Genomic DNA, 121840 nt, shown 5'->3' with positions numbered 1-121840 from the left:
ATCCATCAATCCATCCATCCACCCATCCATCCATCCATCCATCCACCCACCCACCCATCCATCCACCCATCCATCCATCCATCCATCCATCCATCCATCCATCCATCCATCCATCCATCCATCCATCCATCCATCCATCCATCCATCCACCCACCCATCCATCCATCCATCCATCCATCCATCCATCCATCCATCGATCCATATATCCATCCATCCCTTCATCCATCCATCCATCCATATATCCATCCATCGATCCATCCATCCATCTATCCATCCATCCATCCATCCATCCACCCATCCATCCATCCATCCATCATCCATCCACCCATCCATCCATCCATCCATCCATCCACCCATCCATCCATCCATCCATCCATCCATCCATCCATCCATCCATCCATCCATCCATCCATCCATCCACCCACCCATCCACCCACCCATCCATCCATCCATCCATCCATATATCCATCCATCCCTTCATCCATCCATCCATCCATATATCCATCCATCCATCCATCCATCCATCCATCATCTATCTATCTATTGATCCATCCCTTCATCCATCCATATATCCATATATCCATGTATCCATCCACCCACCCATCCATGTATCCATCCATCCATCCATCCATCCATCCATCCATCCATCCATCCATCCATCCATCCATCCATCCATCCATCCATCCATCCATCCATCCATCCATCCATCCATCCATCCATATATCCATCCATCCATCCATCCATCCATCCATCCATCCATCCATCCATCCATCCATCCATCCATCCATCCATCCATCCATCCATCCATCCATCCATCCATCCATCCATCCATCCATCCATCCATATATCCATCCATCCCTTCATCCATCCATCCATCCATATATCCATCCATCCATATATCCATCCATATACAGCAGATTAAATTATTATTTTATTTTTTGTTGTGGAAGTTGAACTTATCAAGACTAACCATATGTGTAACCAGTGACCTCCCCAAGACCCTCGTGTTTATTTGAATTCTCAACTTCATGTTTGGAGTATTCTTTAATAAAATAATAAAATAATGAATTGACTGGTTTTCATGTTGTTTCATGTCATATCTTCAGTCATCAGCACACATTTTTCAATGGCAGCCATGACTGTAACACGTAAGATGAAAACGTGACGAACATGAAAAGCGCCGGAGAGCTAATGAGGCTTCTGGGTTACGCATGCATGCTTCGCCCTTGCTAGCAGCAGATGTGGCTAAATAGGACAAACAGCCTCGGTAAACATGTTGCTACACCGACTTTATTTTCATTATGACTTTGGGAAAAGTCAGGACTTTGGATTCGAGATAAATTATTTAACTTCTGATTAAGGGCAAAGATAGCGTTAGCTAATAGTTACATGGACAGATGAAAGTCGTATTTAAAGTATCATATTTATCATATATAGAACGATGAAGTGAATATAGAAACTATAAATAGAAGGAATCATTTTTGGATGGAATCAAGAAAGGTTATTGATTAAAAAGTGTATTAATTGTGTAAAAAAAGTTTTTTCAGTTTTTTAAATGGAAATGTTCTTGGGTTTTTAGATAATTCAAACAATTTAATAATTTGTATATTGATTTTTTTTTTTGTTAATTATAATAGTAATGTTATGGATCATTTCATTCAAAAATAATTATTTATTTACACATAGAGTTCGATACGTCGTCACATGATCGCCTGTGTGTCGCGTGATTGGCTAAAAGTTCAATCTTGTTGTATTTTGCCAACTTTTTGATATTGAATTTAAAAGAATACAAGTTAAAATATATTGAATTTAAAACATTTAATTTTGAATTATTGGAAAAGGAATATCAAACTCCATGTGTAAAATAATCATTTTGCTGTTTTCTTCTATTATTAAAAAAAACATTATTTTAACACTTGTCTAATCTCAGAAACGAATGAGACGATACAAGAGACCTCCGGGTCACCTTGACCCCGAGATAACACAAGCGTTAAATTACATAATTTATACTATAATAATCTTTTAAATATAATAATTATTTTATTCAATTATTCCTTTAAAAAAAAAACAATTTGACACATTAATAAAGACGTTTTTGAATTAATTAGTATAGTAAACACAACAAAAGGATTGTATTTGCGTTTTTTTTGTTGTATAAAACATTAAAAAATGATATACAAGAAAAAGAAATCGAGAAAATAGAATAGAATAGAATAGAATAGAAAAGCTTTATTCACACACTTTTACAACAGCGCAGTTTAAAAAAATAAAGTGCAAGGAAAAAAATAAAAATAAAAGAGATAATACAAAATAAAATAAAAAAGATCTTAAAAATATACAATTATTTACAAAATTAGAAATTTAACACTATTAACAAAATACAATAGAATAAAATAAAATAAAAATAAAAACAAAAAAAGTAAAAAATAAAATAAAACACACGAGAGGAAAAACACACTACGGATTAGCATCAGGATATTTAAATAATACAATAAAGACGTTTTTGAATTGAATTTAACCAAAACAAAATATAAATTTAATATTTTGATACTCACTGTCCCAAAAATCAGTTACAAACTATAACGGATCCGTTTACGAACTTTGATTATTTCAACAACAAAAAAAATTCAAACTAAATAAAAAGATAGGCAACTGAGTTCATGTCGGGTTCGACACGTAAGAAAAAAACACAAAAGTGACTCATGTTTAGTTATTTTTGTGTGAAATATTTATTTCAAAAAGCAAACAAAGCGCAAACCGATTTTTTGCAACTAACAATCATGCAGGTCATGTTGTTCCAACAGCTTCTTCAAAAAACTGGTGCCAATAACAGAAAAAAAACACTAGTTTTCATTTCCGCTGGAACTTAAACGTCACTTAAACCCCACTTTAAACCCGAACACAGACGTGGAACCCAATCGGCCGACTCCTCGTGATGAATCGGGCCCGGTGTTTGGACGCCCCCGCCGCCATGTCATCCGTATTCATCGGCAAGATTGAACTCCTCCCTTTTGCGTTGGTACATCTGAGAAACAATAAAGATCACACACTCGCTCTCACCTGGCGCTTCTGAAGCGCCGCATAAAAACGATCCATCGGAGATGCGAGATTTTCTTCATCTTCTGAAGATCAAAACACGAGTGAACGGAAGCAGCAGCAATCATTTCCAACATCAGACGCCAGCGAGGGAAAATAATAAAAGTGGCAAGAAAGAAGAAAAAAAAAAAAGGAGGGCGTGATTGGATCGTCTGATATTCCCAAGACGCTTCCATTACGTTGATTGGCCGAGCACCGGTGGAGATGTGATTGTGTAAGCAAAAAAAAAAAAAAAAGGCCGAGCCACAGGTCGTCGCTAATGAGGTCTGCGGCGGGGAAATGATGCTTTCTGGGTCGTGCCGTGGTCGCCGGCGTGGATTCTCGGCGTTGAAAGGTTGAGGTGCTGGATGAGTATGAAAAGAAGAGAGCCTCTCTGATGATGATGACGACGATGGCGGGGGTTATCGGAGTCTGTCCTCCTTCCGTGTGATGGAGATGCTTGAATAACCCGAGTAATTATTCACAAGGGAGCTCTGGTCAAGTGCAGTGAATTATTCATCGCAGACGGTCCAGAGATGCGTCTGTCGGCGCTTGAACGTTGAAAAGAAACACGGATGTGGCGGAAAATGAAGAGATAATCGTGTGTAAATCACTGACTGAAGATGAAGCTTGTTTCTATCAAGGACTTGTTTCTATCAAGGACTTGTTTCTATCAAGGACTTGTTTCTATCAAACACTTGTTTCTATCTAACACTTGTTTCTATCAAGGCCTTTTTTTATCAAGTACATGTATCTATCAAGGACTTGTATCTATCAAGGACTTGTTTCTATCTAGAACTTGTTTCTATCAGACACTTGTTTCTATCAAGGCCTTTTTTTATCAAGTACATGTATCTATCAAGGACTTGTATCTATCAAGGACTTGTTTCTATCAAACACTTGTTTCTATCAAGGACTTGTTTCTAACAAACACTTGTTTCTATCAAGGACTTGTTTCTATCAAACACTTGTTTCTATCAAGGACTTGTTTCTATCAAACACTTGTTTCTATCTAACACTTGTTTCTATCAAGGCCTTGTTTCTATCAAACACTTGTTTCTATCAAGGACTTGTATCTATCAAGGACTCGTTCCTATCAAGGACTTGTTTCTATCAAGGACTTGTTTCTATCAAACACTTGTTTCTATCTAACACTTGTTTCTATCAAGGCCTTTTTTTATCAAGTACATGTATCTATCAAGGACTTGTATCTATCAAGGACTTGTTTCTATCAAGAACTTGTTTCTATCAGACACTTGTTTCTATCAAGGCCTTTTTTTATCAAGTACATGTATCTATCAAGGACTTCTATCTATCAAGGACTTTTTCTATCAAGGACTTGTATCTATCAAGGACCCGTTCCTATCAAGGACTTGTTTCTATCAAGGACTTGTTTCTATCAAGAACTTGTTTCTATCAAACACTTGTTTCTATCAAGGACTTGTTTCTATCAAGGACCTGTTTCTATCAAGTACTCGTTTCAATCAAGGACTTGGTTCGATCAAGGCCTTTTTTATCAAGTACATGTATCTATCAAGGACATGTAACTATCAAGGACTTTTTCTATCAAGGACTTGTATCTATCAAGGACTTGTTCCTATCAAGGAGTTGTTTCTATCAAGGACTTGTTTCTATCAAGGACTCGTTTCTTTCAAGGACTTGTTTCTGTCAAAGACCCGTTTATATCAAGGACTTGTTTCTATCAAGTACTCGTTTCAATCATGGACTTGTTTCTTTCAAGGACTCGTTTCTATCAAAGACCTTGAGCCTATCCCAGCTAGCTAGGGTGAGAGGCGGCAAAAGAGACTGAAACATTATTACCAGAGACTGAAACATTACGACCAGAGACTGAAACATTACGACCAGAGACTGAAACATTATGGCCAGAGACTGAAACATTATGACCAGAGACTGAAACATTACGACCAGAGACTGAAACATTATGACCAGAGACTGAAACCTTATGACCAGAGACTGAAACATTACGACCAGAGACTGAAACATTATGACCAGAGACTAAAACATTATGACCAGAGACTAAAACATTATGACCGGAGACTGAAACATTATGACCAGAGACTGAAACATTACGGCCAGAGACTGAAACATTATGACCGGAGACTGAAATATTATGACCAGAGACTAAAACATTATGACCAGAGACTGAAACATTACGGCCAGAGACTGAAACATTATGACCAGAGACTGAAACATTATGACCAGAGACTGAAACATTATGACCAGAGACTAAAACATTATGACCAGAGACTGAAACATTATGACCGGAGACTGAAACATTATGACCAGAGACTGAAACATTACGGCCAGAGACTGAAACATTATGACCAGAGACTGAAACATTACGGCCAGAGACTGAAACATTATGACCAGAGACTGAAACATTATGACCAGAGACTGAAACATTATGACCAGAGACTAAAACATTATGACCAGAGACTGAAACATTATGACCAGGGAATGAAACATTATGACCAGAGACTGAAACATTATGACCAGAGACTGAAACATTATGACCAGGGACTGAAACATTATGACCGGAGACTGAAACATTATGACCAGAGACTGAAACATTATGACCAGAGATTAAAACATTATGAACAGAGACCGAAACATTATGACCAGAGACTGAAACATTATGACCGGAGACTGTAAAATTTGACCAGAGACTGAAACATTATGACCAGGGAATGAAACATTATGACCAGAGACTAAAACATTATGACCAGAGACTGAAACATTATGACCAGAGACTGAAACATTATGACCAGAGACTGAAACATTATGACCAGGGACTGAAACATTATGACCAGAGATTAAAACATTATGAACAGAGACCGAAACATTATGACCAGAGACTGAAACATTATGACCGGAGACTGAAACATTATGACCAGAGACTGAAACATTATGACCAGGGACTGAAACATTATGACCGGAGACTGAAACATTATGACCAGAGACTGAAACATTATGACCAGAGATTAAAACATTATGAACAGAGACCGAAACATTATGACCAGAGACTGAAACATTATGACCGGAGACTGAAACATTATGACCAGAGACCGAAACATTATGAACAGAGACCGAAACATTATGACCAGAGACTGAAACATTATGACCGGAGACTGTAAAATTTGACCAGAGACTGAAACATTATGACCAGGGAATGAAACATTATGACCAGAGACTAAAACATTATGACCAGAGACTGAAACATTATGACCAGAGACTGAAACATTATGACCAGAGACTGAAACATTATGACCAGGGACTGAAACATTATGACCAGAGATTAAAACATTATGAACAGAGACCGAAACATTATGACCAGAGACTGAAACATTATGACCGGAGACTGAAACATTATGACCAGAGACTGAAACATTATGACCAGGGACTGAAACATTATGACCGGAGACTGAAACATTATGACCAGAGACTGAAACATTATGACCAGAGATTAAAACATTATGAACAGAGACCGAAACATTATGACCAGAGACTGAAACATTATGACCGGAGACTGTAAAATTTGACCAGAGACTGAAACATTATGACCAGGGAATGAAACATTATGACCAGAGACTAAAACATTATGACCAGAGACTGAAACATTATGACCAGGGAATGAAACATTATGACCAGAGACTGAAACATTATGAACAGAGACTGAAACATTATGACCAGAGACTGAAACATTATGACTAGCGACTAAAACATTATGACCAGAGACTGAAACATTATGACTAGCGGTTAAAACATTATGACCAGAGACTGAAACATTATGACCAGAGACTGAAACATTATGACCAGGGAATGAAACATTATGACCAGAGACTAAAACATTATGACCAGAGACTGAAACATTATGACCAGAGACCGAAACATTATGACCAGAGACTGAAACATTATGACCAGAGACTGAAACATTATGACCAGAGACTGAAACATTATGACCAGGGAATAAAACATTATGACCAGAGACTAAAACATTATGACCAGAGACTGAAACATTATGACCGGAGACTGAAACATTATGACCAGAGACTGAAACATTATGACCAGGGAATGAAACAATATGACCAGAGACTAAAACATTATGAACAGAGACCGAAACATTATGACCAGGGAATGAAACATTATGAACAGAGACTGAAACATTATGACTAGCGACTGAAACATTATGACCACAGACTGAAACATTATGACTAGCGACTATAACATTACGACCAGAGACTGAAACATTATGACCAGAGACTGAAACAATATGACCAGAGACTGAAACATTATGACCAGAGACTGAAACATTATGACCAGAGACCGAAACATTATGACCAGAGACTGAAACATTATGACCAGAGACTGAAACATTATGACCAGAGACTGAAACATTATGACCAGGGAATAAAACATTATGACCAGAGACTAAAACATTATGACCAGAGACTGAAACATTATGACCAGAGACTGAAACATTACGACCAGAGACTGAAACATTATGACCAGAGACTGAAACATTATGACCAGAGACTGAAACATTACGACCAGAGACTGAAACATTATGACCAGAGACTAAAACATTATGACCAGAGACTAAAACATTATGACCGGAGACTGAAACATTATGACCAGAGACTGAAACATTACGGCCAGAGACTGAAACATTATGACCGGAGACTGAAACATTATGACCAGAGACTGAAACATTATGACCAGAGACTGAAACATTATGACCAGAGACTAAAACATTATGACCAGAGACTGAAACATTATGACCGGAGACTGAAACATTATGACCAGAGACTGAAACATTATGACCAGAGACTGAAACATTATGACCAGAGACTAAAACATTATGACCAGAGACTGAAACATTATGACCAAGGAATGAAACATTATGACCAGAGACTGAAACATTATGACCAGAGACTGAAACATTATGACCAGGGACTGAAACATTATGACCGGAGACTGTAACATTTGACCAGAGACTGAAACATTATGAACAGAGACCGAAACATTATGACCAGAGACTGAAACATTATGACCAGAGACTGAAACATTATGACCAGAGATTAAAACATTATGAACAGAGACCGAAACATTATGACCAGAGACTGAAACATTATGACCGGAGACTGTAAAATTTGACCAGAGACTGAAACATTATGACCAGGGAATGAAACATTATGACCAGAGACTAAAACATTATGACCAGAGACTGAAACATTATGACCAGAGACTGAAACATTATGACCAGAGACTGAAACATTATGACCAGGGACTGAAACATTATGACCAGAGATTAAAACATTATGAACAGAGACCGAAACATTATGACCAGAGACTGAAACATTATGACCGGAGACTGTAAAATTTGACCAGAGACTGAAACATTATGACCAGGGAATGAAACATTATGACCAGAGACTAAAACATTATGACCAGAGACTGAAACATTATGACCAGGGAATGAAACATTATGACCAGAGACTGAAACATTATGGCCAGAGACTGAAACATTATGACCAGAGACCGAAACATTATGAACAGAGACTGAAACATTATGACCAGAGACTGAAACATTATGACTAGCGACTAAAACATTATGACCAGAGACTGAAACATTATGACTAGCGGTTAAAACATTATGACCAGAGACTGAAACATTATGACCAGAGACTGAAACATTATGACCAGGGAATGAAACATTATGACCAGAGACTAAAACATTATGACCAGAGACTGAAACATTATGACCAGAGACCGAAACATTATGACCAGAGACTGAAACATTATGACCAGAGACTGAAACATTATGACCAGAGACTGAAACATTATGACCAGGGAATAAAACATTATGACCAGAGACTAAAACATTATGACCAGAGACTGAAACATTATGACCGGAGACTGAAACATTATGACCAAAGACTGAAACATTATGACCAGAGACCGAAACATTATGACCAGAGACTGAAACATTATGACCAGAGACTGAAACATTATGACCAGGGAATGAAACATTATGACCAGAGACTAAAACATTATGAACAGAGACCGAAACATTATGACCAGGGAATGAAACATTATGAACAGAGACTGAAACATTATGACTAGCGACTGAAACATTATGACCACAGACTGAAACATTATGACTAGCGACTATAACATTACGACCAGAGACTGAAACATTATGACCAGAGACTGAAACAATATGACCAGAGACTGAAACATTATGACCAGAGACTAAAACATTATGACCAGAGACTGAAACATTATGACCAGAGACCGAAACATTATGACCAGAGACTGAAACATTATGACCAGAGACCGAAACATTATGACCAGCGACTGAAACAATATGACCAGAGACTGAAACATAATGACCAAAGACTGAAACATTATGACCAGAGACTGAAACATTATGACCAGAGACTGAAACATTATGACCAGAGACTGAAACATTATGACCAGAGACTGAAACATTATGACCAGAGACTGAAACATTATGACCAGAGACTGAAACATTATGACTAGCGACTATAACATTATGACCAGAGACTAAAACATTATGACCAGAGACTGAAACATTATGACCGGAGACTGAAACATTATGACCAGAGACTGAAACATTATGACCAGAGACTGAAATATTACGACCAGAGACTGAAACATTATGACCAGAGACTGAAACATTATGACCGGAGACTGAAACATTATGACCAGAGACTGAAACATTATGACCAGAGACTGAAACATTATGACCGGAGACTGAAACATTATGACCAGAGACTGAAACATTATGACCAGAGACTGAAACATTATGACCAGAGACTGAAACATTATGACCGGAGACTGAAACATTATGACCAGAGACTGAAACATTATGACCAGAGACCGAAACATTATGACCAGAGACTGAAACATTATGACCAGAGACTGAAACATTATGACCAGGGAATGAAACATTATGACCAGAGACTAAAACATTATGAACAGAGACCGAAACATTATGACCAGGGAATGAAACATTATGAACAGAGACTGAAACATTATGAACAGAGACTGAAACATTATGACTAGCGACTGAAACATTATGACCACAGACTGAAACATTATGACTAGCGACTATAACATTACGACCAGAGACTGAAACATTATGACCAGAGACTGAAACAATATGACCAGAGACTGAAACATTATGACCAGAGACTAAAACATTATGACCAGAGACTGAAACATTATGACCAGAGACCGAAACATTATGACCAGAGACTGAAACATTATGACCAGAGACCGAAACATTATGACCAGCGACTGAAACATTATGACCAGAGACTGAAACATTATGACCAGAGACTGAAACATTATGACCAGAGACTGAAACATTATGACCAGAGACTGAAACATTATGACCAGAGACTGAAACATTATGACCAGAGACTGAAACATTATGACTAGCGACTATAACATTATGACCAGAGACTAAAACATTATGACCAGAGACTGAAACATTATGACCGGAGACTGAAACATTATGACCAGAGACTGAAACATTATGACCAGAGACTGAAATATTACGACCAGAGACTGAAACATTATGACCAGAGACTGAAACATTATGACCAGAGACTGAAACATTATGACCAGAGACTGAAACATTATGACCAGAGACTGAAACATTATGACTAGCGACTATAACATTATGAACAGAGACTAAAACATTATGACCAGAGACTGAAACATTATGACTAGCGACTATAACATTATGAACAGAGACTAAAACATTATGACCAGAGACTGAAACATTATGACCGGAGACTGAAACATTATGACCAGAGACTGAAACATTATGACCAGAGACTGAAACATTATGACCGGAGACTGAAACATTATGACCAGAGACTGAAACATTATGACCAGAGACTGAAACATTATGACCAGAGACTGAAACATTATGACTAGCGACTATAACATTATGAACAGAGACTAAAACATTATGACCAGAGACTGAAACATTATGACCGGAGACTGAAACATTATGACCAGAGACTGAAACATTATGACCGGAGACTGAAATATTATGACCAGAGACTGAAACATTATGACCAGAGACTGAAACATTATTATAACATTTTTATATTGAATTTAAAAGCGTAAGAATTAAAAAATATTCAATTTATAAAATGCATTTAAACATTGGAATAAGAATATCAAACTCTAGGTGTAAAAATGTTTTTAATTGGAAAAAATACATTTAGACGAGAAAAGAAATATTCATTTCCACCTATCAATATAAAATTATTTAATTATTTGATTCAATAAAAAGGAATTAAACCTTTCAATATACATTTTCTTCTGTATAAAATACTTTGATTTGATTAAGTTATGTTACAAACAATCGGACATTTCGATCATCTTGTCGTTACCATGGCAACTGTTTTGAAAATTTTTCTTCCTTTTTAGATTTCCTATTAAATATATGATTTTTGTTTTATTAAAAGGAAAGGTTTATCATGTAGACACGACTTAAGTAAAAGTAATAAATAATTATTCATGAAAACAAAAAAAATGTTTTTTTGTTTTTTAAATGTGTCTGATAAATGCCACAAAAATCAAAAGTAAAAAGAAAATTATAAATACTCTCTTTTTTTATCTTATATTTTTATGCTTTTTAACTTCATACGATAAATTTCAAAGAAAAATGCACATGATCTTTCTTTAAATATTCCTGCTTGAAAGTATACACCAGTATATTTTTCTGTTTAGTCAGCATTTTTTATGAAAAAAAGCATTTATTATTTATTTGTGTCAGTCTTGGGTAATAATGAGACAGTAGCGACTGTTCGTGGATCAGCTGATCCGACAGATTCCTCAGATAACACGTCTGGTTTCGACATTCCACGGATCCGTCGACCTTTGAGTCGGACACGTCTCTAAAGACTGAGATTCGTGTTCATCTTTCTCAGAGAAAAAAATAAGAAGAAGAAGAAGAAGAAAGTCATTCAGGATTCTTCTCTCTGTATATTATCGTGATCGTTTCGCAGATTTACAATGAAATCTCTCAACTGACCCGAACTACGCCGCTGCTCCATAGGCAGGCGCTAAACTTAATGGGTCAGATCCAATCTCCACTTGTAACACACACACACACACACACACACACACACACACACACACACACACACACACACACACACACACACACACACACACACACACACACACACACACACACACACCTACACACACACACTCCAGCATTAGATCTTTCTGTCTCTTCTCAAAATCTGGGGACATGATCTTTGCTTAACAGGATTTCTTGTTCACGGCGGCTGTAAAACCTTGTGGAAAAGAAAAGAGCAGCAGATAAACGACATATTAAAAAAGATCAAAGGAGTTCGGCGCTAGTTTGGTGGTTTTAAATCGCAGTTGAAGTAGATTAAACTAATAAAGCAAAATTGTACTTGAAGCAATAAAAGTTGTGGGATTCTGAACCTTTTTTTATTTGTGACTGATGGAGAGACAAAAAAGAAAATTGATTCTTATATTGATATTTTAATCAAAAACGCTTATTTTTAATATACATATTTTTATTAAATGCTTTTTTCAACTTACTACATTTTAGTTTGGATAGAATTTACAGACCAAATGACTCTTGACGAAGTCGTAACTGCTTTTATTTGTTTTAAAATCCAAATAATGTCCAAACATCAGCTTTAAAAGCTGCTGTAGTCGACTGTATCCTCTCGTCCTCAGTCATCGACAAGATATTTGTAATATTGTCCTAGAACTTGACTCTGGTGTTGCAGAATTTACAGACACACTCAAACTTTTTTTATTTGTGACTTATTAAGACATAAAAAAAGACAATTAATTCTTAAAATGTTATTTCAATCAAAAACATTTATTTTAAATATATATATATATATTTGTTTCATTTTAAATTATTTTTTTCAACTTACTACATTTTATTTTGGTTAATAATATACTATATTTATATATTTCTGAGACATACAATTTTGTAAAAAAAAAACGCTATAAATAAATTAAATACATTTATTTCTTCTTCTAGTGAGATTTGTGATTTTATATTTACATTTTGTGGCAGAATATGTGAGAAGAGTTGAAAAGATAAATTAAATTTCAAGAAAAATTGCAAAAAAAATTAAAAGGAAAGCAGCCTCGGGGTCACATGCTTGCCTGACATTTCAGCTCCTCCATTAAACAGCAACACAAACACTAAAATGTTGATTTAATCTTCTCATTTCCAAGTTTCGGTTCTTCATATCGTTCAAACTGAATAAAGCTCGTACGCTGCAGTAGTTTCACATCATAGAACCACAGAAGCATGTTCGAGGAACTCAATTTCATCATCAAATCAGCAGTTGTGGACAAATAAACAAATTTTTCGGAGGAAAAGCAAAAAAAAAAAGAAGAAGTGAAACTCATTACGTAAGGCTGTAAACCCAGCAGGGAAGGTGTGAGTCATGACTCGTTGAAGGTTGTTGTTGCTTCCATTTGATCCAGGAATGTTGATGACGATGTGCAGGTGAGTTTATTCCGCCGAAGGAAAACAAAATGTGTCAGGCGTGCAGGGACGGCTCGTGCTGATGACATCACTCTATGTAATGACTAGTCTTGAACACAGGAAGTAGTTCGATTTCAAACAGGAAGGAGCCGTGAATTATTTTATTGATTGTGTTTTGTCAAGAAATAAAAAAGTAAACCTGCTGCGTTCAACCTGGTGATGGTCCGGTGAAGCTTCATGAAACAGTGACGTGTTGTTTAGAGGTCAGTAGGTGGCGCCATCAGTTTAAAAAATGATGTTTCACTAGAAAATGTATTCAAAAGATAGGAAAATAGTGCAAAAAAAACAGAGTTTTGGCTCCCTCTAGAAACCTCTTCCAGCTCAGAAAATGAGACGCTCCCTGGCCAGCTGGGACACATGGACACATGTCCGAGGTCCGCCCCGGAGGTCTCCTCAGAGGGGTATCCAGGGATCTGATGCGCTTGTCCTTGAACCCCCGACCTTGAGCCGGGCCTCTGGGAATGGTTTGTGTTCAACCAGGCGTCTGGTCGGATCTGGTTGATCTACGATATTTCAAATGCTGAAAAAGAAAATACTTTAATTTAATTGTGTTGATCAGATAAATGTAGGTAAATAAAATGATGGAAAAGTATATCAGTGTCATCAGAATAATAAATCGTTGAAGTAACATTTTGAATTTTTGTCACTATCATACCAAAAAATTTATATTTAGTTAAAAAGGCGAAGGAAATAAATAAAAAATTGTATTTGGAAAATGTGTTTTTGAAATATTGGAATAAGAATATCAAACTATATGTGTAATAAAAGCATGTATAGTGTCAAAATAATACCAAAAATTGTATATTGAGCTCAAAAGTCTACAAAGTACAACAAAATTAATTTAAAGGATTTGTTTTTGAATTATTGGAATAAGAATATCAAACTCTATGTGTAAAAAAAAGAAAGATTAATTTTGAAAACAAATAAACGTGAAGAAATTAAGTAAATTAACCTTTTTTTTGTATAAAAAGTATTGAATTAAATGATTTTAAAAATGTGCAATGATTCAAAAAATTCCAAGTTTTAAAATTAAAAAAGGTTAAATTTGCTAATATTCTGATGCCACTGATGTACTTCCATTTGTCTCGTGGTTTTAAATGAACAAAATACACTAAAACAAAAGGAACGAAAGCCTAAAGCGCAGCAGTCGAGTGACTATCACACCAAAATATTATATTGAGCTTAAAAAGTCTACAATGTTCAACAAAATGAATTTGAATTTTTTTTTCATGAATTATTGGAATAAGAATATCAAACCCTATGTGTAAAAAAATAATTGATGGTGTTACTTTAACACAAGCATTTTTAGATTGAATTTTAAAGGCTATGAAGTATAAAAATGTTGAATTTGGAAACTTTTTTTTTGAATTATTGGAATAAGAATATCAAACTCTATGTGTAAAAAAAAAAAAGATTAATTTTGAAAACAAATAAACGTGAAAAAATTATACCTTTTTTTGTACAAAAAATATTGAATTAAATGATTTAAAAATTGTGCAATGCTTCAAAAAATTCAAAGTTTCAAAATTAAAAAAGGTTAAATTTGCTAATATTCTGATGCCACTGATGTACTTCCATTTGTCTCGTGGTTTTAAATGAACAAAATACACTAAAACAAAAGGAACGAAAGTGCAGCAGTCGAGTGACTATCACACCAAAAATATTATATTGAGCTTAAAAGTCTACAATGTTCAACAAAATGAATTTGAATTTTTTTTTCATGAATTATTGGAATAAGAATATCAAACCCTAAGTATAAAAAAAATAATTATGGTGTTACTTTAACACAAGCATTTTTAGATTGAATTTTAAAGGCTATGAAGTATAAAAATGTTGAATTTGGAAACTTTGTTTTTGAATTATTGGAATAAGAATATCAAACTCTATGTGTAAAAAAAAAAAAAGATTAATTTTGAAAACAAATAAACGTGAAAAAATTATACATTTTTTGTACAAAAAAATATTGAATTAAATGATTTAAAAATTGTGCAATGCTTCAAAAAATTCAAAGTTTCAAAATTAAAAAAGGTTAAATTTGTTAATATTCTGATGCCACTGATGTACTTCCATTTGTCTCGTGGTTTTAAATGAACAAAATACACTAAAACAAAAAGAACGAAAGCCTAAAGTGCAGCAGTCGAGTGACTATCACACCAAAAATGTTATATTGAGCTTAAAAGTCTACAATGTTCAACAAAATGAATTTGAATTTTTTTTTCATGAATTATTGGAATAAGAATATCAAACCCTATGTGTAAAAAAAAATTGATGGTGTTACTTTAATACAAGCATTTTTAGATTGAATTTTAAAGGCTATGAAGTATAAAAATGTTGAATTTGGAAACTTTGTTTTTGAATTATTGGAATAAGAATATCAAACTCTATGTGTAAAAAAAAATAATAATAATTTTGAAAACAAATAAACGTGAAGAAATTAAGTAAATTAACCTTTTTTTGTATAAAAAGTATTGAATTAAATGATTAAAAAAATGTGCAATGCTTCAAAAAATTCCAAGTTTTAAAATTAAAAAAGGTTAAATTTGCTAATATTCTGATGCCACTGATGTACTTCTATTTGTCTCGTGGTTTTAAATGAACAAAATACACTAAAACAAAAGGAACGAAAGCCTAAAGTGCAGCAGTCGAGTGACTATCACACCAAAATATTATATTGAGCTTAAAAAGTCTACAATGTTCAACAAAATGAATTTGAATTTTTTTTTCATGAATTATTGGAATAAGAATATCAAACTCTATGTGTAAAAAAATAATTGATGGTGTTACTTTAACACAAGCATTTTTAGATTGAATTTTAAAGGCTATGAAGTATAAAAATGTTGAATTTGGAAACTTTGTTTTTGAATTATTGGAATAAGAATATCAAACTCTATGTGTAAAAAAATAATTGATGGTGTTACTTTAATACAAGCATTTTTAGATTGAATTTTAAAGGCTATGAAGTATAAAAATGTTGAATTTGGAAACTTTGTTTTTGAATTATTGGAATAAGAATATCAAACTCTATGTGTAAAAAAAAATAATAATAATTTTGAAAACAAATAAACGTGAAGAAATTAAGTAAATTAACCTTTTTTTTGTATAAAAAGTATTGAATTAAATGATTTAAAAAATGTGCAATGATTCAAAAAATTCAAAGTTCCAAAATTAAAAAAGGTTAAATTTGCTAATATTCTGATGCCACTGATGTACTTCTATTTGTCTCGTGGTTTTAAATGAACAAAATCCACTAAAACAAATGCCTAAAGTGCGGCAGTCGAGTGACTCCGCGAGGAAGTGTTGGAGGAAGTGAAAGAATAATCTCGGTTACGACCACAAACTGAATATTTCTCTGACAGTCATGTATAATTATAGTTGACTCTGTGTCAAACTGTCACTCGCCGCCTCCTCCAGTAAGAAAACGAAATAAATTCTCCACCGGTCGAGGACGTCGACTTGTCTTCTTCCCTCCCGGCGCCGGGATTGTTCAATTACTGTCAATCGTCGGCGGGCCTCTGATGGAGCGACTAACAACTCACCATTACTGACAAATATGTGTTCCACTTAGACGCTCCCCTTGCATTTCGCCGGTTGTCTAGGAAATGAGATAAAGCGAAGCCGGAACCGTCCTCGCGAGGATGGTAATGAGACTTAATGGGAGTTAATGGGGTTACGCTGATCGGGGGAGCACGGAGACCCCAGGTTAATGCGCTAACAGGGCGCAGAGCCGAGGAGTCCCACAGACGCACACTCGCGGAAACACAGTGTTTGTCACTTAAAATAACTTGGGGTTTTTTTTATACCTCGAGTTATACATGTTTTCAGGAGCTTCCTGTTTCCTGTCTTTGTTTGTTTGTTGAAGAGTTGTGTGCGTGTGTGTGTGTATGTGTGTGTGTGTGTGTGTGTGTGTGTGTGTGTGTGTGTGTGTGTGTGTGTGTGTGTGTGTGTGTGTGTGTGTGTGTGTGTGTGTGTGTGTGTGTGGGGGGGGTGTGTATGTGTGTGTGTGTGTGGGGGGGTGTGTATGTGTGTATGTGTGTGTGTGTGTGTCAACCTGTGTGTGTGTCCACCTGTGTGTGTGTTTCCACCTGTGAGTGTGTCCACCTGTGTGTTTGTCCAGCTGTGTGTGTGTCTACCTGTGTGTGTGTGTCCACCTGTATGTGTGTGTCCACCTGTGTGTGTGTGTGTCCACCTGTGTGTATGTTCCCCTTTGTGTGTGTTTCCACCTGTATGTGTGTGTCCACCTGTGTGTATGTTCACCTGTGTGTGTGTGTCCACCTGTATGTGTGTGTGTGTGTCCACCTGTGTGTATGTTCACCTGTGTGTGTGTGTGTTCACCTGTGTGTGTGTGTCCACCTGTATGTGTGTGTCCAACTGTGTGTGTGTGTGTCCACCTGTGTGTATGTTCACCTGTGTGTGTGTGTGTTCACCTGTGTGTGTGTCCACCTGTGTGTGAGCCCACGTGTGTGTGTGTGTCCACCTGTGTGTGTGTCCGCCTGTATGTGTGTGTCCACCTGTGTGTATGTCCACCTGTGTGTATGTTCACCTGTGTGAATGTTCACCTTTGTGTATCTTCACCTGTGTGTGTCCACCTGTGTGTATGTCCACCTGTTTGTGTGTCCACCTGTGTGTATGTTCACCTGTGTGAATGTTCACCTTTGTGTATCTTCACCTGTGTGCGTCCACCTGTGTGTGTCCACCTGTGTGTATGTCCACCTGTTTGTGTGTTCCTGTGAGAGTGTTTTCACGTGTGTGTGTGTGCACCTTTGTGTATGTCCACCTGTGTGTATGTTCACCTGTGTGTGTGTCTACCGTTGTGTCTGTCCACCTGTGTGTGTGTCCACCTTTGTGTATGTCCACCTGTGTGTGTGTCCACCTGTGTGTGTCTATATGTGTGTGCGTCCACTTGTCTATGTTTGTACAACCGTGTGTTCGTTAACCTGTATGTGTGTCCACCTTTGTCTTCTTTCACCTGCGTGTGCGTATATCTGTGTGTGTGTCCACCTGTGTGTGTGTCCATCTGTGTGTGTGTCCACCTGTGTGCGTGTCCACCTGTGTGCGTGTCCACTTGTGTGTGTGTGGGTCATTTATCGACATGACTGGGTGAAAATAGACAGAATTGCTCAAAAGTAAGGACGAGCAGAAGTGAAGATTTTGTTTAGTTTCCGCACGAGAGGAAAACCTCACGGGGAGGACGGAGATTATAGCTTCCTTCGTTATAATCATTCCTAAATCCCACGTTTTTTTAACTCTAATACTTTAATTCTAATTACAGCAGCTTCTGTGACGCCTGAATGAGTCCTGGAGAAAAAAAAAGGAAACAGAGCATTGTGGGAAGTGAAAGTAGAAAGAGGAAGGTGTGAAAGACTTCCTGTATAGGCCAACATGACTGTTGCGTTTCAAGAAGCTTTGTTGTTTCACGAGGAGGGAGACGTTTGAAAACAAAAATTGAGATTTATACACAAAAACGTATACATTTATGCATCCTTCTTTTATCTCGATGATCCTGGATTTTGAGTTGAAACACTGCCATCTAATGGTGGGAGGTTGTCACTTCTTTTGGAAATTAAATTAAATTTTTGATGTGAGAATAATATAATAAGTACAAAATTGTAATTTGTAAGAGATAAAAGAGATAAATATAACATGCATATGAATCTACACTAAATGTATTGTCTTTTTTAAACAGTTTTTGGAACACATATTTGTAAAATCTCACCTATTGCTAGAAACGTATCTATTCGTATTTATTTGAATATATACAAATTGTTATTTTCATACATTTTATAGCTATTAATGCCGTTTTTTTTTTACTAGTTTAATATAATTTTCATTTATTGTATTATTCAATATTTTAATCTCAATCTAAAAGAAAACCTTTTTACATGTTTAATTAATTCTGCTGATGTTTCTAAGGTATTTTTTCCCCTTGATATTTTAATTTACTTAAATGAGAAATGTAAAAATATAACTTTTGTATGAGATAACATAAACAACTAAAACATTTGTTGATTTAGTCGATAAAAATTGCCTTTTTTTTAAATAAATTAAAAAAATTAAGATTTTTTTTATTTTTATAAATATATAAATTATTTCTTTTTTTTTAGTTTAGGAATTAAGAGTTTTGACAACTTATGCTGTTGTTGTACATTATTCCTTTTTTATATTAGGGTCAAAGTGACCCGGAAAGGCCTGAAAACCAATGTGTTTGTGGTATCCCTTGTGTTGCTTCTGGCCTTCGGGTCACCTTGACCCTGAAACAGCGCAAGGGTTAATCTGTTTATAATTATCATTGATTTGATTTCTTAAAAATCAATATCTCTTTATTTTAAATTGAATTATAAAAGTAATATTACATTTCTTTTAACACAAAAAATATTTTTAATTTCCTTGAATGAGAAATGTGAAAATATTTATAAGTTATAGAAGTTATAAATAAAGTATTTATAAGATAAGACTCTTGTTGATTTTATTGATCACAATCGCAAATGTTTAGTGGATAAATAATTTTCTTAAGTAGTAGTAGTTCATTTGTTTCATTTTTACTATATTGCACTATTTTTAACTTATTAATATTTATATTTATACTTTTTATGTAAACATCTTTCTGCTGGTTTTTTTTTTATCAGTTGCCAAGCAATGAAATTTCGTTGCCAGTTTCACTGCTGTGTTTTCTGTACAATAAAAGAAAGTCTAAAGTCTATTTAAATTTACATTACAGCCAATAATAAAACAAAAACATTTAAAATGATCCAACGCAGAACAATATTTACGCATCCTCTGCCTCTTTTAGTTCTTTAAAAAGAGAAGAAAAGTGTCAATTGTGTATTTTTCGGGATTACGAAACGAGCCTTCAAACCCGTGGCTCTCCCTGCAGGAGCTGAAAGCGAACCTGCAGCCGTCCTGCCGAGCGTTTGACATCCGTGGGTCTGGAGGATGTAATAACATTTACTGACCGGGAGCCCAAGGGATTCCAACTCAAACCAGAGCCCAGCTCTCGCCTGAACACGAGGGATATTTCATTTTCAACTCTTAGCTTTATCTCGCCGAACCGACGCCGGCGGAACATTCAGGAAAAAAGGAGAGAAAGACTTCCACACATTAATAAAGACACAGTGGGCTCTGATTCAGGGTCAGTTGGAGAAACGCAGGATGAATTCTCGGCGGCTTCATTCCATCACACGGCCATGACACCCCATGTGTGTCGCTGATATCGTGCCATTTAGTTCCTGAATAAAAAACACTTTTTTTTTTGTCTATGGTTCGGATCACGTGAGGAGGAAGATCGTTCCCATTGTGCATCGTTCAGTTTCAGCTGACTCAGCAATGTTTTTGTCTCCTCTTTTTTTTTTTTACGCCCTAAAAACAAACCGCAGAGCTTCTCACGACACTTCCTTAACAAGAGAAAATGAGCTCAGATTCAATGAGAAGCTGTGATTTTTAATAATCCAAAATATAATTTTGAATTAGAAGCTTGGTTTGTTCTTAAACAGAGAGGAAATGTGAGGTTGTAACAAATGTGTTTTCAATAAAAATCTAATTAAGATACTATTATTCAAAATCTTACTTCTTTTTTTTTAATAATATCCCAAATCCTAAAATGTCTCCTATGTAGCCAAAAAAAAAAGTTCATATTTCGACTGGAATTTGACTTAAAAAGGGGATTCATTCGAATTTTTTACGTATTTGTGCTTTTATTTTGAAATAACTTCCTTTTCCTAAGCATTGAATCATCAGATCTTGTCTTGATATATAATATTTTCGTCCCTATGACAGTTGTTCTTTTTTATTTTCATCTAAATAGAGAATATTCAGACCAAAAGTAACATTTTTTGCATTATTATTTGTTACATATTATTTTGTAGCTGATTCGTGCATCGGTTAAGGAAAAAAAATGCAATTTTTTAATGTGAAAAGCATATATACATATAAAATGTATGTAACCATTGTTTATGTAATCATTTATTAATCATGTTATTGATTTTAAATTGAAACGTTATTTTTAACAAAGGGTTGTTACACAACCGTGTAGCAGGATTGTAAAGATAAACGAGTGATTGTTGCAAAATATATGAGTGGCGAATGTAAAATAAACGTAAAAATATGAAAAAATGTCCAGTTCATTCATGTAAAAAGAAAGAATTAATTAAAATAAAAGATGATTGTCAAACAACCAATAAGGACGCAGCCTCAGGTCACATGCTTGCCCGACAAAAAGCTTCCTAAATGACACTAAAACAGGCTTTTATTTCAGAAAAAAAGATTTTTATTTTCTTAATAACGGGGAAACCTATTCTCCAGGCCGCCCCGATCTGCCAGTTAAGATCATTTTCGAAAAAGCGTGTAGCGATGCATCATTAAACATTCATTAACACATGGTCCTCAAATACCTCCAGGACATTTTTGTGGGATGAATCTAAAAGTTGCTTACTCGTGGTAATGTGGTTCAAACCGTAAATTCCTGCTTGGGTTCGCAGGAGTGGCTTTGATTAAATTTAGCGCGCGACGGCACTTGATCATCTCGGCGCTGATGATGTTCATCCGAGCAGCTGAGATACAAAAGGATGACAAATGGTCGGTTTCGAAAGACGAGGATTAAACGCCAGCGAATCATCCGCGTCGTGTCGAGAATCTGTTTATCCTTCTCGCGTGTGTGTGTGTGTGTGTGTGTTTTCGCTCGAGAGGTTGAATTCATTACGTATGAATGTTTGAGTTCTAAACACCACTGGTGTCATTAGTATTGTTAATTATTGCTACACAATTCAATAAACCTAAGAGAGGCGACGCAGCCAGACTTTATAATTAAAGTTGATGATCCATTTGAGGAGAAACATGAAATCTTGGCCTCGTTTTTCCACTTGCTTAACTCCACGCAGTCGCTGGGATTTTTGGGAAATAGGACTTTGATCTCAACATTTACTTTGTAGGACAATATTTTTAACATCATAATAACCATATTAGTATTATAACTGAACTGCTATGTATGTATTCTGGCTGTACTTACTGACCTCAAAGCAGTTTTATGTGATACACGACGCTTGAAATTCTGTTCAAATGATTTAGTACAACTTTAATACGCAGCCTCGCGAGAGGTTCCTTTGTATAACTTCTCTTTTCACCGCAGTCTTTGTGGTATTACTCTGCGATATTTTGTAGTATTATTCTGTGAAGGCTCCGTGATATTACCTAGTGAGGCTTTGTTGTATTACTCTGCGATTTTCCATAGTATTAATCCGCCGGGCCCAATGGTATTATCCTGTGAGGATCTGTAATATTATTCTAGGAGGGTCCCTAGTATTACTTCAGGGGTCCATTAAAATAGTCTGTAAGTAAGTAGGTAAGTAAGTAATGGTTATTTGTAAAGGTCACAAAGCACTTTAACAATCAAAAACAATACACAGATAAAATGTCTTTTGAGGCTCTGTAGTATTATTTTGGGATGTATAACTTCAGGGGCCCCTTAGTATTCGTCCGCAAGGCTCCATAGTATTATTAAGAGTGGTTCCGTAGTATTACTCTGTGAGGTGCTGTAGTATAAATCAAAAAGGCTCCATAGTATAATTACGCGAGGTTCCGTATTATTACTTCGCAAGGCTCACAATTATTACTTCGTAAGGTTCTGTATTATTACTTCGCAAGGCTCACAATTATTACCTAGCAAGGTTCCGTATTATTACTTCGCAAGGCTCCGTATAATTACTTCGCAAGGTTCCGTATTATTACTTCGCAAGGCTCACAATTATTACCTAGCAAGGTTCCGTATTATTGCTTCGCAAGGCTCCATATAATTACTTCACAAGGTTCCGTATTATTACTTCGCAAGGCTTAGTATTATTACTTCGCAAGGCTCAGTAATATTACTTCGCAAGGTTCCGTATTATTACTTCGCAAGGTTCCGTATTATTACTTCGCAAGGCTCCATATTATTACTTCGCACAGCTCCGTATTATTACTTTGCGAGGCTCTTTATTATTACGTCATAAGGCTCCGTATTATTACTTCGCAAGGTTCCGTATTATTACTTCGCAAGGCTCCGTATTATTACTTCGCACAGCTCCGTATTATTACTTTGCGAGGCTCTTTATTATTACATCACGAGGCTCCGTATTATTACTTCGCAAGGTTCCGTATTATTACTTCCCAAGGTTCCGTATTATTACTTCGCAAGGCTCCGTATTATTACTTCGCACGGCTCCGTATTTCTACTTTGCGAGGCTCTTTATTATTACATCACGAGGCTCCGTATTATTACTTCGCAAGGCTCTTTATCATTACTTCACAAGGCTACATATTATTACTTCGCAAGGCTATGTATTATTACTCTGTGTAGCCCAGAATTTCATTCCGCAAGGCACCATAGTATTACTAGGGAGTTTCCGTAGAATTACTTCACAAGGCCCTGTAGTATAAGTCCGCATGGCTCCGTAGTATTATAACGCAAGGCTCTTTATTACTACATCGTGGGGCTTCGTATTGTCACTCCTCTAGGATGTACAGTATTACTCTGCTAGGCTCCGTTGTATTACTCCTCAAGGCACCCTAATATTACAACTCAAGGCTCCTTAGCATAATTCTGGGAGGCTCCATGGTATAACTTTTTGAGCTCTTTGGTATTACTCCTCAAGTCCAGGGTAGTATTACTCAATATTATTACTCCGCAAGACTCCTTAGTTATTTTGCGAGAGTCCCTAGTATTACTCCACAAGGCTACATATATTTAACTGCAATAATCTGTAGTATTTCTCTGCAAAGCTGCAGTAGTATTACTCATGAAGGATCCGTAGTATTAATCCGTGAAACTCATGACTTCGAAGCCTCAAGAGTGATTCTACGACGCTGTAACGTATTTAATTCACTTTATAATCCTTATGTATGAAAATAGACCAGTTCATTTACATAGCATTTTATAATCCGATGCACCGTTTGATCCAGTAAATCAATCGATTTACCGGAGTTAAAAAAAGGTGATGAGGAAATTGTATGGAACTCATATGAACCAATAAGATCGCAGCGGATGGAGGGCGTGACGACAGATCGACTCCTACTGTCCCGGGGTAATTGACTCGGTGAGATTCTCTCAGTTCATATTGTGTGACCGCGGTGCGAGCGAGTTCTCAGATAAACCTCCAGGATATTTTGGTTTATTGGATTTTGTCGCTTCTCCAGATGGAGCTTTAAAAAAAAACACACACACCTTGGCAAGAGCGTGAGTTTACAGTGAATTCATAAATGATGCAGATCCGACCAGATATTAGAGCTGAAGTGCATAAAAACTGCAAACTTACGACTTGAATACAAAACTTAAAAAGGACGAAAAATTGCTAATGCTAGCAAGTATTGAACACATTTACCATACGGAACAGATGTCACTGACAGTGCGCCCCTACAGGCATGCGTATGAATTACACTATATTACTGTCATTTGGATGCTGATTTATCGTTGATGGATTACTGAAGGTAGTTTGTCTTTATCACGAAAATACTGCCAAATACAAACTAAAATATTTTAAACGAAAAATATGATTTGATTTTACAGCAAAAACATTTTTTAACACAATTCTTAAAAAGTTCTCTCGTTCAGGTGTTCAACTTTATACATAATATGGGTGTTAAAAGATGCAGATACAGTGATTATCGCAATACATTTTCAAAAAACAGATAAATATGTAAATATTCAGTTTTTTTGGCAAAATCACACATTTTTTCATATCATAGATCCTCTTTTATTTAGAATTAAAATGCACATATTCACGGCATATGTTCATTGTTGTGTTGTGATTAAATATCCGCAGTCATGATGTCATCCGCAACAAAATGAACAATGAAATCCCGTGAGATCTCGGCGATGACTGAGGACGAGAGGATACAGTCGACTCCAGCATCTTTTAAAGCTGATGTCTACGACATTTTTAGTTAAAAAAAAAAAAAGAAAACAGTTACGACTTCGTCAAGTGTCATGTGGTCTGTAAATTCTGCAACACCAGAGTCAAGTACTCGACAATATCTCAAAGATTCCGGCGATGACTGAGGACGAGAGGATACAGTCGACTCCAGCAGCTTTTAAAGCTGATGTTTACGACATTTTTAGTCTAAAAAAAAAATGAAAGCAGTTACGACTTCGTCAAGAGTCATGTGGTCTGTAAATTCTGCAACCCTAGAGTCAAGTACTCGACAATACTACAAAGATTCCGGCGATGACTGAGGACGAGAGGATACAGTCGACTCCAGCAACTTTTAAAGCAGATGTTTGGACATATTTTGGTTAAAAAACAAATGAAAGCAGTTACGACTTTGTCAAGCGTCATGTGGTCTGTAAATTCTTTAACACTAGAGTCCAGTACTCGACAATACTCGAAGATTCAGGCGATGACTGAGGACGAGAGGATACAGTCAATTCCAGCAGTTTTTCAATTAGATGTTTGGACATATTTCTTTCTATTTGTGTGTGTATATATATATATATATATATATATATATATATATATATATATATATATATATATATATATATAAAAGGAAGTGGGGGATAGTAAAAGTAAGAAAACAATTTATCATCCAGTCACAGCGTTTGGTTCAAATATTTCTTCAAACTTTGGAGAAAGTAATTGAAAACTTGTGGGTTAATATGATGGATCCTCTTCTCGTCTTCGTGCAAGTTAATTTTCTTTCTGTAAACAGCAGGTTTTTGCGTGTTTTTGCAGGAGGATGTGAGGATAATTTAATTACGGGAGCGATAGAGCAGGTTAGCGAGGTTAATATCCTTCATGCTCCGAGCTTCTCTCCGGACGCTGTAATTGCTTTAAGCAGCAACATCATCGACTTCAGTGGCCTTTTTTTTTTTTAAAAGACAGTCTCGTCCTGTCTTTGTCCATCTTCCTCTGGTTTCCGACCCCTCGACGTTCCTCCTGTACCTCACCTGCCTTAATTGAAGCTTCATTTTAAACACAATGAGTTATAAAACGCTTCCGGCCTTTGATTGACGGGTGATTAACTCCTCTTAACCCACGGATTCATCCGTCCTCGACGGAACAGTTGCTCTAATGACACCATTAAATGCTTCTTGATGTGTCGCTCTCTAGAATCCACCCTTTTTTTCTTTAAGATCCGACCTCTCGTGGATCCTTCCATCCCCACTCAGCTCGTCTCTTAATGAGGATGGAGGTGAAGGGAAGGAGTTATTAAAAAGTCCTCACCCTCCTCCAGGGACTGCTAAAGAGGAATTATATGCATCCAAGTGCACTTACAGCTGCAGTTAAAGTTATTCCACATTCCTCCCGCCATAAATCCACATTCTGACAAGGGGTGGGAGAATTATTTCAGGGGCCCCCTGCAAACAAATGTGGTGATCCTGTGACGTGCTGCAGGGTTTTCATTAAGAGAGGTGACTGAAAAGATGGAAGGAAAAAGGGGAGGATGAGAGAAAAGTGTCGGGGAGGAGTCGAGGAAAAACCAGGACCGGGGAGGAGAGCCGAGCAATAAAGGACGGCAAATATAGCCGGAGCGAGGAGATGAATGGCGTAATATCTGCATGGATCAATGTCTGCACCGTCCCTCTAAAAGGGCCCTTCTTCATAAATCATCTCGCTTCCCAACCACCCCCCCTTTTCGCATAAACACACAGACACACACTCGGGATACACACAGCTATCTCAATTAGTATGAATTAAGATGTATGGCTGTGGAGCGTCCAGGGACCACTATGGAGGATTCTTCCAGCTGTCCACTCTCATCTCTATGCAGATGCTATTGGGAGGCAAGAAGGAATCAATTTATTAAGATTTAAGCGCCATCCGGCTAATGAGAAATCAAGTGGCTTGACTTTTCACTTGAAGCCCATCACGTCGACTCATATTATCAAACCAAGATGTCATTAGATGCACTTAGTGAGACTAATATTTCAGAACCAGACTTCTTGCCGGTTGTCTTTGCGAACACTCCCACCGTGCGGTCAAGAGAAGAACTGCATTGGTACCAAACGGAGCAAACGTCATCTAAACAAAGGGGGTGCGTAGTTACATCTTCCCGGGGCTGTGGACCCTTGAGGTGGCACAGAAGGCCGAAAAAAAAAGGAACTCTGAAAGACATTTTACAAAATTACAATTTCCTTAAACAAACTTACAAACTCTGGAAGAAATGTACGAACTCTGGGACAAATTTTTAAACTTTGCGTCAAATATACTAACTGTAAAACAAAGTTACAAACTGTGAAACAAATGTAAAACTTTCTTAAACAAATTTACAAAAAAAAGAAATGTAAAAACTCTGCGACACATTTTAAAACTTTGCGTCAAATTTAAAAACTGTGAAACAAAATTAGAAACTTTAAAAAAAAATGTACAAACTGTGAAAAAAAATTACAATTTCCTTAAACAAATGTACAAACTCTGCGACAAATTTAAAAACTTTACGTCACATTTATAAACTGTAAAACAAAATTACAAACTGTGAAACAAATGTAAATTTTCTTAAACACGTTTACAAACTCTGGAAGAAATATACAAACTCTGCAACAAATTTAAAAACTTTACCTCAAATTTACAAACTGTGAAAAAAATGTACAAACTAAAAAAAAATTGAATTTTTTTTAAACACATTTACAAACTCTGGAAGAAATGTACAAACTGTGCGAGAAATTTAAAAACTTTGCTTAAAATTTACAAACTGTGAAACAAAATGACAAACTGTTAAAACAGTACAAATATACAATTTCCTTAAATAAATTGACAAACTCTGGAATAAATGTACAAACTTTGCGACAAATTAAAAAACTTTGCATCAAATTTACAAACTGGGGAAAAAAATGACAGTTTCCTGAAAAAAATACAAACTCCTGAAACGCATTTATAAAGTCTCAAACACATTTACAACTGTGAAATTAATGAACAACCCCTAAAACAAAATTACAAACTGTTAAACGACATTATAATTTCCCAGAACAAATTTACAAATTTTGGAGAAAGAAAATCCGAAAATACATTTGTTGTTAATTTGTTTTATATGTTTGTGAATAGGTTTCAGAGTTTGTAAATGTGTTTTCGCAGTGTGTAAAAAAAAAAATTTCAGAAAAAGGTAATTTCATTTCAGAGTTTGAACATTGTTTTGAACTTCTGGGCCACCGTACACATCACAACACATAGACGTATAAGGGCCTATCAGGCCCAAGTGAAAAAAATTGATTCATAAAAATACATTTTATGAATAGAATAAATGAAATAAATGCTTCATTTAAAGCTTTTAAAGAAAAAGAAAAAACATATTTCCTTTATATATATATACAGTATATATATATATATATATATATATATATATATATAAAGGGTTATTGTGCTATAAAATAAGTTTATTGTAATATTTAATTGAATATAAATCGCTTTTAAAAATTAAAAAACTAGAAAAATGTATACAAACAAAGAGCTGTAAAAGGGTATATGTATAGTTGAACTACTAATAAACTTGCACGTCAGCAATCCGAAACTTTTCTACATGGTTTTATGATCCACTTTTTGTTATTCCTCACGATGGAACACCTGAGACTTCCCGTAACCTCTCGCTCCTACCTGCCCAAATATCTCCCCACATCGACACATCCTGCACTCAAACCAACATCCGATCGTTCTCCACAGAAAGCAAAGTTGGCAGTCTCTGGCCGCGCTAATGGCTGTCGGAACCGAACCATATTTCACAGATGATACTTTTATGTCTCCTTTCAGAATCATCACGTTCCTTCCAGCGGACCGCCATTGAGTAATTGCCATTGTTCATGAATTTTATAGTGGAGTCGACGAAGGCGGACACGAGACGGTCCTGGCTGCCTCCCTAGTGAGGTACTCCTTGCATGTCTGACTGGGGGGAGGCCCCGGGGGCGACCCAGGACAAAAGAGACCTTAGAACGCAAGTGTTCTGTTTCACCAGAAGATCTGAAAGGGGGTTCTGGGGAAAGGGGAGTCCGGGCGTTCAATCTGAACTCAGATAAAAAGGAAAAAAAACAAATAAACACTGGGTTTGTCAAACGCAGATATGTTGGTGTCCACAAGGGGGCGCAGAGAGACTTGAACCTACTATAAACACTTTTAAAACAAACTTTCTCTTAATGGGAGGCGTGCTCAGACGATGAGTCCCACAAATCCAAGAGAGTCCCTTATGAATACAGGAAGTATGGACAATTTGAAGCGTATGAAGAGGAGAAAAGAAGAAGAGGAACCTGTGCTGATCTACACTGGACCTACACCAACACCAGACAAAGTAAGATGGCCGACAAAAACAAAAAAGGAAAGTGAAAGAAAACAAATACTAAGATATATTTCCGTCTATGTTTGAAATAAGAAGTGTTGTCCGTTCATGGTGGTTAAAAAGTAAATAACAAAACAGATTAAAGTACAATTAATGTGAATAAATAAATGGTATCATTACCAACCTTTGAATTCCAAATGATATCAACTCCACGACAATATTTCACTTTTAAACAATGTCATTGTTATCTAGAACTTCTGACATGACTCAAAGGGATTCTCACTGTTTATCAATAATGGAGTCCCACAAATCTAAGCGAGAAGGAAAACGAGCGCAACTGTACTAGCTATAGTTCTTTGCTAGTTTATTTGGTATTACTATTGACGATATTCTAGCACTTAATAATACATTTTTGTTTAAATATTCATATTTTTTCAGAAACATCTCAAGTTTAAATTGAGGTCTGACTTTTTTATTCATGGTTAAAGCTAATTAGCAACACAGCTAACGGTCCTGTGATGCTAATTTAGTTTCTTAGAAACCGAATAAATAACATTTATAATCTGAAATAAATTGACAAACCCTGAAACACATATACAAACTGAAATAAATGTACTCTTGAAATAAAAGTACAAACTCCTAAAACACACCAGAATGTGGATTCTCTGAAAAAAAGATGATTGCTCAAGAAAAATGATAATTAAAAGGAGAATTTCAAATTGATTTCTGGCTTTTACATTGGTGTTGCTGAATATGACGTTTAGCTAGTTAGCAACATGGCTAACACTCCAGTGATGCTAATTTTATTTCTTATAACCCATAAATAACTTTTATAATGTGAAATAAATTTAGAAACTTAAATTAATTAAAAAAAAATCCTTGAAATAAAAGTACGAACTCCTGAAACACATTAAAATGCTGATTCTCTTAAATTTAAGATGATTAACTGAATACGACGTTAAGCTAATTAGCAACACGGCTAACGATCTTGTGATGCTAATTTAATTTCTTATAAACCGATTAATAACTTTATAATCTAAAATAAATGTACAAACTGAAATGAATTCACAAACCCTTGAAATACAAGTACAATTCCTGAAACACATTGAAATGCTGATTCTCTTAAATTAAAGATGATTAACTGAATACGACACTTAGCTAATTAGCAACACGGCTAACGATCCTGTGATGCTAATATACATTTTTAGAAACCGATAAATAACTTTATAATCGGAAATAAATGTACAAACTCCTGAAATAGACGTAATATACAACAATAAGAAGATTAAATAGAGTTCTGCCTTGTATACTCGCTAAAAAGGCTATGAATGAAATTAAGCTAGTAAGCAACACGGCTAACACTCGCCCCAAAAATTCTGCAATGTTAATTGACGTTCTGAAAACCCGATAAATCCCATTTAAAATCTTTAAAAAGGAGATTATGTGAAATTGGATTTCAAATATACACATCTTTACCACGTATACAATACGAGTGTTTCGGGTTTAAACATCGGCTCCGCAGAGGCTAAAGTAAGCTAAGCTAGCTACGACTGGATTGTCTAGTTAGCTTGAACTTTGTCCGACTTAAATCCTTCAAACTACCACTTATCCAAAATTACATGTATTTGTTTTTTGGACGATTCTAGAAGATCACACAGTGAAGTCCCAGACAGGGAACGGAACTGCGAGGCCGCACGTCTCGCCGCCGCCCACGCCGTCACTGCTTCCTGCGCGACACTTTTGCAACCGTGACAGATGTTTTTGAGTAAAAAGGAATGAGCGGAATGTTCCTCAAATGATTACGAGTTTAAAAAAAAAAACATGCTGCACGGGAGGTTCACGTGCAGCTGTCGCTCAAAGGGTAAATAGAGGCAAAAAAAAAAACCTGTTTGGACCCTCGTGTCCACCGCCCTTGACAAACCTTTGAATCATGGGATTAAAGTGACACACCTGTGGAGCTCGAGGAGATTAACTGAAGTTTAAAGTTGGAAAAAGTGGATGACGATTCTTCTTGCTTTAACAACCAGAAGTAGTTGTTTTTTTTTCTACTGAAACCAGGAAAAAACCTCAGCCATATATGGGCATTTTGCATCCCCCAGAAATGATGTCACTCCCGCCGAAGGCTCGTCTTTCGTGGGTGAGAGGGTGTGTCTTCGTCGGAGAGAGAGGGCAGAAGGCGAGGGAAGCCGGGCCAGAGAGAGGAAGATCGATGAAGGCGAGGGGTTGAGAGTCGCCTCCAGATGTTCGGCTGAAGAAGCGGATCGTTCGGATCAGAAGAAAAAAAACCAGAAGAAAAGCAGCTGTTTCCGTCTGTCAAGAATGGGGAAGTCAGGTAAGATCTGAGCTGTTTGTTGTGGTTGTGAAGCTGTTCCAACAAGAACATTTTAAAGAACTCAAGATGATGTTTAATCTTTATTTTTGCAGAAAAAAAAGCAAATATTTTTGAAGGTATCCTTTACAATTGACTTTAAAAACATGTTTAAAAAGTTGCTCCACCAATGCTACTCGTGACACCATTTGTGACGCAGAAGTGTGTACAGTTTGGCTCGTTGCACACTTTTAAATGCAAAATGTTTACATCATTTCTGAAATGAATCTCGTGTCAAAGTGATGGTTTCTGTTGAAACTCCTGGTTGGTTTCAAAGATCTGGATAAAGGCGTCGTCTGAGGTGACGATCACCGGAAGATTAGTTTGATTAAACAACTTTTTTTGTAATGTTTGATTAGTAGAAAGATGTTCCAGACCAACTGCTGTACAGTACATTTCATTTATTATTTTATTAAAACAAAATTAAACATAGAGGTTTTTTTTATAATTTCATTCTTTTTAGTTGAGTGTAAATAAATACAAATTAAGTTAATAGTTTCACACTCAAAGTAATGCAATTAATTGAATTAACTTGATATAATAGTTGAGTTTAAAAAAAAACATCATTAAGGTGTTTTACATCAAATAATAACCCTAGTACATTAGTTGCAAAAACTCAACAAAATACATTTCATTTGAAAACGTATTAAAAACAATGATTGACCAAGAAATGGTGGCATTATTTTTTTACGTTTTGTTTTTCTTTTTTTCAATATAAAATAAAAGTCTGTCTCTCGCATCCACCACTTTGACTTTCCACTAACTTTAGACCCCTCATCAGCGGATACGACTGTTTTCTTTCTTTATAATTCAATCCAAGAAAGTTAATTCAATCAAAACATATATTTTTTATTTAAGAAAACTTGCTTCAATCAAAATAAAAGTTGCTTTAATCAAAAAAGTAGCTTCAGTCAAAAAAAGTTACTTCAATCTAAATAAAAGTTACTTCCATCAAAAAATTTAACTCAATAAAAAAAAAATTACTTCAATCAGAGAAAGTTACTTCAATCAAAAAAGTGATTCAATATAAAAGTAACTTCAATAAAAAAAGTTACTTTAATTACATTTTCTTTAAAGTTACTTTAATTACATAAAAAAAAAGTTACTTTAGTCAAAAAAAGTAACTTTATTCCAAAAAGTAACTTTATTCAAAAAAGTTACTCCAATCAAAAAAGTAACTTCAATTAAAATAAAACTAACTTTAATAAAAAAAAGTTACTTCAATCAAAAAAAGTTGCTTCAATCAAAAATTGACTTAAATTACAAAAAATATTCTGAATAAATAAAACATTTTCCTGTTTTCTTTTTCAAATAACTTTTTTGTTGAAGAGCCATATTATGTAGTAGGACGTTTGTGTCATCATTTTTATTTAGTTGCTTCAACCAATTAAAGTTTGTCTTTTAAATCAAAACTTTTGAATTTTTTGGAAATAAATATACCTCCATACTGTCGTTTTATCTTGGGATTTAAACCCAGCAGCTCCTTACTTGATCGAGCTTGTCAAAATTAAAAGTACTTAAACTAAAACCTGATCTTTAAGTACACAATCCTACTCCTGACGCTGTATGTGGCAACTATCATAATGACAAGTCACACCGACCGAACAATGCCATGTTGTTCGACAACGCTAGGGAAAAAAAAAAGTTAATTATGGAAGAGAAACGGAGCAAACAAGTGCCGGGTTTGACTGCCGACAGCAGAGTATAGTTTACAAGCTTCAGTGGCTCATTGTGTCGGCGACGGAGGCGCTCGTGACGAAGAGTGAGTGGCACCAGGCGGTGACAGCCGTGATGCCGTACCTCCTCCCCATCCATCAGCTGTCGGGCCCGAGGTCAAACCGAGGTCACTCCGGCAGACGCCATTTCATAGCGAGTACATTCGCGGCAGTGATTCATCATTTCTTCACTTTGCATCATCGCGTCTTGTTTGTCAAGCTGTCCGTCTCTCTCTCTCTCTCAGCCTCCAAGGAGTTTTCCCGGGAGCTGCTGGAGTGTCACAACGACTACAGGAGGAAACACCAGGCGCCGCCACTCAAGCTGAACAGCAAGTTGAGCAGAGAGGCCAGTCGGTGGGTGACACACCGAGCAATTAAACCAGATCTCGTCGCCGACAGGAAAAGCGTTGAGCTTCGACAGCGAAGCTGACGGATGGTTACGGAGGCGACAACGTGCTTTTGACCGGGTTTAATCATTTCACCAATTCATATTCATGAGATAGCATTTGCAGCTTAAAGTTTTAAAGAAATATTCATTTATGTAGCATTTAAATTTATAAGTTAATCCTAGTTTTTCAGTGAAAACAATCCTTCAAAGGGAGTGAATAAATAGAAGGAAATATTAATGAAATTACATTTTTGCTGCATTTAAAAATACCAAATATATGCAAAAATGTAAATAAAAAATGTGCAGTTCATACAAAAATTAAGTAGTATAAAGTAGAATTTTATTTTAAGTGTCAAATCCTGAAGTTATCTCGAAACAATGTGCAGTTTAAATAAAACTGTATCAACAAATCAACCATAAGCAACAGTGACAATGAAAAAAAAATCCTTATAACAGGCAGAATCCTCAATCAAAACCAGACTTTAGCGCAATCTAATAATAATGATAATAATAATGAGCAGAAGAAGAAAAATCCATAATATACTGAAAAGGGAATACTTATTTATTTGCATATATAACATTTATTTTTTATTTATCTATTTTGTTGCTTGTGTATTAAAGATTGTTGATTCATAAGTTTAATATTTATTAAATATTCATCGAAAATCGTCAAAAAACGAAAAGGCCTGAAAACCAACTTGACCCACAGACAACACAAGGGATACCACAAACACATGTTGGGTCACATTGACCCTGAGAAAACACAAGGCTTGATAAGGATTTCTTTCTTTAAGACTTAGCTGGAAAAGTTGTGTTTGTTGCATTTGGGACGTTTCCAACCATCAGTTAAGATCCGCTATTTACGAGTTCATGACATTTCTCATGTCACTCATTTACAAACATCAGTTTCTACTTTACGACCCCAGATCCTAATAAAAAAGGCACATTCCAGTGTTTAACTGGAGGGTTTGGTGTGTCGTTCTGCACACATGAGAGTCACTGAGGGGGTTAAAGAATGACAAGGGTCGGTGTCAGATGAAGATTTGACAAAGATAACGTCACATGCTAACCATGCTAGCCCTTCAACGATGGCGGCACAGTGTCAACTAGTAACGCTTTGATTAAACAGACAATTTTTTTTTTTTGTTACAGAAGTAAATTTGAGTGAAATAACAAAGAAAAATCAACACAGAAAAGAACATTTTTATGTACACACAAGCCATGAAATGGTGACACGCTGTAATATGTGTAACTCGGTTCAATTCAAAAGGTGTCAATTTTGGTTTTCGTAAATGGTTTTCTTTCTTGGTAAGCATTTACAAATCAGACTTTAAACCGTGTAGCGTTACGAGGGTCACAAATTACACCTTACAATCTCCATGGCTAGATTTGCTATCAGCTAGCTAGGTTAACACATATTTGTAATTTGGTTTAAAGTGTCAAATTTGGTTTTCCTAAATGGTTCTTTCTTGGTTAGCATTGACGAATCAGACATTAGACAGTGTAGTGTCATGAGGATGATCTTAGAATGTCCACGGCTAGCTTTAATATTAGCTAGCTAGGTTGTCAAATATCAATGAAAAACTTTTGTTTGAACAGTTTCGTGATCTTTGTTATGTGTTACGGGATGGTTAGCTTAAAAGCTAGCTAACAAAAAAAGCAAATAGATTTGTGTTACACCTTATTAAGACCCTAGCTCCTGCAAGGGTTTGATTGATACCCCGATCTGCTTCCTTTGATTTGACTATTTTTTGTACTGGTTAGAATGAGTTAGCGTTACGACCGGTTATGTATGAGATAGACATAAATATTGCTTTTTTTTTTCGTATAAATAAGATTTTTGTAAGCATTTTTAAAATAGTATAGTCTCAGTATTTTCATATTATTATTATAGAAAATTTTGTTTTTTTTGTTTCGTAGAATGACCCAAGGTTTGAGTAAATACGCCATTTTGTGCGTTTATTAATGACTGTATATATTAAAACTAACAAAGTAACATATTTTCATTGATTCTGAATATGCCACTCATTGAATAGAAAGTTTTAAACAAAAGAAAATTCACTCTAAAGTATTTTTAAGACCCTTGTTTTCCGTCTAGCTACGCTGAAAGTTTGGCCAGTACCAGGATTCTCAAGCACAGCGAAGAGTCCAGTCGAGGGAGCTGTGGCGAAAACCTGGCGTGGGCGTCATGTGACCAAACAGGTAGAGAAACCATCCTCAAGGTGTATCTTATAACTTATTATAACTGAGGTTCTACGAATGCGTGCGACGCCCTCTACAGGCTATGGGTTACCTTAGCCTGTAGAGGGCGTAAGCATGCATGAAGTAGAACTAAAATCGATCGACCTCAACCAGCATCTCAGGAACGAGGTAGACAACATAATTCTCGCAGAAGCGTGTCACTGCGAGTCGTAAAACATCTTTAAGACGACCAGACCGGGTAACAAAAAGTGCCACCGGGTAATCAAAATGCTCCCCCGGGAGGATTTGTGGTCGTCCAGAGCTGTAAAAGAGATTCAGTGTCGCTCAGTCGATAAACCTGGAGACGGATGGTCTCGGCTAAACTTGCTTTCGCTCGCTCACAGGTAAGGACGTGGCCGACCGCTGGTACAACGAGGTGAAGGATTACAACTTCTCCAGACCTGGATTCTGCTCCGGCACAGGTAACGAGACTCGACGTCCTTTATAAGGACGTCCAGGGGAACCACAACTCAAACACAATTCCCGCATTTATTTGACTTACTTATTGACAAACGATGCTCCATTGCTAGCTGTGTTGGCAATGAAAACGCAACTTGACACTGAATTGGCATTTGACACATATATATTTTGTGTACTCGTTACTTTTTGGACAACTAAAGGTGTATCTGATCTTATATTAAGAATTATTTTCATTGTTTATTGATGTAAAAATAAATATATGTAAGTCTCTAGATGGCAGCATTATGTCCTCAAAGCTATATGAACGATGAGATCCTGGTGATGACTGAGGACGAGAGGATACAGTCGACTCCAGCAGCTTTTAAAGCTGATGTTTAGAAATATTTAAGTTTCAAAACAAATGAAAGCAGTTACGACTTCGTCAAGAGTCATGTGGTCTGTAAATTCTGCAACACCAGAGTCAAGTACTCGACAATACTACGAATATATCCTTGTTACTATAGTATCACATTATAGCTAAGGGTGAGCTATAAAAACAAAACTTGTCTTGAAACACCTCAACACTGGATTGTCATGTGACACAAAGGTCATGAACATTGTGTAACATTTCTACACAAACATGATGTTGTAATAAAGAAGAAGTCAGACGTAGATAAACACACTGAGCAAATAAAACGGAAGCAAAGATAAATAACAAAGTGAACATATCCTTGACTTAACATAAATCGTTGCTAACTAGCCTAGCATCTGTCAAAATATTGACATTTCATTAATATTTATAGCATTCGGTTTTACAACGTAAAATATCTGTTCAAACTGAGAATCAATATATATATTTTAGCGTGCTAGCATTGTTAGCTCTCGTGTCTAAAAAAATTTAAAAAAATTGCTAGAGACATGTTGTTTCAAACTGCCTCATCTTAAATTTTCATTAAGATTTCAGATTTAGGTCAGAATTTTTTTGTATATTAACTCACATTCACATTAAAATTGATACACTAAGGGAATTACTTTTAATATAAGATAATATACAGTTGTCCAAAGAGGTACTACAATAATAAATAGATTAAAAAAAAGAGGTAAAAAAGATTTCTACGATCTTATTTATTGAATTGTTAATGCTAAATACAATTTGTAAATATTCGAGGTTTTATTAGGTATTTCATTGTGATAATCATACATATCGTCATTAAAACAGGAGCAGATTGAACTTTTTAGTTTCTGGCTCCCCCTGCTGATAGAATATTGTAATTGCAACAACAACAGTTTTCTTGTTGTGTTGTTTCGCCCTTCCAGGAAGCCAGTAAACAAATGAATGCAAGCGCCATCTCTGACTAAATTTCGCCACGAAAACTCATAGTCACGAGTGAAGAGCAGCGTTTTAAAAAAAAGAGCTCAAGATTAAATCAACATATGAAGAAAGACAAAAAAAATACTTGTGTGTGAAATGACGATAAAAGGAAACTTCATCGAGTCCAAAACATTCTGTCGACTGTCAGTTGAAATTAACTAAGATTTGTGTTAAACAACAAACCGTTTACTTCTGATGCCACAGCTCGTTTTCGCCTTTTTTTCCAAGTTCTTCCAGTTTCCACGACACATTGTTAGTGCTAGAAACGAGACCGATGGGATAAATATTTGGAGAGTCCAGGCGTCCGTCTGGAGCTGACCACCCCCCCACTGTTATTTCTTCCTCGCCGCCCACAGGTCACTTCACGGCGATGGTGTGGAAGGGCACGCAGGAGCTGGGCGTGGGGAAGGCCACGGCGTCGGACGGCTCCACGTTCGTGGTGGCTCGCTACTCGCCGGCCGGGAACATCACCAACCAGGGACACTTCGAGAGCAACGTCCTTCCGGCTGCGTGACCCACACGACGGGAACTCGGTTACATTAAAAAAGTCGACGCTGTTGTATAACCTTAACAGAGAGAAAAAAAAACGCTGACTAGACCTGACTTGACTTTAGGTTGATGTGTTGACGGGGGATTAAGGCGTCGTGTTGGCAGAAGCTCCTGAGTTCTCCCCTGTTTGTTTGTTCAATGCCAAACTGTCTGAATAAAAAAGAAAATCACTCTGGGGAGATTTTGACCGTTTTCTTTTCTTCCGTGCGAAACGATGCTACAATAAGGAGGTTCGGCAGAAGAATGATTCACACTTCCTGCTCAGGGAGCGGGAACTTATGGGAAAATATTCAGAACGAACGTGATTCACCATCGACGTAATCGTAAACGTATATCTTTACTGAAACATACGCAATATTTCTAAAATAATATACATACAACAATTATTTCTTATTAGGACGGTGAGAAAATTTGACACACAAATCCAATAGTGTGAATATATAAAATTATATATATTTACATTTACAATTAAGGCAGTTTATTCATTTTTGAGTTGCAATTACATTTCCGGCCGCTAGATGGCAGCAGTTGGTCCACTGCCAGATTTTGGACCCCCGTGACATCACATGTATGTAAACAAATGTCACGTGACTCTTATTTTTACCCAATTTTATAATTCCGTGGACTAATAGTTGCTCGTTGGCGCGTTTTAACGCTCGATTTGATGAATAAACATGTACGTCTTTAAAAAAAAAAAAAGTGCTGGTTGTTTTAAAGTCGAGTTCTCAGGAAATCACGAGGTCATGCATTACAAACACATTATTTGCATATTGCCGAAAATGTGCTTCACCTGATCAGACGCTGAGACGGTTGACAGTTGTTTGTTCATTAACAGTCGTCTGTCACGAGTACAAGACGAGCTGATTATTTTAACGTTGCCTAAATCTGTTCAACGACGAATGAAGCGGACAAACTCTTCATGGAAACTTTACGGACGTAATCCTTCACTTTATTTTACATTACATTATTAACTTTTTGTACATTAAAGCAGCTCAAGTCAGGCGAAACCAGTGGACTAAAGTGGTAGTGTTTAGCCTGACAGGAGACTACATTTCCCATGAGCACTCGCTAAATGTCGCAAAAGTTGCCATGTCCCGGTTTCCAGCAGTTGGACGAATTTTCTGTTTCCAGACTTCCATGGATGAATGAAGGATGGATACTGATGAGGTAATGAATCATATTGTGGATAATGAAATATGTGTTATGACTGCTTTGTAAGTAACATAACTTTAACTTTATTTTTTACCGTAATTCGCCCACCATCACAACCAGTGCGATATGTAGCATGTTCACACCATCCCCAAGAACTTTTACAGTGAAAATAAAAATCACACAAAACACCTCAAGTCATGGTATATACGAGTCATTCAACTAGTTTTAAGTTGATGTATCATCACAAGTTATTTGAGTACAAATATATCAAGGTACCCAAAACTACCCAAAGCTGATTAAACTATTATGCAAGTTTAAAATTCCAAGATTCACCAACAGAACAGAACAAACGTTGAAGAACTTTGTAACCTTATGTATGATTATTGTGTTTTCAACAATGACAGTTCAACTGTAACCACCAACTGTAAGCACATTTCGGCTATATGCAAATAATGTGTTTGGAATGCATGACCTCATCCCCCTTGTGATTTCCTGAGAACTCGACTTTAAACAACCAGGACTTTTTTAGACGTATATGTTTATTCATCAAATTGAGCATTAAAACGCGCCAACTATTAGTCCACGAAATGATAAAATTGGGTAAAAATGAGAGTCACGTGACAATGTTTACATACATGTGACGTCAGGGGCGGGAACATAATTTTTAACAAATATTTATAACGTGATTCTCCATCGCCGTAAAATACACATCATTATTGAGAGAGAAACCCAAAATACAATATAACGCAACATTTTTAAACTTATATATAGACAACAATTATTTCTTATTAGGACATTGAGAAAATATTAATACACCAATATGTTCTCATATTTTATATGATACTGTTTCAAAATATTCAACAATATATTTTTCCAAATGTTTTGCCTTTTCTTTTTCATCTTGGTTAATTTATTTAACTTTATTATTTCGATGAAGTGTGAATATATAAAATCATATATATATATACGTATATATATATACAGTATATATATTTACATTACAATTAACATGCAAATATTTACGCAGTTTATTCATTTTTGTGTTGCAATTACATTTCCGGCTGTTCGTCACCAGTCATCACGTCCTCCGCAGCTAAAGGAACAATGAGATCACGTTGATGACTGAGAACGAGAGGATACAGTCGACTCCGGCAGCTTTTAAAGCTGATGTTTGGACATATTTTTGGTTTTAAAAACAAATGAAAGCAGTTACGTCTTCGTCAAGAGTCATGTGGTCTGTAAATTCTGCAACACCAGAGTCAAGTACTCGACAATACTACGAATATATCTTTAGTACTACAGTATCACAATATATGGTATCATTGTCCCTGTATTGTGATACGATACAGCCCTAATTATTCATTTTTCTGTCCCTTTTAAGTAGTAAATGCTTTTTTTTTTTTAATTCATTCTGTCTTTGGACGTCGGCCTCTAAGGGAAGTCAAGGTTTCTATCGAGTCCTCTTCCGAAATGTAATTACTCCCTCGTGCCTAATGGGGTTTTAATCGAGTTGGACTTTTTTTTTTAAAAGACGCCGGACATTGTTTGGGTCGTAACTTTATTAAGCAGACAACTGGGATGCAACATTACATTAGCAGCAAGGCAGAAGAGTCGGTGGAGTATCTTGTAGGCGGAGAGGAGGATCAGGACTGGAAGGTCTTCACATGGTCAGCTCCTGCAAAGAGGAAGATGGAAAATAAATATAAAAAAGTGTGTAAATCAAATTTAAACCCGTTCATATGGGAGTTTAGTTCTGGCTTAGGCTTATAGTGCCATCTGGTGGTAGATTATAGAGTATTACACCCATGACCTTAGTCGTCCCACTCTGAGCTCTCCCGTACTATGACGCATTATTTTGTCAGCCATCTGCCTCCCCCCCCTGCCTCCCCCTTGCCTCCCCCCTCCTCACCATGATAGCGTTCACAATGTCATTCTTGTTGTGTTTCAGTGCTCGGACGGCTTTGGCTCGGGACACGTTGGCCTGAGCCATGACTAGCTCGATGTCCCTCTGCTCCAGACCCCCGTCGTCCACCTACGAGAGAACCATCAAGATGTCACCTGACAATCTGCACATACATTATGACCACCCGAGTTCAGACCTCTTCCTCTTCCTCCTCCTCCACTTCCTCTTTGATGGCGAGGCTGGGCGGGATCGGGGGCGCCAACGAAGAGGAGGATCCGGGCATCTTGAATTTCTCCGCGGCTGCTTTGTGAGCCTGCTGGGACAGGTCTTCGATCTGGACCGACCCCCGGGGGTTAAAACGGAGTTAACAAAGAATAAAAGCAACAAACCCCGACATGTCGGTCTCACCTTGGCCTCGCCGAACACGATGTAAATGTCCGACGCCGGGCTTTTAAACACGTCCGGCCGGCTGATGACGAACAGGATGCTCTTGGATTTCCGGATGGTGATCCGGGTCACACCGTGGACTGGCTTCAGACCCAGTTTGGACATGGCCTGCACGACAAAACAGCAACTTGTTCAAGAATAAAACGACTTGAGATTGAATCCTTCTTTATCAACCTCTCACCTTACGGGCCTTCTTCTCACTCCGGCTCTGTTTGGGTCGGTTTACTCCGTCGTCCACAGAGGAGATCTAAAGAACAGAATTATTAGTAAACATTTATTTTTAAAAACTTTAGCGGAATCTAAGATGGCGACATATCTTCTCTAATAGCACATTATTAGCAAAAATGCAACTAAATTAAAACTAAAACCAAACTGGCAAGACGTTTGTTTCACATCATAAACTACAGCATACAATTAAATAAATAAAACAATTTCTAAAAAACGAAATATGCCATGAAAGTGCACAGGTGACGTTAGCTTAGCATCCCAGATGCGTAGCATATAAAACGACCATTAAACGTGTTGAATAACTCACATGTTTTTTCACTAAAGTCGCATAAAAAGATAATTTAACTTTGTTATTAACTGTGTGTGATGTTACTTTCAGCAAGTTTTAAGTTAAGTTAGTTCAAAGTGGATTTCGTTAGTTAGCAGGAGAGGTTAGCATTGCAGCGGATGGCAGCAAAAATATTGTTTTTAAAATTTAAAACTTAAAAAAATGTCTCTTTCAAAGTGTAAATAAACTGGTTTTGCTTTGTTTCAGGTTTTTTAATGTGGTCACAAGCCATTTAAGTGTGTAGTCCGGGTCTAAAATGAAGGTTAGGAACAAAAGGCGGGAACATTTCAAATGTCTTTGGGTCAATAAAACGTCCAATTTAAGTGCACAATAAAGAGTCTGAGTCCAAGTTCTTGTTCCATTAATCTTGTTGTTCCTCCAACTTATTCTTCAAGCTCAAAATACCTTTTAGTAGCTTAACTTTAAAAAGAAACAACTTTTCTTCTTCGTCGATTTGTCAAGATACAGCCAACAGGCACCAATATTTATTTATATTGTAATAATAGTATTAATATGTAGCATTAACAATAGCTATAGCTGTTTTTTTTTTCACGTCAATGTTAGTGATCTCGACATGTTATGATGCTATTTCCGCGGAATATGTCCATAGTTGTGGTATTTTTACTCACCCGTGGATCAGATGGTCCGAGCGCCTCTTGATCTTCAGCGATGGAAACGTCACTCTCCGACTCGTTACAGGCCAACATGGAGCCTCCATGAGAATAACATGAACATTAAAATAATGCAATAACACAAGCTAGTAAATATGAAGCATTATTTTGATTACATTTTTTTAGTCAAAGTCCTACGGACATTGTGCAGACAAATTCAACAGTTAAGATGAAGGTGACAAATCTGACTCACTATTGTTAAAGCAAATGTCGTCGGGGGTCTTGTGACTGTGCTGACAGCCGGTCAGTTTCCGGGAACTGAAAGGTTGAATCTGCATCTCACTCGGCGTGGAGGCACTCCTGCTCACAAGGGTTTCTTTTAGCTGTCCAGGAGGGGGCGCTCCGTCGTCTCCGTCACTGTCTGCGTCCTCCACGGGGCTGGGTCCTCGTTGGTTCTGGCTTTGCTTCGACTTCTGTGGTTGGAGGATTTTCGGATACGCCTGTGAGGGGGGGCCGCTGGAATGGAGGGTTCCGGAAACACACGACTCCTGAGTGGGTTGAGAGAGACTTCGCGGTTTTGAAAAAGTGGACGAACTTGTAGAGGTTTGTCGGGAAGCGTTGCTGACTTCAGGTGCATTGTTATGGAAAGCTATAGGAGACTGTTGCTGGACTAAAAGCGCCGGTTGCGACTCCTGCACTGGGGTGGGAAGGTTATCATGAGGGTCCGTCATGGAGAGGATGGAAAGGGAAGGAAGTGATGTTGGAGGTGAACGAGCGACATTTTGGTTTTGTTGGTCGATGACGATGCTGTTGTCATTGATGTCCACCGGGGGCTCTCTGTGAGGTTGCCGCCTGTTATCGAGCGCTTCTTTCCTGTTGTCGAGCTCCTGGCTCATCAAATTGAGATTGTCCTGACGAGGTGAATTCTCCACTTTTTTCAGATGACTCGCTTTTGCATCCACAACAGATTGAGGGTCTGAGTCAGCGAGTGGTATTTTCATTTTCTTCTGCCTCCCTTTTCTTGCTTTTTTAGTCACATTTTGTGTGCAAACTTCTCCTGAAGGGCTTCCAAGCTGATTCTGATCCGGAAATTTGTTGTTTTTTTTCTTCTGGTTCTTCGATATCTCGCCATCGTCTTCCCCAGACGTTTCTTTTGGACTCTCTAGCTTGTCATGTGTTTTTAAGGTGCTACTTTGCTCAGACTTCTTTTCTTGACAAGATTTCTTCCCCTTCATCTTTGGCGTAAAGCTGCCAAAAGAACCCTGAAGTATGGAAAGTGCGTTGTTGTTCTTGGTTGTCAGACACTCTGGACTGGATTGTGAGTCGTATACCGAGCAGACGGGATGACTTGTTGGGGATTTTTCGCTGCCGGATTTGCTCAATGAAAGGTGACAGGATTCCCGGTCATCATCGGAGATTATGTCACTAACCCGAGCTGGCATCTCTTCCAGCGGTATATTAGTCACTGACTCTCTCACGCTGACACTTCCAGACTGGGGTCTCATCTCCGTTGATAAAGCGTTCAGCCTCCCACACATGGAGTCAAAGGTGGCGTCGCTGTTGCTGTTACAATTAATCCACAGTTGTTTGCTTTTGTTTTCTCCAACGTTGAGATTGCTGACGTCGTCCTCCGGGAATCTGTAGCTTCCATCTTCTCCGCCACCTGCTTCTGATATCTCCTCAATGGACTTCCAAGTGGCCAGGTTAGAAGAGGAAATCCCCACCTCGTCCCTGACCGACATCTGGACTTCCTGTTCGAGCACGTTACTGGTGTCTTCTTGGTCCAGAAAAGAAGCCAGAACATTCTGGTAGTTGTTGTAGACCACTCTACTTGGGTCGTTGGTGACTAGTGACTGTGTGCTTTGCGTGTCCGACATCACCAGATTTTCAGAACAAAAGCGCTGACCAAAGGATAGGAACAGAGTTTCCCCAGCTCCCCACACACCAAAGTCCCCGTCAGGTCCGAACTCCCTCCTGCCATCGCACCAAGCCCCCGACTCAGGAGCCGCTTGGCCACCCGTGTCAGTTTCCGAGTTCTTCCTTTTGGGGGATATAGCGAGCGGAGAGTGTGGAGATCCAACGGCGCCTAGCAACGCCTCGTCAGTGCTCAGGGGAGTTTCCCTTAAGTTATCTTGGGAGGAGTCCACGGGGCAATGTTCCGGGGTCAGAATCAAGTTCTCTGCTAACATGACCTCAGAAGGAGCTGAGATGGGGATGTTGCTAGTGCTCGGACTTGGTTCTTTAGGGCTTGAAATCACAAGGACACCCTTATTCAAATCATTGGTTGAGTTCTGGCTTTCAAACAGCCTGGTCGACTCATCTGAGATGCTATTTTTAAGCAGACAGCGTGGAGATATGTCTGATTTGTTAATGGTGTTCTTTGGTACAGATGTTCCCTGGTTCCTGGCCGCGTCCCGAGGCGGATACCGACTTGACTTAATTAGCAATTTATAAGAATCTCTTTCTGGTTCACCGACGGGTTCCTCCTCAGAGTGCGTGGACGGTTGGGAATCCTCATCTTCAATCAGGATCTGGTTGGAAAAAGTTTCCATAGCAGTGTCGAAAATAGTGGGGGTGTCCATAGATGAGCTCAGACAGGGGAGTGAAGGCAGCTCGATTACTCTCATTTCGCTCGGAAGACAGTTTGTGGATTCTGTTTTTGTCGTGCAAATCTCTTCCGTCTCCGTGACGGATCCAGCTTCAAGAGGGTCGAGGCAGGTCGTCTCTGGATGATCAGTGTTGTGCGTTGGTGGTTTTTCATCCTCGGGTCCAGCTTGTCCGGCCGTATCAAGTTCATCGTTTGACATCGGCTCTTGTGCCTGCGCGTGCCTCTCCGTGCTGTACAGCCGTTCATCTTCTTCCCCGTTATAAGAGGCGGAATCCAACGACTCGTCCGTGTCGTCTTGATAACAGAAGGACTCGTCCAGCCCCTCGTTTAAAGACGTTTCTGAGAGCGAGTGAAGGTAAGAGGCCGAGCTGTCCTCGCCTCTGAGGTTCTCCCCTTCTCTGGTGTCGTACTCGTCCTCCTCGTCCGTCTCGTCCTCCATCTCATCACCCTCATCCACCTCGTCGTCGTCAACGACCTCCACCTCTACCTCCACTTCCACTTCCACTTCAACCTCCACCTCCACCTCCACCTCCACCTCCACTTCCGCGCCTTCCCCATCACGGTTTACTTTCGGTTGGCAAGTATCCACCAGGCTGTTACCATTGATATCGTCACAATCATAGTCTTCTTCGTCACCATCCTCTACATCCGCTTCCTCTTCTCCTGCTGCGTAGGCATCGACGTCTTCCTGGTTTCTCTCGGATTCGCCTTCTTCCTCTGTGGGGAAAAGAGTGATTTCCATGGACTCGGCTTGAAATATGAGGCTGGTGTGGAGAGGCAAAGAGATGAGGGAGGCTGGGATCATCCCGTCTTCCGCTGCCTGGGAGAGTATAAAAGAAGCAGAGCCGAGTCTGTCGAAGGCTCCCAGGCAGAGGCCGTCCAGTGGGAGGACTGGCGAGTCCGGAGTGAGGCTGGACGAGGCCCCGCTTGTGTTCTCTGCGTCGGGGGTCAAGGAGTTTGGATTGTCTTCTGCTGCAGAAGTATCTAATTGTAGTTTCATGTGCGTCTGTCTGGAAAACTCTTCCTGTGAGCAAAGAGAATTCTCAGACTCACTACTTTGGCTGTTCTGTGGAGACGATTGCAACCAGCAGGGTCGACTACTTCTTCCTAGAATCATAGCATCTCTATCCGTCTCAGAACTACCCTCAGCACGACACAGGAGAGTCGGCGCCGGCTTCTCCTCCTGATCTGCACTCAAACGACCCTTTTCCTCTCCGGCTATGTCACCGATCTCTGATAAGGAACCGACGAAACAAGCCGGGGCTTCCTGTGCCTCCTCTGTCAGGAGCATATTAGGGGAGGGCGAGGTGGAGGAGGTGTAAGAAGTCCAGCTCCCTCCTTCTGCCGTCACGTAAGAACCGGAAGAAGAGGTCAGAGGTGAGCAGAGGTCTTCGCTGTCTGAGGGCGACCCGGGCGAGAGAGGGCAGACCGGAGAGCCAGGGTAAGAGTGATGCTTAAGGTGCGGAGGGCGGGAGGCCATTTTAATGGGGGTGGAAGGCGCCGTGAAGTACAAGTCTGGTTCGAGGAAGGAGGGCACGCCGACTCTTAACGGGTCAACGGAATAGGGTGGTTCGGAAAAGGACAGCGCCACTGCCGGAGTTAGCTCTGAGACCGAGAGGGAAGGCACTTCATCCTGAGAACATCTTTGACCCGGTTGATCAATTTCCAGTAATCCCTCTTTAGTTTTCTCATCAGCAGCATGAGGGACGTTTGTGCTCGTGGACTGGCGAACAAGTGACAAATCGAATGAGCCCTTCTGCTGACTGAGCAGTTTTCCAGGGCTTTGCTGAGCTTCTTCTTCTAAACTCGGATCTTCTGGTGAAGGTACAGCTTGGCGTAACGGCTCCACCTGGAGTTTGCCTTTTTGCCACTCTGTGGTTTTGCGCAGGGTCTCCTGGCCCATCACGACCCTGGTGTCAAAGGTCCCTTGAAAGTCGCTCTCCACCTCGGAGCCAGTCAGGACCTGGTGACAGATAGTATCAGTACAATCAACGTTAACACTAAACCTGTTCCGTCACCTTGATTCTCTCCATCTTTACTGGGATGTTGCTACCGCAGGGCCCGTGACCACCGAGCCTTCCCGAGAGTCTAGAAGGAGTTCTGTGATGTTGGTCTGAGCCCTCGGGTTGAGGTCTCGGTGTACCAGTGGAGCTCGGCTTTGCATAAATCACTCTGGGTCCAAAAGGTGAGGTGCATGATGGGAGAAGCTTCTGAGGGGTGCTGGGCGAAGGGCTTGACCCGCTGTCACTCGGGGACGAGCCACTGTCACTCGGGGTGGAGTCTGTCGACGGATACCGAGTCATGTCTGGAAATAAAAACAAGTGAAAGATGATGCGATGATTAAACCAGCAATAGTTCAAAACAATAGTTGTGAAAACTGAAGGGTCTCCTATTGTGTCACTTTGTTGCTTGCGTTTTTTCCCTTCCTGGAAGCTTAAAAAGTACTTTAGCGATAATGGAAATTAAAGCAAGTGCCGTCTCAGACCCAAGAAGAAGTTTTGAGGTCACATGGGTTAAAAAAGTTCTGTAGTGAAGAGCAGAGTTTTCTGTAATAAAACCAATCATTGCACAAAATATGTGAATCAAATATGAAAGAACATATTTTAGTAAAATTTATAAACTGCCCTTAAAAGTACACAAAATACACCAAACCAATTACTCTTAACTCTTATGTTATCTCAGGGTCAGTTGAGGGAAAGAAAGAGTTCAACAAAAATGAAATTAGTAGTTGCTCTACACTTCTACTCTCCCTAAATTATTAAGGATAAGAGAAAATTAATAAAGTCTAATCTAAAAATAATCATGATCTTGTATTGATATTTAACAGAACTGTATCGTTGTTGTTTTTCTGCCTTAAATCATATTTTATATTAATCATATGTATTTTATTATTTAAAATTAAATTCCGGCCGCTAGGTGGCAGCACTCATTACGACCTCTGCTGCTAAAGGAAAAATAAAAATCTGGCGAGACCTTGGCGATGACTGAGGACGAGAGGATACAGTCGACTCCAGCATCTTTTAAAGTTGAAGTTTGGGGATATTTTGGTTTCAAAACAAATGAAAGCAATTACGACTTCGTCAAGAGTCATGAGGTCTGTAAATTCTGCAACACCAGAGTCAAGTACTTGACAATACTACAAATATATCCAAATGATATGTTGCCATGGAAAAAGTAATCGACAGCTGTTATTGGTTGGCTGGGCGGCAAAGCATTCTGGGATCTATTTAGGTCTAGGGGTTTAAGAAAATATAAACACATCACATAAATGCTTGAACATTGTAATTTGTTTTTTTTTTTTTACCAATACCATATTGATATTCTACATTATTAGCTTTCCTTTCATATTGGATTTTACTTTTTAGATTTATTTTATGGTTTATGTTTCAATACAATAATTCGTTTTTATTTATTTATTTTGATGTATAATTAATATGAAAATATTGGCAGCGTTTCTTCATTTTCGTGTTGTAATTAAACCTCAAGCCTCTATATAGCAGCAGTCCTTGGGAGCTAAAGGAACAATGAAATCCTGGCAATGACTGAGGACGAGAGGATACAGTCGACTCCAGCAGCTTTTTAAAGCTGATGTTTGGACATATTTTTGGTTTCAAAACAAATGAAAGCAGTTACGACTTCGTCAAGAGTCATGTGGTCTGAAAATTCTGCAACACCAGAGTCAAGTACTCGAACGATACTACAAAGATCCCAAAGGTGACTGAGGACGAGAGGATACAGTGTACTCTAGCAGCTTTTAAAGCTGATGTTTGGACATATTTTTGGTTTGAAAACAGATGAAAGCAGTAACGACTTCGTCAAGAGTCATGTGGTCTGTTAATTCTGCAACACCAGAGTCAAGTACTTGACAATACTACAAAGATCCCCAAGATAACTGAGGACAAGAGGAGACAGTGTACTCCAGCATCTTTTTAAGATGATGTTTGGACATATTTTGGTTTCAAAACAAATGAAAGCAGTTACGACTTTGTCAAGAGTCATGTGGTCTGTCAATTCTGCAACACCAGAGTCAATTACTCGACAATACTACACATATATCCTTGTTACTACAGTATCACGATATATTGTAAAGTTGTTGGATTATTTCCCCTAATATTTATTGGTAAATTCTTCATTATTAGTAGTATCTCCTTGATAAAAAATATTCTGTAAACATGTCATTACAGTTGACGCATGAGGATTTAAAGGTGAGGGTTGCCACCACCACCAGCTCCTCCTTCATCCCTCTTTTTTACTCTCACTTATCAAGGCCACTGCGTCATGACCTCAATCCACACACACACACACACACACACCGACTAACACCCGAGTGGCCGACGCCATCTCTGCACTTGATACGAACGATATCAATCCCCCTCGCTATCCTCCTCACATCAACCCTTTATTTCATGTCCGCCTGAGTTTACTGCTAATAATAAACCACCTCTCTCTCTCTCTCTCTGTCTCTCTCTCTCTCTCTCTCCCTCCCCGTCCTGAGCATTCGTGTCGATGCTGAGTCATGTTTGCAAGCAGAGACGACATCATAAGAGAGCGTCTCTGAAGAAGAAGAAGAAGAATGTTTTCCTCCCAGAGCAGGAGGATGCTGCAGTATCCTGTGCAGAACAAAGCTGCGTCACAGCGGCTGTGGCCTGCTAGCAGCTACTCAAGAAAACCACCGCAAACAATATGTTTCCTTTCCTCCCCCTGATCTCATTACCCGAGCGAGATGCCATCGCTAAACCGTCCAGGAAATCTCATCCCTAAGGCTCCGTGAGAGAGGAAATGCTTTTTTTTTTGTTGAAAACCCTTTAAAGCAGCTGAAATTAAATGTTGAGTTTTCAAGTCCTTCTCCACTGACGAGAGTTGACTTTATAAACCATAAGATCCCACGTTCAGTTTGAATCCTTGGCTTATCGATAAGTAGGTCAACGTTTTTTTAAAATCCACTTATTGGAAAGAATCCTGAGATTTAAACGATACATGTCAATACTTTAATATAAGAAAACACCTTTAAAAATGGAGCTCAAATGATAAGATGACAAGAATCAAAAATATTGTTAGCATAGTCGAGCTAATGATGACATTTATAACTAATAAATGTTGTGTTTTTTTTCAAATCAGAATATTCTTTTCATTTATTCAACTTGTTACATATTTTCCCTTGAATTCTTAGTCAGATAATACATACATTAATCTATATATATTGAAAAACTGGAGTTGACGATCACATGCATGCGTGTGAAACGTACGTAAAAAGCTGGTTCATTATGTCAATTAATTTTAAGCCCTTTTTTAGATCTGGGTCAGAGACACGAGTCGAGTCACATGACGAGGGAATCCCTCAGAGGAAACGTACATTCAAGATGGAGGCTCAGAATTGGGAGATTCTGGTGAAAGATTAAAAAAATTAAAATAAAAATCCAGAGTTTTTTACCATTAAAGATAAATATCTGTAATGATTCACTTACTTTTTCTACTGATTGGATGAGGATCAGCACCTCCAGGTTCAATTTATGAACAAAACTATTTATGGGATTCAAAGTTTTAGTCATGATTTAAGTGTTGTTTTGAAACTTTTTGATTTAAATTGTGATTTTTTTCCAATAATAATTGAATTAAATAATTCTGAAATCGAAAAGTATGTTTTTATTGAATTTTTAATGTTATAATTTATAAATTGAACATGTTTTTATTGAATAATTAAAATTTAAAAAATGAACACATTTTTTCTTAATAAATATTTTTATTCGATAATTCCTAAATTGAAAAGTATAAATTTTAAATTCTTTATTATCTGAATAATTGAATCAAAACTATGGAGTTTTCATTTCAAAATGTCTATTATACCATAAATCGAATAAAAAAAAACTGTGGATTAAGAAAATAATCTAGAGAAAGTGTTTAACAAATATTTGGAGATAAAATACCAAAAACCATTACATTTTAACATTTAATATTTGATTATTTTGAAACAAGTATTCAAATAAAACACATTCAAACTTCCTTTTCACTAACTATTGAAAAAAACAGCAACATTTCAATAAAAAAATCAAAGTTTTAACGTTAAATTCTACAACACTGATGACACTTCCACAGCCTTTGAGCACAGCCTGCTCACTCACTAGTGTATTCAAATATATACATAGATTGACTTCAGTACACAAGGAATTGTCGCAGCTGTGTGTGTTGTATGTGTGTGTTTTGTGTGTGTGTGTGTGTTGTGTGTGTGTGTGGCCTGACACGCCGCTGCTGTGTCATGTTTTTCTTCCTGAAGGTTGAAGATGCGACTGTGGCGATGAAAAAAAAAACGAGGGATGAGATGAAAGATGTGAAAAGATGAGTCCACGAGATCTTACCTGGTCCAGGGAGGTCCTGGTCTCCCCGGCGCTGGTCGGAGGGGACGGATCTGAGCGCGCTCTCCCCCGGCATGGCTTCCTGCTGACGCAACGATGAACCATAAAGCCGGGAACGCACAAGGTGAAGAGGAGGAGGAAGAGGAGGAGGAGATGGAGCGATAGAGGAGGAGGAGGAGGAGGTTTGTGGATGTTCAGCGACCCAACACTTCCCTGCAGCACGTGTGAGTGTTTGTGGAAGTCAAGAGAGTGGAGTGAGCTCTGTGGTGCAGCAGGGATGATGATGCTGATGCTGATGATGATGATGATGATGCTGTGGGTGTGTCTTCACTGATCTTCTTCATCCTGTGTGGCTGCAGCAGCAGCAGCGGCAGCAGCAACTCCTCTTTCTCTCTCTCCTCCTCCTCCTCCTCCTCTTCCCGAGGATGAGATCAGCACATTTGACTCCTCACTGCTGCCCTCTGCCCCCGCAGGAAGGGACCAGTACTGCAAAAACAAGATGAGAAAGGAAGTGAAAGGAAAGTGGGAAGAAAAATATCACAGGAAAAAAAAAAAACGAGAGCCAAGAAAGTGTGAAGCGTTGTGAAGCCAACACGAGCATCTGCTCCTGCCCTGAAGCTGAGTCATCGTCCTCCTATCAAACACACAGAGGGAGGAGGGAGGAGGCGGCAGCTTCCAATTATCATCCGTTTCCTTGGCAACCAGAAAATACATCACACAATTTAGCAAGGGCTCAGCCATTTTTTTGGGGGGCTTTAAATAAATCTATACAATACTTAACAAGTTCATTATCCATAGAAAAAATATTGTAATTTAATTTAAAATGTATAACTTTAAATAAAAGCTACATATTTTATTGAACTATTATTATTTATTATTTATTATTATTATTTATTTGGAATCCACCACAATAAATTGATCGTCCGCGCCGCGTAGTCTGGTGTGACTGTTGTATAATTGTTTTTTACAATTAATTTTTAAAGATTTATTGAAAAAAATATAGAATAAAGAAATGTTATTTTTTCCTAAAATATGAAACTGTGTGACAATATAAAATAAAACGTTTATTTTTTTTTAAATTCAACCTTTTAATCGAAAACCAGTTGAATGAAATCATTAGAAAATGAATTTAATGATTTATAAATAAAATCAATTCGCTTAAAAAATAAAATATTTAAATTATTTTTAGAATGTCTAAAAAAGGTCGATTGGTGTTTTTATATGGTTTATGGCTTTATGGTTTTCTTATATATAATTCAATTAAATCAATTAATTTTATTTAATTTTATCACAAGGAGTTTGATATTAAATCCCAATAATTCCCCAAAGAATTAATAAATATATTTATATAAAATTATGTCACGGTTTTCTATTCATATCACTTGAATTCCATATAAATATACATATATATTTATATTAATCACTGAACTCAATTATTCAACAAAAAATAAATTGACTCTTTCAATATAGAAAAGAATCAATTCAATTAAAATAATATAATAAATATAACAAAATCCTTTAAATACAAAATTAAAAGTTTAATTCAACCAGTCAATATTCTAATGTCACTGATATACTTCCATAGAATACAGTGATAAAAAAAAATGTAAGTTAAAAATGTTAACCATCCCATTATTATTATTACTATATTATTATTAATATAGAGCTTCAGTATGATTTCTTAGCCAGAGTGGAAACCCATTTTAAATATCAAAGCTTCTGCGGTAATGTGTTTTGAGGCACAAGAAATACTTCAAAAAAATATATATTTTGAGAAACGAACATCTAAAATTTGCGTAGAATTTTCACTTTAAAAGACTTGGAGCAAAGAACTCTGGGAAGAAAACAGTCGGAGAGATCGTCACGGCGACAGGAAGAGAGATTTCTCGTGAACCAGAAGACGCCATTTTGTTTTTGACTTCATATCCTGCAGTTCTTCAAACAAAGGCCACATAAATAGGGATCGAAAAAGACAAATATTTTGTTTTTTTCCCCCTGAGATTTCCATGCTGGTCTATCATCCCACTCTTCCGTAGAAAACAAACGTGTTTTATTAGAATCAAAATCGACGAGAGAAGAATTTCTACGGCATTGGTTTAAATTAGTTTGACCTCACAAGGTCAAAGACACAATCCTGGAAAATGCGTTAAAAAAAAGAGTCAGAATTCTCCTGACATCCAAATAATTCTTTTTATTTTCATCACAGAAATGAACGGGGATCACAAACACAAATTTCTACGGAAGCCTCTCTGGATCAACCGGCGTCTCGGCTTCAACTGGCCATGTCCTCGGCGATCACCTTCTTTAACTTCTGCTTCAAGTAAGACACTTTCACCGTGGGGTCCTTGATCTCCAGCCACTCGTAGTAAGGGACCTGGGACGAGAGAAGGTTGAGATGAACAAAGAGTCAAATATCATCTTCTTCTTCTTCTGCATCTCCAGAGAGGCTGCCTGATGACAGAGAGGCTCCTGATTGGCCAGGATGGTAGAGCTGCAGGTCTATTAATAGCTGGAGCTCAGACACACCTGAGCGCTAACAAGACACCAGGAGTGATGTCATCCTTTTTAGAGTAACTGAGGTAAGATCATGAAAACATTACTTTTGTATTGATATACAAAAACAAAACTAATCTTAGACCGGTTGACTCAGTCTTATTTACATCGTACTTTTACTCTTAGATCATTGAATCAGGTATTTCTGGGCTATTTTTTGAGGCATGTTTTGTGTCCGATGGTTGGTCGGTTCAAATCAAAGTAGAATCAAATGTTTGTGTTGATATCTATACGACTAAAAATGCCAACGTTTAAGTTAATTTAAGAGATAAATGAATCCAAAGACATTTGTTTATGGGCCTTCGGGTCACCTTGACCCTGAAATAACATAAGGGATACCACAAACACATTTGTTTCAGAGCCTTCGGGTCACTTTGACCCTGAGACAACACAAGGGATACCTCAAACACATTTGTTTATGGGCCTTTGGGTCACCTTGACCCTGAGATAACATGAGGGATAGCACAAACACATTTGGTTCTGGGCCTTCGGGTCACCTTGACCCTGATAAACCATGAGGGATAGCACAAACACATTTGTTTCTGGGCCTTTGGGTCACTTTGACCCTGAGATAACATGAGGGATAGCACAAACACATTTGGTTCTGGGCCTTCGGGTCACCTTGACCCTGAGAAACCATGAGGGATAGCACAAACACATTTGTTTCTGGGCCTTTGGGTCACCTTGACCCTGAGATAACATGAGGGATACCGCAACCACATTTGTTTCTGGGCCTTCGGGTCACCTTGACCCTGAGCTAACACGAGGGATACCTTAAACACATTTGTTTTTTGGCCTTCGGGTCACCTTGACCTTGAGATAACATGAGGGATACCTTAAACATATTTGTTTTTGGGCCTTCGGGTCACCTTGACCCTGAGATAACACGAGGGATACCTTAAACACATTTTTTTCTGGGCCTTTGGGTCCCTTTGACCCTGAGATAACACGAGGGATACCTTAAACACATTTGTTTTTGGGCCTTCGGGTCACCTTGAACCTGAGATAACATGAGGGATACCTTAAACATATTTGTTTTTGGGCCTTCGGGTCACCTTGACCCTGAGATAACACGAGGGATACCTTAAACACATTTTTTTCTGAGCCTTTGGGTGCCTTTGACCCTGAGATAACACGAGGGATACCTTAAACACATTTGTTTTTGGGCCTTCGGGTCACCTTGACCCTGAGATAACACGAGAGATACCTTAAACACATTTATTTTTGGGCCTTTGGGTCACCTTGACCCTGAGATAACACAAGGGATACCTTAAACACATTTGTTTTTGGGCCTTCGGGTCACCTTGACCCTGAGACAAAACAAGGGATACCATAAACACATTTGGTTCTGGGCCTTTGGGTCACCTTGACCCTGAGATAACATGAAGGATACCGCAAACACTTTTGTTTCTAGCCCTTCGGGTCACCTTGACCATGAGATATCACGAGGGATACCTTAAACACATTTGTTTTTGGGCCTTCGGGTCACCTTGACCCCGAGATAACACAAGGTATGCCTCAAACACTTTATTTCTCTTTAATAACGATACTGTTCTACAATCTAATTCTTTTTTTTCCCATCATTATAAACAACAATTCTACTTCATGCATGCTCTGCCCTCTACAGGCCAGCCCTTTGGATTAGCTCCCGAGGAGAGACCCTTCGTGACGGCCTCTAGGGGTCAGGGCACACATTCTTAGAACTTGGGTTATAACTATAACTATGGTGAATGATGTGACTTAATTTTCACCCAAACTTCAAGTTTCACATGTTCATTAAAATTTTAAACAACCAATTAAATAGATGTTTTTTTTACCCGGCTCTAATATTGACTAAAAACCGGACCAGATGGACTCACCTCTACGATGAGGAACCCGGCCAACTGAAGGTGTCGCTTCATCAACGCCAAACTTCCCATCTGCTCTTTACTGTTCAAGATAAAGTTTTTAAACTCCAGCGCCACGAAAGCGATGCTGAAATAAAAGACGGAGGGATGAAACATTAAAGGGGTGAAATTGTGAAAGTATTTAAAAAGGAAAGTCAAGACGCTCACCGTCGCGCTCCTTCCGGTAAACTCTGGTTTCCTCCACCAGGGGGCAGATGTGGCGCTTCGAACTTTGTCAGGTTCAGTGGTTTGTTTTCTGCGTTCACCAACATCTCGCCGTCTGCAGCACAAATACATGGTTCATGCGTGTTTCAGGAAATACTTTAATAAAAAAGAATATCAAAATTTGTAATATTGTAATGCTTTTTGCTTTTTTAATAATTAAATTAAATAGTTAATATATTGAAATAATCGTAACAATAACATAACAATTCTACTTCATGCATGCTCTGCCCTCTACAGGCCAGCCCTATGGGTTAGCTTTGTGGCGGCCTACAGGGGGCAGAGCACACATTCTTAGAACTAGGGTTATAACTATAACTGGGTGAATTAGGTGCAAAACAAACTGACTTCATTTTCACTAAAACCTGATTAAATTATATAGTTAATATATTGTAATACAACATTTGATATTATTTAATATCTGAAATCAATATGTTATATATTGACGTGTTGAATTTGTTTTTATTGGATAATTAAAGCGAGTCATTTGTATATTGAAAGGTTATTTTCCAATAGTTGAATTAAATCATTTGAATATTTTCTAAATTAATTAATCTTTATACGTTAATTTAATTCCTAAAAGTGAATAAAAATTGTCAATTCTAAATTCAATTGATCTTTTAAAAAGCTAATAAAATTGCTCCTATATATTTTCATATTGAATTTAAAAAGCTTTGGATAAAAAAAAAATGTTAAATGTATTTCATGAATATTTTGACTGAAAATATTATATATTATATTATATAAATCATTAATTTTGATACTTAATATTCGATTTTATTTTAATAAAGTATTCAAATAACACTTGTTCAACCTTCCTTTGAACTAATGATTGAATTCAATTATTGAAAAAAAAAGAATAAAAAGAAAAGGTTTGAAAGGCTACAAAGTTAAAAATATTGAATTTAGAAAATCTGTTTTTGAATCATTTGAATTAGAAAATCAAACTCCATGTGTAAAAAAAAAACATTCCTTGTGTTTGATTAAAAAAAAAGAAAAAATCTAACGTTTCAAAAGACAAGGGATCGTTATCATCGCTAGTTTCCAAAAGTCGATTTATTACGTTGACCTTCAGAATCTGCTCTTGAATAATGAAACTGTTCTACTTCAGACAACAATCTACTTCCTTTTTTCCCCTCATCATTTTAAACAACAATTCTACGTCATGCATGCTCTGCCCTCTACAGGCCAGCCCTATGGGTTAGCTCGCGAGGTAGCGTTTTCTTTCAAGGTTTCAAAAAGTGAGTTTAATAATAAAAAACATATTTAAATGTGTCAACCATTCAATGATCTGATGGCGCTGAAACACGTCCACTTTACCGATGGTCCAGCCGTAGACCGTCTCCACTCCTGTGCGAAGCGTGTTCGTCTTCCCTCCCGAGAGGCTCTGCAGCGTCTCCAGCAGGTTGGTCCGGAACGGGCTCAGCTGTGTTTTTGGGGTCGGGACTCGAAGTGCCATCAGGAAGGGCGGTGGTCCAGACGCTTCCGGGTGCTCCAGGTGGAGGGTGGCGGCTATGTTGAGGAGCTTCAAGGCTAATGTCTGACCACCATCTTTGAACACAGCGGGAGAGAGAAATCAACTGGGTTGAGGTCGGTTCCCTGCGGCGCTCCGCTCACCTAGCAGCGCAGAAATGTGCTTCGTCTCCGTGAGAGGCACCAGATAATGAGGCCGAGTCTGCTGCAGCACACACAAGGACCAGACCAGACAAGTCTGCAGCCTCGGATTCAGTTCAGAGAGCGTCTTCCCCAGCACACCATGGACCTTAAAAAAAAAAAACCCACCATACTCACCATCACGTCCATCGAATAAACACAGTCGAGAAAAGACGCACCTTCTCATAGAAAACCTCGGCCCTGCTGTGCTCGAAGCCAAACTTGGCGAACGCCATGATGAGATTACAGATTTGAACACTGCTGTACTTCTTGCTGTTCTTTATGAAGTGCTGGGGACGAGAGGATGCGTGAAGACGATGTGAACGAAAGCGTGGTCGCCGACGCTCACCTCGCTGAAGGCCTCGAAGAGAGGGACGTCCAGATAGCTGAGCAGGGCCAGAGACTTGGAGCAGTTGGCCACCTTGGGTATTCCCAGGACTGGAACGTGGGGCGTTAAAAGCGGCACCAATCGTTGCAACACTGGGGTGTGGTGGTAATACAGCTTGGCTGGAGGAAAAAAAGTTGATTTTTCAAATTGCATTTTTGTTGCCCTTTCAATTTTATTGAAAAAAAACTAATTTTAAAGATGGACTCGTGTCGTCTCTGGGTCAAGGTGACCCTGAGATAACAGGAGGGATACCGCAAACACATTTGTTTCTGGGCCTTCGGGTCACCTTGACCCTGAGATAACACAAGGGATAACGCAAACACTTTTGTTTCTAGCCCTTCGGGTCACCTTGACCCCGAGATATCACGGGAGATACTGCAAACACATTTGTTTTTTGGGCCTTTATGTCACCTTGACCCAGAGACAACACAGGGGATTCCACAAACACATTTGTTTTCAGGCCTTCGGGTCAACTTGACCCAGAGACAACACGATGGCTAGTAATTATTTTTTCTGAATTACCCCGAGAGATTTATTTACATTTTGTTGTTTAATGTTTGATGGATTTTTGTTTGGTTTCACTTTGAATTTTGCCCGTTTTTGTCAAACTTTATGGTTCATTTTATTTTGAAAACCGGTTCCATCTGTATAGAACCAAAGCTGTAGGAACTAAAACATTTGATTTGATGTTTTTTTATTCTTTAGGCGTCGTTGAACTAAATTGGAGTCCCTCGATCTTAAGAGAATATGATGAGACCTCGGGTTTAAAATCATTTAATTCTGGTGATTTCAATTTAATCATCGATTCTGTTTTTAATTGATCACTTAAAACCTCCTTCTTACTTTAATCTCAGCCAATTAATTAATGCCCTAAAAAAAACATTTAGTAAGCTTTTCATTTGATATTTTTGGATATGTCAATCACATTTAACTGACATTTGTACTTCTTATTTGAAACTAGTCCACAGGTGTTTTTTTTAAACACCAACAATTAACATATATAAACAACAGTTGAAGAAAAAAAATTAAAAATATGCGACTATAATTACGTCATTATAAGTAAATTTACGAAAACCATTTCACTGGAGTACATTTCAGTGAATTTAAAGGCAGCTGGAGTCGACGGTATCCTCTTGCGCTCAGTCGACGGCAGAGCACGAAATGACTGATGCCATCTAGCGGCCAGAGGTTTAATTGCAACATAAACATGTAACAACGCTGTGAATACTTGCATGCTGTAAATAAATTAAAACAAGAATTATGTTACATATTCACACTTAATTAAATAAAGAAAGGTATATTATACAAAATAAAATAAGATTTGAAAGCCCAAGAAATAAAATAATACATTACACTACATTTTGTAGTATATTGGATTTTCGTGGTATTTTCATATTTCGACTCCTGGTTTTGTCGATTTTTATGAGCAACTCCCAACGTTTTCTCTCTTCAAGCCATTCCTCTCTTATGCGTGGTGTCGTTACCGTAAGCGTAGAACACGTTCATGATGGTCTGGCAGTCGAACTCCGGCGTGGGCTTCAGGAACAGCATGTGGGACAGAGCTCCGAGGAGGGGGATCGACCTCTGGTTGGCTTCCGCCAGAGCGACCAACAGGCTTTGGATGTCCTCCGTGGAGAAGCCCTCTGCGAGCTGGAACACCTACGAGGAGCAGAGGAACTGTGAGGACACTGGGCATGTGTGACAATACGATACATTTTGATATATTGTGATACTTATTCTGGTTTTTACAACAGAGAAACGAGCAAATACTTTCTCTAATCAAACGTGAAAGTGCTTGTAGGAACGTTTTTGTCGGAAAATATTCACAAAAAATGTCAACTTATATTAACAATGAGGTTCTTCTTAGTCTCAAACAAACTGGAGCAACATGCAGTATCCAGCGTCTGTCAGCGTTTCATTTAACTTTAAAAATATGTTCCAACATCAGCTTTAAAAGCTGCTGGAGCTGGTGTATTCTTTGTTTTTTAACTCATTGCTGCCATTTAGACGGTTGTTGTCGTTTACTTTGGCACCGAGGAAATGACGAATGTTGCCAACTAGTGGTCGGAGGTTTAATTGCGCCACAGAAGTGAATTAATGCTGTGAATATTTTGGTGTTTATTGTAAAATAATAATACACTGATATGCTTTATACAGTACATCCACTATTGAAATATTACATTTATTTATCAATTTTTTTTTAAATATTGATGGTAGTGGTAGTTAATATCGATACAGTATCGGGAATAAAAAAAATATTGCGATGTACATCGTTAAAATCAATATTTTCTTAGACACCTAAAAGACCTTCTGGGCACGTTCAGAAAACAACAAGATTTGACCACAAATGAGTAAATAGAGCTATACGATATTAGGGGAAAAGACAACATATTTCGCCATATTTCTCTTTGTAATATACATTAAGATGTTAACAAAATACAAGAAATCTTCCAGGATATTTAGAGAAGGAATATTTGGAAACAATCAGTGGTATTAACACATCAGCAAATTAGACTCAATTTTATTATATATTAAATATTCAACATTTATATAGAAGAAACATTTTAAAGCAAAAGCATGAGTGAAAAAGAAAGTATTCATATACGTAACACAATATAAGAAAAAATAACGTTCAGATTCTTTTTAATTTTGGTAACTTTTTGGTAAGCGTCCATCATCTTCCTACATTATTTTCTTTTTTACTATTGCTCGTGTTCATGCAACAGATAAATTGAACCTTTTGTTTTCTAAATGATGGATTAAACTAACTGTAACTTGTTAAAAAAGGCCTGAAAAAAAAAACCCAACTTGATTTACCAACTGTATGACAGAAAAACTGCAGCCATCACCATGTTTTTAGTTTAAAAACTCTTTGTCAGACACAGAAACTGAGACGTTCCATTTTGTTTCCTGTTCTGTAAACTTTGGTTGATCTTAACCAAGACTCATACGATTCATCGTATTCTGAGACCTCGACCCATATTTGTGATTTTCATCAAATATAAATTCTTCATTTTATTTGCATCACTGGATTTTTCCAACATTTAAAAACCCTTTCATCACCATAAATATTCAAAATAAATATAAATTTGAGTTATATTTTCGAGTTCTCAAATGTTTAAATATAGACGAGGAAGTGGACTAAGAAGCTCCTACCTTGTCCTCCAGTTGTTTCGCCATTTTAGGCGAAAACTCGTTTACTCTGGGGGTCAACCTTATGATGGATTTGGCATCTGAGATCTCCAGCCAGCGTCTCTCCAGCTGTTCCATGACCTGCTGCACGAACGCCAGGTTCTCCTCCTTGTTGTGAATGATGAACAGGAAGGTCAGCTGGTTGTACTTGAAGGTACGGATCCGCTTCAGGACCACGCCCTGCACCCTCTTCACGAGGTAGGTTTTTTTGGGCAACTTGAGGACCATGAGCTTTGCCAGAAGGTGCATCAGATTGTAGTTGCTGACTGTCTCGGCCTGGAAGAGAGAAGACAAAATAAATGTCATGTGACTTAAAGTTAAGGATGATTTAGTAAATAGATATTTTTCTTTTAATATTAACATGTGAGGATAAAAACTCATAAAAAATACAAAAAACATAAATACACAGATATTAGGGTTGTACTTTGACACTTTTCAATACCATGGTTGGAATAAAAAGGAAGCTTTTACTTTGAAGTACAGCCCCGTCAGTTACGCCAAGTACACGTTTATTCGCTGGCATCGTTGTATATTTCGCGGGGATACTGTATTGATAATTAAAAGCATTGTTTCTATTGAATAGAAATACAAATGTTTCATTTTTGGGGATTTTCAGGTTTTATTTTTATCATAGGTATTCTATTGTTTATCAATATGTTTAGTACGCAAGACGATTAAAAAATAATACAATAAAATAAAATATTTAAAATTACATGCAAAGATTCTAAAAAAAAGAGGAATATATTGCAACTTCTGGACGCTAGGTGGCAGCAGTCATTATGTCCTCCGCAGCTAATGGAACAGAAAAAATCCTACGAGCTCCTGGCGATGACTGAGGACGAGAGGATACCGTCGACTCCAGCGGCTTTTAAATACATTTAAATAAAGCTATATATAAAAAATAACTAGTTTTTTTCCACAATTAACAAGCAAATATTTACGTTTGTTCATTATTGTGTTGCAATTAAACTTCCGGCCACTAGATGGCAGCAGTCATTAGGTCCTCCGACGCTCAAGCAAAAATAAATGACCGACGACGAGAGGATACAGTGACTACAATATGTTTGGACATATTTTGGTTTTAAAACAAATGAAAGCAGTATAGGCTTCGTCAAGAGTCACATGGTCTGTAAATTCTGCAACACCAGAGTCAAGTACTCGACAATACTAAGATTATATACTTGTTCTTACAGTATCAAAATATCATAAAGTTTCTTGCACAGATCTAAGCGATATTTATTTAATTTTAACTTCAATAATTCTGCAAATATTAAAGATTTTCCGTCGAGTGTCAAATTCCATCGATAGAAAAAAGTTCAACTAAACTAAAAGAAACAAAAAGTAAATCAATTCATCACCTGCGTCCAAACAAAGGTCATCAGGTCATTTAGATGAGGGTCCTCCATGAGAGAACTATTGTCTTTGCTCGACATCAGCTTGGCCATGTCAATTATTATGTTTGCTCCTTCGTCAGCGTTTCCTTTTCGCTCACTCCAGTCCATGATTTTCTTCAGAACGTCCTCCTCTGTAACTGCTACGCCATTTTTCTTCTCCAGAAGAGGGGCGAGGTGATTGGAGACGTTAGGCTTGTTACTGATGTTGAAGGGACTCTTGGAGATCAACCTGGCAGACACATAAGGCCGCCACGAGGAGGACATCAGCTCAGGTGGAGGAGCGTGAAGATGGGCAGGTGGCGCCGATACGGAGCTCTGGCGAAGGAGGCGACCATACCTGGCCAACAGTCGGCTGGCCATGGTGCTCGAGGGGGAGAGGCTGCAGCGGGGACAAGGTTGAGGTGTGGTCCTCAAACTTCAACTGGCCTCATCACAACACCATGTCCTCTCTGTGGATACAGTGCAGCTTTTAGTCCAATCATTTAGAGAATAATTACTTTTAATGAAGAAAACATGTTCAAAACAGGGTGTAAGAAATACTCAACAATAACACAGTTGTGTTGTACTATACACATCGACAGTTTACTGTAAAAAACAAAAACTAACTATACAGTATACACAATTACAATTTACTATATACTGTACAACACAGGTGCCCACTATTCACAACATTTAACTACATCCAATTATATTGAACTATACACAACAACATTCAACTATACACAACAGTATTTCACTACATACAATTATATCGAACTATAATCAAGAACAATCAACTATACACAACAACATTTAACTACATACAATTATATTGAACTATAAACACGAATATTGAACTATACACAACAGTATTTCACTACATACAATTATATTGAACAATAATCGAGAACACTCAACTATACACGACAACATTTAACTACATACAATTATATTGAACTATACACAACAACATTCAACTATACAAAACAACATTTAACTACATACAATTATATTGAAGTATAAACACGAATATTCAACTATACACAACAACATTTAACTACATACAATTAGATTGAACTATAAACAAGAACATTCAACTATACACAACAAGATTCTCTCTAGATATAAATAACTATGTACAACAAATAAACAAAAACAACGATTTACATGATTCTCTCTCTCCCTCTCTCTAGGTATAATAACGGATGTACAACAAATGAACAGAAATAACTATTTACACGTCATTTTGTACATGTAGTTGCGTTTACAGTAAAGTTGTCATTTCCTTACAGTTGAATTCCCGTTGTGTATTGTAAAATGTCATTGTCTATAGTTAAATGTATTTGTGTATATATTTGCTTGGCATCGTTTACAGTCAAATGTCATTGTGCAGCGCAGAGGAATGTCGTGTATTTTAGGGTGTTTTCATTAAAACGACAACATGTATTATGAGCAAGCACTACATTTAAAGGTAAACAACAATTGTGAGTGTTCTAAACTGCTTTTCTAACCCAGGGTTGAGGTAGAAATGCTGCCCTTTCTAATTCTCTTGACCTTGTCGGCTCTGCGGCATTAAATCGCTGCAGAATCGAAACGCTTCCATATCATTTCACTTTAATGAATAAGACAATGCATGAAAGAGGTTATGGATGAAATAAGAGTCCATTTCCATTAAAAATCCTACCTTATTTAGACCGGTTCACGCGTGTGCGTCGCTACACGGGAAGTCGCGGACAGATGACGTAGAGGTACGCGACGAACGTCACAGAGTCACGTGACCTACTACTATTGACGCAGGCGGACGCGACCGATTTGCTACGAAGATTTACGAAGGACGTTGTTTCGCAGAATTGCTCGCTCGTTGAAAAATAGCAGGTTATATTGAAAGATAAACGCTAATAGCTTGATTGTAGTTCGTATAAAACTAAAAGTATTTCACGGTTTGCCAGAATAAACGGAAAAAAAAATTGTAGCGTAAATACATTTTATTTTATTTTTATATCGTCAGCCATGTTATACGCAATTGACTTACAATTAATGAATTATTTTGATGAGATTAAACTACGTTTTGTTCCATATAAAATGCTTTAAAATACATGTTAGGATGATATATTAATTATTTAAATAATTATAAATCAACATGTATATTTACTAATACAGTTATTCTTTATTTAATTAAAAAATGAACTTAATTATGTAGAAAACTCAAACAACCATTGGAGAAATGAATGAACTTGAGAATTGAAACAAATCATCACAAACACAATACATATAATATAACATTTATTATGGTGTATTTTTATTTATTTTTTTCCAAATAAAAGCATGTGATCAACAAGGTCATTTCACATCTTTAAGAAATCACTAGAACGAGGTAACACAAGGAACAGACCGTAAAAGAAGTTGTTTTTTTTCCAGTAGAAGATACACATTGGTAACAGTTAAACATCGTTTCATACTTGTAACAGATGTGCAAGTTTATGACTAAAACATAGTGTTTAAAGGGAGGTCACAGACGTCTTACAAATAAAGGCTCAAAACACATACGTTTAAATACTTTCAGCAGCATGTGGAAATACTTTGTAACGTTTCAGTAGAATTAAAAAGTCTTAGGTAGTCAAATAATGATTGTTTTTTGGTCAAACTTTTACTCTACTTTCCAGATGGCGATCTTACCATCCCGTCTTGCAGAACCGCTCAACACGTAGCGGTCCTCTGCAGAACAGAGGGTCTGGATGCTGTCCGAGTGCGCCTGGAGTTCTTTGGCCACCGTGTGGGATTCAGGATCCAGCACCATAACCTGACTTCTTTGCGGACAGTCCGGACCGCCGCGACACCCGACCCAGATCTGAAGGGGAGCGAAAGCGTTGAGAACGTGATGGAACAACACGAGGGAACGACTTCGACTTTCTTTCGACAAACCTGGTCTTTGACTCGGATCATACAAGTGACTCCAGAGATTCCGGCGAGGGAGATTTTTTTGAAGCATTGTTTGCTGCCGGTCGTGTGCCAGAGACAGAGCTCGTGTGAGTCGACGGATCCGGTCCACAGCTGACCTCTCTAAAAAAAAAAACACAAATGTTCTCGGTAAACATTACGTATTAATGCTCAGTCTTTAGTGCAGGAATGTGTCAATATGTTAAATAAAAAAAGACGTTTGGTTTAAGTAAATCATTTAATACATTCATTTTTCTGTTATTTTGAAGGATAATTATCTTAAAAGATAATTTTTTAGAGGTTGCAAACGAATAATGCTTAAAGTAATTATAAAATAAAAGACTAATAATTGCATATCCTTAAATAGGGTTTAAGAACTTAAGATTAAATTGTGAAAATATATCAGAGCAAACATTTTTTTGATTGAAATGTTTTTTGTTTTTTTTAATAGATACAGATAAATAAATAATATTAATATTAATGAATAAGTAAAAAGGAAATATTTTGAATAATTGAATTCAATACATTTCATATTAAAAGGTTGAATTGTTTCTTTTTAATAGAAACAATTATAAAATAAAATGAATAGCAAGAACACAGTAACCAAGCTAATCATTTAATAAATTGCATTTTTTTTAAAAGACATAATAACAAAATAATCGAACAATTTTTAAAAATTCGTAGCCTATAAAAATTATTATTGTCTGGTGTCACGAATTACACCAACATTTGTAAACATACAAAATATGTTTTAAACAAACCGTGAGCTACGATTTGTCGCCCCCTGCAGGACGGAGTAGAGACTTTTGCATTAAAATAGATCAACTTACACCAACAAGTCGGAATAAAACCAATTTTATTCACATGCTTTTATAATGGGAGGCACGAAAAAATAAAAAACAGTTATATTTTTTTCAAAGTATCATTACCTCTGGGAAGACGATGAAGCTAGTGAAGCTCCTCAGCGTGCTCCGGAGAAGATCAGGAGGAACCATCCGTCGGCGAGGAGTTCCATTTTTCTTCAGCTCCAAAATGCTGTCGCCACAACCTTGTGTGAAAATACAAGGATAAGATCGTTATTAACAACAAAATGTAGTTAAATATCCACAACAAATGAAGGAGTTTCAGTTCCTGAATCGGACAGGAAACTAATCTTTAAGAGTTCACAAACTGCAGAAGGTTCCTTCTCTGATGATTCAAGATTACGTCTCAAAGCTCTTACAGCACCACAGCGACCCCTCGTGGATCTGCACGGACGTCAGCCGGTCACAGCTGAGTTGAAACTGCTGCTTCACCTCCAGGCTGGACGAGTCCCACTGCAGGATGGTGCCGTCGCCGCTGCAGGAGAAGATCTGTGGACTGGAATGGAGAGACGCTTTTTTTTTTTAGAAGAAGAAGACGATCTTTTAATGCGTATTTCAAAAAGAAAATCTACCTGAGCAGATCCGCGCCGTCCACGGTGAGCCCGGTCACTTCCTGTCGGTGCTCGGTCAGCTGCTTGTTGCAGGACATGCTGTGGGTGTCGATGATGTAGATGACGGAGTCCTGGGAGCCGATCCACACCTGACTCTGGACCAGTCCCAGCATGCAGTTCTGCATTCAGGCAAACACGTTCACTTATTTATAAAGAGACATTCTATGACGATTATGCACTTTTTTATTTTTACTGAAACTTTTATGATTGAAGAATGTCTTTGATTGTATACATTTAAAAGCATAAAACACGTTTTATGAATAACAGAATGAATGTTTTAAATGTTACGATAAATATAAATCAACACTTTTTAGTCTGAAATATAGAATTAGGACCAAATATTAATTCAGATGTGATATAAAAAAATAAAAAATCACTTTATTCATGTTAGAATTATGCCCTACTATATGATCCTTCAAAATAAAAGTAACATTTCTTATATCAAGTTCATGATTTAATAATGTTGGGCAGTGTTTTTTGAGCTTAATCTTACCACTGCTCAACACATAAGATATTTAACACTTTCTATTTACAGCTTTTCTTTTTATGAATGTTAGAACATTTCGAATAAATGTATTACCATAGTTTCTATGGTTTATATTTCGATAAAGTGTGGATAAAATGAAAATAATTCTACTTTTAATTTTCAAAATTCACATGCAAATATTCCCAGCGTTTTCATTCTTGGGCTGCAATAAAACCTCCGGCCACTAGATGGCCACAGACATTAAGTCCTCCGCAGCTAAAGGAACATTGAAATCCTGTAAGATCCTGGCTTGAACTGAGGATGAGAGGATACAGGATACTTTTAAAGCTGATGTTTGGACATATTTTGGTTTTGAAACAAATGAAAGAAGTTACGACTTCGTCAAGAGTCATGTGGTCTGTAAATACTAGAACACCAGAGTCAAGTACTCGACAATACTACAAATATATCCTTGTTACTACAGTATCACGATATGTCACAATATATTGTTGTAGAAATTAAACTATAAAGATTATAACAACAGATAGGTTGTTATAAGGTTTAGGGACACCTTTTTTTTTTTTTTTACAACAATGCTAGTTAGCATGTTGATATATTCTACTAGCAAGAACACAGTGATCACGCTAAGCTAGCAAACAAAGCTAATTGATTCCTGCAACCATACAAAAACATTTTTAAAAAGAAGAAAATAAACATGAAGGAAGAGGGAAGTGAATTTGATTAAAGATGAATGATGAGAAACAGTGGGTGGTTAATGACGAAAATCTTAGTTTGAAAACGATTATTTTTATGCTATTATGCTAACTATTTGTAGCATTTTGTTTAGCTTTATATTTTCGCAGGAGCTCAATACTATTTTTTACTTATGGATATTTAGCCCTTGTGTAATTTAATTCAAATGCATTCATCCATGGTAAGGTTTACCCTCTCAAAAAATTGAAATGATTGACCAAATAAAAAAGTTTAAAAAAAAATAAACCGAAAATTGTCCCTCACCAGCTGCGACTCTCCGACCTGGATGCCGTCCTGCAGCTTGGACCAGCAGGCGGCGTCGAACACGACCACCTGACCTCCGCTCAGAGCGACCCACAACCTCGGGTTCATCGCCACATCCGAGTCGAGGCAAGTCAACTGACCTAGATAGAGAAAACGTGTTTTGTTTTTGGTTCCTGCATAAGAGAAACTAAATAAACAAGTCATGTGATTCCATGATTAACATCCATGTCGTGATGTTTACGAAGAAGGCTGGAAAGTTTCCCTTTGTTTGATTTGTAGCATGTAATGTGCAGAATACACAAGATAATAAATCCACTTTATTTCGTTATGCATGTTTCTAATTGGACCGTTTACATCCATGCACTGGTACCTGGAGTGTAGAGCAACAGATGCACAGTCTGTGGTTCTGCCAGGTCCAAAGACGGGTTGATCTTGTGCTTCAGAGTGTCCGAGGTAGTCTTAGGCATCATCATGGGCGCTGGTGACGGAAACAATCGCAAGTTAAGCTACAAATAAACCAGACATTTCATAAACTCCTGCTTCCTCTTTGGAGTTTTCCACCTTCCTCTACGTCCGTGTTTCCCATCAGGATTTCGACATCCTTTTCGCAAAAACACATTTTTTTCTCTGATGAAAGTGATTTGTTTCGATCTCATTTCATCCTTGAATCAGTTTCAGTTTCAAATGTACATTTCGAAATAAACTGATTCTTGCTTCAAACCAATTTTTGCTACAAAGACAATCGTAGAATTTCCACCCACAGCAAAACATTTTTAACTCTAGCGAGCCGTTATTCAAAACTGAAATCAAAACGTTTTCAACTGTATAAAAAATGATTGTGTTTTTAGATAGAAAAAGATCAGTGCTATTTACCTCACACCTAAAATTATATTAATTTTGTAATGTGAATGTATTTATACCATGTGAACTTTATAAGTCATGTGCGTGTTCATGGTTGCCATGTGTTGTGAACATGGTTAGTGTTATGTGATGTATGTCATGTTCTCATTTATGGGTGTCATGTGTCGTGAATATTTATTTTATTATATGTAGGGGATGTATGTCATCTTCTCATTTATTGTGAACATTTTATTCGTCATATGCAGGTGATGCATGTCATGTTCTCATTCATGTATGTCATGAGTCCTGAATATTTGTTATATGCATGTGATGTAAGTAAGTAATGTATGTCATGTTATCATTTATGGGTGTATTGTGTCGCGAATATTTTATATGTTATATATAGGTCATGTATGTCATGTTCTCATTTATAATGTGTAATGTGTCGTAAATATTTTATCTGTTATATGCAGGTGATGAATTTCATCTTCTCAATCATGGGTGTCATGTTTCGTGAACTTTTATTTATTATATGCAGGTGATGTATGTCATGTTCTCATTTATGGGTGTCATGTGTCGTGAACATTTTATCTGTTATATACAGGTGATGTATGTCATCTTCTCATTTATGGGTGTCATGTGTCGTGAACATTTTATCTGTTATATGCAGGTGATGCATGTCATGTTCTCATTTATGGGTGTCGTGTGTCGTGAACTTTTATTTATTATATGCAGGTGATGTATGTCATGTTCTCATTTATGGGTGTCATGTGTCGTGAACATTGTATCTGTTATATGCAGGTGATGTATGTCATCTTCTCATTTATGGGTGTCATGTGTCATGAACTTTTATTTATTATATGCAGGTGATGTATGTCATGTTCTCATTTATGGGTGTCATGAACATTTTATCTGTTATATGCAGGTGATGTATGTCATCTTCTCATTTATGGGTGTCATGTGTCATGAATATTTTATTTATTATATGCAGGTGATGTATGTCATGTTCTCATTCATGGGTGTCATGTGTCATGAATATGTTATCTGTTATATGCAGGTGATGTATATCATGTTCTCATTCATGGGTGTCATGAATATTTTATCTGTTATATGCAGGTGATGTATATCATGTTCTCATTCATGGGTGTCATGTGTCATGAATATTGTATCTGTTATATGCAGGTGATGTATATCATGTTCTCATTTATGGGTGTCATGAGTATTTTATTTGTTATCTGCAGGTGATGTATATCATGTTCTCATTTATGGGTGTCATGAGTATTTTATTTGTTATATGCAGGTGATGTATATCATGTTCTCATTTATGGGTGTCATGAGTATTTTATTTGTTATCTGCAGGTGATGTATGTCATGTTCTCATTTATCGGTGTCATGTGTCGTGAAATTGTTTTATTTGTTATCTGCAAGTGATGTATGTCATCTTCTCATTTATGGGTGTCATGTGTCGTGAACATTTTATTTGTTATCTGCAAGTGATGTATGTCATGTTCTCATTTATGGGTGTTATGTGTCGTGAATATTTTATCTGTTATATGCAGGTGATGTATGTCATGTTCTCATTTATGGGTGTCATGAATATTTTATTTGTTATCTGCAGGTGATGTATGTCATGTTCTCATTCATGGGTGTCATGTGTCGTGAACATTTTATTTGTTATCTGCAGGTGATGCATGTCATGTTCTCATTCATGGGTGTCATGTGTCATGAATATTTTATCTGTTATATGCAGGTGATGTATGTCATGTTCTCATTCATGGGTGTCATGAACATTGTATCTGTTATATGCAGGTGATGTATGTCATCTTCTCATTTATGGGTGTCATGTGTCGTGAACTTTTATTTATTATATGCAGGTGATGTATGTCATGTTCTCATTTATGGGTGTCATGAACATTTTATCTGTTATATGCAGGTGATGTATGTCATCTTCTCATTTATGGGTGTCATGTGTCATGAATATTTTATTTATTATATGCAGGTGATGTATGTCATGCTCTCATTCATGGATGTCATGTGTCATGAATATGTTATCTGTTATATGCAGGTGATGTATATCATGTTCTCATTCATGGGTGTCATGAATATTTTATCTGTTATATGCAGGTGATGTATATCATGTTCTCATTCATGGGTGTCATGTGTCATGAATATTTTATCTGTTATATGCAGGTGATGTATATCATGTTCTCATTTATGGGTGTCATGAGTATTTTATTTGTTATCTGCAGGTGATGTATATCATGTTCTCATTTATGGGTGTCATGAGTATTTTATTTGTTATATGCAGGTGATGTATATCATGTTCTCATTTATGGGTGTCATGAGTATTTTATTTGTTATCTGCAGGTGATGTATGTCATGTTCTCATTTATCGGTGTCATGTGTCGTGAAATTGTTTTATTTGTTATCTGCAAGTGATGTATGTCATCTTCTCATTTATGGGTGTCATGTGTCGTGAACATTTTATTTGTTATCTGCAAGTGATGTATCTCATGTTCTCATGCATGGGTGTTATGTGTCGTGAATATTTTATCTGTTATATGCAGGTGATGTATGTCATGTTCTCATTTATGGGTGTCATGAATATTTTATTTGTTATCTGCAGGTGATGTATGTCATGTTCTCATTCATGGGTGTCATGTGTCGTGAACATTTTATTTGTTATCTGCAGGTGATGCATGTCATGTTCTCATTCATGGGTGTCATGTGTCATGAATATTTTATCTGTTATATGCAGGTGATGTATGTCATGTTCTCATTCATGGGTGTCATGAGTATTTTATTTGTTATCTGCAGGTGATGTATGTCATCTTCTCATTCATGGGTGTCATGTGTCATGAATATTTGATCTGTTATATGCAGGTGATGTATATCATGTTCTCATTTATGGGTGTCATGAGTATTTTATTTGTTATCTGCAGGTGATGTATGTCATGTTCTCATTAATCGGTGTCATGTGCCGTGAAATTGTTTTATTTGTTATCTGCAAGTGATGTATGTCATCTTCTCATTTATGGGTGTCATGTGTCGTGAAATTGTTTTATTTGTTATCTGCAAGTGATGTATGTCATCTTCTCATTTATGGGTGTCATGTGTCGTGAACATTTTATTTGTTATCTGCAAGTGATGTATGTCATGTTCTCATTTATGGGTGTTATGTGTCGTGAATATTTTATCTGTTATATGCAGGTGATGTATGTCATGTTCTCATTTATGGGTGTCATGAATATTTTATTTGTTATCTGCAGGTGATGTATGTCATGTTCTCATTCATGGGTGTCATGTGTCGTGAACATTTTATTTGTTATCTGCAGGTGATGCATGTCATGTTCTCATTCATGGGTGTCATGTGTCATGAATATTTTATCTGTTATATGCAGGTGATGTATGTCATGTTCTCATTCATGGGTGTCATGAGTATTTTATTTGTTATCTGCAGGTGATGTATGTCATCTTCTCATTCATGGGTGTCATGTGTCATGAATATTTGATCTGTTATATGCAGGTGATGTATATCATTTTCTCATTTATGGGTGTCATGAGTATTTTATTTGTTATCTGCAGGTGATGTATGTCATGTTCTCATTAATCGGTGTCATGTGTCGTGAAATTGTTTTATTTGTTATCTGCAAGTGATGTATGTCATCTTCTCATTTATGGGTGTCATGTGTCGTGAAATTGTTTTATTTGTTATCTGCAAGTGATGTATGTCATCTTCTCATTTATGGGTGTCATGTGTCGTGAACATTTTATTTGTTATCTGCAAGTGATGTATATCATGTTCTCATGCATGGGTGTCATGTGAACATTTTATGTATCATTTGAAAATGATGCTTTTTATTTGCTCATTAATGAGTTTCAATTTATGTGAAAATGATGTGCGTCATGTGCTCATTTATGGATGTCATGTAGGATGTATTGTGTAGTGCTTTCTTCTATAATGTTCCTTTGGTGAAATTTATTAATGTTATTCATCACTTTTGTTAATAACAATTCTGCTCCTTTTCCCATGACAAATATTTAAACGCATATTTACAAATGTATGATCTTTGAAGTATTCATGTTGCTTAAAATGAAAGAAAAGTGGATTTATGACACATTTACAATCCCTAGAAATATATACAATATCTCTAAATTAAATATATATAGAACAAAAACAAAATGTTATTTTTAATGACAAATACATTGTTTTTTTTTGCAAAATTCTCCCATGATATCATGGTATTTTTTCCTCCAATGTTCCATCTGTCATTTGGAAGGACGGCCCCTACAATGGTCACACATGTACCGTGGCCCCCGAAGGCGTCAACTGACCTTCGTGTTTAACGGTGTGCAAGTATGACAGCTTGGAGGCGGTGCTGATGGACCTCGAGTTCTGCAGAGAACCCGTGACGGCGTCCATCAAGAGGACATTCGTGAGCGCCTGAGTCACGTACTGAGGGTCCTGGAATTTTTTTTTAAAAACAACCCCAGAAACGATCAGACCTGATCATGTTCTCATTCATGGGTGTCATGTGTCATGCATATTTTATCTGTTATATGCAGGTGATGTATATCATGTTCTCATTCATGGGTGTCATGTGTCATGCATATTTTATCTGTTATATGCAGGTGATGTATATCATGTTCTCATTTATGGGTGTCATGAGTATTTTATTTGTTATCTGCAGGTGATGTATGTCATGTTCTCATTTATGGGTGTCATGTGTCATGAACATTTTATCTGTTATATGCAGGTGATGTATATCATCTTCTCATTTATGGGTGTCATGAGTATTTTATTTGTTATCTGCAGGTGATGTATGTCATGTTCTCATTTATGGGTGTCATGTGTCATGAACATTTTATCTGTTATATGCAGGTGATGTATGTCATGTTCTCATTCATGGGTGTCATGTGTCATGAATATTTTATCTGTTATATGCAGGTGATGTATATCATGTTCTCATTTATGGGTGTCATGAGTATTTTATTTGTTATCTGCAGGTGATGTATGTCATGTTCTCATCTATGGGTGTCATGTGTCGTGAACATTTTATCCGTTATATGCAGGTGATGCATGTCATGTTCTCATCTATGGGTGTCATGTGTCGTGAACATTTTATCTGTTATATGCAGGTGATGTATATCATGTTCTCATTTATGGGTGTCATGAGTATTTTATTTGTTATCTGCAGGTGATGTATGTCATGTTCTCATTTATGGGTGTCATGTGTCATGAACATTTTATCTGTTATATGCAGGTGATGTATGTCATGTTCTCATTCATGGGTGTCATGTGTCATGAATATTTTATCTGTTATATGCAGGTGATGTATATCATGTTCTCATTTATGGGTGTCATGAGTATTTTATTTGTTATCTGCAGGTGATGTATGTCATGTTCTCATCTATGGGTGTCATGTGTCGTGAACATTTTATCCGTTATATGCAGGTGATGCATGTCATGTTCTCATCTATGGGTGTCATGTGTCGTGAACATTTTATCTGTTATATGCAGGTGATGTATATCATGTTCTCATTTATGGGTGTCATGAGTATTTTATTTGTTATCTGCAGGTGATGTATGTCATGTTCTCATATATGGGTGTCATGTGTCGTGAACATTTTATCTGTTATATGCAGGTGATGCATGTCATGTTCTCATCTATGGGTGTCATGTATCGTGAACATTTTATCTGTTATATGCAGGTGATGTATATCATGTTCTCATTTATGGGTGTCATGAGTATTTTATTTGTTATCTGCAGGTGATGTATGTCATGTTCTCATCTATGGGTGTCATGTGTCGTGAATATTTTATTCGTCATATGCAGGGGATGCATGTCATCTTCTCATTTATGGGTGTCATGTGTCGTGAACATTTTATCTGTTATATGCAGGTGATGTATATCATGTTCTCATTTATGGGTGTCATGAGTATTTTATTTGTTATCTGCAGGTGATGTATGTCATCTTCTCATTTATGGGTGTCATGTGTCGTGAATATTTTATTCGTCATATGCAGGGGATGCATGTCATGTTCTCATTTATGGGTGTCATGTGTCGTGAACATTTTATCTGTTATATGCACGTGATGTATGTTATGTTCTCATTTATCGGTGTCATGTGTCGTGAAATTTTTTATTTGTTATCTGCAAGTGATGGTTAAAAAGGGACGTCGTGTCTTACCTTGTGTTGGTCGGCCATCTTGCGTCCCGCCCACATCTCTTTTATCAAAAGATCCCAGAGTTCAGTTTCATCCTTCAAGTTGGCCTCAAATAGGCGACCGGCCGTCAGGATACGGAGTGACGGGATTCGAACCAGCAGGAAGGGAAATGAAGCGATCTTTACCTCCTGAAGGAAAAAAGAGCCCAGTCATCAATTTAAAAAAAAAAGCAACAGGGGTTTGTTGCTTCTTACTTGCATATCTCGGAACTTGGTGATCTCCAGATAACCTGGTTTCCCCTCCGTGAGCAGGAAGAGGCGCTTCTGGGTCATGGCGATCTTGCCGACGCCGTGAGACGTCTTGACCCAGGACGAGAGCTTGTAGACGCACTCGCTGTTGTCCAGGTGCTCGATGACCTCGCAGGGCAGGTTGAAGTCCTGCGCCTCCGACTCCGTCGCCTTCCAGAAGGTGTAGAAGCGTCTGAAGAGCTCCGGCTCCACCAGCTTCGACTGTCCTGCCGTGGCCGGACCCAAAAAAAACACAGAAGGATTTGAAGTGTTTTTCTCGTTATCCGTGACCAAAAAAAACATGGTAATCGATTCGCTCTGAGACGCTTCACTGACAAGTAAACATGATGAACTCGCAATAAAAAGAGCCTCGATCCTTTTTTCGCCCCTCGTCACATGAGATCCGCTTCCCGCTCATGTTTCTCTTCAAAGATGTTTTGTCTAATTCATGCATTTGCTCCCAATTTGTCACGTTTAGTTTCCCCTCCTTTGAGCGACTTTATCGGATATATTTGGCGTCTTGTTTTTCTCTTGGTGTCAGGTCAGGTTCAGTTCTCAAACTCAATTTGCGAGGTCGAGAATCAACTGCGTGGCTTCAAACTTTTTTTTTATACTCGTTTACTGGATGTTTGATTTTGGTCATTCATTGAAAAAAAAAAAAAAAAACTTTTTTTTCTGAAATGAAAAAAATGAAAAAAAGGTCAAATTTTTCTGTATTTTTGAGGCTTTAGAAAATTACATTTTCAACATTTGCACAACATTTAAATATGTTCACAGGGTCTGCCTGATATCAAACTTTGGTCTTTTGAAACCATTTCCCATTTTTAGTGATGACTAATTTTGACCATTATTTCAACTTTTCCGTAATAAAAAAAAGTTGAATTTTCCCTTTTTTGAGACTTCAGGAAATTACTTTTTTTTGGCAATATACATTTATTTTTACAGGGTCAGCCTGATATTGAACTTTTTTTTTGATACCATTTTCCATTTTTAGAGATGTTGATTTTTGGCCATTATTTCAACTTTTCATAATAAAAAAAAGGTCAAATCTTTCTGTATTTTTGGGACTTCAGGAAGTTACATTTTCAACATTTGCGCAACATTTAAATATGTTCACAGGGTCTGCCTGATATCAAACTTTGTTCTTTTGAAACCATTTCCCATTTTTAGTGATGACTCTTTTTGAGCATTATTTCAACTTTTCCGTAATAAAAAAAAAGTTGAATTTTCCCTTTTTTGAGACTCCAGGAAATAACATTATTTTTGGGCAACATTTAAACATGTTCACAGGGTCTGCCTGATATTGAACTTTGTTGTTTTGACACCATTTTTAGAGACGTTGATTTTTGACCATTATTTCAACTTTTCGCAAAAAAAAGGATGAAATTTCCCTTTTTTGAGACTCCAGGAAATAACATTATTTTTGGGCAACATTTAAATATATTCACAGGGTCTGCCTGATATTGAACTTTGTTGTTTTTTTTACACCATTTTCCATTTTTAGAGACGCTGATTTTTGGCCATTATTTCAACTTTTCGCAATAAAAAAAGTTGAATTTTCCCTTTTTTTTTTAAACTTCAGGAAATTATTCATGGGCAACATTTATTTACGTTCACAGGGTCTGCTTGATATTGAACTTTGTATTTGTTTTACACCATTTTTAGAGACGTTTATTTTTGGCCATTATTTCTACATTTCGTATTGAAAAAACGGTCAATTTTTTCTGTATTTTTGGGACTTCAGGAAGTTACAGTTTCAACATTTGCGCAACATTTAAATATGTTCACAGGGTCTGCCTCATATTGAAATTTGTTTTTTTTGACACCATTTCCCATTTTTAGAGACATTGATTTTTGGCCATTATTTCAACTTTCCGCAATAAAAAAGGTTGAATTTTGCCTTTTTTGAGACTTCAGGAAATTATTTCTGGGCAATATACATTTATGTTCACAGGGTCTGCCTGATATTGAATTTTGATTTTTTTTTTAACCATTTTTCATTTTTAGAGATGTTGATTTTTGGCCATTATTTCAACTTTTCAATATAAAAAAAAGCTCAAATTTTTCTGTATTTTTGGGACTTCAGGAAGTTACATTTTCAACATTTGCGTAACATTTAAATATGTTCACAGGGTCTGCCTGATTTCAACTTTTCGCGATAAAAATGGTTGAATTTGCCTTTTTTGAGACTTTCATGCAATTATTTTATTCCTTATCCATCATATATTTAATTAAAAAAAACACATTAGACTACGATCCAAGTGCCGCAAATTTAACGGCCAAAAGTTATTGGATGTGAACATGTTTTTGGAAGAAATTCCCCCAAAAATTGGAAAATTGTTAAAATAAAAGTGGAAAACAGTCAATTAATGATAATAAAAGCACCATAGAAATGATATTAAATGAATTAACTATTAAAGTAATGTATAATAAAACCCATCAAATGTGTTATATTGACGTAAAAGAGACAAGAAGTGACAGATCAGTTCTTCTCACCATGAGTCAGAGCGTCGAACAGGCGATGGATGGTCGCCACGTCCTTCACGATCCCGCACTCTTGGACGCAGCGAACAAACTCCTCCCGGTGAAGACATTTCCTCGGGAGCTCGAACTTCTTCACGTGGTCGTCGGGCTCCACCGACGACTTCTCGTTCTCTATCTTCACCTGTGACGTCGAGACGATGACTCGGCACGAGTGGACACTTTTTTTTTTTAAAGCAGTTTCGTTTCCTCAGGGGCCACAGTGAAGCGAGGGGCCGTCGAGCATTAGATAAAAGGAGCGAAAAGTATAAAATACAGTAATAAAATTCACGAAATAAGCTAAAATGTAGAGCTAAATATCTATAAAAAAGTTAATTTAGGGACTAGTAATGAATCATTGAAATAAACAAGATACATTTTTTACTTTCTACATGACCTTTGACCTCATGGGGGCCACATAAATACAATAAAAGGGCCACATCGGGGCCGCAGTGAATTTAGTAAGTTTTGTAATATAAAGGACGTGTTTTATTTTAATTTCACATTATATCTGTTAATTAAAAAACAAATAAGTTGGACTAGAATATATATATATATATATATATATAGTCAAAAAACACCAAAATACTGCATTCTCTAAATATCCAGCCCTTTATAAAGGTAGGGGAGGTGATCTTAAAAACGGCGAGAGCAAACTGCATTTTACATTTAAAACAATATTAAACATCAACTATTCAAAAATAGTTCAAGTTTATATATATATATATATATATATATATATATATATATATCTTCTAGTAGTTTTTCCCATCAAAGACAATTTTGTGAAAATTAAAAAAGAAAGTAATAAAGTGGATTTATCTCATATTTTACAATTTAGTACTTAATTAAATTATTACATAATTAACAATACATTTAAAAATCTGAAATAATACATTCTATTTGTTTTTATTTGCCATGTTTTATAAGATGTTTAAGCAGGGAAATTATTCAAATGGTAGTGTGTACCTAAAACATTTTTGAACTGAACTCAGCGAGCTCATACCTCTGCCAAGCATTCACATTTTATATGGTTCATTTATCACCTTTTGTAAGCATTAAAACTGTGATTCATTGCAATCTGTTGCACAGAAGAAGCTCAGGATCTCTCAGAGAGTGATGAATCCTTCAAAATCCCCGTGGATCCAGATGGTAATCCGCCAACAAAAACCAACTAAGTTCATCGCCTGCTCATCGCCTACCTAATTAAGAGATACAGAAAATACTAAGAGATTAAAAGTGACCTTCAGGATGAGCCTCTTGAGTTCGGGCAGTTTGTCGGCTTGTTGCCTCTCGTCCGGCTGCAGGGAGTCGGCGAGCCAGGAGACCAGCTGCGTGGGGAAGATGGCCGAGTCCGTCTTGTAGAGCGTCTGGAAGTCGCTGAGAGCCTCCAGACGCCGCAGACACAGCGAGTTGATGAAGCCGCGGAGATAATAGAACCTACGAGGGAAGGCGGTCGTTGGACGGGAGAAGAAAAAGGTTCTTCAGACGTGTCGACGTAATACCTCGCCAGGAGGGTGGAATTCTCGTTCTGGAACAGCAGGATGGCCTTGCTCAAGAGCTGGATCAGCTCGCTGTAGTAGTTCTGGACTGAACTGAAGGACAGCGATGGTGGGAAGTCAGGGAGTTGGAAAACCTTCACTGGCTTTTGAGGAGACTTCAGCGCTGACGGGAGGAAGACAGGAAGATGAATCGATCACAGATGACAGAACCGGCAACTCCTCGCTCACCAGTGTCGGGCACCAGGATCCGGGTCAGCGAGTTTCTTTTCAGGGTGAGGGTCTGGTCTTCTCCGAGGTTCGGCAGGCTGGTCCCGATCCTCTTGGTGGTCGCGAGCTCGGTGTACGAGCTTTTTCTCCGGGCCTGGATCTCCTGCATGGTCGGCCTGCGCGGGATTTCAACCATCGCCTTCATCCTGGCGGGGACAAGGATTACGAAACTGTTTCACGGTATGATTTCGACGGTGACTCGCTGAGTAATACTACGAAAAAAAGGACAGTAATACTAAAAAACATCGCAGAGTAATACTACAAAATCTTTTGTCGTAATACTACAAAATCTTTTGTCGTAATACTAAAAATCCTCGCAGAGTAATACCACAAAGCCTTGCAGCGTAATACTACGAAAAATAGCGCAGTAATACTACAAAGCCTTGCAAAGTAATACTATGAAAGAGCGTGGATTAATACTACAAATCCTTGTGGAATATGCAACAAAGCCTTATAGAGTAATACTACAAAGGCTTGCAGAGTAATAGTTCTAAAGAGAATGGAGTAATACTAAAAAGCCCTGTGGAATATGCTACACAGCTTCGTAGAGTAATACTACAAAGCCTTGCAGAGTAATACTACTGAACATTGTGGAGTAATACTACTAAACATTGTGGAGTATAACTACAAAGCCTCGCAGAGTAATACTACAAAGCCTTGCATGATAAAACTACGAAAAAAGACGCCGTAACACTCGAAGCCTTGCAGAGTAATACTACTCTGCAAGTAGTATTACTACTTCAGCCTTGCTGAGTAATACTACGAAAGGGTAGGGAGTAATACTACAAAGCCTTGCAGAACAATACTACTAAACATTGTGGAGTAATACTACGAAACATTGTGGAGTATTACTACAAAGCCTTGCAGAGTAATACTGCAAAGCCTTGCAGGATAATACTACGGAAAAAAACACAGTAATACTTGAAGCCTTGCAGAATAATACTACAAAGCCTTGCAGAGTAATACTACAAAGCCTTGTGGAATAATACTACAAAGCCTTGCAGAACAATACTAGTAAACATTGGGGAGTAATACTACAAATCATTGTGGAGTATAACTACAAAGCCTCGCAGAGTAATACTACAAAGCCTTACAGGATAATACTACGAAAAAAACCGCAGTAATATTCAAAGCCTTGCAGAGTAATACTACAAAGCCATGCAGAGTAATACTACAAAGCCTTGCAGAGTAATACTACAAAGCCTTGCAGAACAATACTAGTAAACATTGTGGAGTAATACTACAATCATTGTGGAGTATAACTACAAAGCCTCGCAGAGTAATACTACAAAGCCTTACAGGATAATACTACGAAAAAAAATGCAGTAATACTCAAAGCCTTGCAGAGTAATACTACAAAGCCATGCAGAGTAATACTACAAAGCCTTGCAGAGTAATACTACAAAGCCTTGCAGAACAATACTACCAAACATTGTGGAGTAATACTACGAAACATTGTGGAGTATTACTACAAAGCCTTGCAGAGGCTCCCCACCTTTATAAAGGGCCACAAAATCAGAGAATACTGTTTGAAGTATTTTGGTGTTTTTTTACTTTTGCATCTCAGATCGAGTTCCGAGATCCATGCGGGAATAATGGTCCATCTTCTTGTTGAGGCGATCCTTGAGAAAGGAGTGGAAGATGTGCGTCTCTAAAACCTGGAAACAGTTTTCTTTGATTATTACATTTTATCTTAAACAATATTGATGAAAAAAAAGCGTATTTTGAATATATTTTTTCTTCTCACAGTTTTGTAGAAAAGCTGTTCGGAGGCTTCTCTGGTCGTGAGAAATTCTTGGCTGTTGAAGACTCTGTGCTCGTAGTTGAGGTGACCGCTCACGTCTCTAGAGAAACATTTACACGTAAATCAAAACATCACGACCTGTTTGGTTTGTTCTGTAATCAGGAACTATTGACGCTTTGAAACAATTACTATGAAACATTGTGGAGTATTACTATGAAACATTGTGAAGTATTACTATGAAACATTGTGGAGTATTACTATGAAACATTGTGGAGTAATACTATGAAACATTGTGAAGTATTACTATGATACATTGTGGAGTATTACTATGAAACATTGTGGAGTATTACTATGAAACATTGTGGAGTAAATACTATGAAACATTGTGGAGTATTACTATGAAACAGTGTGGAGTATTAATATGAAACATTGTGGAGTATTACTATGAAACATTGTGGAGTAATACTATGAAACATTGTGGAGTAATACTATGAAACATCGTGGAGTATTATTATGAAACATTGTGGAGTAATACTATGAAACATTGTGGAGTAAATACTATGAAACATTGTAGAGTATTACTATGAAACATCGTGGAGTATTATTATGAAACATTGTGGAGTAATACTATGAAACATCGTGGAGTATTATTATGAAACATTGCGGAGTAATACTATGAAACATTGTGGAGTAAATACTATGAAACATTGTGGAGTAAATACTATGAAACATTGTGGAGTATAACTATGAAACATTGTGGAGTAAATACTATAAAAAATTGTGGAGTAATAATATGAAAAATTGTGGGGTATTACTATGAAACATTGTGGGGTAAATACCATTTAACATTGTGGACTAAATACAATAAAAAAATGTGGAGTAATACTATGAAACTTTGTGGAGTATTATTATGAAACATTGTGGAGTAATACTATTGTGGAGTATTACAATGAAACATTTTTGTTCAGAAATCAGGAACTATTAAAGCTTTGAAACAACAAAAGGCTTTTTTTCCCTTAACAACGTTTTGAAGAACATCTAGAGCTTCAAGTTTCCATAAGTCTTGTGGTTTAAATCTTCATGTCAAAGTGGAAATGACTACATCTTTCACCTGAAGATGTTGACGATCAGCTCTAGCGTGATCCTCTGGATGTCGTGGTTCAGGTGGTGCTGCCACGTCCTCTTCTGGGCGCGTTGAGCGTCTATATCCATGCAGCTGGCGTGGTGACACTGGTCCAGATCGAAGTGCTTCTGCAGAGCCTGACATCTGTAAGAGGACTTCAGTTAAATACAACCAAGAACATGAACCACCATGAATCCAACATTGATCCATACATATGGACCAAGATATCATTGAACATCAAGTTATAATATAAATAAATCTAGAAGTATATATATAGAAAGTCAATAAAAAACAGTTTATATTTTAAGGTGGTCTGATGAAGCTTCATGAAGCAGTGTCATTATTTTTAGAATCCACTAGATGGCGGTCTCTTTTTTCCCTTTGTTTTGAACAACTGTTCTAATGAAACATCATATCATTCTTAAAGTGATGGCGCCACCTACTGACCTCTAAAGAACATGACACGGTTTCATGAAGCTTCGTCAGCCCATCACTACCAAAGCCCCCCCCCCCATTATATAACGGGGGCCAAAAAAAAACTGCAATAATAATTGTACAAAATTCTCAAAACTAAACACAAATATGACGTAAAAATGTCAACAAAATATATTGAAACATACGTAACAAAGTACGGCAAAAGTAAAAGGTTAAAGGTAAGTAAAGGTAATTTACATGCATATAATTTTATTTTGCTTTAATATTATTAATATAAAAATAAATGGACAAAACATTAAACATTCATATAAATGCACTTTATTTAAAAAATAAAAAATAATTTACTTTGGATTTTTATTGAAATATACCTATAACTTAAATGTAAAAGTCAAAATATTTTTGAAATAACGTGGAAAAAGCAGCGCCCCCTTTGGAGGGGAGTAATACTACCTCACGGAGTAATACTACAAAGCCACTAAGAGTATTACCGCAGAAAAAGACCAAAGAAAAAAAGTAGTGCTGGACCTGAGAGTGAAACAGTCTGCAGCAGCTGCTGGGATCTCAGGAAGGTCTACGGTCTCCGAGCACGAGCTGGAGATGTTTCCGTTATCGATGTTGATCAAGATGAGGTCGTCCGTCTCCTAGAAGAACCAGGGGTCAAGTCGGTCCGATCTTCTCCTCACGTGTAGTCACTTGACTCACCGCTGCCACTTCCTCAAAGTGGCTGAGATGACAGCCCATGAGGAAGGCGGTCGGCGCCATGACGAAGTCCAACATGCTCCGGGCCAGAACCGGTACGTACGGCTGCTGCCACGACAGAGGCTGAGAGGAAACAGTGATCGTCAGACGTCTGTTACGATAATGATTCTTATTTATCTGACAGCCATGAGTTCATTACCGTATTCTTCAGACTATAAGGCTCAACATAAGTCAACGACCTGTAGACGTTCTATCAGGTGCATTAAGTGCAGTGAAGGTTTCATAGTATAATTCTATTTTGACTCGCTGAGTACTACTTGGAAAATAAAGCAGTAATACCACAAAGCATCGTGGAGTAACACTACAAAGCCTCACAGAGTAATACTACAAAACATTGTGGATTAATACTACAAAGACTTGCAGAAAAATACTACAAAACATCATGGAGTAATACTTTGAAATATTGTGGAGCAATACTACAAAGCCTCTTAGAGTAATACTACAAAGACTTGCAGAATAATACTATAAAACATCATGGAGTAATACTACAAAATATTGTGGAGTAATGCTACAAAGCCTTTTGGAGTAATACTACAAAGACTTGCAGAATAATACTACACAACATCATGGAGTAATACTACAAAATATTGTGGAGTAATGCTACAAAGCCTTTTGGAGTAATACTACAAAGACTTGCAGAATAATACTACACAACATCATGGAGTAATACAACAAAACCTCTTAGAGTACTACTACAAAGCCTCTTAGAGTAATACTACAACACCTCGCAGAATAATACTACAAAACATCATGGAGTAATACTACAAAATATTGTGGAGTAATGCTACAAAGCCTTTTGGAGTAATACTACAAAGACTTGCAGAATAATACTACACAACATCATGGAGTAATACTACAAAATATTGTGGAGTAATGCTACAAAGCCTTTTGGAGTAATACTACAAAGACTTGCAGAATAATACTACACAACATCATGGAGTAATACTACAAAACCTCTTAGAGTACTACTACAAAGCCTCTTAGAGTAATACTACAACACCTCGCAGAATAATACTACAAAGCCTCGTAGAGTAATACTATTAAACATTATGGAGTAATACTACAAAGCCTCGCAGACCAATACTACAAAACATCATGGAGTAATACTACAGAGCCTCATGGAGTAATACTATGAAACATAGTAGAGTAATACTACAAAGCCTCCCAGAGTAAAATTCTGAAACATTCCTGTTTTGCGGAGTAATACTATTTTACTACAAGAAATTTGTTTGTGGTCAGAAAGTACAACACAATTAAAGTTCACCGGATTGAAGGGCAAAATATATTATTACTATTATTATTATTATTCTATTATACATCAATTAAAGGATTCCAAGTGCACTTTTGTTCCAATAAATACGGTAAGTGCTACAGACCATCAAGAAGAGCAACAAGCTCTCGGCCACCAGAGTCAGTCTCGCCCAAGTCGCAGAAAACAGAACCACCCTCTGCTCCTGCAGCAGGCAAGACAAAACCTGCACATGCCGGAGAAAAGTCGAAACATTAACATCAAATTCAAATGTTTATATCTCTGTGTATGCGGCACCTGAAGAAGAGCCTGTGGCCTGAAGCAGAGGAACGGAAGGTGCAGGTCTAAATCCACCGCAGGGTGATCTTTATCTTCTCCGGACGGCAAGTGGATGGTGAGGGGGTGAAAGTTGAACGTCTGGGGAGCGGGAGTGCGAGAGTATAAAAAAAAAAAACCGACATTAAAAACTGGAGAGCTGAGCTAAAACACACACCAGGTGCAGCTGTCCCGGAGGAGGGATCGGCACCAGGGCCAGCTTGGCCGCGAACCCCCTCACCCGGTCCTCCATTTCCGACAGACGGCAAGTCCTGAGCTGCATTAGCAAGCTGCGGAAGAGAGAAGAGAAGATGTCGACGGTCTTTTTATAGCCGAAAGGATCACGATGTCATATTTCCACTTAATGATATTAAAGCCACATGTCCGGCGCACAAGTAGAACATTGTCGCACCAGCGACCCCTCACCATGACAGACAGTCCTTCACGGCGTTGAAGTAGGGGTATTTGGATATGACGCAGAAACTGTAGGACGAGTAAAGACGGGAACACTTTAAGGGCCCGACGCCGTTTTTGGACTCAACAGAACCTTCCTGGAATAAAAAAAACGTTGATTTAGATGCAAAATAATCATTTATTTCATTAATAATAATCTATAATAATAATAATAAGGCATAATTGATTATACCAGAATGGGTCGAGAACATTGCATGACAACTCCGTGGGATCGGTTGCCAAAGACATCAGTGAACGCCAGGAAGTGGAACTGCTCGCGTCGATGCTCGCTCGTCACTTGCAGCCCGTCTGGGATGAAAGACAAAAACATTAGTCGGACGTTGTAAAGTCGCAGATGAAGGAGGCGGACGATACCAGGAAAGCAGAGTTGAGGCAACACCATGAGGTCAATGTCTTTGGGAACGCTGATGTTTTCACTTCCTTCCTCTTGTTTGTTGTCTGAAGCAAAGCCACCTGGGATAGAAAGTGGAAATTTGGGTTCAATAAACATATGGTTTCTGCTTAAAACTTTTACTATTTAAAAGGTTTATTTAAAATCAAGTTTGTGTTTATGTCTTGAGATCCTGGCTCCTGCAAGGGTTTGAATAATGTCATGTATGTCAGGAAAATGCAAGTGTTATGTCACCTTTGAACAGTTTTGCTATGGGGTTAGCACCACGATGCTTAGCCGTTAGAGGGCAGAACGTGCATGAAGTATAATTTGTATTTTTATACCTGGATTTGTACTTTCATTTGAAAATAAATAATAATAATAAAATAACAATATATAAGTAAGTAATTAAGTAATTTGTATTTATATAGCGCTTTTCCAGACCAGGGCCCCAAGCGGTTAAACAAACAACACAAAATTCAATAAAATATATACTTTAAAGGTCAAGATAATACTGAGAACAACACAGGAGTTCCAGAAAATCAACCTGAAAAAATAAAAACGTCTTAAGATGTTTCTTGAAAGAGTCAGTACCATCTTATATATATATATACTATCTTATATATATTTAAAAATATATACTATCTTTTAAATTCATCAATTTTCAAAGTGGATTTTATGAAAGTTTGGTTGAATTTTGTCAGGAACTAAATTTAAGTGGGAAATTCCTACCTTGATTATTCTTTTTTTTTAAATATATTCTTTGTAAAAATGAGTATAAATGTATATTTAAAAAGACATATATTCTTATTTTCTGTTACATTTTAAAATGTTTTTTTATCAAGCAAAAACATGGTTATTTATTGAGTAGTCCATAACTAAGGTTACTATACATTGGTGTCTCTACTAATGTTGATTTATCATTTTAAATGGCTAGAATATTATTGTGATACAGTAAGGGACACATAAATGAATTGACGGGCAAACTTTGGCCCCTGAGTCTTGGGATAATTGAGATTATTTTTAAAAAACGATGTATTTTGTCAGCTGACAGTGGAAGAAGGGAGTCGTTACTCAAGAGGGTCTCCACTGTCGGAACGTCTTTCCTCTTCTTCTTCAGGAAGGCGAGGCGAGCTCTACCACGTGATGGCGCCGCCGCCGCGTCGCCGTCCGCTTGCGTCCGGCTGAAAAAAGGCGGCGCGAAGACGTGGAGCACCTCCGGCTCCAGCGGGTGGCGCTCCGGCGTCCCGTTGTTGTTGAGCGATATCGTGGCATGCTGCGTAGAAGAAGAAGAAGAAGACGAGAAGTGAAGAAGATTCATTTGCTTCATGGTGCTCAAGGAAATAAGAAAAAAACACTTCCAAAAGTAGCATTCTCTACATAAAAATACAATTATTTAATTGTTTTTAATGGGTTTAAGTTGAATAATAATGCAACTAAACAAACGTTTAAGGCAATTTTTACTAGTAAACATAAAGATAACATATTGAGAGATGTTTATTGATATATTTAAAATTAAAAAAACGCAATGTACCTTCACTAAATCACACAATACTAGGAGTTAATCAAGTGTATCATCTTAAAAAAAAGGAAGTTTTAGCAATAGATATGTAATTATTAATTAAAAAATGAGGGGACAAACGTAAGCTAGCAAAGAGTCAAATGACGATTTACCGTATTTTCCGCACTATTAGGCGCACCGGATTATAAAGGCGCACCTTCAATGAATGGACTATGTTGTGGCGCCCAGGAGAGTGATTTTGCTCAAAAAAATAACTGTTTTGAGTATTAAACAACCAAGACACACTCTCTCAAAACGGTGTCAGTAATCTCACTCCATGATGTGACATGCGTCGTTATAACGCAATGACGTAATCCCGCCCACAGCGTGTTGGCGAAGAGTCATGAAAGTATTTGTAAACAAGTCACCCACCAGGTAATGTTCATATATATATATATATATATATATATAAGGCGCACTGTCATTTTTTGTGAAATTTAAAGGCTTTTAAGTGCGTCTTATAGTGCTGAAAATACGGTAGGGTAATATTTTTTATGTTTTTTGAAGCTCTTTATTGTTGTTTTTTTTCACTAATCCATGCGTGAAGCCTGACCTTGTAAATCTCCTGCAGTTTGTCATTTGACGCTCCGACCACGATGCAGGCTTCCAGCAGCGCCGAAGGGCGATGGTCCGACATCACGGCTGGAGCAGAACCGGGACCGCCTCACAACATCTGAAAACAAAAGACGTTGACGGGGAAACACAATTAAAAACAAATCAAAAAAGGGGTCACATGACATGGTCAGGGTAAGAAATCCATTCCACATTATCCCAGATATGGATTCACATGACAGAGTAATGATTCTTTTGTTTTGTTAAATCACTCGTACATCCAGAGCTAAAGGTCAACAGCCACTCCTCAGCACCATTTAAAATATATATATTTAAAACACCTTTGACACATTCTTCTCCTTGATTACTATTAATTAAATAAATATTTTATTTTTACCTTAACGTAATGTGTATTACAAGTGATGTAAATTATAAGGCAAGTAATATGTAAAAACATAATAAAATACAAAATAAATCCATTGATTCACATGTTTTGAACATTGCATGAATATGTCCCGTGTATTATTACATGAATACAGTAAATAAGTACATTTATATATACCTTTACTACATGTTAATGGAACTAAAACCATCACCATCTATGCAACATGTATTCTTAGTCCTTAAAATGTATTGTTTTGGTTGTATCTATTATTCAAACCCTTGCAGGAGCCAAGGTCTCTAGCCACAGAGATTAACTCTATTAAAAATAAACCCCTAAAAAAAGCATGTCAAATAAAGTAAGTAATAAGAATGTGAATGAAATAAAAAAAACTTCAATTAAATTGTTAAAATGGTATTTGATCTTATCATGAGTTTAAAGAAATATCTAGTTAAGGAAATGATCAGATATTGTTTGGTTCAATCACTTGAAAGTGCACAGAATTCAATACCATAATCTTTTTTAAATTACAATCAAGAATACATGAAATAAATAAAATGAAAACAAAGAAGCTAAGCTTGTTAAGGAATAAAACAAAATGTATTTTGTATATATTTATTTCCGCTAAAACCATAAACATGCAATTATACCTTCATTTATTCCCTTATTATCATGATTTTCTTTAGATATTTAACTTGAATTTCATGTCAAATCCTGGCTCTTCAAGTTCAGTTGCTGTTTAATAGTTTATTCTGTAGCAACAAGTATCTTTGTGACTTGTTTTCAAATGTTTTTTCCTTCCCTCATTGTTCTCTCTCTCTCTCTGTGGCTGAAAACAAGAAAACATTCCACATCTAATCAAATTAAAGCAAAGTACTTTTAAATGAGCATGAAAAACTCTTTCTTCTTGCATGTAGAAAAGATTTTTTAAATAAAAACCAGTCAGAAAAACGGTTTTAAGCACTTTTTATGTGAATTTATTAAAACATATTACAAATATGATTTGTTTTAAATGTGTATTTGACTAAAAAAGTAGTGCAGGATAAAACATTATGACCACTGAAGAAGGTTTAAAAGAGTAAGATGGTGTGAGAAACTCACCTCTTCAGGAAGATCCTAGAAGCTCCTCGTTCATGTCTGGTCTGAGACTTGAGTAAAGATCCATGACTAGAACCTTCAACATCTTCACATGTTGATTCGCCACTTCCTGTTTCTCCTGTCAAGTCACACATGCGCAGTGAGGGCGATCTGGAGTTTGGAAATAATTCCTCTGGTATAAAAATGAATAATAATAATCATTTGTCACGATCCTATTGTTATGTTTAGTCAATAAAGTGTATTTTTACTTGGTTATTAGCGATACAACTTTTAATTTTAAATAGTTTACGGATTAAATGAGGTTATTATTTTTTTAAATTATTATTATAACTATCAAAACCTCAAATTGCCAATTCATTCCATCAACGGTTTTTGTTTCCTCCAGTGACATAAAAATAATTGCGTAAAAATAAAATATATATATATTTTTTCTAGAATATTGTAACTACATCCACCAACCAATAGAGGTAGCTAGTGAGCCATTCAGGCGAACAACCAGTTTATCAGGTTTATCTTTTACAGGAAAATAAAAAAATAATCCAATTTCTTAACGTCGTTGTCGATTCTTACCAAGAAAAAAACTTGTAAATAATTAACTTTTATTCATCTGTTGTCGCCTTTCTTAACGCACATGTACGATTGATTGTACGTTTATTATATTATTATATATATATATACAGTGTATATCTAAATATCTATATATAAAAAAGTGTATTCTTCGTGTTTCCTACAAATTGTTCAATACAAATGATGTATTATAATTCTCTGACAAATAAATAAACAACACATTTGAGTTTTTTATTTGTTTTTTCCAAAAATGATTGTTGCAAAAAAAAAAGAATTTAAAATGGTACAAATATTTGTTCAGCAGAAAAACCTTTAGTACAGCTTCCATCAATCTCAAAGTGAATAAAACATCCGGTAAATATATATATATATTTAACTAGAATGTGAAATTATAAGTCCACATTATAAACTTTTTTTTAAACACAGGGAAATACTAGCAATAAAATATGTCCAACTGTTTTTTTTTTTTTCAAATAGAAGAATCTCTAACAATTATTAACAAGAACTTTTATTTCTTGCAGCGCTTTTCCCTTTAATGTTCGAGCAACACAGCGATACTGTTTCACCATCAGATTCAGTTAGCGATGCTTTGGTCCGTGCGGAGATTCACAATGTTTTCAATGTTTCCTGAGTCAAGCTCCACTTTGTGAAGAAGGCTTCTCTGCCTCTCCTTCATGCCCATTTAGTCATGACGCCACAGTAAAGAGGATTTTTTTTTAACTTGCATAGATTAAGTCATTGGACCCTGAATAGATGCTATTCACTTCACCAGTAAAAAAAAAAAGCTTGGATGTGTTTCAGAGTCGAAACCATGTGACAAAACTTATTTCCTAAAAATAATATCAAACTAATAAGTCTTTCATTATTGACGTCAACGGCGGATATTGAAAGAGGCCGTCACTTGTATTCAAAAAGTTCAATTGGGAGTTTCTTATCCCTAAATAAAGTCAGTTGATTATCAGTGGCAAGACTATATAGATGCGTGTGAGGGGGGGGGGGCGGAACCAGTATTTAAGATCCCTTTTAAGAGTTGCTTATAATAAAAGGGATATGAAACAAACGGAGCGAAAGCAGCAGCAAAAAAAAAAGAAAAAAGTTCCCTCTGCACTGGAGAAAGTACCAATGAAGGGTCGAGAAGGATCTTACGGTGAGACAAATCTCTCTTAAGGCCAAAAGAATAAGATATCCTTTCATACTAGATTCCATCACCTGATAAGCGTCAAACAAAACCCGCTTTTCAGTCGCTAAAGACCAAAGAAAAGTCTTCACAGAGGCAGTAGTAAGTGAAGCGTCTCCAGATACACACCCTGGGATTGTCCTGTACGTGGAATCGGAACCCGTACTTGGGAGGTCGCCAGTAACGTTTGGAGTCCAGGGAGTAAATCACAGTGGCTGAGGAGCGCAAAACTCTTTTACCGACTCGGAAACAATACCACAGTTTCCTGTGACAAGTGTATATAATTTGGAAAGCAAACAAATGAAGAAATATTAAAACAAGATTTTGTCAATTGTTGGCAGAGTTTGAAACAATTTTGTAAACTCTGTATCCCATTTTCAGAGTTGTAGATATATATATATATATATATATATACAAAATCTGCAAACTATTTACATAGTTTGTTAATTTGCTCCAGGGTATCAGAGTTTGCAAATTGTCGCCAGAGTTTGTAAATGTGTTCCAAAGTTTGTAAATTGTTGCCAGATTTTGTAAATGGGATTCAGAGTTTAAAAAATTGCTTCGAAGTTTGAAATGCATTAACAAACTGTTGCAGCAATTTACAAAGTTTGTAAATGTGTTCCAGAGTTTGTAAATGTTAGTAGAGTTTGAAAATGGGATTCAGAGTTTACAAGGCCGTTTCAGTTTTAAATGTATATACAAACTCTAGCAACAACTTGCATAGCCTGTAAATGTGTATCAAGAGTTTGCGAATGTGTATGAGAGTTTGCAAGTTGGCACCAAAGTTGTTCAAGAGTTTGTAAATGTGTATCAGAGTTTGCCAATTGTCTCCAGAGTTTGTACATTTGTTCAAGAGTTTATAAATTGTTGCCAGATTTTGTAAATGGCATTCAGATTTTACAAATTGCTTCAGATTTTGTAAATGGGTTTCAGAGTTTGAAATGCATTAACAAACGTGGTAACAATTTACAAAGTTTGTAAATGTATTTCAGAGTTTTTAAATTGTTGCCAGAGTTTGAAAATGGGATTTTACAAAATCGTTTCAGAGTTTTCAATGTATATACAAACACTAGCAACAATTGGCATAGATTTTGCAAACTTTGTAACACATTTACAAACTGTTTCAGATCTTTTAAATTGTTGCCAGAGTTCGTACATTTTTTCCAGAGTTTGTAAATGTGTTGCAGAGTTTTTAAATTGTTGCCAGTTTGTACAATTGTTCCAGAGTTTGTAAATGTGTTGCAGAGTTTGTAAATTGTTTGCAGATTTGGTTAATGCATTTCAGAGTTTGTAAATGTGTTGCAGAGTTTTTAAATTGTTGCCAGAGTTTGTACAATTGTTCCAGAGTTTGTAAATGTGTTGCAGAGTTTTTAAATTGTTGCCAGTTTGTACAATTGTTCCAGAGTTTGTAAATGTGTTGCAGTTTTTAAATTGTTGCCAGAGTTTGTACAATTGTTCCAGAGTTTGTAAATGTGCTGCAGAGTTTGTAAATGTGCTGCAGAGTTTGTAAATTGTTGCCAGTTTGTACAATTGTTCCAGAGTTTGTAAATGTGTTGCAGAGTTTGTAAATTGTTGCCAGTTTGTACAATTGTTCCAGAGTTTGTAAATGTGTTGCAGAGTTTGTAAATTGTTGCCAGTTTGTACAATTGTTCCAGAGTTTGTAAATGTGTTGCAGAGTTTGTAAATTGTTGCCAGTTTGTACAATTGTTCCAGAGTTTGTAAATGTGCTGCAGAGTTTGTAAATGTGCTGCAGAGTTTGTAAATTGTTGCCAGTTTGTACAATTGTTCCAGAGTTTGTAAATGTGTTGCAGAGTTTGTAAATTGTTGCCAGTTTGTACAATTGTTCCAGAGTTTGTAAATGTGTTGCAGAGTTTTTAAATTGTTGCCAGAGTTTGTACAATTGTCCCAGAGTTTGTAAATGTGTTGCAGAGTTTGTAAATTGTTTGCAGACTTGGTTAATGCATTTCAGAGTTTGTAAATGTGTTTTTAAAGTTTTAAATTTGTCTCAGAAAATTGTAGTTTTGTTTCCGTTCGTAAAGTCTTTTCAAGATTTCAGACAAATTGTTTTTAAAGTTTTAAAATAAATGTCAAAAATGTTGAATGTGAATTATTTTGCACATCCCAGCCACCGCAATAAATAGCTTAATGGAAATACTTAATTCCTACGATAACTCTTGATTAGCTTAGACGTGAAACACCTTTGAAAAGTAAAGGCGCATCATTAGAAAAAGTGTCATCTTCGTAACTCTGCTGTCGACGATGGATGTTTTCAAGTAGTAACGCGAGGGGAACCAGGGTGGCGCTGTTGCCGGACAAAAAGTGCTCCGCGTGCCTCAAGGTGTATCAATTCTTTCACAATAAAAGCCTCGGTACACCGGTCAGCTTTGATTTGAGGTAGAAACAATGGAGGAGATTAATTTGGAAAAACTTGATAAAAAATATGTCAATAAAGTTGTTCTTTGCTCCTGAGTGAAGGAATAACTTTGGGAAGAGAAGGTTTGTTGTCGGATCGATTGTAAGCTATTGTGCAACTTTTTTTTTTCTTCCCAAAAATGGTCCAAAAATCACAGGCGTTCAAATATTTCCGTCTTTGTGTTTCACAGTGGACTAGCTTATCTTCGTGAACAAGACACAGAGGTAATAAATGCACTTATTATCCCTGACACAGTGGCGACTGTAGCAGGCGTCGAAGGAACAGGAAGACGGAAACAAAGAAACTCCTCATTGCCAGAGAAGGAGGGAAAGAAAGAAAAAAAGAAGAGATTTTTTTTTAACTTTCACTGCGACGTCACGCACACGAGACGACCTTAAAAACATGTCGCAGGATCAAATCTCTCTTCACACATCCGGATATATGACGAGGAAAGAGGCGGCGAGGAAGCCCAGGAAGGAGCCCCCAGAGGCCACGACTGGAATGACACGTACGCTGCCCACCGCTTTTATGACGGCGCTGAGCGCTGAGGCGACCAGGATTTGGCTGATGTAGACCTGGAATCACATCAGAGCATTGTTTTTACTCGGTTATTTTCAAGGGATATTGAATCAAATCTGGATTTACTTGGCAGGACAAGATAGCACAGTCGATTCCAAAGCCTCTCCTGGTGTTGGCTGGACTGTGGTGGATGTACTGGAAGGGAACGAATATTGAAAAATTAAACACAAAAATAAGGATATTTACAGTTTTAAAAAAAAGCTTGGATATGAAAGTTAATCAGTACCGTTAGGATATTGAATGAATTTGGCCTTTAAAAAACATAATTTGAATACCAAAATTCAAAGTGTTATCATTTTAAAGCAGTGATTAAAATTAAAACATTTAAATTGTTTCTTTGAAACCATTTAAAGCATGAATTTGCTTTTATTTAATAATTAAATTAGAAAAAAAAACGGAATATTGTATATAAATTGATTTTCTAACACGGTTTCATATTGCATTTTAAAATATTGATAAATAAATGTTTTAAATTCAATTTCATTTTTTTTCATAGTTTGATCAAGTAGGTCGGTAATCTTTTGCTATTGTCTGGTGTCAGTATTATATTTTTTGAAGATTTGGAATTAAAATATCAAACTAAGTTTAAAAATATATATATATTTTATTTTGAAAATACTCGATTTAAAAAAAACTAAATTGTTAAAAAAAACATAGACATGAATTAAAAACAGTTCACCCTTTGTAATATAGAAATTATTTAATTAAATCATGTAAAAATAACATTACAAGAACATTGGAAAGATTTTTGGAATTAGATAATAAAAATGTGTAAAACAATAAAATAATAATAATTTTGAAAGTACTACATTTTTTAAATCACATTATAAATAAAAAACAACTTTAACCTTTCAATATAAAAATGATTCAATTCAATTATAAAAAAAAAATCATCAACATAATTTCAATAATTACTTACTTACTTAAAGTTTCAACATTTTAAATGTTAATTTCAACTATTCACTGACATACTTCAATACTTGTTCCTGAACGGAAGCTGAAAACGATGCAAAAATACCTCTTTGAGTTCATGGTAGTGTCCTAGTAATGCGTACGGACAGTAGGAGATGCTCATGGAGATGATACCCATAGTGCTGATCATCACCATGGCGATGTACACGTTGGGGAAGATGGCCATAGCAGCGGTTCCTGTCGTGAGCGACCGCAGAGTTCAGGTAAACACAAAAAAAAACCTGTCATGCATCACTTCTTTCGGGGGTTTTTTCTCTCTTACCGACGGAGAACGCGAGCGTCCCGATGATGTAGATGACCTTGATGCTCAGGTCGAAGTTGTCGAGGTACTTCTGAAGAATGGCTGAGTACGAGAGGAACATTTGATGAAACGAAACTGCTTGTTTTTATCTACACATCACATCCTAGATAGAATAGAATAGAATAGAAAATCTTTATTCATCCCCAGAGAGGAAACACACTTTTACAACAGCACAGTTGAAAAAAAATAAAAATAAAATAAAATAAAGTGCAAGGAAAAAAGAAATAATAAAAGAGATAATACAAAATAAAATAAAAACGATCTTAAAAATATACAAATTATTTACAAAATTAGAAATTTAACACTATTAACAAAATAAAATAGAATAAAATTAAATAAAATAAAAATAAAAACAAAAAATAAAATAAAACACACGAGAAGAAAAAAAGATGATAGAGAATATTGTTTTACAAAGTGTTTTGGGGGCCAAATGCAGCCCTTAGACCATATTAAGTGGCATTTATGTCAGGGGCGTCAAACTCAATAGTACAAGGGTCCAAATTCAGTCAGTCTCAATCAAGGGCCAAACAAAATGTATATATGTCCTTGTACAGATTGGAATCTAGTAGGATTCCAGATCCCACTAGTAGCGATTGGAATTCCAATCTGTACAAGGACAACCAGGAATTCTACCAGGACAATCTCCCGATTCAAATAGGAGAAATTCAGATTACATCAAAATGTTTGGGGAAAATAGACTCAATCATGGAATCTGTACTAGTAGTCTTTGCCAAACATGACGTAGGAGACGAGTTCTTATATCTTTTCATTCTTCTTTCGTTTTCCTTTACCGAACAAATTCCAGGGTTTACTTTATAGTATTGAAATCTATAATATTCCTTATTTCAAACACAGGCATCGTCTCCAATATGAACATTAATCCACTTAGACTTGAGCCCTGACGGGCCACATATATCCAGTGTGTGTTTTTTTTGCATTAATTCTAAATTAAAAATGTTTAAATTTCCCCCCATTCAGTCAGTGACATTGAAATAAACAAAATAAACATACATTTTGGTGCGTTACAATGCATTTAAAAATATATATACTATGAAACAAAAAGTTGTACCTGAGCAGACGGCAGCAGTGGCGGCGTAGACCACGAGTCCCCAGCAGCCCATCTGAACTCCTCGACTATAGTTTAGCAGCTCCGTGGAATTCGCCGGAGCCTGAAAACAAACATCGTGTTAAAAATGAATAAAAAAGTTACCGAAGAAACAAGAATCCGGCTGGTACCGTCGGGTCGCCCAGGTAGATGACCTGCCCCATGAAGTCAGTGTAAAAAACCGCCTCCGCTATGATCGAGAACCACGTGACCAGGTGACAGATGCACAACCTGGACAGCTGCCTCGGCATCTGCAACGACGAGAGCGGCCGTGAGATTGTTTTCTTCCCCCCCCCCCGACTCGTTCAGAGCGTTTCACCTTCAACATGGACAACCAGAGCAGCCGGACGGTCGTGCCCTTGTCGGATCCCGCGTCGCTGTTGGAGTCCACCGAGGAGAGGCTGGACACGGACAGCTGGACCGCTCGCCTCTTGGCGTGCTGCCGCAGATCGCTCAGGTCGTTGAGGCTGCGCGAGGTGGTGATCTGGTGCGGGCTCAGCGCCGCCGTCCTCCGCAGGCGATGGCGGTGCGACCCGACTCGCCCGTAGTAAGAGAACGTGAAGGAAGGCTGAAGAAGAAGATGAGTTTCACTGAACGTTGAATCTGGAGTCAAACCAGGGAGTCCTACTTGTCTGTAGAAGGTGTGAGGGTGTGGCCGTGGAGAGGCGGTGGAGGTCGTAGGTCGAGGTCCACTCTTGGCACTGGTGGAGCTTCTGACCACAGAGTTTTCAGCTGATGAACTGGCTCCGTTCGCTACTTTGACCTGTGCAACAAACAAGGGACAAGAAGATCCATTACATTGAATGTTTCTTGGCCAGTACAAACCATTTAAGTTAAACCACTGAAGTGAAATACCGTATTTTTTGGACTATAAGGCTCACTTAGAATCCATAAATTTTCTCAAAAATCAACAGTTTTAATCTTGATGCACCTTATGTATAAATACTGGTTCTTCGTACTGATCTCAAACAGATTTCTTTCTGGTACACAGCGCTCAAAACTCGGCCGCAACAGAGGCTCCGTAATACTACTGTGTTCAGTTTCAGTAGTACTACTCTGTCAGGGTTCAAAGTGTTATTACTCCATGAGGCTACGTTGTATTAGCTCTGCGTGAGGCTGATAACCTTTGTACTACTGCACCGGGCTTCTTAGTACCATTTCGCCAATCTCCACATTACTACTCGGCCAGGCTCCGAAGTACTGCTGGGCCGGGCTACATAGTACTGCTGGGCCGGGCTACGTAGTACTGCTGGGCCCTGGCAACATAGTACTTCTCAACCAGGCTATTTCGCCAGTCTCCACATTACTACACTGCAAGGCTACATAGTAATACTCTGCCAGGCTTGTTAGTACTACACCGCCAGGCTCGTTAGTACTACATGGCCAGGGTCCGTAGAATTGTTACTTTATGAGGCCATGTAGTAGTACTCTGCCAGGCTCCTTAGTACTACTCCACTAGGGTCAGTAGTACTACACTGCCAGGCTACATAGTACTACTTGGCCAGGATGCTTAGTACTACTCTGCCAGGCTCGTTAGTACTACACTGCCAGGCTAAGTAGTACTACTCAGCCAGGGTCTGTAGTATTGTTACTCGATGAGGCTACATAGTATTATTACTCCATGAGGCTCCAAGGTATAACTCTGCAAGGTTCCACTGCACAGAGAGGCTTCTTGGTAATATTGCGTTCTATATCGCGGTTCACCTAATGGTCCGAAAAATACGGTATGTGGACGAGGTATGCGATGGTCAAACCTCCAAATGAGTGATTTTCAAATGCGAGTATTTACCTTTGTTTTCAGATGGGAGTTCTGTGTTGGAGACGTCAGAGGCGAGAGGGGTTCTCCATTCGTCGACTCCTTGGTCTGAAATACATTCTGAGTTGAACCTTGAGTCGTGGAAGAGTCCGGAGATCCAAACGAAGGCCTGAATACAAAATCCCCCTGTGACCCCGGTGAGAACCCCTCGCCCATCGGAAAGTTCTGCTTGTCCAGGTCGAGGTCGGGGTCCAGCTCTATGGTATCGTCCGCCATGGCCAAGACCGAGTCGCTCTTGCTCCGCACCCGGTCCACGGTGAGAAACTCCATCTCCCCATCTTGGAGGTTCATCTTAGTGTTGTGAGCTTGAGTCAGCGAGTCCTCCTCGATGATGGAGGGTAGGTACGGGGTGTGACTCGCTCGCCGGAGAGACAGCTGGCTGGTGGACTCTCCGTAGCCGGAACTCCTCAGGCCGGACGAGGAGAAGATCCTCTCTGGAATACTGAGCATGTGAAGAACGACGGAGATGATGAAAATGATGGCGGCGAAGAGGAAGAGGACTTGCTCCTGCGACTTAAACGCACGACCCAGGACTGTACCCGTCCAGTCCAGGCCTCCTAGCATGTAGCCCACGGCTCCTCCAAGCCCTGGAAAGAACATGAAACACTTGGATTCATCTGGACCTGTTTTTTTGTAGTAGCGATTTATTAAATTACCAGCGGAGAAGGCGTGGATATTCAAGGCCATGTCTTGGTCGTCTGTGTCGGCCACGTCTAGAAGGTAAGCTCGGATCGGGCCCTCGGAAGCATCCGCGCTGAAATCCAGCACCACTACTCCCAGGACCGTGAGGACGATCCCGATGGGCTGGTTGCCCTGAAAATCCCCAATGGATAGACCTGTCGACAGAACCGTCAGCTGGACTTTATAAAACACCGTTACGACATCGATGAGGACGACCCAACACCGTACCTATCAAGGAGCCGTTCAAAAAAAGAGCAACGCCTATCAGCACCCCGATACACAAGGCCAGAATGAAAGGCCTTCTGCGGCCCCACCGGAGCGTACATCGATCGCTGGCGGAGCCGATCCAGGGAGTAAGGATGAGGCCCAGAATTGGACTGAGGAACCATGTTAAGCTGTAGTACTCCTCAGGCAGACCTGGAACACACAGACAAATACAATTTAAGGAAATGGTCTCATATAGAGTTTGTGGTTCACATGTTACTAACAACAATAACTTTATCAATAATTACATAGGTACAAGTTTATTTGTAGTCTAAACTTGACTGTCTTGATGTGTCAAAGACAGAGAAAATGGCATCTTTTTTCAAAACAAAACTAAAATACAGGTCATAATCAGGGCTGGCAGTATGACCTTAAATTCATATAGCGGTATAAACTGTATATACTCAAGTCTAGGATATATAACATATTTCTTAATGGGTTTTGGAAACCAAGAGCAAAGCTAATTTGATTTCACAAAGACAACAAAACAGATACAATTTACTTTTAGAGCATGTATTGTGCAGAAGAAGAGAAGTAATGACAGTACCTCAGCGGTACTGGTAATAATAAAAAAGGATATTGTACTGTGAAGTACTTCAAGTCAAGAGGTTTTTAATAAGGCAAATGCCAAAATCATTGAAAAGGTTCCGTCTTATAAAATAGTACAAAGTGACCAATCATTACATAAACACAGTTAGTGTTAGTATTCATAACAAAAAATATGTAGGAATGAGGATGTATTATTGCTGTAGTATTGTCGAGTACATGACTCTGGTGTTGCAGAACCTACAGACCACATGACTCTTGACAAAGTCGTTACTGCTTTAATTTGTTTTGAAACCAAAATATGTCCAAACACCAGCTTTAAAAGCTGCCAGAGTCCACTGTATCCTCTAATCCTCAGTCATTGCAGGATTTCATTCTTCCTTTTGGCTAAGAAGGATGTAATGACTGCCGCCATCTAGCAGCCAGGAGTTTAATTGCAACACAAAAATGAACGCTGAAATATTTGGTAATTCAATTTTTTTAAATGATCAAATAAATGTATTATAAATGCACATTAGGGCGCATGGTGGTTTACTCCAGGCACTCTGGTTTCCTCCCACAGTGCAAAAACATACAGGTAAATTGAGAAATTTGTGAAATTGTCCGTATGTATGAGACCTAGAAAACGTAACGTAAGCTTTAGAAACAGATATTTCTTAAGTATCACAAAGGCCATAAATTGTAACGCGTGGAGTCCAGGGCGGGTTTTATGACGTCAAGCTTTCAGTTTCTGCTTTAATCTGGCCGCGTGAGCCGTTTAAATGGACTACTTAACCTTCAAAACATTCATAAAACACTTCTAAGTAAACCCCTTTGTAACCTCACCCTGAACATTTTATTGAAAACATTTAATACATGTTAAGTTATTCTGTTAATTATTAAAAGGACTAAACTTTGGTTTAACGTGATTCTAACTTCTAAAAGTATTTTTTCCAAGTAATAATATTCATGAATTACTCTAGGACATTGTAATCAAACTGACTATTAAATGAATAACAGAGGCCTTGTGTTTGTCTTTATAAATTGAATAACCCTTTTATATCGCCAGTTATGCCAACCTTTTCAAAACTCTTCGGTCAAGCATGGATCTAAAAAAAATCACTGTAACTGCATTTGGGAGTCGGAGAAAGAAGAGAGGTTTGTTTTGTATTCTCCGCTCAAACTATGAGGTTACGATTTTCCGTTGTCAAAAACGAGTGTCGGGGAATCGGCAGCTGGGATGAAAAAAAAACAACAAAAAAAAGCTTGTACAAGCAACCTTGAGCAGTGGTTTTTTTAGAGCTGACTGGAACATTTCGGACAGACGAGTGTCCTGTTGCAACAATGCTGAAGCGTGCACAGACTAGCCAGGGAAGTGTTGAAATCATCAGTTTTCTTCAACCACTTAACAGTGAGTTTTTTCTCGACACAATAAGAAAAGGAAACTGTTTTTTTTTTTTTAAACAAGTACGACAGGAGCTGTCAAACGTAGCAGGATAAACAGTAGCCTATGGGGATGCTTTAGTGATTTTCCACTACTCATTATGGAGTTAAAAAATGTCTTTACTCGCTCGATAAGCCGGGTGGTTCTCACGGGAACAGAATATTACCCACAACGGTTTCCCCTTCTGCCTTAAATCAACAAAGAAAAGCATCCATATGTGGCTTCCCTCGAAAGTTCCGGATTAATTTCGCTCCACTTGATAAATCGGGCAGATCTTTGACAAGATCTGCAATAACACTATTGGTATGATTAATGATGACTTACATAACACCATAGGAGCTTTACAATGTTGTGTTCTTTTGTGAAAAAGAACATGCAGAAACACCATGAAAACACAGCAATGCATGACGACTTCAAAACCAGATTGTTCTACTGAAAGAAAACTGATTTTTTGATCGAGTAAACAGCGATTTTAAAGCATGAAAACAGTTAAGAAAACCCAACAGAACCCATTTATATATAACCAAGTAGACCCACAATTCAGCCTCCTGGTTAAGATGTGTTAATATTTCACACAAGCAAACTTGAAAGGACCGATCGCGCTGAGAATTAATGCAAGTCTTAACCTATATAATAAGTTACTTGCTTATATCTTTTATATAATAAGTTACTTACTTATATCTTTAAGACAATTTGTTTCACCCAAACTGACCTGCTGTCCTCACAGCGCTCCAGAAGTGAAATACAATTAAGGACTAAATCGGATTTTCAAAACATAAGCTTTCGTGTTGTCGTGGAGATAAAACTAAAAAATGCGCAGCGTTGGGACATTCTTGGCATACCTAGCCAAGAGAAATGCTTTTGTTGCACAGCGATGTGGACATCAAGCGGATGATGGTTGCTGGCTGAGCTACTGGCGATTCCTTTTTCAATCTGATTTTTATTAAATCTCAACAAAAAAAAAAAAATCAGAGGGATGTGAAACTTATCTTGGTCGAGGATCGAAAAAACCAACCACAGCACAATCTCTTACACAACTTTCATTAACTCGAGAAGCAAGCTTCACCCAAAAGGTAGAGGAAACCCTGGACAGCTAGCCAGTCCAATAAAGGGGGATGTTGATCTTGGACAAGTTTGCTTTCAGGCTTTCAACAAACAAACCAAAAAACAGCATTAAAAAAAGATACTTTACCTATTTGAAGAAGAACCGGAGTCACGAGGGCGGTTTCCATGGCGTAGCAGAATTCCCGGCCGAACATCACGGCGCCGTGCATCACCCACCGGTGGAGCGGGATCCTCGCGCCCCGATAGTCGTCCTCCACGTCGTCCATCTGGCTGCCGGATTTGCCCGATTCCACGCAGTCCCTGCGCCTCAGTTGAAGCTCGGTCGATTCCCAATCCTTGACTCCTTGTCCCATCACAGCCGGGTTAGCGTTCGCCGGACCGTGTGTCGGCTGTCAATCCAGCTATAACGTCAACGTGGGTGTCGTGGACGGCGAAGTCTTCACGAGGAGGATCGGATGTGTCCATGAAGTCATGGCAAAACTTGCGATTTCGGAATTATGACGAAAGAAGTCAATTACAAATACGTGACAACGATGCTTGAAGCTTCCTCGTTCTTCATGTTAAGAGAGAATCGTTTAGTTCTTCACTGGATCATCCAACTCGTTGGTTCCGATAAGTCTCGTCGATGGACTATTGGGAACGTGATCCAGGGTCGAGCATTTTCTCAAATAGTGTCAAAGGCAGGGAAACGATTCAGGCGATTGAAAAGGTGACCTGGAGGAAAAGAAAGGAAATCACAGGATTTTTTAAAAAACATGTCGTATTGACATAATAATGATCAACCTGTTGATTTGTTTTTTCATTTAGTTTATTAAAAATATGTTATGCTTACTTTTGAACAAAACAAAAGATAATGGAAACACTTTTTTTTGTTATAAATCAATACCAACGTAACAAGAATTATATATTTTTCTTTGTTTCCCATTTCACACTTGTAGGTTAGGTTAGGTTAGAACTTTATTGATCCCTCAGGAGGTCTCTTTCGGGAAATTGTTTATTTATTTCCAATTAGCCACAGCATTACAGCAATTATTCATAAAAATAAAAATAAGAACAAGAACAAAGAGAAAGAACAAGATGATACAATCCAAGTCTAAAGATAAAGAAGATAATTAATAAACAGATAACACTAAAGATATTAAAAAATATATATATATTCAAGAGCGTGAACAACTTACCAGTTTATTGTCGGTTAAAAAGGTGAACGACTATCATGGTTATATGTGGATTTAAACAGCGGAAGTTACTATGAAAGCAAAAGGAAAAATAATATTAATCACTTAAAATACTCTAAAAGTCTAAATCATTTGCTATTGTGTTATTTAGTACAAATCTAGCTCACGGTTGTAAATCCAAACATTGAAGGTACTACTGTGAAAATGGATTATATACTTATTATAAAAAATATTGATTATTTTGATGTGGGAAAGTCTTTCCAATAACAATGTCTGACAGATTTTGACAGATCATTTCCCCTCAATTCTAGGAACTAGTTTGTGCGCATATATTCAGCTTGAACTTATATCTATATAAAGAATAACTCGCTCGCACTTGAATTAAGAAATATAAGTGAAGCGTCAGAAAGCCTCGCAACGTTACCTTGGAAACGTCATCTTTCCACGACATCAATAGATATAAGTTGATTCTCTCCAGAACACTTCCGGGGGGGCTATGTATAAATACAAAATCGCAGTGTGTATATGCTGGAGGACACAGAAAAAAAAAGAGTCTCAATAAACAGAAGCGTCAGTGTGAAATCAATGTTTCATCAAAACAAACCGAGCTTTAATAGGTTTCCCGCACGTTGAGACACGACAGTGTGTTTTTTTGTGTTTTTTTTCTTCTTTCACTTGCTCACACTGTGCGTCTCTGTTGTGGTCTCTTATCTTGAGTCCTGAACGCTGGCTTGTCACCGGTCCGAACACGTTACAAAAGTATTTAGCTGCAGTAAAAAAAAACAAAAAAAACACACCACCTGACGAATAAAAAAAATAAAGTTGAATAGCGGGAGCGTTTTGATGACGTCACCGGAACGTGCTAATCGCGGCGGACCAATTAAACAAGTGTAACGCGTGGAATTAAAAAATAAATAAATACGTCTCAATGGACTCACCTTTCGCGGTGTTCCTCGCGTCAGTGAGACGATGGTAAATCCGTCACTCCCGTGCAGCCGTGCCCGCGGGAGAGCTCCCGGTGTGAGTTAGCAGTCTGGCTAACCTTTGCCAGCTACTGACCAGGTTGACTGTGCGCTCATCAGTCTCGCCGGTTTCCACAGTAACAAAAGCGGGGCGTGGCTTCGGAGAAAACGTCATCAGAGGAGTGGCGCAACAACCATATATATAAATTAATATATTTTTAAAAACAATACAGTTTTATGATTTTAAGTATCAGACTGTTTTTTTTATACGTTAATACTGAATTTTAGTATGTTTAGAAAAATGTTTAACGACACTGGGGTTATGCGCATGCGTGCTGTTCCTCCTGCAAATACACGCTCTGATTGGCTGAACCGGCAGGCGGGTCAATACTTTTTTTGTGATAACATTTTATTTAATAATGTTTAAACCAGAGCCTTTAAATTTATTTATGTGGACATCATGAGATCAAAGATGATCTAATTTTGTATTTATTTCTGTGATTCATGACTAGTCTCTAAACATGGATATAAGGTTTTAGTTTTAGGACTTTTTCTCGTTTTATTTTAGTATTTATTATACTATTTATATATTTAAGTGAATCGAAAAATATTTCTAAAGGTGAAAAAGTGCTTTTATATTAGATTTGAATAAAACAATTAAACCAAATATAATATTCAAATCTTTTTTGACCCTAATAAATAATATGTTTATAAATATTTAAAATAGTGAAAATAAAAGTTCAAGCTTTTTTATCTTGATTTAATTACTTGATTTTATACTTTTCACGCATTTAAAATGAATATATAAAACATTTAAATATATACAAATAAATACATTTTACTCAATTATTAAAAAATAAATAAATAAACCAAACATTTAATAGAAACATTATTGAATTATATCAGTCAGAAAATAATTCAATCCTTAAAAAAAGGTGTACAATATTTTTTAAAACTGTCTATTTTGTTTAAACTGTGTACAACTTTTGTGCAATATTTTAAACCGTTTTTGAAAATTGTTTAAAGCCAACTACCTCAAATTCAAGGCTGTGCTTTTTTTAAGCGGTTGCCAAGCAACACAATTTCGCTGCCAGTTCCACTGTTGTTTTTCTGTCCAAGTCTAATTCTAAAACAGCAACACAATGTCAATTAAAAAAAAGGAAAAATAAATAAACATTTGAAATGTTAGATTAAAGCATTCAATAAATTGATGGCACTTACAGTATATACTTCTATACTCTTACCCAACAAAAATAAGATTTCTGATGCCAATTTAAATTGATTGTAACTGAAATTGTAAAAGATTTGCAAAGAATAAAATCTTTGGACGCAGTAAAAGTAATCGCCTCTGCCAAGGGAGGTTATTTTTCTTAATAGACATTTGTAAAATAACTTAACAAGTGAAAATATTTGAGTGAAGTTTTCAGAAAAAAATATATAATTTTCCATTTTGCCAGTTCTGGATTTCCATCTGGTTCAGTAGTGTTTTGAAGGATGTTTCACTCAGTAGCTAGTCTTCTAAATCTAAAACAAAACAAAACAACTTCATAAAATACTGCATTGAAACAAATCACTAAATTAACTGGATTTCCATCTGGTTCAGTAGGGTTTTGAAGGATGTTTCACTCAGTAGCTCGTCTTCTAAATCTAAAACAAAACAAAACAAAACAACTTCATAAAATACTGCATTGAAACAAATCACTAAATTAACTTTGACTTTACATTATGTTCTCTTATTGTTAACTTGATATTGTTGGTTGGATATTTGATGTTTTAAGAAAAAGAAGAAGAAATTAAATATTAAATTAAATATGGCAGATAGTAGTAATTTTAAAAACTCACACTAAAAAAACTTTTACTTGTTGTGTCTTTATTAACGTTTAACCTATATTTTTCTGTTATATTTTATTGTCCTTGTATTGCTTTAGGGCAGACCTGGGCAAAGTGCGGCCCGGGGGCCACATGTGGCCCTTTGACTGTATTTATGCGGCCCTTGTAATGTCAAAGTATGATCATGTATAAATGGTTCTAATGCATTAACAAATGTATTTTGTATTTATTATTCATTTACAACACTTATTTACATTTTCCCTCCTTTTTGTGTATACTTTTTTGAGTATATATTAATCCCTCAAAATATTTAAAGTTAGTTGAAGAAATATTTTGAAAAAAACTCATACAAGAATACAATTGCAGCTTATTTAGCTTAATAAATGTCACAGCCTAATGACGCTTGTCCTTTTTTTAAGGGATTTTCTCGTCTTTCTTTTTCTCGACGGCCCCTAACAACATTCACAGAATTGAATGTGGCCCTTGAAGAAATTTAATTGCCCACCCCTGCTTTAGGGGCTTCTTAAAATATATATATTTACATCAACTATGACAATACAACAAAGTTATGTTTCCCCGTGTTGTTTTATTGTATCTTATACTTCCCTCAACTTGTCACTCGATCACATCTGGTCTCACATCAACAGATAAAACATGTCCTGAACCAGAAACACAGCAGCAGCAGGAGATAAACCTCTTATCTTTGGTTCTTCTCGTGTGAACTGAGCATAAATGTTGCAGCAACTTGACCGGAGACTCTTCATAACAAAAGTCATCAATCCACACGTGGAAAAATATCCATCGATTCATGTCCTCGACGATCAAGTGTTCTTCACCTTCATATTTAATTCATGTCTTAACGGAGGTTTTTCCTTCTTCCTCGTGTCCTTTGACACAACTTTTTTTGTCCTGAAACATTGATAGTTTTTCTCTGTCGTGTCCAGAAAACTGTCTTTTTAAAAGTTCACCCGGTGGTTGAGTGACACTTCTGCTCGCTCTGCAGCGAGATCTTCGCCATGACGATGGTGTTGTTAGTGACGCCGTTGGCCGTCTCCCCCGAAGCCTTGGAGCTGTGCTGCATGCTGATGATGTCACCGCTGGTCTGCTCCGGGTCGGTGCGGCGGAAGATCTGCCTCATGGTGGCCTGGAGCCGATCAGGACGTTTGCATTATATGGATTATTGTTTTATTTGTTATTTTTGTGAGGTTACCTGGAAGTTGTTGGTGACGAAGCAGTAGACGACGGGATCCAAACAGCTGTTCAAGCTGCTCAGAGTCACCGTCAGGTGGTAGGCGATGGCGTTGTGAGGCAGATCGGGGTAGAAATACACAACCACCTTCGACACAGGGGTCAGGGGAGAGGATTAGAACAATTTTAAGGTGCTTTTCTAGAGAAACTATACATCTTAGAAGCTTCTTTTCACTCCAATTGCAACAAATTAAATTGATTTGCTAGCAAATAAAAGCTGAATAAACAGAAGCCATCGCTTTGAAAAACTAATTAAAATAGATGCTGATATTTTTATGAACTTTTACTCCACATTTTGTTATTAAATGCCATCAGTTTATTTGTTGAATTTTTGATTTGATTGTCTGTTTTTTTAAAGCTTTTTAAACAATTGAATGTAACAGTTTGTTTATAATATAATAATATAATAATATGATAATATGATAATATGATAATATGATAATATGATAATATGATAATATAATAATATAATAATATAATACTATAATAATATAATAATATAATAATATAATAATAATATAATATATTACATAATAATATAGATATTAAGCAACAAAATTTCGTTGCCAGTTTCACTGCTGTGTTTTCTGTGCAATGACAATAAAATAAAGTCTAAAGTCTTAAGTCTATATATTATTTTGAAAGGCTGCATTTCTAAAAATAATTGAATAAAATAATAAAGAACATCGAATATTTTCAAAATAGATATTTTCACATGTAGAGTTTGATGTTCCAATTTCAATAATTAAAAATAAAATATTTCTAAATGACACTTTTTTTTTAATTTGTAGCTTTTTGAAATGTAATATTAAAAAACAAAAAGTATTGAACTGCTCAATGGTGTTCTTCTACGTGGTCACATGATCCACTGCGCTTCACACGATTGGCTGAGAGTTCAAGGAGAAGAAGCTCTGTACTATTTTGGTATTTGTCTGGTGTTACTATTATTATTACCTACATTTTTACATTGAATTTGAAAAGGCTACAAATTGAAAAAAAAAGGGTATAAAAAGATTATTTTTTAATAAATAGCAAGTAAAAAAAATGCCATTATAAAAATATATTCATTTTCTAATTATACATTTTTTTAAATCAACCTTTCAATATGACAATAATTGAATTTAACTCGTCTAAATAATTAAATGCTTGGTAAATATTACAAATTATTTTTAAATTTGAATTAAGAAAGTTTAATGTTAAATTAAACCCTGAGTATTGCCATTGACATTGTTATACATTACATACACTTTCTCCACAAACCTTTTTATTTTTGTGCCAATTTAAATTGATTAAAATTCATATTATCAAAAATGTACAATAGAAATAAGCTGTGAAAGCAGTTGAAATAATTACCTCTGCCAAGGAGGTATTTTAAATTATTTATATATTTAACACAGGTGTCTGTTTAAGTGAGGTATTAATTAACTGTGTTTTTTTATGTATTAACAGATTTTACATTTCGCCTGTTCTGGAGTTCCATCTGGATGTAGGAAGGTTTTGAAGGATGTTTCATTCACTAGCAAAAAAAAGAAAATACTTTATATTCTTTTATTGTTTACTTGATATTGTTTTAAGGTTGCTAGGAAAATATTGGGAGATGTATGAAGACTACAGTACAGTTTTTTTTCCCATGAGCCTTTAAATTGGGATCAAATTTGATTTCAAGCTCTCAGGTAAAAGCAGCTCTTGGCAGAGGTATGCCCACTCTCGGTGCGTCGACTGGTCGTACCTGTCTCACGTGGAAGGGAGTGAAACAAATGGTGAAAATGACCAGAACGGTGGTGAGAAGCTGCACCGCCTTCCTTCGTCTCTCCCTGTAACGACATTTGAAATAAAGTTTCAACGTGAGGAAGAAACCTTCGCCTCCCGACTCTCTCTGATGGATGTTCTGTCAAAGAGGGACTCGAACCCATGAGCTCACAATGCTGCGGTTTTGAATCGACTGGTTCTCTTTGTTTGGTCGCCTTCCCTCCATGTTTCCTGTGGGCTCCGAGGTTTTCCGCTTCTCACGGAATAATCTTTTGTGTAGGTTCGTTTGAAAAGGGTCGAGAATTGTTGAGACTGAACTCATGACCTTTGACCTGTGCGAGTGTTATCCTGCAAAAACATGGATTTATGGATCTAAACATGAACCTTTTTGGTTGTTTTTTTTGGTCATTTTTAACAGGAACATGGTCAATATTTCCTGGAAACCAAATTTTCATTATACATGTTTTTTTTTAGATTATGATATTATTTTTTAAATATAAATAATATATAGAAAAAAACGTTTTTTTTTTGTATCACGGTTTTACATTTTCTAGATGATACAAAACCTTGCAGGAGCCAAGGTAGTAAGCAGGAAGCAAAAAATATTTTTGATCAAATTGAGTAAATTCATATGACAGAAAAACATTTCATGTATTGATATTTTAATCTATCCATGAAAAAAATGACAAATATTCTTGAGCAAATTGAGTCTTGAGTCTTTTTGCTAGTTTTTAATATCCATTTACCAAATATTATTTTGTAGAATTATTTAAAATAATGCAAATATTTTCTTATACATTTTTTTCGTTTGAACAATAATTTCCGATTTCTTAACCATCACTTAGAGATTTATGTCTTGAATAAAAAAAACATATATATACTTTTTCTTGATTTAAATGTCTATACAATTCATTAAAAAATACTTTTTACATTTAATTACTTTATGTCCTGGTATAACTCATTTAGCATTTTGTTCTGTATATATTTTGACATATAAAAAATGTTTAGTTCAATTTAGTAATTTATTTTAATATTTGTATTTATTTATTTTATATTTTTTAAAGGATCATTTTGTGTAAGCACTTTGAAGTTTTTATTTATTTTTAATAACAATTTTGTTTTGTTTTGTGTTTTAACCCCGTTGAGACACCCGAGTACTATATGATCAGACAAATATTGTAGTGATATATAAAAATCATCAGATAAAAGTTCATGAAATGCATCATGGGTAATACTTTCGTTCCGGCGCACCTGCTCTGCTGCATGAGGCGTCGGTCCGTCAGCGCCCACATGATCCTGAGCGTGAAAACCACGATGACGACGAGCGGCAGGAAGAACTCGGTGATGGTGAGGAAGAGCAGCTTGGAGACGCAGCAGCCCGTGTGCTGGAACGCCGTGGACAGGAAGGAGTAAGTGACCACGATGGCGAAGAGCCACACGCTCACGCAAACACACTTGGCCACCGTGGAGTTACGCCACCGACGAGACGCCTCCACCTGAGGGAAGAAAGAGACGTTTCAAAAGTTTTTAATTCAAATATTAGGTTTTATTTATATGTGGAACCTTTGAGACACGAGGAACAGTTACATGTTTTTGGGTAAAAATGATCAAAAAAAGTGTATACAGGCCGATTTATTTCTATATAATATTAAAAAACTACTTTTTTACTTCAAACTTAACTTAAACTAGAAAATAAAAAACATGACTTAAAAATGATTTCAATTTCAATAAATAAAACAACTTCAAAACTGTTTTGACTTTAATAAAAAAAAAAAACTTTTTCCACTTCAATCCATTGTTTTTCATCAAAAAAACATAAAAAACGAAATAAATATTATAAAATAAAATAAAATATCTTAACTTAAAAAAATACTTCAAAACTTCATTTAAATAAACTAAAAAAAAAATTAAATTGAAATAAAAACAAATAGACTTTAATACTATTTTCATTTCAATCAATAAAACAACTTTAAGACTGTTTTCACTTTGATGAAATGAAAACAAAAGATATTTTTTCACTTCACCAAATGAAACGACTTGAACATTTTTGTTCATTAAAAAAACTGAAAAAAACTTCATAAATATTTAAAATAAAATAAAAATATCTTAACCTAAAAAATAGACTTTAAAACTATTTGCATGTTACTTTTAAAAATGATTAAAAAAATAGTTTTCACTTGAATAAAATAAATAATTTTCACTTCAATAAATGAAACTACTTCAAAACTTTTCATTTCAATTAAAGATTAAAAAAAACTTCATAAATATTTTAATACTCAATAAAAAAAAACGTCCTTCAATTAACAACTTGTTGAATTTCAATTAGAAAAAAAAAAAACATTGTTTCACTTCAATCAATTAAAGGACTTTTTTTTTTAACTTAAATTAAATAAAAACGACTTATAAACCTTTTTAAATTTAATTAAAAAAACTTTTTAAAAAACTATTTTCACTTTCAGAAATCCAATTAAATTAAACCATGTTTTATATTAATAAATAAAAAGAATTCCAAACTATTTCACTTCAATAAAAGAAAATTAATACTATAAAGAAAACAGAAAAATATGATTTCAAGTGTTAAAACACTTTTGTTTGCAGCATTATTCTATTAAATGTCATTTTTTGGTTAATTGTTGAAGCAACTTTCTTTTAATTCTATTTATTTTTTTGACTGAAGAATGAAGAAAGCTTTTCTATTTCTATTTCTATTTCTAATAGTAAAATGTGGTTAAAAAAATGTTCATTTTGATCCGTTTTTTCGACACAAGAATCAGTTTCTTCCCGGGACGAAAGGCTCACCTGGACTATGGCCAGGTAGCGGTCCACGCATATGCAGGTGAGGAACAAGATGCTGCAGTACATGTTGACGAAGTAGCTGAAGATGTGCAGGTAGGAGCAGGTGACGCAGGCGCCGCCGCTGTAGTACAGCAGGATCCTGGTCGGCAGGGACAGGTTCACCAGCAGGTCCGTCACCGCCAGGTTGATGGTGTAGATCACCGACGTGGTCTTGGGTTTGGTCCGGAAGCAGAAGACGTACAGCGCCACCAGGTTGAGAACCATTCCCACCTGTCGGGGGAACAAAAAAAGGATTTAGATGAAAATATATATATTTTTATCATGGGTTCTGAGAACTTACGATGAAGATGAGCGAGTTGAAAACCATCAGTGAGATCCAGAGGCTGTAGTAGTCGCTGTAGAGACCCTCGTCCAGGTGAGCCAGCTTCTGCAGGTAAGCTTCCATTCCGCTGGAGTTCTCCGGACCGGGAACGCTGGACGTGACGGGAAGAGAAGTGTTGAGCACCAGCCAGGACGGTGTGTGGTTCATGGTGACGGACGACCAAGACACTATCAGAGGAAAAATAAATAAAAATCACATGATTAAAATCATTTATTCATGAATTTGAAGATTTAAACAATGTTTATGTATTTGTTTATTAGATATTAAAGTTTATTTTCATGTTTTTCAGTAGAATTCACGTGAATAAATTGCGACAAGTTTAAAAACTAACCAATAAAAACATGTTTAAATCAGATTTTCTTCTATAAAAAACAAAAACAGGCTTGATGTCGACAGACAAGTCAAACTGGATGAAAATCATTTGTGACATCTCGATGATGAGCCGATGATCTGTCACGAAGAGCCGTCAACATCAAGCTGGGAGTGTGACCTCAACCATATGCTGTTATCATTTATTTATTTATATATAGAAGAGGGTGTAGGACCTCGTGCTGAGGGCAGAGGGCGCTGTTGCGCGGCTAACGCAACAGCGCCGTTTCGAACACAATAATCGATCATATGAAGGTAAAAACTATCAATCGAAACTGAAATATTGTTTAATATTTTTATTCGATTATAGTGTTTTATTAATACATTTTACTATACACTTTTCTTAGTGGATTTTTTAGTGTTTTACCTGCTGCTTTTAATGATAAATTACCCCAAAATGAAAATGAAAAACTAAAAATCATTAACTGGATTATTTACTTTAATTTTGTTTTGCAATGAATATGTGGATATAAAATATCATATTTATTTCTAATAGAATTCTTGAGGGTCAAACGACAACCACAAAAACCGAAGAATTTCGAATATTTTTGTGCTTTTAATTTCCTTTTCAGGGCCACCGTCATTAAATGTATATTTAATGATTAAAATTAAAAAAGATTTGAAAATAAAATAGAATAAAAATAAATATATAATTAATTGTTTGACTTATATTTTATAAATATATATATATATATATATATATATTTATAAAATATATATATATATATATATATACTGAGATAGCTGAACTGAAAATGTAAAAATTGCATTTTTAAATGCTTTTTTATTTCAAGTTGTTAGTGTTATTTATTCATTTATATTCATGTAAAGATTACTATTTATTTTCATATTGTGCTTACTATAATATGACTATCAACCAAAGGGTTTTAAGGCAATATTCACTTAATATTATTTACATTTATTTTTTTCCCCACATTTATTGTTACAACATGCTTTATTTATTGTATTTACTCCATTTTAAAAGCATTTTTCGGGTGTTTTATGATGCTTGCTTTTCCTATATTATTCTATGAGTCCAGTGACAAAAGGTATCAGAAGTGGGATGGCAACGTTAACACCATTTAAAGTGTTTTTTATTTAATTTTTAAGTGTTAAACTTTAATCTTACGGTAGTTGCTGAACCTCTTGGACGACCATGAACATCTTGATCTTATGAAAAAGTCCAAACTTGAAACGGTAACAAAGTAACAAAACAAAAATGCTTTGTTCAGTTCAAGAAACTATAATCTATTTGATTTCTCTGACTCAACAATGTAACATTGAAAATGATTTAAATCAATATCTGGAAACAACAAATATATATTTAGCCTCTTCGTCAGCAGCGAACGTGTCATTGTTGTGCTTCTGTCTCGGGAAGACGTCGCGAGCGTAAAGTGATCCTCAGCAGGGCAGAGGGATCAGAGCCGCACAATAAACACATTCCAGCAGCAGCGTGGGAGAACCTTCGGCGAGTATTAAGAGTCGCACAGACGCACGAATTATTGTCGTCTGTGAATTTTTAACTCAAGATTGTCTGGAAGGAAAAAAGCTTTACTTTGGATTTCAATCTGGAAATAAACTTGGATGTCATTCGTGTGAAGACGCTTCAGCATCTCAAGGTGGGAAATTACATTTACAGAGAGGCTGTGACTGTTATATTGGAAAGAAGAAAGACTTAAAAAGAGCCTTAATATGAGATAAAATCAAATAAAAATATTAAAAAAAAACGTTTTTAAAGCTGAAATGTTTAATTTAAGTTGTAAACTATTTAATTTATATGAATTATACTTAAATATAAACAATAAAATAAACATATTAAGTGCTGAAATGAACTATACTTAAAAATAAATAAATAAATAAATAAAAACGTTTCTACAAGATCAGTTTTATCAAGGGGCCAAACAAATCCAGTCAAAGGGCCTCACTTTGTTCAGGTCTGGTTATTGATCATCGATGATGGCGTCAATTAAGTAGATCAGCGTCATCAGAATATTCAGTGGTTGAATTTAACATTAAAAACGTTGAACTTTTGAGTGTTTTTTTTATTGAAATATTGCATTTAAATGTTATTTTCTTACACAATTAAGTTCACTAATATATATATTAAAAGGTTGATTTAATATATTTTATATAGTTATGCTTCTACTTCCTCACATGATCGGCTCAAAGATCCATCAAGTCGCTCCGTACTCAGTAATGTCTGGTGTTTCTATTATATCAACATTTTTATATTGATTAGAAAAGACTACAAAAAATAAAATAAAAAAACTTAATTTTCTGCTGACTTTTTCCTTACAGGGGTTGCAGGGCTGGAGTCTATCCCAGTTACTTCAGACAAGAGGCGGGGGACACCCTGGACAGGATGCCAGGAGAAAATACAAACTTCTGACCGGGGAAGTGAACCTGTAACCTTCTTGCTATGAGGAGTTGCGTTAAAAAAAAACCATTGCATTTTAGTTAATAGTTAATTATTGAAATTAGAATGTGTGGAAAAAATGTATTTATTCCAAATGTTAGATTTTTTAAAATTAAATTATATTTATAAAATAAACGTTTTAATATAGTAGTTATTGAATTAAATTATTAAATAAAACATATTCAGTGCTTGAAAACATTTTTTTAAGGGAGCGAGAATTTTCTTTCTTAAAATCTTTAAATATGTTGTTGTTTAATGTTTGATGGATATTAAAACATTAAACAATTAAATTATTTCATGAAACAAATCAAAATTCTATATTTTAGTGAATTATGGCTATTTTAGTCTTAGTTATTTTAACCATCTGTTCCATTTTAACCAGATAATCCTGTTCTAATGGATCAATCATCTGAGCCTCCATCACTGTGTGGTTCTGGGCGGCAACCGGCTCAAACCAAAAGGAGCTGCAATGGCTTTCATTTGGACGCATCGTTGCCGGTTCAACTCCCTTTGGACCTCGAGCTCTTGAGCAGATGCATTAAAAAAAAGAGAAAAAAAAAGAAAAGAGTTTCCAATTAAGTTTGTTTACCTCGTTAGTCGACGATGACGATCCGAGCCTCGTCTGCTCCTGGACGTCTGCTCGCGTGATTCATGTCCGACCTTTTGCTTTCGTCCGCGATCACGTCTCGTCCTGCAGATTTGTTTCTTCCATGTCTGTGTGCAACAAAGTACGACTGTCCTCCTTCCACGCTCTCTCCATCCTCCCCATCTCTCTCTCTCTCTCTCTCTCTCTCTCTCTTCAACTCTAAATATCCAGAGTAGACAGGAAGTGAAGATGATTGTTTACACTCGTGTGTGTGTGTGGGTGTGTGTGTGTGTGTGTGTGTGTGTGTGTGTGTGTGTGTGTGTGTGTGTGTGTGTGATGTCGGCATGAGAAACACAACCTTTAAAGTTGAAATATACGGAGCAACTATTTTCCCATAGATTGAATCGTGTGCGTCGAGTCGAGGGTTAAGAGCAGCGGCTGTAAAACACACACATGATAAATGTCAGTCTGAAATAATCTAATATCTATAAATAAAACTGTGATTCAAATCATCAATTCTACGTAAATGTCACCAACTTCTGCTAATAAATAACTTTAATTACACTATGGCTGTTAAATTAAGGATCAAAATATCATTTATATGTGCAAATAAAGCCTGGAAACGTATTTTTAACGAGAAAATGTGAGAATAATGACTCAATAATTATCATTATAATGGTATAAAAAACTATTCAACTCTTGGAATTATTTTAATAATAATAATATAGTTACACAATATTACCAAGACAATTAAATATACTATATCTTATTTTATGGAAAATATATTAAGTAAAAATAAACATTTTTTAAAGATATAATTACCAAATTACTTCTAAAAATCTGTAAAAAGCCACTTGAAATATTACAATATACTGAAGTGACCTTTTATTACATTGTATATGGTTATTATACTATTCATTTGGTAGTTAAATTGAAATTAAGATCATATAAATTATTAAATGTTCAGTAAAAAGTGTTAAACTCAAAACTCTTAAATAATACAATATAAATATATATAAATATACTTATGAAATGCAATATTTAATCATTAAATGTGTTATTAGTCGTCATCAAACAGGTTTTGTATTTAAATAACACAAAATATTGGATACATTAAGAAAAAAAACAAGTATTAAAACTCAAAAAAGTACACGTGTAACATTTGCCAATTCATTTTAACTTGTACATTTTGAGTAATAACAGTGGATTAAACCAATTAAACATGAATAATTAACATTGTTAAAAAATATATATGTCAACATTTCATTTGTTTAAATGGAATCAGTTGCGGTTGTCGGTTCAAAACCTGCTGCATTCAAATCGTGTTTGTTGACGATATATATTCACGTCATCATCAGCGACTCGAACCTAATAATGATATAAATCCACGTCTTTAAAAAACTCCAGGACTTCGTCTCCATCCATCGCTGCAGCCGGACAGTTGGCTTCCTGTTGAGAGGATCGTGGAAGGATCCGGAATAACGGATGTCGGAGGAAAAGTCATGCATCAGAGGGAAGAGCAGCAGGAGTGCAGCGAACAGAAGGATGAGGAGCAGAGGAATGGAGTCGACGATCCAGATTAAAGGACAGGAAACTTCATTCATTAGTTCATCTAATTATGCATGATTTTTTGTATTTCCTCTAATGTTTTTAAACTGAGGAATATACTTTGTATTTTTATTTTAGATCAAACGAAAAGTTTAAAAAATATATATATTATATATAGTGAGGTTTTCTATAATTATCTCATTTTTATTCACAGTTAGTTTGTTATTTAAAATAATTTACAAACAAATGATTAAATTAAATTAAAATAATACTTTATATTCACTTAATTTATTAAATGTATTAATAAAGCTTGAGTTTCTATTATTATCTCATTTTTCATGAACAGTTTGTTTGTTATTTAATTTATTTTAAGAAATAAATGAATAAATTACATAAAATAAAATAAATTCTTAATATTCACTTTATTTATTAAATGCATTAATAAAGCGAGGGTTTCTATCATGATCTCATTATGTTTTTTAGTTAAAAAAAATTACAAATAAATTAATAAATTCAATAATACTTTATAATCACTTTATAAATTAAATGTATTCATGAAGTGTTATTTACCCTCTAATTACTTTGATTTGTGATGATTTTGGTTTTAAAACGTAAAATTATACAATTCACAGTTAGTTTGTTATTTAAAATATTTTACAAATCAATGAATAAATTAAATTAAATAAAACTTTATATTCACTTTATTTATTAAATGTATTAATATAGCGAGAGTTTCTATTATTATCTCATTTTTTCATTAACAGTTTGTTTGTTATTTAATTTCTTTTAACAAATAATTGAATTAAATAATTGAATTGAATTAATTAAATAAAATAAAATAAATTCTTAATATTCACTTTATTTATTAAATTTATTAATAAAGCGAGGGTTTCTATCATGATCTCATTATGTTTTTTAGTTAAAAAAAATTACAAATAAATTAATAAATTAAATAATACTTTATAATCACTTTATAAATTAAATGTATTCATGAAGTGTTATTTACCCTCTAATTACTTTGATTTTTGATGATTTTGGTTTTAAAACGAAAAATTATACAATTCACAGTTAGTTTGTTATTTAAAATATTTTACAAATCAATGAATAAATTTAATTAAATATACTTTATATTCACTTTATTTATTAAATGTATTAATAAAGCTTGAGTTTCTATTATTATCTCATTTTTTCATTAACAGTTTGTTTGTTATTTAACTTCTTTTAACAAATAAATGAATAAATTAAATAAAATTAAATAAATTCTTTATATTCACTTTATTTATTAAATTTATTAATAAAGCGAGGGTTTCTATCATGATCTCATTTTGTTTTTTAGTTAGAAAAAATTACAAATAAATTAATAAATTAAATAATACTTTATATTCACTTTATAAATGAAATGTATTCATGAAGTGTTATTTACCCTCTAATTACTTTATGATTTTAGTTTTAAAACGTAAAATTATACAATCAGTTAATAAAATGTTATTATAATGTGTATTACTATTAGAATAAAACTTAATTAAGTTTAATTAATGAAAAATATTTTAAAGACCAGTAAACTTAGTAAAAAAAATATAGAATAAGGAAAAAAATGTTTCATACTGTAATAATAAACATTTAAAAAAAATAAAGTATTGTTTAGTACTTTAGTACTTTTATAATAGTATTTTAAAACATACAACAAAAAAAATTAAACATTTAGATTGAAAAATTCTGACTGAGGAAAAAGTAAAAATCCTCTTTCCTTCTGTGCCGAGAAAAAGTACTCGGGCCTATTAAAGAGCCTTGAGGAACACCAGCAAATGTATTTCACACACTAGAGAAACGCCCTTCGACGCTGCTTCGCCTCTTGATTGAATTCCGTCTCGTACGTTAGCAAACAAACTCAAAAACAATCCAATTACAGGCGATTTCATTTCCTCTTTAGTGTCGACTAATCCCGTCTCTGCGTTCCACCGATAAATAAACAACAATCAAGCGCCGCATAAAAAAAAAAAAAGTTTCCCGGCTGAGACGCCATAAATCCATGAAATCAAACAAGACTGAAAGAAAGTGCGTCTCTATATCAGCGGCTTCCTCTCTCGTCACCGCCGTCTCTTGAGCGTCACACACACAACTACACACAGACACACTCACACACACACACACACACACACAACTACACACACACTTGTTTAAGTCTCTGTCAACGTGATGAGAGTCAGATTCTCAGAGCGGTCGACGCTCAAAAAGCTGATTCTATGAAGTTAACAAAGTAATAGTTGGACTGAAGAACTGGTCGGACGTTTGTCGATAAAGTTTTAAGGTCGTTAACGCTACAGGATCGTTAGCGAGGGGTTCCCAGGAGCCTCAGCGAGTCGTGTTTATACCAGAACTATGGGCTTCACAAGTAGTTATTTCATGGTCCAGTACTTCCACGGAGGTCAATTGAGGTCAAATCTTTTTTCGAGGTCATTTTTAACGAGAGCTTCTGGAGTCAAATC

The 121840-nt window shown here is 36.6% G+C and overlaps 6 protein-coding genes and 1 long non-coding RNA gene across 10 annotated transcripts; 2 read left to right on the top strand and 5 right to left on the bottom strand.

Moving 5' to 3' along the window:
* The first annotated feature begins 32034 nt into the window (after window positions 1-32034).
* Window positions 32035-39126, top strand: glipr2l (GLI pathogenesis-related 2, like). The gene is made up of 5 exons (XM_087812943.1): window positions 32035-32249; window positions 34246-34354; window positions 36487-36590; window positions 36974-37051; window positions 38757-39126. The coding sequence occupies exons 1-5, from the start codon at window positions 32237-32239 to the stop codon at window positions 38912-38914; spliced, it is 462 nt and encodes a 153-aa protein (XP_087669069.1). The 5' UTR covers window positions 32035-32236; the 3' UTR covers window positions 38915-39126.
* Window positions 39127-40650: 1524 nt separating this feature from the next.
* nacad (NAC alpha domain containing) lies at window positions 40651-53188 on the bottom strand. The gene is made up of 9 exons (XM_087812671.1): window positions 52580-53188; window positions 48245-48531; window positions 43872-48189; window positions 43637-43719; window positions 42633-42698; window positions 42413-42559; window positions 42201-42338; window positions 42011-42133; window positions 40651-41776 (listed from the first exon to the last, which is right to left on the bottom strand). The coding sequence occupies exons 1-9, from the start codon at window positions 52650-52652 to the stop codon at window positions 41762-41764; spliced, it is 5250 nt and encodes a 1749-aa protein (XP_087668797.1). The 5' UTR covers window positions 52653-53188; the 3' UTR covers window positions 40651-41761.
* Window positions 53189-54752: 1564 nt separating this feature from the next.
* Window positions 54753-65589, bottom strand: tbrg4 (transforming growth factor beta regulator 4). The gene is made up of 11 exons (XM_087812725.1): window positions 65528-65589; window positions 63829-64313; window positions 62435-62746; window positions 60763-60937; window positions 59240-59397; window positions 59070-59180; window positions 58855-58999; window positions 58558-58788; window positions 57184-57295; window positions 56989-57103; window positions 54753-54950 (listed from the first exon to the last, which is right to left on the bottom strand). The coding sequence occupies exons 2-11, from the start codon at window positions 64222-64224 to the stop codon at window positions 54849-54851; spliced, it is 1857 nt and encodes a 618-aa protein (XP_087668851.1). The 5' UTR covers window positions 64225-64313; window positions 65528-65589; the 3' UTR covers window positions 54753-54848.
* Window positions 65590-66113: 524 nt separating this feature from the next.
* On the bottom strand, window positions 66114-91473 carry LOC148062761 (DENN domain-containing protein 3-like). 2 transcript variants are annotated; one of them, XM_087813222.1, is made up of 28 exons: window positions 91388-91473; window positions 89906-90025; window positions 88866-89067; window positions 87776-87874; window positions 87594-87709; window positions 87374-87498; window positions 87126-87237; window positions 86930-87049; window positions 86760-86858; window positions 85327-85446; window positions 85150-85265; window positions 84178-84333; window positions 83070-83166; window positions 82877-82980; window positions 81284-81468; window positions 81059-81218; window positions 80798-80993; window positions 79530-79698; window positions 77001-77260; window positions 76770-76934; window positions 74913-75042; window positions 70108-70215; window positions 69738-69877; window positions 68216-68373; window positions 68003-68139; window positions 67710-67828; window positions 66766-66903; window positions 66114-66691 (listed from the first exon to the last, which is right to left on the bottom strand). In XM_087813222.1, the coding sequence occupies exons 2-28, from the start codon at window positions 89987-89989 to the stop codon at window positions 66491-66493; spliced, it is 3816 nt and encodes a 1271-aa protein (XP_087669348.1). In that variant the 5' UTR covers window positions 89990-90025; window positions 91388-91473; the 3' UTR covers window positions 66114-66490. The 2 variants fall into 2 exon arrangements, with proteins under 2 accessions (XP_087669348.1, XP_087669347.1); XM_087813221.1 differs by having other exon boundaries at window positions 87594-87874.
* Window positions 91474-92177: 704 nt separating this feature from the next.
* LOC148062760 (uncharacterized) lies at window positions 92178-95532 on the top strand. Its single transcript, XR_015713610.1, has 2 exons — window positions 92178-94454; window positions 94494-95532. It is a non-coding gene; the product is annotated as an uncharacterized LOC148062760 (long non-coding RNA).
* Window positions 95533-95717: 185 nt separating this feature from the next.
* On the bottom strand, window positions 95718-106534 carry LOC148062759 (polyamine-transporter SLC45A4-like). 3 transcript variants are annotated; one of them, XM_087812245.1, is made up of 15 exons: window positions 106407-106534; window positions 105893-105996; window positions 105472-105539; window positions 104421-105007; window positions 101224-101412; window positions 100971-101150; window positions 100288-100901; window positions 99127-99261; window positions 98818-99066; window positions 98630-98749; window positions 98463-98562; window positions 97355-97435; window positions 97139-97269; window positions 96187-96255; window positions 95718-96116 (listed from the first exon to the last, which is right to left on the bottom strand). In XM_087812245.1, the coding sequence occupies exons 4-15, from the start codon at window positions 104644-104646 to the stop codon at window positions 95967-95969; spliced, it is 2244 nt and encodes a 747-aa protein (XP_087668371.1). In that variant the 5' UTR covers window positions 104647-105007; window positions 105472-105539; window positions 105893-105996; window positions 106407-106534; the 3' UTR covers window positions 95718-95966. The 3 variants fall into 3 exon arrangements, with proteins under 3 accessions (XP_087668371.1, XP_087668368.1, XP_087668369.1); XM_087812242.1 differs by having other exon boundaries at window positions 98818-99261; XM_087812243.1 differs by lacking the exon at window positions 106407-106534 and adding an exon at window positions 106073-106171 and having other exon boundaries at window positions 98818-99261.
* Window positions 106535-108851: 2317 nt separating this feature from the next.
* On the bottom strand, window positions 108852-117949 carry gpr20 (G protein-coupled receptor 20). Its single transcript, XM_087812915.1, has 7 exons — window positions 117810-117949; window positions 114394-114602; window positions 114057-114323; window positions 112509-112753; window positions 111238-111322; window positions 109471-109596; window positions 108852-109404 (listed from the first exon to the last, which is right to left on the bottom strand). Exons 2-7 carry the CDS (start codon window positions 114580-114582, stop codon window positions 109225-109227), a joined length of 1092 nt encoding a protein of 363 aa, XP_087669041.1. The 5' UTR covers window positions 114583-114602; window positions 117810-117949; the 3' UTR covers window positions 108852-109224.
* Between the last annotated feature and the right edge of the window lie 3891 nt (window positions 117950-121840).

This window comes from Callionymus lyra, chromosome 17 (genome assembly GCF_982586985.1).
Source record: "Callionymus lyra chromosome 17, fCalLyr1.hap1.1, whole genome shotgun sequence".
NCBI classification, from domain to species: Eukaryota; Metazoa; Chordata; class Actinopteri; order Syngnathiformes; family Callionymidae; genus Callionymus; species Callionymus lyra.
The sequence above is the reverse complement of the archived record's forward strand: the minus strand, read 5'-3'. Positions and strand labels throughout refer to the sequence as shown.

Excerpts from the sequence above, each read along its gene's own strand:
- gpr20 (XM_087812915.1), bottom strand. The coding sequence starts at position 114,582 with ATGAACCACACACCGTCCTGGCTGGTGCTCAACACTTCTCTTCCCGTC. Across the intron at positions 114,324-114,393 it reads TCAACTCGCTCATCTTCATC|GTGGGAATGGTTCTCAACCT; the intron begins GTAAGTTCTCAG and ends TTCCCCCGACAG. Across the intron at positions 109,405-109,470 it reads TCGTCACCAACAACTTCCAG|GCCACCATGAGGCAGATCTT; the intron begins GTAACCTCACAA and ends GATCGGCTCCAG.
- tbrg4 (XM_087812725.1), bottom strand. The coding sequence starts at position 64,224 with ATGGCCAGCCGACTGTTGGCCAGGTATGGTCGCCTCCTTCGCCAGAGC. Across the intron at positions 59,181-59,239 it reads TCTTCGAGGCCTTCAGCGAG|CACTTCATAAAGAACAGCAA; the intron begins GTGAGCGTCGGC and ends TCTCGTCCCCAG. Across the intron at positions 57,296-58,557 it reads GGTCTACGGCTGGACCATCG|ACGGCGAGATGTTGGTGAAC; the intron begins GTAAAGTGGACG and ends TTTGTGCTGCAG.
- nacad (XM_087812671.1), bottom strand. The coding sequence starts at position 52,652 with ATGCCGGGGGAGAGCGCGCTCAGATCCGTCCCCTCCGACCAGCGCCGG. Across the intron at positions 48,532-52,579 it reads CCAGGACCTCCCTGGACCAG|ACATGACTCGGTATCCGTCG; the intron begins GTAAGATCTCGT and ends TTTTATTTCCAG. Across the intron at positions 42,134-42,200 it reads AGGAGGAGGAAGAGGAAGAG|GTGGACGACGGGGGTCTGGA; the intron begins GTCTGAACTCGG and ends GTTCTCTCGTAG.
- LOC148062759 (XM_087812242.1), bottom strand. The coding sequence starts at position 104,646 with ATGGGACAAGGAGTCAAGGATTGGGAATCGACCGAGCTTCAACTGAGG. Across the intron at positions 101,151-101,223 it reads TTTGAACGGCTCCTTGATAG|GTCTATCCATTGGGGATTTT; the intron begins GTACGGTGTTGG and ends TTCTGTCGACAG. Across the intron at positions 96,256-97,138 it reads ACTACCATGAACTCAAAGAG|TACATCCACCACAGTCCAGC; the intron begins GTATTTTTGCAT and ends GTTCCCTTCCAG.
- glipr2l (XM_087812943.1), top strand. Across the intron at positions 34,355-36,486 it reads TTGAGCAGAGAGGCCAGTCG|CTACGCTGAAAGTTTGGCCA; the intron begins GTGGGTGACACA and ends TTTTCCGTCTAG. Across the intron at positions 36,591-36,973 it reads GGCGTCATGTGACCAAACAG|GTAAGGACGTGGCCGACCGC; the intron begins GTAGAGAAACCA and ends GCTCGCTCACAG.
- LOC148062761 (XM_087813221.1), bottom strand. The coding sequence starts at position 89,989 with ATGTCGGACCATCGCCCTTCGGCGCTGCTGGAAGCCTGCATCGTGGTC. Across the intron at positions 87,050-87,125 it reads CTCCGGGACAGCTGCACCTG|ACGTTCAACTTTCACCCCCT; the intron begins GTGTGTGTTTTA and ends CCCGCTCCCCAG. Across the intron at positions 82,981-83,069 it reads AACAGCTTTTCTACAAAACT|GTTTTAGAGACGCACATCTT; the intron begins GTGAGAAGAAAA and ends AACTGTTTCCAG.